The sequence below is a fragment of the Polypterus senegalus genome, chromosome 5, assembly GCF_016835505.1.
Source record: "Polypterus senegalus isolate Bchr_013 chromosome 5, ASM1683550v1, whole genome shotgun sequence".
NCBI lineage: Eukaryota > Metazoa > Chordata > Cladistia > Polypteriformes > Polypteridae > Polypterus > Polypterus senegalus.
The window spans coordinates 192,269,255-192,413,433 of NC_053158.1; the positions used below are offsets into that span (position 1 = coordinate 192,269,255).

General features: G+C 40.9%; 1 protein-coding gene across 1 annotated transcript; it reads right to left on the reverse strand.

Moving 5' to 3' along the window:
* Positions 1 to 22,950: 22,950 nt before the first annotated feature.
* On the reverse strand, positions 22,951 to 108,023 carry jcada (junctional cadherin 5 associated a). Its single transcript, XM_039753873.1, has 4 exons — positions 107,882 to 108,023; positions 43,217 to 43,609; positions 27,279 to 30,907; positions 22,951 to 24,425 (listed from the first exon to the last, which is right to left on the reverse strand). Exons 2-4 carry the CDS (start codon positions 43,513 to 43,515, stop codon positions 24,391 to 24,393), a joined length of 3,963 nt encoding a protein of 1,320 aa, XP_039609807.1. The 5' UTR covers positions 43,516 to 43,609; positions 107,882 to 108,023; the 3' UTR covers positions 22,951 to 24,390.
* Positions 108,024 to 144,179: the final 36,156 nt, after the last annotated feature.

Here is a 144,179-nt window from a genome sequence, read left to right on the forward strand (position 1 = left end):
CTCGGTTCTTTCTTGACCAGGTTGGACAGATGAGACTGGGGAAGAATATAGTGCTGTGTGAAGTGGACAAGATCAATACCTCACAGTTACCGGCCTTTTATAAAAGTTTATTAAGTGCTTGGTCTCTACTGAGGGTCACAAGGGATTTTGAAAGGACTTCCTTGTTTTGGGTACTGGAGGAACCGCTGCTATTTAACCATCATGTCAGCTGCTCTTTGGAATTACAACATTTTGCTCGTAATTTTGCACAGTGCCATATTACTAAACTTCGTACTTAATTGATTGGGACAGATTTGGTTGGAAGGACACAACAACAATAGCAGAGGAGACAGGAGTGCACTCTCTGCGATTATTAGGAAAATTCTTGAATAGACTGAGAACATCATTGATCAAGAACTATTGTACACAAATAGAAGATCTGTTTATTACAAAGATTTGCCCTTCCAGTGACTGTGATTTTCCTGCACTTGTGGTGTCCCCGGCATGTGAGTGGACTGACAGTAAAACTAATGGCTCACTGTTCATAAGTAACCTGCTGGACTTATCACTGCAGTGTGTGACTGGAAAACAACTCTACAGAATGTGTGTGACTGTCAACCATCAAACTCAGCTGAAGACGCATCCTGATACACCGTGGAGAGAGAAACTCACTGTTCTGGAGGGAGCAAAGCCGGCCTGGAGGTCGCTGTACAGGCCACCATTGGCTCATCGGTGGGAGATCTGCAGTGGAGGCTGTTGCATGGCATTTTAGCGGTGAACTCCTTTTTAGCAATAATTAGTCCTGGGGTTACTGATACTTGTCCTTTTTGTGGTGAAAGAGAAACTGTGTTTCATTGTTTTATGTTTTGTATGAGGCTTCAGCCTCTTTTTACTGTCATCAGAAATCTGACCGTTAGATTGGGTTTTGTTTATAATGAGGTGGGCTTCTTATTTGGGTGGAAGGCAACAAAACGAACAGGAAATAATGTGAACCTGGTGAACTTTATCATAGGGCAAGCAAAACTAACAATATGGAGAACCCGCAAAAATAAGATCAGTGGGGCTGGGCTTCAGGATACCATTGGGTTCTTCAAACAGTTATGTAAAAGTAGAATCTTAGTTGATTTTAATTTTTATAAATGTACAAAGAATTTGGAAAGGTTTAGGGATATATGGTGTGTAAATAGTGTGCTCTGTGAATGTGAAGACGACGAGTTACACTTGATGTTATAATATCTCCACACATATACTTAATTAGAGCGTGGTAGGACAGATTGGTTTGGAAATGTTTTCTTCATTTGTTATATTGAATTAGATTATTTTTATTTTTTCTGTATTTGTGTTTTTTTTTGTCTGTTGGGTGGTGCTATATACTGTTTTTTAACAATTATATCAATAAACGTTGTTTTTAAAAAATAAAAAAAATAAAAATATCTATCTATCTATCTATCTATCTATCTATCGATCTATCATATAGTACCTTTCTATCTATCTATCTTTCTATCTATCTATCTATCTATCTATCTATCTATCTATCTATCTATCTATCTATCTGTTTTATACAATGCCTTTCACTTTATGTATTATATAGTGCCTTTCTATCTATCTATCTATCTATCTATCTATCTATCTATCTATCTATCTATCTATTATATAGTGCCTTTCTATCTATCTATCTATCTATCTATCTATCTATCTATCTATCTATCTATCTGTTTTATACAATGCCTTTCACTTTATGTATTATATAGTGCCTTTCTATCTATCTATCTATCTATCTATCTATCTATCTATCTATCTTTCTATCTATCTATCATATAGTGCCTTTCTATCTATCTATCTATCTATCTATCTATCTATCTATCTATCTATCTATCTATCTATGTATCATATAGTGCCTTTCTATCTATCTATCTATCTATCTATCTATCTATCTATCTATCTATCTATCTATCTATCTATCTATCTATCTATCTATCTATCTATCTATCTATCTATCTAATCTATCTATCTATCTACTATCATATCTATCTATCTATCTATCTATCTATCTATCTATCTATCTATCTATCTATCTATCTTATATAGTGCCTTTAAGTCTATCTATCTATCTGAAAACTAAAGACCTGAAATATTCCATTGACAGAAGTACTCAGATTCTCAGCTAAGACACTTGAAGTTTGGCTCAGGTGCTTCCCATTCTATTGAACATCATTGAGATGTTTCTGCACCTTGGTTGGACCACCTGTGGTCAATTCAGTTGAATGGAGATGAAAGGCATCCAGGTCTCTATAGAAGGTCCCACAGTTGAGCAAAACCCAAACCAAGAAGTTGAGGGGTTTGCCTCCTAACTTTAGAGACAGGATTGTGTCAATGCAGAGATCTGAAGAAGGCTACAAAAACTTTCCTGGAGTGCTGAAAGTACCCAATAGCACAGTTGTCTTCATAATTCTTAAATGATAGAAGTTGAAACAACCATGACTTTTCTTAAAGGTGCCCACCTGGCCAAAGTGAGCGGTTGTGTAGAACAGTAAGAAGGTGGTAAGAAAGGTTAACCAAGAACCCAATGGTCACGATGTCTGAGCTGCAGAGAACCTGTGTGGAGATGAGAGAAACTTCCAGAAGGACAACCACCACTGCAGTACTACAGTATACTGATCTGGGGTTTATGACCGAGTGCCCAGATGACACAAGAAAGCCAACTTGGATTTTGCAAAAATGCACCTAAAGGGTTCTCTGGCCTGACAAAGCTAAGACTGAACTGTTTAGTGTCACTTCTAAGTGTCACATCTAAAGGACACCAGGCTCTGCTCTTTACCAGTGCATTAGCATTCTATTGTCAACAGGATGATGACCCTAAGCAGAAAGCAAAGACAATTAGGGTCAACTCTGGGAATGTTCTTGACTCTGGACTTGAACCCAATTAAAAATCTCTGGGGAGACTTGAAAACTGCCTCCCACCGATGGTCTCCATCCAACTTGATAGAGCTTGAGAGGACCTGCAGAGAAGAACGGCAGAAAAAAAAGTGAAACCTAAGAAGTCCCCAGGCTGCCAAAGGGGCTTCAACAAAGTTCTGAGGAAAGAATCTGTATACTTGTATCATTTGGGATATTTCCATTTTTTATTTTTAATACATTTGCAAAAAATTCTAAAATCCTGCCTTCTCGTTGTCATTCTGGGGTATTGAGTAATGAGAAAAAAATAATTTAAATGATTTCAGAACAAGGCTGCAGCATAACAAAATGTGAAAAAAGTGAAGAGATCTGAATACTTTGGGAATTCTCTGTAGACAGACAGTGACAGGCGAGAGTACAAACAACAGAGAAACGCGCATGCAAAGCTACAGCGAGTAAAAACAAGAAGGCCGTTGCTGGTGTGCATGACATCAGGCGCTCATTTTTAATGTTTTTTTCAGTTTGGCTGAAGCTTCACAAGCTCTCAGAGGACTCGGCGCTGCCAGTGCGGTTGGCTCATACATTTGTCTGGCAAATCGAAGCATTATGGTGTCACATGTGCAGCTGATCTCATTTCAGATCTGCGAGTACGGGGTCAGAGAAGCACTTCTGCTTGTTTATATTCATAATTTGAGCCTCACGTGCTTGGCTCACACCAGAGTCTTAAAGGTCATCTCCCTATCCAAATGTTTTTCTGACTTCCTAACACATGGATTGGGTGGATGAGAGGGAAATGTAATTATTGAAATGCCTCGGTATGTTTACAAAGCATTTAAGTCACATACTGTCACACATTTTCCAACATGGTGCAATTGTTTCCCCTCTTCTAAAAATGGAAGATTAAAATCTAAAAGGACTTGCTGAGGGTCACACAAGGACCTCATTGGTAGAAATTGAAGCTGTAGCCATGAAGCTATATTGTCCACATTCAAGGCAGGGCCAATTCAAGATGTTTTTAATATTTAAGAAAAAAATAAATAAAAGCAAGCAGAATTCAGTCTTAAGCTCAGGTTTATTAAAAAGTTGCATTGCATGGCGTTAAAACGTTTAAAATCGCATTTGTTAAATGTTCTCAGAGTTAACTAGTAGAGATAGATAGGCACTATATAATAGATAGATAGATAGATAGATAGATAGATAGATAGATAGATAGATAGATAGACTTAAAGGCACTATATAATATATATATACAGTATATACATATATACACAGATATATATATACACATATATATACAGAGTTATATATATACTAGCAGAATACCAGCATACTTGTGAAGTAGTGTGTTAAAGAAGCAATGAAAGAAAAGGAAACATTTTGAAAATAGCGTAACCTGATTGTCAATGTAATTGTTTTGTCACTGTTGTGAGTGATGAGTGTTGTTGTCATATATATATATATATATATATATATATATTTACACACACACACATAAAACATATATATATATACATATCTATACATATACACATATATATATACACATACATATCTACATATATACACACACATATATATACATACACACACATACATACATACACACACACATATATAAACTTATATATACATATACATACATATCTACATATATACACACACAGCTATTTCATATCAGTGCAATACGCTGTTTGTTAAAACAGTTGACTCCGCTCTTACGTTGCAATAACAAATCAAATCATTCAGTTGTCTTTGCTCATATGTCATTTTAGAGCTGGACGCCTGGCATCTTTTTTTGGCCACAAGTTCGTTTCTGTTTGCTGTGAGGTTCTGTGTTGTGGAGATTCTCAGGATGGATTGCAGGTGCTCATCAGTGAGGCGACTCCTGTGTGCTGTTTTGTTAGTCTTTATCAATGAGAAGAGCTTCTCACACAGATATGTGCTACCAAACATGCACAAGGTTAGGAGCATGTAAGAGGACTTTTGTTCTTCAAAGTCACCAAAGCGCCGTGCAAACTCAGTGCGCAATAACTCTAGCTTCACAATAACTTGCAGCATCATAAGGTAGACGATTGATTAACGCGTAAGTGTTACGGCAAGGCAGCTGAAGCTGCTGCATTATGGGATCTATAGTTTATTGTGTTACCAGGCCTACATATACCGGGCCATTAATAACAATAATACAGTATATAAAATGATCTCGCGGGCGGATATAATTACATGCGGGCGGATGTGGCCCTTGGCCCTTGAGTTTGACACATATGGACTAAATAGAACTTGAAAAGATATATTTTTTCAAATGTGATCGCCAAATTCAGATAGAGTTGACGTGCACTACAGCCTGCATGCCTCAATGAGTCATCCTCCCCTCGCTCTTACTTTTTTACCGTTCATCTAATGAATACACTGGAGTATGGCTTTACCAAAACAATCATTGATGCGAATAAAGTATCCATTATTCGAGTATGTAGATCGTTATATATATATACATATATATATACCGATATACAGCGGTAGAAGTAGTGTGTTAAAAGCTAGAAAAGAAAAGGGAACATTTTAAAATAACGTAACATGACTGTCAATATACAGTATTTGTTTTGTGAGTGTTACTGAGTGTTGCTGTCATCAAGGATTTGATTATCATTATTTCTTTCAATCAGGTTGCATTATTTGGTTAGGATGTGTTGTGTTCAAGTTACATTCCGTGTTTGTCAATCGTTGTAAAGATGACAGGTTTCTTTCATCGATTAGTTTCTTACTGCATCAATAAACAGCTCGTCTTCTTCTTTATCTGAGGACCTGACACACTGCATTATACGCGGTTTTTTTTACACTGTCTTCCTTTAGCGGGACATTGACTTTTCCACCGTGTGCTTTGTTTCCGAGTAGCTGGATTTATGAATATGCTTGTATGTATCAAGCAGCTTCATATTTTTGCTGCCTTTTCAATTGTGTATAGTGGTTTTGTTCAGCGATCTTTGGAACTGTTGCTTTTATCTGTGCACTGCATCAGTTCCGTGAGCCACTCGGTGTACATGCATCGAAGGTTCCCAGCTGTGCTGGTGCCATCTCGCATGGCTATGTCCATGGCTGTATTTCATATTACCTTAGTCCTGGCACTTAAACTTTCTCTGCGCAGTTTAAGCTGAGTTTGTGTCAAACACTGCTGACCATCTCATCTTCCTCTCCATAAGCACAGTCCTTCACCCGTGAATATTTACCCGTGGCAGTTTGCTATTGGATTTGCGCTGACGGATCTGCCTTATATGGGCAGGCACTAAATTACAAACGCGAGGCCAGCCTGTCTATGAACTTAATTTAAAGTGTAGGTTTACATACGCGGCTTTGTTTCGAGTAGCAGAACTCATGAATATGGTTGTATATGTCACCTTTCCTTTCGCTTCTTATTGTTTTAAGCTGCCTTCTCAATTATAAAATGCTTTTTGAGGTCTTCCTGGTTTTTCTATGTACTGCGTGATTCACGTGGAGGCATGATGATGTCACGAAACTCCAGCTTCCCACGGCGTTGAAGCTCATCTCCATTACAGTAAATGGAAAAACTGCTTCCAGTTATGACCATTCAGCCGTAAAATTTGAAATGAAACCTGCCCAACTTTTGTAAGGAAGCTGTAAGGAATGAACCTGCCAAATTTCAGCCTTCCACCCACGCGGAAGTTGGAGAATTAGTGATGAGTCAGTGAGGTGAGTGGTGAGTGAGTGAGTGTGGGCTTTGCCTTTTATTAGTATAGATATACATATATATATATATATATATGTATATATATGTATATACACACATACATATATATATATAGCAAAATACGTGCGCTTCAAGCGGGCGGAGAATGTAGTGTATTAAAGAAGCAATGAGAAAGAAAGAGAAACATTTTGAAAATAGCGCAAACATGATTGTCAATGTAATTGTTTTGTCACTGTTATGAGTGATGAGTGTTGCTATCATATATATATATATATATATATCCATACATATATACATATACACATATACACATATATATACACACACACATATATATATACATACATATATACACATACATCCACATATACAGTGGTGTGAAAAACTATTTGCCCCCTTCCTGATTTCTTATTCTTTTGCATGTTTGTCACACAAAATGTTTCTGATCATCAAACACATTTAACCATTAGTCAAATATAACACAAGTAAACACAAAATGCAGTTTTAAATGATGGTTTTATTATTTAGGGGAAAAAATCCAAACCTACATGGCCCTGTGTGAAAAAGTAATTGCCCCCTGAACCTAATAACTGGTTGGGCCACCCTTAGCAGCAGTACACTGCAATCAAGCGTTTCGCGATAACTTGCAATGAGTCTTTTACAGCGCTCTGGAGGAATTTTGGCCCACTCATCTTTGCAGAATTGTTGTAATTCAGCTTTATTTGAGGGTTTTCTAGCATGAACCCCCTTTTTAAGGTCATGCCATAGCATCTCAATTGGATTCAGGTCAGGACTTTGACTAGGCCACTCCAAAGTCTTCATTTTGTTTTTCTTCAGCCATTCAGAGGTGGATTTGCTGGTGTGTTTTGGGTCATTGTCCTGTTGCAACACCCAAGATCAACTTCAGCTTGAGTTGTGAACAGATGGCGGACATTCTCCTTCAGGATTTTTTGGTAGACAGTAGAATTCATGGTTCCATCTATCACAGCAAGCCTTCCAGGTCCTGAAGCAGCAAAACAACCCCAGGCCATCACACTACCACCACCATATTTTACTGTTGGTATGATGTTCTTTTCTGAAATGCTGTGTTCCTTTTCGCCAGATGTAGCGGGACATTTGCCTTCCAAAAGTTCAACTTTTGTCTCATCAGTCCACAAGGTATTTTCCCAAAAGTCTTGGCAATCATTGAGATGTTTACAGTATACTGATCTGGGGTTTATGACCGAGTGCCCAGATGACACAAGAAAGCCAACTTGGATTTTGCAAAATGCACCTAAAGGGTTCTCTGGCCTGACAAAGCTAAGACTGAACTGTTTAGTGTCACTTCTAAGTGTCACATCTAAAGGACACCAGGCTCTGCTCTTTACCAGTGCATTAGCATTCTATTGTCAACAGGATGATGACCCTAAGCAGAAAGCAAAGACAATTAGGGTCAACTCTGGGAATGTTCTTGACTCTGGACTTGAACCCAATTAAAAATCTCTGGGGAGACTTGAAAACTGCCTCCCACCGATGGTCTCCATCCAACTTGATAGAGCTTGAGAGGACCTGCAGAGAAGAACGGCAGAAAAAAAAGTGAAACCTAAGAAGTCCCCAGGCTGCCAAAGGGGCTTCAACAAAGTTCTGAGGAAAGAATCTGTATACTTGTATCATTTGGGATATTTCCATTTTTTATTTTTAATACATTTGCAAAAAATTCTAAAATCCTGCCTTCTCGTTGTCATTCTGGGGTATTGAGTAATGAGAAAAAAATAATTTAAATGATTTCAGAACAAGGCTGCAGCATAACAAAATGTGAAAAAAGTGAAGAGATCTGAATACTTTGGGAATTCTCTGTAGACAGACAGTGACAGGCGAGAGTACAAACAACAGAGAAACGCGCATGCAAAGCTACAGCGAGTAAAACAAGAAGGCCGTTGCTGGTGTGCATGACATCAGGCGCTCATTTTTAATGTTTTTTTCAGTTTGGCTGAAGCTTCACAAGCTCTCAGAGGACTCGGCGCTGCCAGTGCGGTTGGCTCATACATTTGTCTGGCAAATCGAAGCATTATGGTGTCACATGTGCAGCTGATCTCATTTCAGATCTGCGAGTACGGGGTCAGAGAAGCACTTCTGCTTGTTTATATTCATAATTTGAGCCTCACGTGCTTGGCTCACACCAGAGTCTTAAAGGTCATCTCCCTATCCAAATGTTTTTCTGACTTCCTAACACATGGATTGGGTGGATGAGAGGGAAATGTAATTATTGAAATGCCTCGGTATGTTTACAAAGCATTTAAGTCACATACTGTCACACATTTTCCAACATGGTGCAATTGTTTCCCCTCTTCTAAAAATGGAAGATTAAAATCTAAAAGGACTTGCTGAGGGTCACACAAGGACCTCATTGGTAGAAATTGAAGCTGTAGCCATGAAGCTATATTGTCCACATTCAAGGCAGGGCCAATTCAAGATGTTTTTAATATTTAAGAAAAAAATAAATAAAAGCAAGCAGAATTCAGTCTTAAGCTCAGGTTTATTAAAAAGTTGCATTGCATGGCGTTAAAACGTTTAAAATCGCATTTGTTAAATGTTCTCAGAGTTAACTAGTAGAGATAGATAGGCACTATATAATAGATAGATAGATAGATAGATAGATAGATAGATAGATAGATAGATAGATAGATAGATAGATAGAAAGGCACTATAAATAATAGATAGATAGATAGATAGATAGATAGATAGATAGATAGATAGATAGATAGAAAGGCACTATATAATAGATAGATAGATAGATAGATAGATAGATAGATGGCACTATAATAGATAGATAGATAGATAGATAGATAGATAGATAGATAGATAGATAGATAGAAAGGCACTATATAATACATAAAGTGAAAGGCACTGGGGGTGGTGAGTGCACTGACTCATTTTCTAACTGTCTTGCTGACCATTCACGGGAAATTCTGCCTGGTCCTGATGACATCTCTTCCAGTCCCGAACCTACGGAGGGGAACCCTTCCAGTTCCGGTCCTTTTGATGACATCACATCCGGGTCTCAGCCTATGGAGGAAGATACTTCCGGTTCCAGCCCCTTTGACATTATATCCTGTATGGGCCTTTAAAAACGCCATCTTACCACCAGTTGAACAGTTCTGTGTTGGACTCTGACTTGTGCACATCAGTGCGATATATTTTCCTAAAACGCAATTGCAGCCAGGGATAATACATGGGTGGATGTCCCAAATCTTTGTATGACTTTTGTGTCTAATTCTTGTGACAATAGATAGATAGATAGATAGATAGATAGATAGATAGATAGACAGATAGATAGATAGATAGATAGATAGATAGATAGATAGATAGATAGATAGATAGATAGATAGTGTCACACACTAAGAGGCAGCCAACAAGCCATGAAATGAGTGAACGATTGTGAGACTGGGGGTAATATCGGGTATTAACTCTTGGCTGCTTTTTCCACCAGACTTACCTAAGAAAAACAAATTACTTCACTCACCGAAAGTCCTGGATTCCCAAAATGTCTCCTCTTCCATTCCATCACTTCCACCTCTGACTCCTGAAGATGACATCACTTCCGGACACTCCCCGATGACATTCCTTTCCGACCCTACATGATGATGTCACTTCTGCTGACCTCACTCTTGTCGACGTCACTTCCGGTTATCCTCTGATGACATTACTTCTGTTCACACAGTCATGACATCATTTCTATGAGTACTTCCTTCCAGTCGCCACTTTCTATATATACACAAACTCCTTCTTAAACAGAATCAGACTTAAAGAGAATGACAAATGTGATTTTTGTGGGCAAAGGGAAACCGTTTTTCATCTGTTTGCAACATGTGTAAGATTAAGAGTTTTTTTTTAAGTTTTTAACTGATTTGTGTAAAAAGCTAAGATCAGATTTTAATATTGTGATGTTTATTTATGGGGCTGCGTATAATAAGAACAACAGGCACAGGACACAGTTAATGAACTTTTTGCTGGGAGAAGCAAAACTAGCAATTTTAAAAAGTAGGAAAAATAAACAATATGGGAAAGGAACTGTGGACATCCACTTACTGTTTAAGCTGAATATTCACTCGAGAATCAAACTGGAATTTACATACTATAAACTGATGCACAAAATTCATATTTTTGAGAATGTGTGGTGTACGAAAGGGGTACTGTGTGCTATTGAGGAGGGTGAACTAAAAATCAATTTATAACTCGTTGGAAAATTGTAAAAATTGAAGTTATTTGTAGCAAGAGATACTTTGTGAACACCACTGGGAATTGGGGCTGACTGGGCCGTAGTTGTATTTTCTATGAACATAAATGAGGAGGGAACTGGGGGGAGATGAGAAAATCTAAAATATTTATATGATAACTGAGTGTGGGGTTACACAGGGTTAATCGGGTGTTTTTACTTTTCATTTCTTTGTATTGGTTATTTATAATACGTTTTGTTGTATGTGTACTTTAATATATATTGACATTTGTTATTTTTTTGGTTCAATAAAGTACTTTTATCTATCTATCTATCTATCTATCTATCTATCTATCTATCTATCTATCTATCTATCTATCTATATAGTGCCTTTCATATCTATCTATCTATATAGTGCCTTTCATATCCATCCATTCATTATCCAACCCCCTATATCCTAACTACAGGGTCACGGGGGTCCGCTGGAGCCAATTCCAGCCAACACAGGGCGCCAGCCCACCGCAGGGCACACACACACACACCAAGCACACACTAGGGACAATTTAGAGTCGCCAATGCACCTAACCTGCATGTCTTTGGACTGTGGGAGGAAACCGGAGCACCAGGAGGAAACCCATGCAGACACGGGGAGAACATGCAAACTCAACACAGGGAGGACCTCCTAAATATGAGGCAGCAGGGCTAGCCACTGCGCCACCGTGCCGCCTCTTTCATATCTATCTATCTATCTATCTATCTATCTATCTATCTATCTATCTATCTATCTATCTATCTATCTATCTATCTATTATATAGTTCCTTTCATATCTATCTATCTATCTATCTATCTATCTATCTATCTATCTATCTATCTATCTATCTATTATATAGTTCCTTTCATATCTATCTATCTATCTATCTATCTATCTATCTATCTATCTATCTATCTATCTATCTATCTATCTATAAGGAACAAGGGCAAAAGTGTATAATTCTTAGATAAACAAGGCACAAAATTTCTAAGTCAACCCTGGAAACATAGTCTATAATTACTTTGTGAAATGAAGGTCAGTCTTCAGACAAATTCTAAGAACACTGCACATGTCTTTAACTGCTGTGGCCAAGGCTATCAGATATCATGAGGAAACTGTCATTCATCAGGACAGAAAAAGGACAGGCAGGCCAAAGGTCACCTCCTAATCAGGCAGAGAGTTCATTAGAGTCAAGGGTCCGTGAAACTGGCCACTAACTACCTCAGAAACACAAGCTCGGTTTAATGTATCTCGAAGTAGAGACGTTTCAGCATCAGCTGTTCAGATGAGAGCTTGTGATTCTGGCCTATAAGGAAGGCTTAACTATTATTATGAATGCAGAATAAAATAAAAAGACCTGCCTTGGCTAAACAATACTGAAACTGGCTCTATGAGGAGAAAAAGAATGTTTAATACTGAGATGGATCAATATGTTTGGGTCCAACTGCTGAGTATCTGTAAGACACAGATGGGGCGAGTGTGCGTCTGCTCCATGTTTGGTCTTGGGTGTCAGTCCCAACACCAGAGGTTGTTTTACTTGTGACACTTAGTGATCATCCTCATCAAATCCAATGCAATTTCACCCAGCACAGCTATCACGACATTCTACAAAGGCAACAAGGTAACAACCCACAACACACCTTAAAGTTTTGCAAAAATTAGTTGGAGAAAAAGGAAGAAGGACAACTAATGACAGGTCTCCACATTTCAACCATATGGACCTTGAATTGAAGGAAATGGAAAGAAGAGGTCTTCTATTGTTTTGTTATAGCTTGTTTCTATTTACAAATATTTACAGAAACTTACACAAGGTCAAATATTGTCAATTAAAAGAGTACTTCATCCAAAATGATTTTTTTTTAAATGTTACTTACTCCATGTAACCCAGCCACAGCGGATGTACAAACCAGTGTGTTTCTTTGTGCCGGTCCCAAGCCCGGATAAATGGGGATGGTTACGTCAAGAAGGGCATCCAATGTAAAATTTTGCCAAATCCATATGCGGACAGATGATCCGCTGTGGCAACCCCTAAAGGGAGCAGTCGAAAGAAGAATAAGAAGTTACTTACCCCATGTAGTTTGTAGTGATGTCTGCAAAAACATTGCCTTGTGTTTTCATGCAGAATGGAGAGGACGTTTTCTGATGTAATACAACCCAATGGTGAGCAATACAATGCAATGACAAACAATGCCATGATGTCCATGGACAAAAGAAAAAACTCACTGTTGTATTTCAGTCAGGTTTCCTCCGCGTTCAACATATTTTTTGTGAATTTTGTTAATTTATTTATGTTATTTAGTTTCTGTATGTCAGTGTGTATTCTGCCATGTTACTTGTGCATTATGGGTGGTTCTCCAAGAGATGGGGCTACCTGCCCATCACCATCAAGGAACTGCCGTATAAAAGCTGAGGAAAACCCGCAGTCTCTTGCGGTTCATTGTGAATGTGCTCATGGTGTAGTGAGTTCCTCTAGTGTTACTCTGTGCTTTTGTGATCTGCTGGATTTTTGTGACCTTTTTGCTCTTTTCCTTGACTTTTGGGATTGACTTTTAAATGCATTGCCTTCTGTGCCTTTGTGCTCTTTGAAGCTTATTTTTGTTAAAATAAATCTTTTTATTTATAAATATTCCTCATTGCCAGGGTTTGATATTATTTCCCCCTCTAATGGACACTTTGAATATTTTTAGGACTTTACAGACTTTACATGCTTAGGAACTCTGAAATTTATAGCCCAACACTCGTGTTATTTATATTGCATAATTCACGTTTCAGCTATCTTGCCGTATGCACAAAAAGACTTTGACTGAAATGTATGCAAAAGCCCTTAAATGGAAGTCTGCAATGTGCATTTTAAACACGTCTGAATTGTTTGATTTGCCTTTTTCGGACGTGATTAAAGTGCATTGTGTGCATTGTATGTCACTGTGTGCTGATATAACAATTATATTGATATATAAATGATATATATTGATATTATATTCATACGAGCTACGCTAACCAGTCAAAGACAAGTCATTGAATAAATTTAACCCTTTCGGCACTGGATTTTCTGTTTTTATGGGAAAAATTATTTTGTGAGATATTCTACCTTTGGGGTGTCTAGGAATCTCAAAAATAAAAAAAAAAACAAAAATAATATCACTACAGTAATCCCTCCTTGATCGCAGGGGTTGCATTCCAGACCCCCCTGCGATAGGTGAAAATCTGTGAAGTAGAAACCATATGTTTGTATGGTTATTTTTATATATTTTAAGCCCTTATAAACTCTCCCACACTGTTTATAAATATTCCCTGCACAGTTATACAGCATAAACCCTTTGTATTCTCGTAGATATTAGGTGAGATTCATTGAAATTATGTATGTAAACACACTGTTTATATACAGTAAAACCTAAATATTATTTTAAAGATATCAAGTGTCTCCGATATCACATATGTTACAGCCATTACGATAGACAGGCCACCAGCAATAAATACGTACAATGCAAGAAAAATTGTATACAGTAAATGTGTGTACAGTGACACTAAACTTACGTACATGTACTAAGTACTGTAAGTACAAAATTAATTATGGTTACTCACCAACAATGACACGATGACTTGTCCGATAACGAGGAGTTTAGTTTTACTGCACAACAAAGGAGAGCGTTATAGCTCTTCTAAAGGAGCCTCTTCAGGTGACTGTGTAGCACCGCCGTTGTTCTTCTTCAATCCAAATCCGTAAAGCAGATTCCATCCAGACTACTGCCTTATTACATCCACTTACAACTCGTTTTGCACCCTGGTTAAAAGGACACTGCGGCCGTAGATCTTATATTCCTTTCCTACTTTTTAAATAAAAAGAATCGTAGCCTCATTAATGCCGTAATGGCATCCTACATCCTTCCTTCAACATATCCAAAAACATCGTTAACATCTTCTGTTGGCGCTTGGGCACGGCCCCTGAAGCAGGAGCACATCATTTTGGAGCCATAATGAAGGGCTTGACTACGCACAAAGATAAACATAAAAGAGCACAACTCTTTACACAGCGAAACACGTTGATGCTGAATGAGCGAGACGAGACTTCCTGGTTAACGCCGCAGAATCGAATTCAGCACTCCATCGCTGGGCCATTCAGCACACAGAAACTTAACTGCGTGCTCTGATTGGTTAGCTTCTCAGCCATCCACCAATAGCGTCCCTTGTATGAAATCAACTGGGCAAACCAACTGAGGAAGCATGTACAGGAAGTAAAAAGACCCATTGTTTGCAGAACCCGCGAAGCAGCGAAAAATCCGTGTTATATATTTAGTTATGCTTACATATAAAATCCGCGATAGAGTGAAGTCGCGAAAGTCGAAGCGCGATAGAGCGAGGGATTACTGTATTATTATACAATAGTTGCCCAAATACTTCAATCTTCTTGAGGAAATAAAATTGAAAGTGGAGCTACTTACTATGTGGTGCGCACTGTCCGGAAACATCCATTTTCACTTCCGTGTTTCGCGGACTGCATGCCAGTCTCTCCAGTCTGCACTAATAGTTGCACGCCCGGTCCCAACGGCTGCAAACATACCTGCGCTTTACCAAAACAGCTGCATATTTATGTACTAGTAATAGGATGTCAGGGCCGAGAGGGTAAAAGTGTTCCTCCTGTGCCTCTTCTTGGTATCCTCCTGTGTCTCAACCTCTCTTACCGCATGTGTACCCTCAGTGTCCTCCTACACCACTTTTCAGTGTCCTTGTGTGTCTCCCCCTCGATTACCTTACGTGTACCATCAGTGTCATTTTACACATCTAATTGGTATTCGCGTATATATATCAACATCTGTATAATCAGAGCCCCCCTGTGCCTCTTCTTGGTATCCTTGTGGGTTTCAACCTCTTTTACCACAAGTGTAACCTCAGCATCCTTTAACACCACTCCCCGGTATCCTCACGCATGTCAGCCTCTTTTACCACAAGTGTACCATCAGCGTCCTCCTAATCCTCTTCTTGGTATCCTCACGTCTTTCCCTCTCCTACCTAATGTGTACCCTCAGGGTCCTCTTACATATCTCTTATCAGTATCCTCACATGTCTCAATCAGTGTTCCCGTATGCCTCTTCTTGGTATCCTTGTATGCGCTCCACTTCCCTTACTGCACGTGTACCCCTTGTGTCCTTTAACACCACTCCCTGGTATCCTCACGCATGTCAGCCTCTTTTACCACAAGTGTACCATCAGCGTCCTCCTAATCCTCTTCTTGGTATCCTCACGTCTTTCCCTCTCCTACCTAATGTGTACCCTCAGGGTCCTCTTACCAAATCTTCTCAGTATCTTCACAAGTCTCAACCTCTCTTACTGCACGCGTATCATCAGCGTCCCCGTATGCCTCTTCTTGATATCCTTTTGTGTCTCAGCCTCTCTTACTGCACGTGTACCCCCTTGTGTCCTTTAACACCACTCCCTGGTATCCTCACGCATTTCAGCCTCTCTTACCACAAGTGTACCAACAGCATCCTCCTAATCCTCATCTTGGTATCTTCACATCTTCCCCTCTCCTGCCTAATATGTACCCTCAGGGTCCTCTTACCAAATCTTCTCAGTATCTTCACAAGTCTCAACCTCTCTTACTGCACGCGTATCATCAGCGTCCCCGTATGCCTCTTATTGATATCCTTTTGTGTTTCAGTCTCTCTTACTGCACGTGTACCCCTTGTGTCCTTGTACACCTCTCCCCAGTATCCTCATGCATTTCGACCTCTCTTACCACACGTGTACCATCCGCGTCTTCCTATGCCTCTTCTCAGTATTCTTGTGTGTTTTACCCTCTCTTACCTTATGTGTCCCTCTCAGTGTTGAGCCTACACCTTTCCTCAGTATCCTTAGGTGTCTCGAACTCCCAGTACTTCCTCTCTCGATGACATTCCTGTGAGGCCTGCTTCTCAGGCTCTATCATTTCAAGGCCTCTTGCTTGCCTCCTGTCCCCTATTTGACTACCACCAATGGTACGCAAGCCCCCATTACCCACTGCGGAAACATATTTTTGTGAATACTTCCCATCTTTGACGGCGACTCGGGTTGTGCATCATTAGTAACACTCAGTACGTAATTTGTTTTATTGTCGATGAAGTGTTCCATTTTAATGAAGAAGGGGCCTGAGTTGCCTCGAAAGCTTGCATATTGTAATCTTTTCAGTTAGCCAATAAAAGGTGTCATTTTGCTTGACTTCTCACTACATTCATAATGGCTAACACGGTACAACACTCTAATCTGTTTTTTTAATCTCTGTTAAGAATGATGTTTCTTCATCTCTCGGACAGACCCAGACAACCTGACTTACAGACACACATTGTATGGAAAAACTCATCAGAAACTTCAAAAGACTTTGTTGGACAGTTATCTTATCCAAAGATCTTGACCATATATTGTTCTCCTCTCTTGCTTAATGAATCTCAGCCTGAAGAGGTCTATTATTTTATTATATTATTATTATATACAGATTTTATTTATTTTTATTTTATTAATATTATATATTTTATTATATTATTATTATATACAGATTTTATTTTTTCTCCAGCTTTTGGAGTTTTTTTTGTTTTTTCTGTCCACCCTGGCCATCGGACCTTACTCTTATTCTATGTTAATTAATGTTGACTTATGTTTATTTTTTATTGTGTCTTCTATTTTTCTATTCATTTTGTAAAGCACTTTGAGCTACATTTTTTGTATGAATATGTGCTATATAAATAAATGTTGAGTGATTGATTGATTGATTAACATTTAAGATGTCGGAGTTTGCATGTTCTCCACATGTCTGCGTGGGTTTCCTCCGGGTACTCCGGTTTCCTCCCACAGTCCAAAGACATGCAGGTTAGGTGTATTGGCGATCCTAAATTGTCCCTAGTGTGTGCGCCCTGCGGTGGGCTGGCGCCCCGCCAGGGATTTGTTTCCTGCCTTGCGCCTTGTGTTGGTTGGGATTTGCTCCAGCAGACCCTGTAGTTAGGATATAGCGGGTTGGATAATGGATGGATGGATTTAAGATGTCTCACTTAAAGGTTTTCAAATGCTGTATCTGTCCTGGTGTGTATATAAACATGGCGAAGTCCAGTTTCTGTATTAACATCTCGCCTGAAGAAGCTGCCTGAGTTGCCTTGAAATCCTGCATATTGTAATCTTTTTAGTTAGCCAGTAAAAGGGGCAATTTTGCTTGACCTCTCACTGCATTCACAATGGCTAACACTGTGCAACACCCTAGTAGTACTAACTTTTTTGCAGAAATTTAAAAAAAACAAAACTGTCACAGAGGGTGGCATGGTGGTGCAGTGGTAGCACTGCTTCCTCGCAGTAAGGAGACATGAGTTTGCTTCCTGGGTCCTACCTTCATGGAGTTTGCATGTTCTCCCCATGTCTGCATGGGTTTCCTCCCACAGTCCAAAGACATGCAGGTTAGGTGCATTGGTGATTCTAAATTGTCCCTAGTGTGTGCTTGGTGTGTGTGTGTGTGTGTGTGCCCTGCAGTGGGCTGGCACCCTGCCCTGCACCCTGTGTTGGCTGGGATTGGCTCCCGTGACCCTGTGTTAGGATACAGCAGGTTGGATAATGGATAAACTGTCACAATCAGGAACTGAACTTTGCAAGCCTATTGTATGATGTCATCATCCCTATCACTGAGCAACCAAAGCAAAACCGACCAATCAGATTGTTCAGGGGAGACCGGACACACCCACATAAACAGACTAGATTTTAAATAAATAGAAATGCTAACTACTTGTCTGTTTTAATCAAATTAAAAATGTCAAAACAAAAATATCCATGCAAAACTTTTATTAATGAATAACCTGCAGCATTATACAATGTAAGCATACTTATAAGATGATATTATGTACATGTTTATAAATACAAACATTTTATTATGCTCTGAACAAAAATAAATGGCAATCCCTTTAAAAATAGGCCATACAGTACATACAGTATAGGTTTCATAACTTTACATACTGAGCTTAAGTGAACAAAATAATATTTGTATACTCACAGAGCAGTCTGTGTCTGTATATTTTTATACATATGGATAAATACATATCTGCACTCTCAAAAATGTGTTTAATTAGAGATAATGAAAAGAGCAATTGCCTTTAATCCTTCAAAAGCTGACATGCAGATCTGAAATTAAAAACAGAAATTCATAACATGTACTTAATGTTGTATGGAAATAGAAAACAATTTGCTGACTTAACATTATTTGAAATGCAAAAAACTTTAAGTAAAAATAGTGACCACGTTAAAAAAAAAAAATGCAAGAAACACCGGAGATAAACTGCTGAGGTACAAAGACGACGAAAGAAGACTAACATCTGAGTAGGTTACTGGGTGGGCATCCAAAGAAGAGCCGGCTTTTAAAAATGACAAACTTCATCTCATTTCACAAAAACTCAAAATGTCAAGTCTTCAAGACAGTGGGGTCTGTACGCCTAAATATATTAGCAGATGTTGGTAAAAATGAAAAGGAAGAATTCCAACATTTCTTCACAAGCACTGCCAAATACATCATTTAACCATCGATGTTGTACATTTTGAATAAAAAAAAAATGAATTTATACAGACGTTTAGCCAAATAAAATAACATGACAGCATTAAAACCGTTTTAACATTTAAAATGTCGCTGGAGGCATGATCGGAGTGGTAGCATTTTTCAGCATTTTTATTATTGCCTGACTGAATATTAGCCCTAAAACAGAATAATTACATTTTCAAGGAATATACAATACACACATATATTAACACGGGTAAAATATGTCTATTGCATAATGGCTGTGCTGGCTTATCTTAAAATGTATACAAAGAAGTGTAAGAAAATATGAATTCGACGTAGAACATATGCTACAAAGAGCAGTTAAAGTCTCCATACTAAGCAGCAGCTTAACTGATGTTAGGCAGGAAGAAGCGTGAGATTAAAGTTACTATTCATTTTTTGATTTATAGTGCAGCTTTTACCCCATTGCTCTTTAGCTGCAGTTAGAGTATTTTACCACAAGGTGGTGCACAAGTTAAACATTAAAATAACTGGCTGTGCAAATTACCCATAAGCTCCAATCGCTGGCAGCACCGAGCAGATACATAAAAACTGTTAACTTCCTTAATATATGGAAACGTCTTTCCCGAAATAGGATTCATATGTCAACTTTGGACTGCATATTAGTACATATAAAACAATTTACAAGAAAGTAAAAGCTTTCTTTTTAGGAATGAGTTATTTCAGCAACACTCTTAATACCAGTACACCAATACGCTTCATAAATATTTCATGGATTAATTAAAATACAAAATTTAAAAAGAAATGAGTTAAATTGCTTATGGTCTACTTGTGTATGCTGTGGATCCATCCATCCATTTTCTGAAGTTTCCTTTCAAGTGTTTTAGCAAATGACAGTAGATTAGGTGTAAAACCAAGAGCTCACTCATTGTGGGACACGACTCCTTCACAAAGTACATTCACATGCTGGGCCAATTCAGAATCACCAGGTAACCTTCTATTGCATTTGGAGGAGACCCGAGTTACCCAGAGAAATCTTAAATACACGTGGAGAGAAGGTCGTAAACCTACAGAATAAAATGAGAAAACACGTCGCTGGAACTGTGAGGTGAGAGTGTGAACCACCGCGCCACCTGAATGACCTACTGAAACCCATTCATTCCTTCATTCTTTATCTTTACCTGCTTTTCCCATCACTGACTTGAGAAGAGTCAGAACACACCCTGGTTTTCTTTGGTACAGAGCATACATCCAACTTAAGATGTGGCACCAGACCACTCATTACAGGGCACACTCTCACACTTGATCAGTTTTATGTTGCTCATCAACCTATCCTGCACCTTTTTTTTATAGAAATGAAGAAAAAAAAAACCCTGAGAAAACTCACTTGGACAACATACCAAGTCTACGTACGTAACCAGCAACCAGGCTGGGATCTGAACCTGTGCTTATCACAAGACCACCATACTGCTCCTTACAAAACAATCCAAGTAACGCGTTCACACATTTGCATTTGCTCTAAGGCACAGACTGAAGTTTTTGGCTCTTTCAAATAAAACATCACCAGCTGTTGATGTCACTTACTGTGTTTTTCTGTTATTAAACTGCAACTCATGGATTAAGAATCCTAACAATGCATTTCTTGACAATTGTAAAATGCCAAACAAAGCCAAACTGTAGCTTTACTCTATTAAAGTAGAGTTCAGAAATCCTAAATTGGTTGCCTGTCGACTCCACGTTAGCCCAGTAAGGAATGAGCCTGGGGATGTGCGTTAATAACAGTGCCCTGCGATGGACACACATATGCCATTCAGGGTGGGCTCCTGTCTCTCCCCAATTCTGCTTTGATGTGCTCGTATTTATCAAGTATCTCAGAGCGAGGACATGAAGGAGACAATTCTAACAGGCTCAAAAATCTTACAGTGACACAAATTTGGTTCTACTGTTAGGACTGGGTGTAATAGCACTTTATCAGTTTTCCTAAAGTAGGAAACTACTCCTAACTTCACCAGGAGAGCTCATGAGCTGTCCTGACACACTAGGAGATGACATTCAGGCAGAGATCGGCACACACATTCAGGTAAAGGTAGAACATTTTGAAAACTCTGGACAACCATGAACTCATATATCGATCTGAGAGAGCTGGAATGATATTCATACCTAGCTGTGTAAGCCAGTGGCGGGTGGCATTATTGGCCAAAAGGCTCAGTACAATTCGTGTGTAAGCAGCGGGGTTCAGAAAAATGCCACTCATGAATGAAAAACGTAAAATTCTCAGATTTTTATCTACAAATGCTTCAAAAATAATTTTCAGACTATCCCTCTGTGACGGCATCAGACACAGCAGTTGAGGCAATAACAAAAATAAACAGAAACATTACACGATAATAATATCTAAGAAGATAAATAACTTATTTACAAATTTGTTTCATTATCAGTCCAAATGCGTTCTTGCTGTGCGCAGAAAACATCCTCACCTATCACTTGTACACTACACTGGTTCTGGTTTTCGGAGCGTAATTATATTAAACTAATAATCAGAACACGGCTTATCAGTGCGTCTATACTATATTCTTGTCTGCTTATAAATAATTATATGTGAAAATGTATTGCTGTATCTCTATGTATGAATAAATCTATGCAAATTAATCTTTATTTTTCTTTATACGTCATTTTAATTTTTTATTTGAGTAGGTTAACATATTCAGATATGCTGGAGGGCAGCAAATTGAAGCACCGCCCCGCCCCGAGCAGCATGAACTTCAGCTACGCCACTGGTGTAAACCCGTGCTGTAAAAACCCCGGGCTCCTAAAAACCATGGATTCTGGCACTTTAATCAATCAATAGCCTCCGTTGTCTAGAGTTTCTCTCTCCTTGGATGTTTCGTTTTGCTCATGTGCTCGTCTCCATTGTCTATCAGCGGCTAAGTGAGTTTCTCTCTCCTCGGAGGTTTTGTTTTGCCGATGCGTTCGCCTGGCTTGTGTATTAGCGGCTAAGCGATGTTCTCTTTTCTCGGTGATTTCTTTTCTCGGTGATTTCGCTTTGCCGACGTGCTTGCCTTCATTGTCAAGTGAGTACTCTGTCCTCGGTGGTTTCATTTTGCCAACATGCTCACCACACTTGTGTATTAGTGGCTAAGTGAGGCTCTCTTTTCTTGGTGGTTTCGTTTTGCTGACATCCTCACCTCCATTGTCTATCAGCGGCTAAGTGAGTTTCTCTCTCCTCTGAGGTTTTGTTTTGCCGATGTGTTTGCCTAGCTTGTGTATTAGAGGCTAAGCGATGTTGTCTCTCCTCGGTGGTTTCGTTTTGTCGATGTGTTCGCCTTGCTTGTGTATTAGTAGCTAAGCAAGGTTCTCTTTTCTTGGTGGTTTCGTTTTGCCGATGTCCTCGCCTCCATTGTCTATGAGCAGCTAAGTGAGTTTCTCTCTCCTCGGAGGTTTCGTTTTGTCGATGTGTTCGCTTTGCTTGTGTATTAGTGGCTAAGTGATGTTCTCTTTTCTCGGTGGTTTCGTTTTGCCAACGTGCTTGCCTCCATTGTCTATCAGCGGCTAAGTGAGTTTCTCTCTCCTCGGTGGTTTCGTTTTGTCGATGTGCTCGCCTTGCTTGTGTATTAGTGGCTAAGCGAGTTTCTCTTTTCTTGGTGGTTTCAATTTGGTGACAGAGTCGCTTTGTTTGAGCTTCATGCTGTAGCCTCACACACACTTCCATGCGTAGACATTTATATATAAGACTAAATCTTCGATGTCACATGATAGCTCCAGTTACACGAAGAATCCATGCGCTTCATTAAATAAATAGAGTCCAGCTGAGTATAAGGGGGGATCAAAGTGTCACATAATCAGGAACACTGTAAGAGTGAACGTGACTTCAGAAACAGTACTGGCTAGTTTCAGTAGTCGTTATTCCTCAGGGTGTTTCCAGTGGCCATAACAGCGGAACGGTGATTCTTCCGGAAGTACGGATGTGGATCATTTATTGTTAAATAAACCTGCCTGTAATCGAGGTTAACTCACATTTGGTGTGTGCCGCAGTCTTTCCATCTTGGTGCATGTTACGATATTATTCTTGGTGTCGTTGCGAAGTGGCCTGATTTAACACACAAGTTCTTCATCAGATAGTATTAACCTTTTATTTGAACTTAATTGCATCCCTTTAAATATTATTATTATATTTGTGGTGCAGTCTTAATATTATAATAATATGTCACCATGATTTCCAAGGACACTACAAAGTGCGTTCATGAGCGCCATTTTGCGATTTGTTGGTGCCGTAAAATTCAGACGTCATTCATTCTAGAATGTGAACTCTTAACTCCTCACTGCGAATGGATAACGTCTTCTCATGTCCTACTCTGAGGTAGAACAAGTTCTTATCCTAGTCAAACGTTTGTGCAATTCCTAGGAGTAATTCTGAGACACATTTGACGAGTAAGGATTCTTTGCTGCTACAGGGCCTGCCTGGTTCAGTCAATGGATGGACGGATAGAAAATAAGAACAGAAGAAGGGTGGCACATTAGAAGAAACCACTCATTCTGTCCAGTTGGTGTGGTTAGTGAATAGGTACGTTGTCCCAGTTCAGCTACTGCAATAGGCACCGTACAGAATTTACAACATACAATACTGAAAATGAAAGTGAGAAGAACATACACAAGCTTTATGATTACTTATAAGCCAGAAGAAAAGTGAACTTTGTTTTAATGCTGTGATCTCTGGAAAACACCATTTTAATTGATATTTTTTGTAAATGCTCACAGAAAGAAATATCCAACAATGTTATTTCCTTGATAAAACCTTGGCAGAAACAACTGGGGCCTTTTTATATTTTAGATTTGACCAATAAAAAAGGGCTTCATAGATAGCAACCACGTGGAACTTTGGGGAACTTTCTGAAATTACTTCTTCATGGCAGTGAAATAGCATATTTAGGGCATACAGTATAAACAATGCTCGTGTCGAAGAAAGGCAATCCTGATAGTAAGGATGGAATGAAGGCAATAGTGAAGGAAGCCCAATCACAGTGTCGCAGGAAGTGCTGATCTTTAACAGTAGTGGGACTTCTAGCTTTTCAGTCATGGTCTGGTCTGGTCTGGTTCAGACTCTCTCAACTCGGCTGGGGTCATACCATTCTAAAACATAAATAAAAGTTATAAATAAAATTTAGTTAATGATGTCGAGCTGTGAACAAATGAAAAAGTCCAACTTGAACAAACGTCAAACTTCTGCTTCTAGAAACTGATAAAACTGGGGAATCATAACATAATGTTTGGTACAAAGACACATTTTTCCTTGGTTTACCCCTCTACGTCACAGACTGAAAAAAAAACGAGTCTAGAGGAGACCAGGCAGCGCTCATCACCTTGTAATAACATTTTAGTGGTCAAGCGGCAGTGATAGCATCATTCTGTGGGGTTGTTAGACAGAGGCAGGAACTGGCAGACTGGGCAGATAGTACAGAGATACCCTGACTGAAATCTAACTCCAGACGTCTCTGGACTTCTGACTGGGTCAAAGGTTCACTTCACAACAGAACAATGACCCTAAGCACAAAGCAAAGACAACACAAGAGTGGCTTAGGGACAACTCTGGAAATGTGCAGAGACCGGACAGGAACTCAGCTGAGACCCGAAAATAGATGACAACCTACAGTCTCCATCCTAACTGACAGAGCTTGAAAGGAGGTGCAGGGAAGAATAGTAGAAAATCCATAAATCCAGGTGTGGGAAGCTTGTCATGTCAGGCCCCAGAAGACTCCAGGCTGGAATTGCTGCCAAAAGGGCTTCAAGTAAATACTAAGATAAGGTGACTAGAAAATGTCTTCAAAAAAAGTCTACAAACACACCTGAATGTTATGGCATGGCTACGTTTCTTACTTGTTAATATGATTTTTTTTATATACTCAGCAAAAAAAAACGTCCCTTTTTCAGGACTGTGTATTTCAACAATAATGTTTTAAAAATCCAAATAACTTTACAGATCTTCATTGTAAAGGGTTTAAACAATGTTTTCCATGCATGTTCAATTAACCATAATCAATTAATTAACATGCACCTGTGGAATGGTCGTTAAGACCTTAACAGCTTACAGAAAGTAGGCATTTAAGGTCACAGTTCTAAAAACGCAGGACACTAAAGAGACTTGTCTACCGACTGTGAAAGATGCCCAGGGTCCCTGCTCATCTGCGTGAACGTGCATTAGGCATGCTGCAGGGAGGCATGAGGACTGCTGATGTGGCTAGGGCAATAAATTGCCATGTCCGCACTGTGAGACGCCTAAGACAGCGCTACAGGGAGACAGGAAGGACAGCTGATCATCCTCGCAGTGGAAGAGCCCAGATCGCAATCCCATTGAGCACGTCTGGGACCTGTTGGATCGCAGGGTGAGGGCTAGGGCCATTCCCCCCAGAAATGTCCAGGAACTTGCAGGTGCCTTGGTGGAAGAGTGGGGTAACATCTCACAGCAAGAACTGACAAATCTGGTCCAGTCCATGAGGAGGAGATGCACTGCAGTACTTCAAGCAGCTGGTGGCCACACCAGATACTGACTGGTACTTTTGATTTTGAGCCTCCCTTCATTCAGGGACACATTGTGAAACATTTTAGTTTATGTCTTATGGTGTTGACTCTTTTAGTGTTCATACAAATATTTACACATTAAGTTTACTGAAAGTAAAAACAGTTGAAAGTCAGAGGACGTTTCTTTTTTTGCTGAGTATATATAAGCCAAATATCAACCTGGGGACAAATACAGTGCTATCTATCTATCTATCTATCTATCTATCTATCTATCTATCTATCTATCTATCTATCTATCTATCTATCTATCTTGCTTGATGGATGGCCGGGGCCCATGCCTGGCTGGGATGCCCCTGCACCATATGTACAAGAGAGGCAAGGGTGGGAAGCCCAGTATCTCCCCCTGGATGCTAGATGGCAGCCACCCTGGGTTGCAGCGGTGCCTCGGACTCCCCCAGGCTTCATGGGGGTTGGAGTTCTGTGCTGCCATGTTGGGTTCTGTAGGCGCCGCCAGGGGATGCTGCAGCAGGAGCTGCAGGCCCCTTTTGGGCATTGGTTTTGCCACACCCGGAAGTGCAGCCGGAATAAAGGGATCCAGTCGGAGTCGGGTGGAAGGAGGACAAAGCTTGAGGAGGAGTGGTGGTAGAAGAGAGAAGTGTTGCGTGTCTTTGCTTGTGCTTTTGGGACTGAGTTGTGGCAGGAGGGATTACGGGGAAGACGTGCCCTCCAGCTGAAGAAAAATAAATATTTGTTTAATTTTTACACATGCCTCTGTGTGAATTTGTGTTGGGTCAGGCTATATAGCGCCTTTCTTACACTATCTATTTATTATATAGTGCCTCTTCTATCTATCTATTATATAGTGCCTTTATCTATCCATCTATCTATCTATTATATAGTGCCTTTTCTTACTTTCTTTTTATCATATAATTCCTTTTCATTCTTTCTTTTTTCTTTCTATTATAAAGTGCCTTTTTATCTATCTATCTATATATCTATCTATTATATAGTGCCCTTTCTTTCTTTCTTTCAATCTATTATATAGTGCCTTTCCTATCTATCTATCTATCTATCTATCTATCTATCTATCTATCTATCTATCTATCTATCTTACTTACCCTATGTGGTTTGTAGTGAAGACTGAGTAAAATTCTGTTACCTCTGTTCTCCATGAAAATACAAGATTACATTTTTTCTGCCATCACTACAAACCACATTGAGTAATTAGCATAAAAATATTATTTTTGGGCAGAGGATTCCCTCACACTGTGGTGGGTTTCCTGCCTTGCACCCTGTGTTGGCTGGGATTGGCTCCAGCAGACCCCCGTGACCCTGTAGTTAGGATATAGCGGGTTGGATAATGGATGGATGGATGCCCTCACATGTTTGTATAATTCATTTCATCTCATCATATATATTCCATGGCATACATACAGCAAGTTATGGACATATCTAATATGTGCTTACCTGAGATAAACACCCCATCTTCATCATCTCTCTGCACCTTTCTCCTAGTGAGTACTGAAAAATCCTGGGTAAGAGTTATAGTCTTCCTGGTTACAGTGCCATCTCTTTTTGAGCCGTTATTCAATGTCTCCTGTATATTTAAAAAGGACAACACATCCTCCACATCCTGCTGCTGTTTAGTTGGCTTCTCATTTTCACCTTCATCGCCAGAGTCGGAGCTCTTGATGCTGAGTCGTCTCATGCGAGACACAGAGTCTACCTCCTTCATCCTCACGATGCGCTCCATGACAGTTCGACTTGGTGATGTGGCCAGCTTTCCTTGAAGAGCTTCAATCATCCTTGATGGGACTCGACTCTTCCTTTCAGAGACAGATGTTGTGCACGCCTTTTGTTCCCCTGTACCAGGCAGATGTTTCAAAGATACTGTTGTACGTCTCGTTTCAGTCTCACTGCTGGTTGCCCTTTCATTTCTTCCCTCAGTTCTTTTATTTTCCTTATCTTCCTCATCTTCATTTGAACACAATTCCTCCGCCTCTCTACTGACATACCCTGACCTCCAATTGTCACATTCCAGCCCATCTTTCACACTGGCAGTGGTCTTTCCACCACCAGATTCACTAGTTGCCATCAGTTTGTCTGCCTCTGTATCTTTATATTCTTGGTCTGCGACACCCAAACTCTCAACTGCTACCTCAATCCCAAGAATTCTCGCAGCTCTTGCTTCTAGGGTCTCATTTTCTGGGATACCCTTTGCACATTTTATTTCAAATAACTCATTAAGATTTTCACTTTGAGCTGCTAGGGCCTTTGGGTGGATCAATGAAGCATGACTTGATTGCAATTCTTCCAAATATTTATCTTCTAGGGTCAAATTTTTGATCCACTGGCTAGTTTCCTCGTCATCTCCAATAGGACCACCTAGCTTTTCACGGAGCACCGACAAGCCGTTTACACTGATTTTTGCCGGTAGCCTGTAAACACATTCAGTTGCCATGAATCCATTGCTGTAATGACCATCTAAACCGTTTCCATCCTCCTTTGTGGACTTACTGATCTGCTTCTTTTGTGTTTGGTTGTAATTTGTCGCACTGGATAAGACCTCCTGGGGCAACTGTCTGACGGTGGCTGCCTCGAGGGAGGTCCAGCACACAGAGTCAACATCTACATACTCGGGTTCCCTTGGAAAGGGGGTGTCTTGTTTAATTGGTCTGCCGAGATTTGGAAATTTGGGTCTCTTCTGAGGATTTCTACTAGGGTCCCCATTTTCGGAGACACCTTTCTTTCCACTGTTTCTAAGAACATTCGACCGTTCTTGTTTTTGACTCGGAATTTCTGTCCGCACATCGGCGGGCTTATAGTTAATAACTGTCCGAGAGTCCGTAAAATCTTCAGCCATACCAACATTTTCAAGTAACTCATTGCTTTCTATCTGGGTCCAAATTTGATCTTGAAGCTCTTTGTTGAAGCTTTCCAACTCCCCAATTGCATCCCAGGGACGACGGCTAACTGGTTTAAGCAAAAACTGACCGAAAGCCTCTTTTCCATCACTGGATGGACTTTTCGGTTCCGGCTTGCTCCCCCTGATAGGTTTCCTGTCTATAAGGTTATTCTCCATTGATTGGCTTTTCTGTTGTGAATTTTTATTTACCTGATTAGAAAAATTGGTTGTCCACGAAAACGCACTGTTGCTAGAGGGGCTCAAGAACGTTTGCCCTTTCATGGGATACCCATAATGGTTCAACGGATTACTTTTATTGGGGAAATCTCCCTCTTTTGTCTGAGCGATGGAATGATTTGGATTTTGTGCTTGACTCATTATGGCACCTTTGGGCCGTTCAGTAAAGCTTGTCTGAGTTTGCTGGTCCTTATACTGATCTCCAGGCCAGGATCCCGAATATCTGAGTTCTTTATGCTTATTTGGTTGGCATGGCTTAAGTTCATCTACCTCCTTATAATTACCCTCCGGCGGTCCCGACTGTGGTTTCCTAATGCCTCTGTAATTTATCATGGACCCTGTGAGTGATTGTAACTCTAAATCTGTCGAGGAGGTGCTCAGCAGATGCTGGCTCTGAAGGTTTCTCAGATGTTTCCCTGCAGCATTTTGCTCCGCGTTACTTTTGTTGTTATTCTGATCTGTTCTCTCGTTGTCAGGCTGCGAATGAACTGGCATGGAAACCAGGCAGAAAATCGTTTCGTTCTTTTTCCGTCTTGGATTTTTATTCTCTGGCTTTCCTTCCACTTCAAACTTTTTGAGTTGGGTTACGGTATCAGAACATTCGTGGTCTTGCTGTTGATTGTGCTGTGCTGATCTGCTGCTATGACCAAAGCTTGAAGGGTCTTTGTGATAAAAGACAGAGCTTTGGTCAGACATTGCAGAGTCTTTATTGCCTTTCTGAATAGCATTTTGCCATTTAATGTCCTTAGCATTCTTAGACGTAGGTAGTTCACCGGGCATGATATATTGTGATTCCGCTTGGATTATAAAGGCACTGTCTTGTGTAGATTGTCCTACTATTTTACCTGCAAGATTTTCTTTACTGGTAGAGTTACTCAGCAAATTTTCACATGATCCAGGGGGCAAGTGTTTAACACGCGGATCATCAAAGGGAATATATTGTACACATCCTAAATGTTCATCTTTATAAAAAGGATACATCTGTTTCCTGCTCGGGATGTCTGTGTCTTTCTGATATTCTGCCCAGGATGGACACTTCCCAGTGTCCTTGCCTACATGGACCTTTTGAACCTCCATCCTTTCTTTAGGATTAGGCACTTCAATAAAGTTCTTTTGGTTACCTTTTGGTTGCAAAGGTTTTTTATAAGATGGAGGAGGTACATAAACCGGAGGCTCCAAATTTGAACCCGCAGAATCCTGTGCAAAAATGTCACTTTTTGTTTCCCTGCTCTTTGCAAAATTGGATACCGTGGTACCTTTTGGCTTTGAATCTTGAGTTCCAGCAATGAATTCTGAACTGTTTCTTAGCTGCTGGTGTGTCTCATATGAAGGAGGCTTGAGTGGCCTGCCAAATCGTGGCTTTGGCAAAAGTGCAGCGTGACTCAGTGACTTACAGTTTTCAGTGTAATGCTCCTTACTGGAGGTCCCGTCGGGAAATTTATTGCTCGTTCCTTTTAACACCTGCTCGACGTCGTCTTTGGACAACTCTACGTACTGCAGATTATCGGGGGATAAGACTCTAGGAAGTGATTGGGATTTCCCTTTTATCTTTACATTAGCAGCATCATCGGAACATCTCTGGTAAAATAAGCCCTGTGCTAACTTGTCCCCATCATTGTCTAAAAATGGTCTCCCTAGACCAACAGCTGGGGTCCATTCGTCAGTTCCAAGGCTCTGCCACTTTCTATCGCTTGTGAATCTCCACTGATCTGCTACTATATTATTCTGCTTCAAAAAGCCATCATCTTCTCTCCAATCCCTTTCCCTTTCTTCATCCATTGGATGTTGACCGGGGTCTTTACTTGTCCTTTCTGCAAAATGATTTGTTTTTGGCTCCCTGCTGTCTGTGTAATCCAATAAAATCGTGAAATCCTGGCCCCGTCTTCTCCAGTAAGCCACATCCCTCTCAGTTTTCGTCTGGGAGGAATAAACTCTAGCCGGTTCATCAAAGACTCTGGGATTTAAATTGGAAAAAGAAATAGCGTTAATTCCAAAACTAATAACTTCCAAAACTAATAACTGGGAGCAACCGAAAATTCTTCTGAGCTACATAATTATTTATAATTCATTCTGTACACAGAAGCAGATTGAACTAGTAATGCAAACTGAATGATGGTAAGCTGTACTTTCTTTTAGAAAAAGAGAAGTATTTAATCTGACAGAACCACCAATATGGTGCTTTCACAAAATCATTACGAGGCTGTTAGATCACTTCTAACACATCACAATCCACCTTAATAAAAGGATAAAAGTCTGTGTGTCTGTGTATCTGTCTGGTTGATATGTCTCTGCCATTCCAACAGATGGTGCAGCAGAAATATTTGTAGCAATAAAATGGACTGCATCTGTCTTTCCAACATATGACGCTTCACAAACATTAACACTGCTTTTACGAATACCATACCAAATGCATTATAACAGAGACATTTGCATTGCATTTGTTATTCCAACAGATGGCACAACACAAATATTTATAGAAGTAAAATGCATTGCATTTGTCATTCCAACAGATGACACATCACAAACATTAACACTGCTTTTATGAATCGTATATGGAATGGCGTATATCAGAGGCATATGCATTACATTTGTCATTCCAACAGATGGTGCCTCACAAACATTTGTGGTAATGCATTTTATTATTATATTACAAATAACATTCCAATAGATGGTGCTCTGTAAACGTCAACGCCAAACGTTAAAGTTGGCTATTTAGATTTAGCACAGCTAGTCCACATTAACCCTAAGGATAAAGTGTTTGTGTGTCTGTCTCTGTGTTCATCCCTTTGCCATGTCTCTGTCATTCTGACAGATGACGCATCACAAAATCACAAACACTTATAGAAATAGAATGCATGGCATGTCATTCCAACAGATGGCACATCACAAACATTTTTCGAAACAGAATGCATTGCACTTGTCATTCCAACAGATGACGCATCACAAACATTAGATGATCACTGCTTTTATGAATCACATATGAAATGGCATATAACAGAGACATATGCATCACATTTGTCATTCCAACAGGTGGCGCATCACAAACATTTGTAGTAACGGATTATATTATTACATGCATTACAAATAACATTCCAATAGATGGTACTCTGTAAATATCAATGCAGAGGTTCAAATTGACTATTTAGACTTAGCACAGCTAGTCCACCTTAACCTTAAGGATAAAGTGTCTGTGTGTCTGTCTGTGTTCATCCGTTTGCCATGTCTCTGTCATTCTGACAGATGACGCATCACAAACATTTGTAGTAATAGAATGCATCACATTTGTCATTCCAACAGGTGGCGCATCACAAACATTTGTAGTAATGCAATTTGTTACTACAAATGTTTGTGATGCACCATCTGTTGCAATGACAAATGAAATAAATTTTATTATTGCATGCATTACAAATAATATACCAATGTCATTCCAACAGGTGGCGCACCACAAACATTTGTAGTAACAGATTATATTATTACATGCATTACAAATAACATTCCAATAGATGGTGCTCTGTAAATATCAATGCAGAGGTTAAAATTGACTGTTTAGATTTAGCACAGCTAGCCCACCTTAACCTTAAGGATAAAGTGTCTGTGTGTCTGTCTCTGTGTTCATCCGTTTGCCATGTCTCATGACGCATCACAAACATTTATAGTAATAGAATGCATCACATTTGTCATTCCAAAAGATGGCGCATCACAAACATTTGTAGTAATGCATTTTGTTACTACAAATGTATGTGATGCACCATCTGTTGGAATTACAAATGAAATTCATTTTATTATTACATGCATTACAAATAATATATGAATATGGATGGTGTTCTGTAAACGCTAATGCTGAGGTCAACATTGACAGTGTCTTAGATGGGTAGTGCAGCTAGACCACCGTAACAAAAGGATTTATAGTAATAAAATGCATTGGATTGCATGGATTTCAGCATAAAAGAATGTGTACGCCAAAAAACAGGACAATTAGGCAAATGAAAATGTAATTTATAAAACCTGGTGCATTTCTACACAATGTAACTTTACAAATCACAATCATCTTGTGTATAGGTGAATGTGGCTCGAACCTTGCATGATTGCCATCCTGAAACAACCTTACATGGACTATTCTAATCAACCTGATCCATATGCAATCACAATGCTGCAGGAATTCATTGGCACCTGATATATCGAGACACTGCTCCCTTCATTTGAGGAGTCCTGTGGTGCGCTAAGCAAGTGGGCACACAAGAGTATGCATGGCATTACAGCGCCTCTGCTCTGCATTCTGGGGGGTTGGGAAAAGTCGTAGACCACCAGCATCTGAGTGGGTAGCCACTGTCCCCTGGCACATGTAATGACATGATTACCATTACAATGAATAGTGCAGGTCATATGAAAAACTGAGGGTTCGGGAAGTTCCCTTACTAACAAGCCAGCCATCACTTAGAACACCACCAGCAAGTCATCTGCCCCAGCTACTTTGTCAGAAAATAAACGAATCAAAGGTTGACCCAGGCCACTGAGCCACAATGTTTGCCAGTGTCATCTTGGCATCACAGATGAGTTCTGTGTTAATGGATTGTGTCACAGACGGCCGGAGTTCTTGTCTGGCCGGGACGCCTCTTCATAGAGAGGACCAGGGGCGCAAGCGTGGGCAGAACAGTACCTCCCCTGGGATGTAGATGGCAGCCCCCATGGGTTGCAGTGGTGCCTCAGATTCCTGCAGAGCTTCATGGGAACTGCAGTTATCTTGTTGCGATTCTGAGGGTGCTGCCAGGGGGTGCTGAAACAGCTGCTGAGCCCTCTTGGGCGGGTTTTCTGCCACACCCGGAAGTGCTTCTGGAAGTAGGTCAACGAGCATATGGAGAACTTCGGGGGGGAGAGGGGCGTTATAAAAGGAGCCAGCAGTCACCACTCCGGGAGTCAGAGTCGGGAGGAGAAGAAGAAGAAGAAGAAGAAAGACAAAAGAGTAAAAGTAAAGGAAAGTATTGTGCAGTTTTGTGCTTTGGACTGTATTGTGGCTTGTGGGAATGGGGAGGACGTTACCCACCGGTGAAGAAAGAAAATAAAAATATTTATTTGTTTATCAGTATGCCTACTGCATCTGTCTATGTCGGGTTAAGTGCAGGTATAGCGCCACCTACTGTCGCAATTGTTAATAAAAAGCAGCTTCATTCTCTAGGTGCCCTTATTGCAATATTAATGCAGTAATTTGCTCAGAATACGTTAGGAAAAACGGACGTTACTGGAAACCGCCTTTTAATGTGGGCAGTATCATATATAGGGCAGAGGGGACTGGGTAGTCTAATGGTCTGGAATCCCTACAGATTGTATTTTTTTCTCCAGCCTTCTGGAGTTTTTTTTTTTTGTTTTTTCTGTCCACCCTGGCCATCGGACCTTACTCTTATTCTATGTTAATCAATGTTGACTTATTTTATTTTCTTACTGTGTCTTTTATTTTTCTATTCTTCATTATGTAAAGCACTTTGAGCTACTTTTTGTATGAAAATGTGCTATAGAAATAAATGTTGTTGTTGTTATAGGCAAAAGCCTGCTATGTTTTATGCATGTAGACCTCATCATACAGAAAATGAATTTATAGTCCATCATTCAGTTAAAGGTTTCCAGCACAGTGAACATGACGGAGTGAAGCTTGGCTGAGATATCCCCAAACCAGTCAACCAGTTTCCTGAGAAGTGATAACAGGTAGCCGAAATAAACTGACGAAAACTCAAAGAAGGTCTTCAGTGCAAATATGCAGCACGGGAACTAAAATAGAGCCTATACATCATGTTGATCAAATGTTGAGGCTACGTCAGCACACATTATAATAACAGCTCCGTGTTATGACCTATTATACAGTATGCATGAGCTGTCATTTAGCTGGTTTGGCTGCATTCATTTCCCTTTCTTGATCAGGGGTGTCGTCATTTCTCAGTTTCTCGGAAATGTCGCATACGGATGGGTCAGAGTTGTCATAAATACACTCACAGCCTCCTGTCAAGTTTTCTTTTATAAATCCTGACTTTTGTGTGGAAAGTTGTGTCGGCACATTTCGTCTCATGTTCAAGTTTTGTAAATCTCCAGTTCTCTTGTCTTTTAGTTGTCCTCTTGTACCTCCTATGTTCCTTCTTTTGGATCTTTCTGCACTAACAGTATGTCATATGCAGCATAAACTCTTCTTTTAGGCATCATAATAGCTAAGCTGGCTTTACTCTCCAGATGGAAGTCTCCTGGTTATCTTTTTGCCAATTTTATAGAAATCCTTCTTTTATAATAGATAGATAGCAAGATAGCTAGATAGATAGATAGATAGATAGATAGATAGATAGATAGATAGATAGATAGATAGATAGATAGATAGATAGATATGAAAGGCACTATATGATAGATAGATAGATAGATAGATAGATAGATAGATAGATATGAAAGGCACTATATAATAGATAGATAGATAGATAGATAGATATGAAAGGCACTATATTATAGATAGACAGATATGAAAGGCACTATATTATAGATAGATAGATATGAAAGGCACTATATTATAGATAGATAGATAGATAGATATGAAAGGCACTATATAATAGATAGATAGATAGATAGATAGATAGATAGATAGATAGATAGATAGATAGATAGATAGATAGATAGATAGATACTTTACTAATCCCAAGGGGAAATTCACATACTCCAGCAGCAGCATACTGATAAAGAACAATATGAAATTAAAGATTGATAACAATGAAGGTATAACTGACAGACAGTAATTTTGTTGCTTTTGGAACTTTCAGCATCTCGGATTAACTGCTCATCCAGTGGATATCGATGACTGGTCAGCCTCTGCTCAGTTAGTCGATGACAGGATGGCTGTGGACTGCTAATTGTTTTTTTTCTTTTTTAATTTCCTCTCACTCTTTCTTACTTTTATTCACAGAGTTCACAGAGATGTATGAGTTGTTGGGTGTCAGAAAGGGGTCTTTTATATGATTGGTAATTTGTAAACCATTAGATATGTTTGGTATCTCTATATATATAAAAATCCAACATCTGTCTGTCTGTCCGCTTTTGACGAGTGAACTACTTAACAGATTTAGATCGGGTATCTTATATATAAATGTCTATGCGTGGAAGTGGAGTCGGGGTAAAGGATCCGCCTACGAGGAAACAGAAAACTAAATGTCTATGCATGGAAGTGTGTCTGTCTTTCAGTCGGGCCCGGAAGTGCGAGGCTACTACAGCATGAAGCTCAAGAGAGCCGGCAAGGCGGCCCCAAGTTAACGAGTCGGAAGAAGAAAGCGACTCCAAAGTTGCCAAAGTAAAACCACAGAGAAAAGAGAGAATTTCTTATGCAAGAGAGACAAGCACATCGGCAAAACGGTATCCCTTTTACTTTTCCTCCCTCCGCTAATACACAAGTGAGGTGTGCACGCCGGCAAAACGAAACCTCCTAGGGGAGAGAAACCCAAAGTAGTTCCATTCAATTACCTGACATCTCTATATTTCAATTTTTATTTTCAGATGATTTCAATAGTTTCTAGGACTCCATGCTTTTTACAACACGGGCCTACACAGCTATTTTTCTATAATTTGCTTGAATATTCCGGTTGATTTTACGACTTCTCTCATCGTGCTAATTATCATTGTTCGCTTGCGGTACCGATGTATTTGTGCAAATCCGAGAGAGACGCAGCAGGTTGAAGAGAGGGGGTGCGTGGTTCCCTCCTCACTCACGCACCAGCCTCAGGGCGTAACCTTAACCCCACTTAGTAATCGAACAAGAGAACTACTTAACGGATTTAGATCTGTTTTTTTTTTTTTCTAGAATTTGCTTGAACATATCGGTTGATTTTACGACTTCTCTCATCGTGCTAATTATCATTGTTCGCTTGCGGTACTGATTTATTTGCGCGAATCCGAGAGATGCAGCGAGCCAAGGGGAAGGGGGGTGGTGCCCTCCTTACTCACACACCAGTCTAAGGGCGTATCTTACATCCACTTAGCTAGCAAACGAGAGAACTACTTAATGGATTTAGATTGGGTTTTTTTCTAGAATTTGCTTGAACATTCTGGTTGATTTTACGACTTCTCTAATCATACTAAGTATCATAGTTTGCTTGCGGTACCGATTTATTTGCGCGAATCCGAGAGAGATGCAGCGGGCCTCGGGAAGGGGGGTGGTGCCCTCCTCATTCATGCGCCAGCCTCGGGGCGTATCTTACATCCGCTTAGCTACCGAATGAGAGAACTACTTAATGGATTTAGATTGGGTTTTTTTCTAGAATTTGCTTGAACATTCTGGTTGATTTTACAACTTCTCTAATCGTGCTAAGTAACATAGTTTGCTTGCGGTACCAATTTATTTGCGCGAATCCTAGAGAGATGCAGCGGTCCGAGCCAGCCTTGGGGTGTATCTTACATCCGCTTAGCTACCGAATGAGAGAACTATTTAACGGATTTAGATTGGGTTTTTTTCTAGAATTTGCTTGAACATTCTGGTTGATTTTACGACTTCTCTCATCGTGCTAATTATCATTGTTTGCTTGCAGTACCGATTTATTTGCGCGAATCCGAGAGAGATGCAGCGGGCCAAGGGGAAGGGGGGTGGTGCCCTCCTTACTCACACACTAGTCTAAGGGCGTATCTTACATCCACTTAGCTAGCAAACGAGAGAACTACTTAATGGATTTAGATTGGGTTTTTTTCTAGAATTTGCTTGAACATTCTGGTTAATTTTACGACTTCTCTAATCATGCCAAGTAACATAGTTTGCTTGCGGTACCGATTTATTTGCGCGAATCTGAGAGAGAAGCAGCAGTCCGAGAGGAGAGGGGCGGGGCTCCCTCCTCACTCACGCGCCAGCCTCGGGGCGTATCTTACATCTGCTTAGCTAGCGAACGAGAGAACTACTTAATGGATTTAGATTGGGTTTTTTTCTAGAATTTGCTTGAACATTCTGGTTGATTTTACGACTTCTCTAATCATACTAAGTATCATAGTTTGCTTGCGGTACCGATTTATTTGCGCGAATCCGAGAGAGATGCAGCGGGCCTCGGGAAGGGGGGTGGTGCCCTCCTCATTCACGCGCCAGCCTCGGGGCGTATCTTACATCCGCTTAGCTACCGAATGAGAGAACTGCTTAACGGATTTAAATTGTTTTTTTTTCTAGAATTTGCTTAAACATTCTGGTTGATTTTACAGCTTCTCTAATCATGCTAAGTAACATAGTTTGCTTGCGGTACCAATTTATTTGCGCGAATCCTAGAGTGATGCAGCGGTCCGAGCCAGCCTCGGGGCGTATCTTACATCCGCTTAGCTACCGAATGAGAGAACTATTTAACGGATTTAGATTGGGTTTTTTTCTAGAATTTGCTTGAACATTCTGGTTGATTTTACGACTTCTCTCATCGTGCTAATTATCATTGTTTGCTTGCAGTACCGATTTATTTGCGCGAATCCGAGAGAGATGCAGCGGGCCAAGGGGAAGGGGGGTGGTGCCCTCCTTACTCACACACTAGTCTAAGGGCGTATCTTACATCCACTTAGCTAGCAAACGAGAGAACTACTTAATGGATTTAGATTGGGTTTTTTTCTAGAATTTGCTTAAACATTCTGGTTGATTTTACAGCTTCTCTAATCATGCTAAGTAACATAGTTTGCTTGCGGTACCGATTTATTTGTTCGAATCCGAGAGAGACGCAGCGGTCCGAGAGGAGGGGGCGGGGTTCCCTCCTCACTCACGCGCCAGCCTCGGGGCGTATCTTACATCCGCTTAGCTACCGAATGAGAGAACTACTTAATGGAGATAGATTGGGTTTTTTTCTAGAATTTGCTTGAACATTCTGGTTGATTTTACGACTTCTCTAATCATGCTAAGTATCATAGTTTGCTTGCAGTACCGATTTATTTGCGCGAATCCGAGAGAGACGCAGCGGTCCGAGAGGAGGCGGCGGGGTTCCCTCCTCACTCACGCACCAATCTTGGGGCGTATCTTACATCCTCTTTGCTAGCGAATAAGAGAACTGCTTAATGGATTTAGATCAGGCTTTTTTCTAGAATTTGCTTGAAAATTCCTGTTGATTTTGTGACTTCTCTCAATGCGCTAAGAATCACAGTTCGCTTGCAGGAGTTATATATTCACACTAATCCATGACAGAGGCTGCAGGTCAAGGGGAGGGGGAAGCGTGATATTAGAAGTGGGGAGTCGGTCTGCCGCTGCGTTTTGGAGCGTGCATTGCCTCTGCTTAGCTAGTGATACCTGTTTGTTTATTGATTTTTATAGTTTGTCCTGTTTTAGTACTATGTGGGTGGAGCCGCGGGGGACAGCTAGTATAGCAATAATAATAAAAAGTTGATAGGATCAAAAGATTGCTGCTAACTTTGCATGCAGTACATTACCCCTTTCTATAGTACCAGATTTCCCTGCTTATCCTGAATAAATAGATATTGTAGGTGCTTGACAAACTGTAGAATTTTAGGAAAACTGCTTTGAATAATAATTGTATAGAATTGTAAAAAATCAAAATAATATCTTATACCAGACAGCAAAGAAAATTCATATTTCCTGACATCACCCTGAGTAAGTCAGCTACAGGGACATTTGTTTCCTGCAAACCCGCTTCTTCCCTTTGGCCACTTTCTTCAAATGCTAGTAATGAATGTGGAATGGCCTCGATATGCCAATATTCAAAATACATTTTTTTATGTAAAAACTGCTGAACAACTCTCCCAGGGGGCTGCAAGAAGAAATCGGATAAAACAGCATGTTTCAGCTTCATGACTGTTAATGATATGTTTCTGCATTTGGGATTTGATTGAAGCATGACGTGAATGTGAAAAAAGTCATAGAAAGACTAAGATTAACTTCTAGACAGCAATGGGAATTAAAATGCTTGTAAATATAAAGATTTTTTTTTAAATTTGCATTATATATCCAAATATTTGATATTCTGGTAAAATGGCATTCAGAATATCTTGCTTTTCGTGCTTTCCAAGAGTTAACAGTAAAGCAGAACTGCCATCCATCCGTCTGTCCATCCACATTCCTAACTCGCTTATATGCTTCATTGGCTGTGCTCCTTCTCTTGAAGACGACTTGAAACGTAAATTATCAAGGTAGACCTCAGCATTTATGTTGGAATGCATTTTGGAACGTATGTATGTCGTACTATAGTGTTGTACCTTGGTAGCCATTATGGATGTAGGGAGAAGTTAAGCAAAATGAGACTGTTTATTAGCTAACTAGAAAAATTACGATATGCAAGCTTTCAGGGCAACTCAGGCCCTTTCTTCAGGCAAGATGTAGTGATTACATCTCGCCTGAAGGTGGGGCCTGAGTTGCCTCAAAAGCTTGCATATTGTAATCTTTCTAGTTAGACAATAAAAGGGGTCATTTTCCTGAACTTCTCACTGTAATGTATGTAATAATAAAATGCATTGCATTGGTCATTCCAACAAATGACGCACCACAAACATTTGTAGTAATACTATACTATAAACTATAATAAATACTGTAAATTAAACTAACACTACTGGTATTTAAAACCATTAAAGGCACTGATAAAGAATGTCCAACAACATTCTTTCACCTCTGCGGTGGGCTGGCGCCCTGCCCAGGGTTTGTTTCCTGCCTTGCGTCCTGTGTTGGCTGGGACTGGCTCCAGCAGACCCCGTGACCCTGTAGTTAGGATATAGTGGGTTGGATAATGGATGGATGGATGGTTTTATTTATAATGTGGGTTCTCTCTATTGTTCGGTGTCCTTGAGTGTTTCGAAAGGCGCCTACGAATAAATAAAATGTATAATTATTATTGGTTATAATCTCTATATATAATCTTCATTTGGATCTTGATCTTTGTTTGTCCGCAAATGAATTAGAAGAAGAAGCACTAGATGGCAGTAGAGAGACAGCTAAAACATAGCCATTGCAATAAGAATCTCCTCCAGGCTTATAAACTCAGCAAAAAAAGAAACGTCCCTTTTTCAGGACTGTGTATTTCAACAGTAATGTTTTAAAAATCCAAATAACTTTACAGATCTTCATTGTAAAGGGTTTAAACAATGTTTTCCATGCATGTTCAATTAACCCTAATCAATTAATTAACATGCACCTGTGGAATGGTGGTTAAGACCTTAACAGCTTACAGAAAGTAGGCATTTAAGGTCACAGTTCTAAAAACGCAGGACACTAAAGAGACTTGTCTACCGACTGTGAAAGATGCCCAGGGTCCCTGCTCATCTGCGTGAACGTGCATTAGGGCAATAAATTGCCATGTCCGCACTGTGAGACGCCTAAGACAGCGCTACAGGGAGACAGGAAGGACAGCTGATCATCCTCGCAGTGGAAGACCACGTGTAACAACACCTGCACAGGATCGGTACATCCGAATATCACACCTGCGTGACAGGTACAGGATGGCCACAACAACTGCCCGAGTCACACCAGGAACACACAATCCCTCCATCAGTGCTCAGACTGTCCGCAATAGGCTGAGAGAGGCTGGACTGAGGGCTTGTAGGCCTGTTGTAAGGCAGGTCCTTACCAGACATCACCAGCAACAACGCCGCCTATGGGCACAAACCCACCTTCGCTGGACCAGACAGAAGTGGCAAAAGTGCTCTTCACTGATGAGTTACGGTTTTGTCTCACCAGGGGTGATGGACAGATTTGTGTTTATCGTCGAAGGAATGAGCGTTACACCGAGGCCTGTACCCTGGAGCGGGATCGATTTGGATCGATGGCTGGGGCCATTCCCCCCACAAATGTCCAGGAACTTGCAGGTGCCTTGGTGGAAGAGTGGGGTAACATCTCACAGCAAGAACTGACAAATCTGGTCCAGTCCATGAGGAGGAGATGCACTGCAGTACTTCAAGCAGCTGGTGGCCACACCAGACACTGACTGGTACTTTTGATTTTGAGCCTCCCTTCATTCAGGGACACATTGTGAAACATTTTTAGTTTATGTCTTATGGTGTTGACTCTTTTAGTGTTCATACAAATATTTACACATTAAGTTTACTGAAAGTAAAAACAGTTGAAAGTCAGAAGACGTTTCTTTTTTTGCTGAGTATACTACTGAAGACTGTAGTACGCCAGTCACACCTCAAAACACAGACATTCAAACTAAACAAATTGTTGTGCTTTAAATTAACTAAAGAGATCTTCATTTAGATCTTGATCTTTGTTTGTCCTCAAATTCCACCCATCGTAGACCACCTTCCAGTTTAGTACGTTGTTGTTAGTCACGGATGTCAACAATGTGCCGGAATAACGAGAGGGGTGGTGGACAGTGTTACACTGGTTTGCTCCTGAGGCCTGGTTAGAGAATGAGATTGCCGAAGATAAAAGGTACGTGCCTACGTAACACATGAATGAAAGAAAGACAGTGGGTAAAATGAATGACAGCGTAACTGCACGTTCCGGAAATTATTATTGTTACGTTGTAGCCGGTGAGTGCTGCGCGTCTCACAGTTGTACCGTGCCTTGCTCACATGTCAGTGAAGTGATCCCTATTTATGCTTTAAAGAGCCTGGATACCTATGTGTTCCCCTTTTATAACCATTGCTCCGTGTATATTGCCTTACTCTTTGGATTGCCACAAAGCAACCTGCGAGATTGGAGAAAGGTTGAGAAGACATCGTGAGAGAAAACGATAAAGTCGTGAAAACGAGACGGACTGTGAATGGACAGAAGCAGAATTGCTCCTACACCACCACATAATTACTATTCGGACAGTGATTCTGAGTAGGCCATTCTTATCGAATCAATGTCCAAGGGTTTTCTTTTGTAATTTTGTTTCCCTTATAAAATATCATAATGCTGTGCGACGAAGGGCCCAGTTCACGACTGGCAGCCGCTTACACAGACAACTTTAACACGCGCAACGTAGTTGGGCACACATGGCTAGTTTAATTTTATTTATCAACAACAGAATACAGGAAAAAAGTAACAGACACGGCAATCTCTTCCTTCAAATCCCAGACACGTGTAATGTGAAGCCAAGGAGACTCCAAAATGGAGTCAATCAAAGCTCAAATTCGCCACTTTACCTGCACAAAGCCTACTTAACAGCAATCTCTAATAGTCGCAGGTTAATCTGAAAAGAACCAATGGTTCCATACGCTTAGAGTGTACTGTACGAGGCTTCCACCTATAACTGCGGTAAATACTCTGCACCCACAAACATTTGTTCCGCTGTTCAACTAAGTTAAGAGAATTGTTTGGACCAAAATGTGGAGGCGAGATAAAAATTTCTTAGAAAAGAAAATGTACCTTGTACGTGTGGTGTGAAAATCGCCCGCCGGCCGCGCGTCACCTTGGTTACCGCTGCCAGCTTTTCTCCTTTGGCTGATTTCTTTGCTTTCATTGTCACTGAAATATCCTTTTGCTGGTACTTGTCTGCTGCAGCCGTAGACCCCTGTGTCTGTTTCATACCCATTTGCTGTTCCATGACTGGTCCTGTTCTCTTTGATTTCATGGTGGTAATCAGCATATCGGCTCTCGTTTGATGAAGCAGCAGTTCTGGGCACTTTGTATCCATGAGAAATCAGCAGATCCTCCACACTATACATGGTGGGTGTTTTGTATTTTCCTTTTTTTTTTCTGTGAGCACATACTAGGCACTGCAGCTTGTGCCACAGTCAAACAATACAGAAGAAGCCATCACTGAAAAATATTGAAAAAAAAAAACAAAAAGGTAAGGCAATCTGCAACTGACTCTTGCTAATATTATGTCACGCATAGAATAACAGATTTTGATAATGTGCAAAACAATATACAATCTCCACAATTGAAGCTTTGCTGTTCATGGCAGTATTGGCAACCCTGACAGTTTAAATCAGTGTTTCCCATCCCTTTTTCTCCAATGGTGGCACACATGTAACAAAAAACATCCCACGGCACACCACTGTCTTACTAACTACAGACACATTATATCTCATAAACGTCCTCAAATACCCCAAGGAGCGGGACTACCAGAGAAGCCAGTAACAAAAGCAGCTCTGATACCAGCGTTCATAGACGCGGCACTTAATGGGCACGTTGGTGGCACCTCCCAGCTACGCGTCCCTTTTTCCGCCCCTCTCTATGCCCACTATCCACCAGCTCTGGGAGGCTTATTAGCGACCACACAGCCAGACAGATGGACCCTAGCAGCTAGGAGACGCGTCCGAAGTGCTCTAAGTGGTGTGTCTGCAACATAGCGATCACGGAGCTGCATTAATGCCAGCTTCTCCAGGTGGTGTCCTCCTCAGACAGGTCCCTGTCTCTTAGCTTTACATTATACATGTCTGGGATTTGAAGGAAGAGATAGCCAGGTTTCTTACTTGTGTTTCTGAATGGATGAGTAGTAATATCCATCCATCCATCCATTTTATAACCCGCTGAATCTGAATATAGGGTCACGGGGGTCTGCTGGAGCCAATCTCAGCCAACACAGGGCACAAGGCAGGAACCAATCCAGGGCAGGGTGCCAACCCACCGCAGGACACACACAAACACACCCACACACACTAGGGCCAATTTAGAATCGCCAATCCACCTAACCTGCATGTCTTTATGATTGTGAGTAGTAATTTTCTTAAACTAAATAAGGAAAAAACAGAAATTTTAGTGATTGTCAAAAAATGGGTATAATGAGGGTATTAGAACTAAACTTGATACATTAGGATTACAAGTCAAGACAGAAGTAAAGAATTTAGGGGTAGTTATTGACACGGACCTCAATTTTAAATCACATATTAATCAGATCACTAGGACAACATTTTTTTACTTAAGAAAAATAGCAGAAGTTAGATCACTTATAACTCTGCAAGATGCTGAAAAATGAGTTCACGCTTTTGTTTTCAGTCGGCTAGATTACTGTAACGCACTCCTCTCAGGACGACCCAAAAAAGACATCAATCAGTTACAACAAGTGCAGAAGGCAGCTGGCAGAATCTTAACTAGGAAAAGAAAATCCGAGCGCATCACACCCATCTTGGCGTCGTTACATTGGTTACCTATGTTATTTAGAATTGACTTTAAAATCCTGCTTATGGTTTATAAAGCCTTCAATAATCTCACTCCATCCTATACAGACATCTGAAAAAGTTTGGGAACCCCTCTCAGCCTGCATAATAATCTACTCTACTTTCAACAACAAAGATAACAGTGGTATGTCTTTCATTTCCTAGGAGTACTGGGGTGTATTCCAAACAAAGGGTTTTAGTGAAGCAGTATTTAGTCTTAGGAAATTAAATCAAATGTGAAAAACTGGCTGTGCACTAATGTGGGTCCCCTTGTAATTGTGCTGATTTGAATGCCTGTCACTGCTCAATGCTGATTACTTGCAACACCAAATTGGTTGGATGAGCTCGTTAAGCCTTGACCTTCATTGACAGGGGTGTCCAATCATGAGAAAAGGTATTTAAGGTGGTCAATTGCAAGTTGTGCTTCCCTTTGACTCTCCTCTGAAGAGTGACAGACAGCATGGGATCCTCAAAGCAACTCTCAAAAGATCTGAAAACAAAGATTGTTGAGTCTCATGGTTTAGGGGAAGGCTACAAAAAGCAATCTCAGAGGTTTAAACTGTCAGTTTCAACTGTAAGGAATGGAATCAGGAAATGGAAGGCCACAGGCACAGTTGCTGTTAAACCCAGCAGGTCTGGCAGGCCAAGAAAAATACAGGAGCGCACATGTGCAGGATTGTGAGAATGGTTACAGACAACCCACAGATCACCTCCAAAGACCTGCAAGAACATCTCGCTGCAGATGGTGTATCTGTACGTCGTTCTACAATTCAGTGCAGTTTGCACAAAGAACATCTGTATGGCAGGGTGATGAGAAAGAAGCCCTTTCTGCCACAAACAGAGTTGCTTGTTGTATGCCAATGCTCATTTAGACAAGCCAGATTCATTTTGGAACAAAGTGCTTTGGACTGATGAGACACAAATTGAGTTATTTGGTCATAACAAAAGCGCTTTGCATGGTGGAAGAAGAACACCACATTCCAAGAAAAACACCTGCTACCTCCTGTTAAATTTGGTGGAGGTCCCATCATGCTGTGGGGCTGTGTGGCTAGTTCAGGGACTGGGGCCCTTGTTAAAGTCGAGGGTTGGATGAATTCAACCCAATATCAACAAATTCTTCAGGATAATGTTCAAGCATCAGTCACAAAGTTGAAGTTATGCAGGGGTTGGATATTCCAGCAAGACAATGACCCAAAACACAGTTTGAAATCTACAAAGACATTCATGCAGAGGGAGAAGTACAATGTTCTGGAATGGCCGTCAGAGTCCCCTGACTTGAATATCATCGAAAATCTATGGGATGATTTGAAACAGGCTGTCCATGCTTGGCAGCCATCAAATTTAACAGAACAGGAGAGATTTTGTATGGAAGAATGGTCAGAAATACTTCCATCCAGAATCCAGACACTCATCAAAGGCTAAGGGAGGCATCTAGATGCTGTTAGATTTGCAAAAGGAGGCTCAACTAAGTATTGATGTCATATCTCTGTTGGGGTGCCCACATTTACATACCTGTCTAATTTTGTTATGATGCATATTGCATATTTTCTGTTAATCCAATAAACCTAATGTCACTGCTGAAATCCTACTGTTTCCATAAGGCATGTTGTATATTAAAAGGAAGTTGCTACTTTGAAAGCTCAGCCAATGAGAAACAAAAATCAAAAAAATTAAGAGGGGTTCCCAAACTTTTTCATATGACTGTATATCAGAATGCCTCTCACCTTACACTCCAAATCGTCACCTTAGATCTTCAAATGAGGGTCTGCTTAGAATTCCAAGAGCTAAACTTAAAAGAAGTGATGAGGCGGCCTTCTGCTCTTATGTACCTAAAATCTGGAATAGCTGACCAATAGAAATTCTCCAGGCTAATACAGTGGAGCACTGTAATAAACTGCTAAAAACCCTTTATTGTAACGTGGCCTTCTCATAGCTTCATTTTAGTGTAACCCTGATATACTGTATATGCATTTAATTATCATTTTTAATGACTCCACTATCCTTACTAACCCCTACATACTCTGCTGTTCTTTTTCCAGTTTTCTGTGGTGTTGATTTGCATCACCACCACCTGATCAAAGCACCATGATGCCCCTACATTGATGGATTGAAGGCCAGAGGTCAATTAATATTTGTGTCATTCTCAGATCTTTTGGCAATGGCTATTCTCAGAAAAAATAAGATATCAATGCAGATGAACTTCTTTTACGTGATAAGTAAACATTAATCTCAGTCAGATATTTTCCAAGAAAATGTCTGGGTAAGGATATCCATCAAAGGTTCAGTAAACAGTATTTAACTATTACATACAGTCTTGCCCAGATTTCCTGTGACCACCAGCTAGAATAAGCAAAATGAGTTGATATTTCACTGATGTAATCCAATAATTATTGTTTAACTTTTCATATGATTCACACTTAAATGCCATACTTAACAAATTACATAATGTGCTGTACAACAAGAGAACAGATGTGAAAATGAGACGTCCACAGTAAAAATATTTTACCAGCGACACACACAAGGTGGAAATAATTGATAACAGAAGGACATATCTCCATTAAAATTGATCAGCCTAACAACATTGTAGGAGGAAACCAGAGTTAGACCCAAAAAAAGGGGAGAATAAGCAAACACCACACCAAAGGTAACTCCACAGATCTGCTTGCTGAGACCAAAGATGGCATAAAATAACAGATACACATCGTGAAAACCGAAAAGATGGGTCTGCAGCTGAACATCAAGAAGACGAAAATTATGCCTAAGAATGGGGACGTCAAAATAACGATCAGCAATGAAGAGATCGAATCGGTCCAAAATTTAATTTTCCACGATTCAAAAATTGAGTCAGGGTCTGAGATGAACTGAAAGTTTATACTTGTCCACCCTGCATGGCTGAGTTTAACTCTTTTAGGGCCATTCTAGACGCCATTTACTCCACGGTACTCAGCCACACACCGGGATTTAACATCAAGTCAACGAGTCTAACAGTCCTCCTAGCAACGAGGGTATACCTATAATGTAACGGTGAGTTTTATCGACGTTTACAGCTTTTTTAAGTTTAGTCGACATCCGCCCTCAACCTATTGTGTCGACAAAAGTTGACATCCTCCCTAAAAAGGTAAAATAAAATATGGAAGAGCAAAGACGTCAACAGTGCTACCAAGTCCAGAAGGGTCAAAGCAATTGACCTGCAGATGGAAAACATGGTCATTGAAAACAGCACAAACTGGGGTGTTGGAGGAAGCTGCCAAGAATACCATGGACAGCAAAACTTCTAAAGGAAGTTTTAGAAATGAAAGCGCCTTGTCCCTGGCAGGCAAAGGCTGACGTACTTCTGTTATGAGAGCCAACTCAGTGGAAAATTCATCAATGCTGGGAGTGGTCAGTGGGACAAGGAGAACAATGTGGCAAAGAACATGATGGCTCAGTATTGTCAAGTTTTACCCTGATATGTGCAGGAAACAACTGAAGGAAGCTGTCAGAGTATGGAATGTGTGGAGACTACTCATCCATAAAGTCTATGAGAGATGGCCCTGGCTGAACTTAAAATCTACTCTAGGCAGTACAGGACATTCACTCCTTATTTATATTCTCTCAAATAAAAAACTGTTTTGATTGCTATATGATCCCTTCCACTGCAATGGACTGGCGCCCTACCCAGGATTTGTTCCTGCCTTTCACCCTGATGCTAGCTGGGATAGGCTCCATCCCACAAATCAGTGGTCTGGATAAAGTGGGTTATAAAATGACTTAACACCCCTTCCATACGTCATCAGCTTTGCATGTGAACTTCAGCTCACTATTCACCACTATTGGTAAAGTCTTAACCTGAGGAAGACTCCTAATGCCTCCGTGTGGAGGTCCAGGTTAGCGTCATGCTCCCTTGTCACTTCTGAGAGCCTTGATCGTCATGTACCAAGACGAGCCAGGCAAATGAGGACACACATACATTTAGCAAGGGATTGGTGCAATAAGTGCCAGTGCTTTTATTTAAAATCAATCCGAAAACAAAGTACAATTAGTGTCCCAGTAAATAAATAATCTGTACAATCAGTGAGTGTCCAGTGGAGGTTAAAATATTCAAATAAATAATCCTTTTAAATAACTTTAAAACACAAGGGCGAGCATTTTCTTTAACAACTACAAGCCTTGGTGCTGCTTTCTAAAATCTGACGGCTCCCCAGCTTATCCTCCAAGGCACAAGAAGATATCAGCCAGCAGGATCAGACAATCATTTGATCCCGCTCGGGCCCCTGTGGCCAGTCCACTGGAACGTACAGAGCATCCCACCGAGTTTTACTCTCTCCGATTCCCGCTGCCATTCCCTGGCCTTGTGAGGGAGTCCTCATAGAGTGGACTTGGTCACTCAGCAGGAGACACCCTCAGCCCACACCAAACGTCGGCCGCTTACTTCCTACCCAGGGCTCGCTTTCCTGTCCGCCTCTGTCTCGCATCGTCTCTATCTCGCTCCTGCCCATCTCTCCATTCCTTTTCATTCTTTTAACCTCCATATCTTCCTTTTTTTCCTTTTCTGCTGCACAGGCTCCTTTTCATCCTGCCTGACTGGGTGCAGGTGTGGTGCGAATGAGGAACTTGACTGATCCGCCTACATTCGCACGTGTATAAGAGATGTGGAAGCACCGCGATGTCCCTACATTGATGGATTAAAGGCCAGAAGTCCACATGACCATCATCATCAAGTTCTTCCATGTGAACCCTGAATACCATGAGGACTGATTGAGGCAATTTATGTGAGGTAGAATATCTAGAGGGGGCTGGGTGGTCTCGGAACCCCTGCAGATTTTATTTTTTTTTTCTCCAGCTGTCCTGGAGTTTTCTTTTTTTTTTCCTGTCCTCCCTGCCCATCGGACTTTACTTTTATTCTATGTTAATTAGTATTGCCTAATTTTATTTTGGAATATTTATTTTCTCTTTCTTCATCCTGTAAAGCACTTTGAGCTACATCATTTGTTTGAAAATGTGCTGTAGAAATAAATGTTGCTGTTGTTGATGCTGTTGAGATCAGCCAAGCACCCCAATCATCCTTGCACACAAAAGCACCCCATTGAAGCCTGCACTTCACGGGACACACGGCGCCGTGGACTTCTCATAACACTCCTGCACTGACTACCTCTTTTTTTTTAAACTTTTTTCTTGTTAGAAGAAGGAATGGCACGTTAAATACACAGTTTTATAGAACTTATTACATACTTTGTCAATTAACACTTAAGAATTAACTTACTGAAGTATGACGGATAGAACTACACTTGTGCTTGAAAGTTTGTGACCCTTTTAGAATTTTCTATATTTCTGCACTAATATGACCTAAAACATCATCAGATTTTCACTCAAGTCCTAAAAGTAGATAAAAGGAAACCAGTTAAACAAATGAGACAACAATATTATACTTGGTCATTTATTTATTGAGGAAAATGATCGAATATTACGTATTTGTGAGTGGCAATCGTATGTGAACCTCTAGGATGATCAGTTAGTTTGAAGGTGTTTTCAATCAATGGGATGCCAATCAGCTGTGAGTGGGCACCCTGTGTCATTTAAAGAACAGGATCTATCAAAGTCTGCTCTTCACAGCACATGTTTGTGGAAGTGCATCATGGCACGAACAAAGTAGATTTCTGAGGACCTCACAAAAGAGTTGTTGATGCTCATCAGGCTGGAAAAGGTTACAAAACCATCTCTAAAGAGTTTGGACTCCACCAATCCACAGTCAGACAGATTGTGTACAAATGGAGGAAATTCAAGACCATTGTTACCCTCCCCAGGAGTGGTCGACCAACAAAGATCACTCCAAGAGCAAGGCGTGTAATAGTCAGCGAGGTCACAAAGGACCCCAGGGTAACTTCTAAGCAACTGAAGGCCTCTCTCACATTGGCTAATGTTCATGTTCATGAGTCCACTGAACAACAATGGTGTGCATGGCAGGGTTGCAAGGAGAAAGCCACTGCTCTCCAAAAAAAACATTGCTGCTCGACTGCAGTTTGCTAAAGATCACGTGGACAAACCAGAATGCTATTGGAAGAATGTTTTGTGGATGGAGGAGACCAAAATAGAACTTTTTGGTTTAAATGAAAAGCGTTATGTTTGGAGAAAGGAAAACACTGCATTCCAGCATAAGAACCTTATCCCATCTGTGAAACATGGTGGTGGTAGTATCATGGTTTGGGCCTGTTTTGCTGCATCTGGGCCAGGACAGCTTGCCTTCATTGATGGAACAATGAATTCTGAATTATATCAGAGAATTCTAAAGGAAAATGTCAGGACATCTGTCCATGAACTGAATCTCAAGAGAAGGTGGGTCATGCAGCAAGACAACGACCCTAAGTACACAAGTCGTTCTACCAAAGAATGGTTAAAGAAGGATAAAGTGAATGTTTTGTAATGGCCAAGTCAAAGTCCTGACCTTAATCCAATCGAAATGTTGTGGAAGGACCTGAAGCGAGCAGTTCATGTGAGGAAACCCACCAACATCCCAGAGTTGAAGCTGTTCTGTACGAAGGAAAAATTTTTTTAAATTCCTCCAAGCCGGTGTGCAGGAATGAGCAAAAGTTACCGGAAACGTTTAGTTGATTATTGCTGCAAAGGGGGGTCACACCAGATACTGAAGGCAAAGGTTCAGATACATGCTACTCACAAATATGTAATATTGATCATTTTCCTTAAAAAATAAATGACCAAGTATAATATTGTTGTGTCATTTGTTTAACTAGTTTCTCTTTATCTACTTTTAGGACTTGAGTGAAAATCTGATGATATTTATAGGTCATATTTATGCAGAAATATAGAAAATTCTAAAGGGTTCACAAACTTTCAAGCACAACTGCATTCTCATTGGAATAACCTTTACCTTTTCATCCTGCACAGGTGAATGCTGATGCAGCCCTTCACTATCTCCATTAAATTCTGTGGCCTACAGGGGGCGCTGAACTCACAACACCAGACACAGACAGACACAGACTCAAGTTCAGCAACACACAGCTTTTATTCTGCTGTGGGAAACGCTTCCCAATTTATTCTTCCACCTGCACAGAACAGTTACACAGCACTTTCTTTCTTTCTTTCTTTCTTTCTTTCTTTCTTTCTTTCTTTCTTTCTTTCTTTCTTTCTTCTGCCTCCACAACTCCTGGTAAACATCATCTTCTCCCTTCTGACTGTGGCTCCCTGAATGAAGTGAGGCACCCAGGAGCACTCCAAGTGGCCTATTAGTGTGAGCTGGAAGTGCTTCCAGGTGTGACAAAGGCCCAATTACACAGAGCTTGCCAGTTCATGCGGTACGCCCTGGTGGAACCCATGGAACCCAAGAGGGTTGTGTGAAACTCCCATGAAACCCTGTGGGAATCTGAGGTACCACTGCAGCCCAGGGGGGGCTGCATATCTAGCACTCCAGGGGAGGTAACTCCTTGTACCTGTTTTCTCCCAGTGTCCTTCCATTATTAAGGTGTCCCGGCCAGGTAAGGGCCCTGGCCGTCCGCCACAATGCACATATAGCAATCACCAAACTGATACTAGTAACTGGAAGCAAACCAAAATGTTTTGCAGGTATGAATGACGTCTCTAGTTCCCTTTTTTTCCATTTCAGAAAATGCTGCATTTCTTTTGCAGTTTACTACCAGAAATGGAAATTTCCAACCCATCTTAGATTCATGCCGCTGCCTCGTACATTGTAAATCTGACACATCAAAGACAAACTGCAGGATATTTACTAAAATGTGGTTCTGATGAAAAAACATAATAATGCCTGCTTATATGGCCAGACACTTACTTGGACATTGTTGGAAAAAGATAAAAAAAATAAATAAAGTTTTTTGACATCTATCCTGACTTTTAAAGAATGCTTATAAATCTAATGTGGACGTTCAAAAGTTGGTTATAAAGATTTCTTCTGCTGGAGTTTCAGACATGGATTAAGTAACTACCTGTAAAGCAAATGGAAATAATATAAGTAAGAATGTGAAAAAAAGCTTTGTCAATATGTAGCACTTAAACACGGAGGTTAATAATTCTCTGCACTTTTGTCATCATTTTTTTTTTTGTGTTGGCTGTAACGATTTCCCCACACATATCTGGAGACATGTTGGGTCTGCTTGTGACGGTACGGGTTGGCTGCCTCTGCTATCACATCCTGGAACCCGGAATCATCGACAGCCATGACTGAGATGAGCCGGCAATGAGGACACCTAACACAGCAAGAATAAAGTGTAAGTGTGACAAAATGATTTTTTCTTTTCAAAAAGTGATGCAGCTGTGTTTGTCGAGGGTTTCAAAATAAATCAAAATAATTCAAATGCAGCAACCAGACAGGCATGCCTAGCACTAGTGTGACTTGTACATAAAAAACTCTAAGTGTCTTCCTTTTTAGTGAAATTCAGAGCAAACAGTTCATGCAAAAATGAAAGGAAAAGTTGATTAAAAGGCATCTTTAACTCTGCCACCTCCAGCTCTGTCTCCTGCTTTCTGGTCAGTGCCACCGTCTCCAGCCCATATTACATAGCTGGTCTCACTACCATCCTGTAGACCTTCCCTTTCTCTCTTGCTGATACCCGTCTGTCACAAATCACTCCTGACACTCTTCTCCACCCCGCCCGCACTCTCTTCTTCACTTCTCTTCTACAATCACCATTACTCTGTATTATTGATCACAAGTGTTTAAACTCATCCACCTGTGCCAACTCTACTCTCTCCATCCTCACCATTCATCTGACCTCCCTCTCATTTACACACATGTATTCTGTTTTGTTCCTACTGACCTTCATTCCTCGCCTCTCTGGAGCAGATCTCCAACTCTCCAGGGTCTCCTCAACCTGCTCCTTACTCTCGCTACAGGTCACAATGTCATCAGCAAACATCACAGTCCACAGGGTTTCCTGTCTAATCTTGTCTGTCAACCTGTCCATCACCATTGCAAATAAGAAAGGGCTCAGAGCCGATCCCTGATGTAATCCCACCTCTACCTTGAACGCATCCTTCACTCCTACCGTAGACCTCACCACGGTCACACTTCCCTCGTACATATCCTGTACAACTCTTACGTACTTCTCTGCCACTCCCGACTTCCTCCTCTCGAGGCACTCTGTCATACGCTTTCTCCAGGTCCACAAAGACGCAATGCAACTCCTTCTGGCCTTCTCTACACCTCCATCAACACCCTCAGGGTAAACATCACATCTGTGGTGCTCTTTCTTGGCATGAAACCACACTGCTGCTCACTAATTTTCACCTCCCTTCTTAATCGAGCTTCCACTACTCTTTGCCTTAACTTCATGCTGTGGCTCATCAGTTTTACCCCCCTTGTTTATGTTTAACACATAGAACTAAGTTTGTTGGTGAAAACACTGAACATCTTTTCTTTCTCCTTTTGCATTTTAACTACTAAAGGTTCAAGTTGTGACAGTAGGGGGCGCTAGTGCTCCCTTGAACCCTCAGGTACAACTCCAGACACCAGGTAAAAGTCCAAGACTTTTTATTATTTTTAAGCACAGTGCACCAAGCACCTTCCACACTACTCATATATTAAACCGCAAAAACACTACCACAATATTCTCTCTCCTCGCCCAGACACTTTGCTCCTCTCCCACCCAGCACAGCTCAGCGTCTGGACTGAGGCATCGTCTTTTTATAGCCCCTGACCCGGAGGCGTTCCTGTCCAATCAGACCACAGTTCCTTTTCCCTTCCGGGTCAGGGCAAACAGTCCTGTTCTTCACCCCGGGAGCACGTCGTTCCTTCCCGTCACATGACCGTGGCGTCCTCCCGGGTCATAAGGCACAAAAGAGCCCATAAGCCCCCGCACAGCGACTCCTGGTGGCCCCCAAGGTATCCAGCAGGGCTGTGTAAAAATACTACATAGTCCATAAGGCCCTGCTGGAACTCGGGGCACGATCCTGCTGTCGGGAGAGCTCCTCCTGGCGGCCTGGGGGTGAGGGCCGGAGCACGAAGCCAGCAGTCCTCCACAAAGTGAATTACCAAATTACAGATTTTGTTTTTATTGCATTTTTAGAAAGTGTCCCAAATTTTTTGGAAATGGGGTTTGTATAACACAGAGCTAACATTAAGAACATTCCATTATTTTTAACTTATAGGGAGTTAAACTGAATCTTCCATTATCTGTGTTAAGCTACATTATATTTAAGTTCAAAACTAAGCAAACTAAGGTAAATTTACCATTAATATTACTTTAAAGGATTTGGCTCTTACAAGTGTCCAAGTACAGTTATAAATATCGTCAGTAAATAAATACTCTTATAAAATCTGTGCATTTGCATCAGTTTATGAATAAATTCAATAAATAAGACCCACGAAACCCCTAAAAGAATAGCAGTCCCATCCATACAAAGCAATCCTTATGTGTATCCCTGCACTCCTACAGAGGAATATTTCAAATAAAATTAAATAAATAAACAACTGTGCAAATAAATAAAAGTACAGTACCGTGAAATGTGACCATAAACAAATAAATGTGTCATAAAATATGTTTTTGTTGCCTGTTTATTTATTTTATTTTGTCCGTAGTATTTTTCCAAAAGCATCATGAAATGCGACTTGAAATAAAAGGGTCACTTTCACTCGTCAAAGTCGAGAGGGTGGGCTCTAGAAAGGGTGGGCTATAGCGCATACTGTTTGATTGGTGAATCGTCTTCTGTAGATGTTTAATTGCCTAATTCAATACGTCTGTGCTGGAAATAGAGGTTAAAGAATAGACCAAGAATTAAATACAGAAATGCTTACTACTGCCAACAAAATTGATTCTGCCAAAGTTATCACATATTTTGGACAGAAAATTGAAGATTTATCAGGAGAAATTACAATGTTGGCAGCCCTTTCAGACTACGATATCGAGGAAAATATTAAAAAAAAAAAATCGAAGAAGTGGTGCAACGGACTAAGCCAGAGGTCAAGCGTGCCAGGAATGATTTTCAATGAAATGAAATATAGTAAAAAATGATATTTTAATTACAGTATTTGCACCCTCACCTACATTTTGCGTATGCGACTCACATGTGTTCAGAGCAGGCCGGGGTGCGTTAAAACAAACCTCTTGTTATTATTAAGTAATATACTGCTCTGAAATGACTCATAAAAGACAAAAACTTGATGTTCGCTCTTTTCAAGGCTCTTGGACGCATGAATATGAATTTGTACAACAAAAGGATCGTGCTGGGTGTGTGCGCTATGCTGTGAAAGTGTCGTGCGTCATCAGTGAAGTGTACAAAGACCTTATCAAACTAAACCTCAGTCCACGTTGAAAAACTCTGATGAGAAAAGTGAAGCTGTAAATAAGGCTGTCTGACACGTGAACCCTCAGAAGTCTGCGTGAAGCTAAAAGTGACCAATTACACTCCTGATATTGAGCAATGGAGCAAAGAGGTACAGGGAAAGGGTTCACATTAATCGATTAACACCTCTGATTAATAATAAAGAATGATTAATCAGAACTTTTTCTTATTCAAACGATGTATTTTGTATTGAAAAAATTGTAATTTAGAATTTGTAATACATTTTTTAATAAATGTGTTGAAAATTAAAATTTGACAAAACGTTCTGGTCACCATGCCACCAGTAACACATAGCGCAGAGGAGAGCAGCCAAGTGCCCTTTATCCCATTTAAGTGTTTTTCGGACCTGCCATGGACCCCTATGAGCCTTGTCACACTGTGGTCACAGTGGTAAAGGTCAGACCTCAATCACTCAGTTTTTTCTTGTTTTCTAGAAGCAAATACAGCCGCTCCACTCTCTGTGTGCACCAAAGGTGAGCAGCAAGCAGTGATCCGCTTTTTATGGGCTCAAATCTTTGTCGGTTCATGAAAATCACGGTGTAGACTTGCTCACTGTTGCCTACAGGAGGAGATGTGCGTAACACTTGTCCAATAACCATTCATAAACACTCCACCCTGTTAAAATATTTCTTCAAATTGTGAAGAAAACCTTCTATGGATTTCGGGCCGTACACCTTCAGGCCATAAAAAGCGGATCGCTACTCACTGCTCTTTCTAAGTGCGAAAGACGAGCGGGAGCAGCCATTTTTATTCCTATTAAACAACAACAGAAACTGACTGATCCAAGTCGAATCTTTACTACTGGGACCACAGACACTCCATGTCTACACAGGGAAAATGATGATAAAAGTGTAGATAATTCTTGGCTTACGTTCATAGTTACATGACAGATTATTTCATCATGTGAATTATGGCGGCCCTGCTTTCACACACTTTAACAGCGATTAGATGATAACACTGACCTTGATTTAAAAACAGTTAAGCGTTCGTTTTCTATATCCCACTTTCCTGATACCATCACCGTGATTTTGATTTTTCCACAGACACATCTGCTATTGACGTTAAAAAACTAGCCCACAGATTTACATGATCATCAAGTTATGACAGACATATTCTAAAGTTAGTGCAGAGTGCTCCCTCTGCCTGAACCATCATAATCAAATTCTGTTTAATATTCCCTCGAAATTTCATTTAATGCTTTTGTTCATACTTTTTTAAATGTTACCAGATTTTTAGGGAACAATAAGCACATTTTACTGTACAACATTTTTCCTAAAATATTTATTCTAACAACATAGCTGAATGTTTTTGACTAAAAATGGCACTCTGCCCAGAAATTTCTATGGGGCTAATCAAAGACAAAGGGGTTGTACAGTGGAAACATGGCTGCCTCACGGATCCTGCACCCTAGATAGATGATAGATAGATAGATAGATAGATAGATAGATAGATAGATAGATAGATAGATAGATAGATAGATAGATAGATAGATAGATAGATAGATAGATAGATACTTTATTAATCTCACGGGAAATTCACATAATCCAGCAGGAGTATACTGATACAAAAAAAACAATATTAAATTAAAGAGTAATAAAAATGCATGTAAAAACAGACAATAACTAATAATATTGTTAGCGTTTACCCCCCCGGGTGGAATTGAAGAGTCGCATAGTGTGGGGTCTCCTCAGTCTGTCAGTGGAGCAGGATGGTGACAGCAGTCTGTGTGAAGCTGCTCCTCTGTCTGGAGATGATCCTGTTCAGTGGATGCAGTAGATTCTCCATGATTGACAGGAGCCTGCTCAGCGCCGTCACTCTGCCACTGATGTCAAACTGTCCAGCTCCTGTCTACAATAGAGCCTGCCTTCCTAACAAGTTTGTCCAGGCATGAGGCGCCTTCATCTTTATGCTGCCTCCCAGCACACCACCGCGTAGAAGAGGGCGCCACAACCGTCTGATAGAACATCTGCAGCATCTTATTGCAGATGTTGAAGGACGCCAACCTTCTAAGGAAGTATAGTCGGCTCTGTCCTCTCTTGCATAGAGCATCAGTATTGGCAGTCCAGTCCAATTTATCATCCAGCTGCACTCCCAGATATTTATAGGTCTTCATCCTCTACACAGTCACCTCTGATGATCACGGGGTCCATGAGGGGCCTGGGCTACTTAAAATCCACTACCAGTTCCTTGGTTTTGCTTGTGTTCAGGTGTAAGTGGTTTGAGTCACACCATTTAACAGTCTTTGATTAGCTTCCTATACTCCTCCTCCTGCCCACTCCTGATGCAGCCCACGATAGCAGTGTCATCAGCGAACCTTTGCACGTGGCAGGACTCTGAGTCATATTGGAAGTCTGATGTATGTTGGCTGAATAGGACCAGAGAAAGTATAGTCCCCTGTGGCGCTCCTGTGTTGCTGACCACAATGTCAGACCTGCAGTTACCAAGATGCACATACTGAGGTCTGTCTGTAAGATAGTCCACGATCCATGCCACCAGGTGTGAATCTACTCCCATCTCTGTCAGCTTGTCCCTAAGGAGCAGAGTTGGATGATGTTGAAGGCGCTAGAGAAGTCCAGAAACATCATTCTAACAGCACCACTGCCTCTGTCCAAGTGGGAGAGGGATCAGTGTAGCATATAAGATGATGGCATCCTCCGCTCCCACCTTCTCCTGGTATGTGAACTGCAGAGGGTCGAGGGCGTGGCGGACCTGTGGCCTCAGGTGGTGAAGCAGCAGCCGCTCCATGGTCTTCATCACATGTGACGTCAGAGCAACAGGCCGGAAGTCATTCAGCTCACTAGGACGTGAAACCTTTGGGACTGGGGTGACACAAGATATTTTTTAAAGCCTCAGGACTCTCCCCTGTTCCAGGCTCAGGTTGAAGATGCGCTGTAGAGGACTCCCAGTTCCAATGCACAGGCCTTCAGCAGTCGTGGCGATACACCATCTGGACCCGCTGCTTTGCTGGCACGAAGTCTCCTCAGCTCTCTGCTCACCTGCGCTGCTGTAATTGTAATTGTTGAAACTATGTGCCTTGTTGTTGTTCATGTGCATTTTAATTATTCTCCGCATGTCTCCATGGGTTTCTTACAACATTCCCACCAGACACATTGTACGTGTGTGTGTTGTGACAGTAGAGGGCGCTGTCGCTCCTCCAAACCCGAAGACAACACGTTCAGACACCAGGTAAATGTACCAGAAATAAGTTTAATTTCTTATACTCTTATACTCGCTTCGCTCGCCAACCCCCGTGTTTGGTTTTCCGGATACACACTTTTAAGATTTTTTTTTTCTTTGAATTGTTGCTATTTCATTAGTTTTACTTTTATTTCAGAACTTCTGTAAAAACAATATTTGTAATGTTTTGAGTCCCAACATGCTGAATCTCTTTAATGAGGTCAGTGAGACGTGTTTAATGACTTTGTACCATAATTCAGGATAGATTTCTCTGTTTGGAATTTCAGCACAGACAAAGCGATCGACATCATCAGCAGTTAATAATTTTTTTTTATAAAGTAACCAATAAATGCATGTGCGGTAAACTCCATTTTTGTAATTCTCAAGATTCTTTATTTGTCACATGCATATACAGGACAACACGCAGTGAAATGCATCCTGATCCGCTTATCAAAAACTGTGCATATCAGTTAGTTTAACAAAAAGTCATAGATTGAAAGATAACAGTATAGTAGAACATAATAAATAAGTACAATTATGTGAATAAAGTAGAATTAAGTGTTAAGGTGCAATAGTGCAGTGATTATTGTGCAAAAACCAAAGTTAGACAGGTGCACAGTTAAATGAGGCAGTTAGTTTGTTTGCGCTCCTGCGATCTTTACTTTCTTTTTTTATATTTTCTAATTTTCTTACTTCCACATCCTTTAACTTTCTCCACATGTGTATAGCGACCAATGTTTTTTTTTTAGAGCCTTTCGAATTCCGCTGCTTTCATAATCTCTAACCTACTCTGCATGTGTTTAGCGCCAACGTTGGTGAACGTCTTTATGAAGTTCTACTTTGTCTTTTACTCTGTCTTTTAATTCTGAGCCGGATTGGACGTGCTTTTCTTCAATTCCACTTGTTCCGGGCAAATAATTAATTTCCTTATTTTCTGAATTTGCACCTCGATTATTCTTTTTCTTTTTTGCTCATTTTCTCTCCAATGCTTTTGAGTCGCTTTTCTCCGCGCTGCTTTCTTCTTTGCTTTATAACGTATTGTCCTTATACGCTTTATATACACTGAGACCCTGGATCTGTGTGTGCTCAAAGCCTCCTTTACACGACTGAAGGTTTTGCTGCCTCTTGGCTTATTTGATATTGATTGTAAGTATGGTGTGTCTTGCAATAATCTCATGTTTCACGTCATCGCGAGACAGTCTTGGGTCAATCTCTTGGCACAAAGTCTCATGTTTAAGGTCCCCGCAAGACGCTCCGTGGCCATCTTGCGGTTTCTTTTAAATGTCTTCCGTGATCTTCACGTGAAGATCATGTCTCGACGCCCTTGTGTTTCTCTCCAGGATTTTTTTTTTTTATAATAGAGAGATAATGTGCACAAAGCACCTCCACCTCCACAATACACAATAATAATTAATAATCAATAATAAATCTTCCTCTCCATCCAGCAGCTCCATTACATTTCCTGCCAACTCCAGCTCAGCTTGCTGGGTTTCCCACAGTCCTTTAAATAGTCCGTGACCCGGAAGTGCTCCTGTCCTTCAGTCCACGTGATTCACTAGCACTTCCAGGTCGGTTGAAAATTCACATTTTTCTTTAGCCCGGAAGTACTTCCGTTCTTCCGTCCCCGTGACTATAGGGAAAACAGAAATCCCAGTGTCTCCTTGCAGCATCCTCCGATGGCACCCATGGCATCCAGCAGGGCTGTGAAGTCATACTCCATCTCCCATGATGCCCTGCGGGAATCCGGGGCACCTCCATGCTGCAGGGAGGACTCCATCTAGCGGCCAGGATGTATTGGCTGGGATAAACTGTCGGCCATCTCTCACAGTGTATACTAGACAAGCAATTCTCAACTTTTGTGGGGTCATGACCCAGTTTTTTCCAATGATAGTTTATTCATAAACCCGTTTTGGTTCACTTTGGTGAATCACGACAGACAGCTTACGCCTTGGTGAATTGAGCATGATGGTCGGTGCAGTGACCCCACTCCACAATACACTTGTGACCCACTTCACAAAACACCTCAGCTTACCAGCATTATAAACAAAGGCAACTCGTGAACGACCAGCAACAACAAACTACCCAAAAGTGTCTCTTGACCAAGTGTTTGAGAAGCACTACACTAGACTGTAGATTACAGACTCCATAATGCACTAGTAAGACTGCACCTGGAGTGCTGTGTGAAGTTCTGGTCATCAAGCCTCAAGAAAGACATAGCAGCACTTGAAGTTGTGCAGACGAGAGAAACCAAGTGAACTTTTTCCCATTTAAGCGTTTTTAGGACCCTCCAAAGTGTAGGGGGGGGAGCAAATTGAATGCTATCGACAGAGCGTGTGTGTGTGTGTGTGGGAGTAGTCAACTGCGATCGCTGGAGTAGCAAATTCACGGTGACACACTGTGTCCCACCATGAGTCACTACCATTATAAACAACAGCAACTCATGACCCACCAGCATCAGCCCATCACGCGTGGTCTGCAACCCAGTGATTGAGAAACACCAATCAAAGCAATACACAGAAGCCAGTAAAAAGGTCAATCAAATTTTAGGTTATATCATAAAAATTGTAGAATTTAAATCAAGGGACGTTATGCTCAAATTATATAACACACTAGTAAGACAAAATCTGGAGTTCTGTGTGCAGTTCTGGTCACCACACCTCCAGTAACACATAGCGCAGAGGAGAGAAACCAAGTGCACTTTCTCCCATGTAAGTGTTTTTGGACCCTCCAAGGTTTTGGGGCAAATTGAGTGCTATTGACGGAGCATGTGTGTGTGGAGTAGTCAACTGCGATCGCTGGAGTAGCAAATTCACGGTGACACACTGTGTGACCCACCGGCATCAGCCCACACCGAGTGGCTGAGAAACACTGATTTAAGGAGTGCAGAGAAGTCATTAAAAAGGCAAATAAAATGGTTGGTTATAGCATAAAAAACTGTGGGATACAAATCAATGGACATTATGTTCACACAATATAATGTGTGCACCAGTGAGACTGCAACTGGAGTAATGTGCGAAGTTCTGGTCACCATGCTACAAGAAAGACATAGCAGCACTTGAAGCTGTATCCTAAAATGGGGGGACCAATTAGAAAAAGTGTCATCATTTCTATACGGTGTGAAAAAAATGGATGCAAATCTCCTTAACGAAAGTCTGCAATGTGCACTTTAATCACAATTTGTAATTTTAAACTGCAGAGCAAAGCGGGATAAAATCAAAGAAATATGTGTGTTTGTCCCAAATATTGTGGAAGGCACTTTATAGTCAAAGTTCTTGTGCAGTAACAAACTAACAGATTCACATTCAGGAAGATTTTTCTTTGACAGTCATAAAAATACTACAGTATAAGATGCAAACAGAATTAGACAACTGCATCCACGGCAATATACTGAGTGTGACAGGCTCTTATAAATGCATCAACACTGTGTTTAAATATTTCATTTTATGATTATAGGTATTAAGCCAGAGAAGATGAGACTGGCACTTTTTGTGCTTCTGGAAAAAATCATTTAACGTGCTGCAATAAAATTTATTAATTCATTGACAAAGGGCATCAAGATCAAACAATCTTTGTTTCAATGTGCAGAAATGATCAACATTACTAGAAAAATACAAATTTGAGTTCAGATGTTCATGCAAACAAATCAGAAAAATGCATGGATTAAGTATATATGTCTTATTGCTTAAAGAGCTTCTGCAAATCTATCTTATAGTGCCTTTCATATTATTTATCTATCTATAGGGTAGTCCAGATCTAATTATGCAATTTTCATTATGCTATAACTTATTAAGTTTATTACATAGAGAATTCACAAAAAAATCTTTTTGTTGCCGATATAGGGCAGCACCTGCCCTGCATTCCAAAATGGCAGGGAGACGGTTGTCAGTCAAACAGCGGGTGCGATGTGTTCGCCTTTTCTTGCATTAAAAGTTGCATAATTAGATCTGGACCACCCTCTATCTATCTATCTATCTATCTATCTATCTATCTATCTATCTATCATATAGTACCTTTCATATCTATCTATCTATCTATCTATCTATCTATCTATCTATCTATCTATCTATCTATCTATCTATCTATTATATAGTGCCTTTCATCATCTATCTATCTATCTATCTATCTATCTATCTATCTATCTATCTATCTATCTATTATAGTGCCTTTCTTATCCATCTATCTATTTGTTATGGCAGATGACCAAGGATCCTGCCCCACCAGGATGCCTGGAAGAAGGACAGACTGGGAGAGGGGCACTTTCTTTCCCTGGGCATAAGAGGGCAGCCCCCATGGATTCCATGGTGCTGGGAAGCTCAACCCTGTGGGGATCCGTGGCCACCACCAGGGGGCGCCTGGATGGTCCTTGAGCCCTGGAGGACAGGACAACACTTCCGCCACACCAGGAAGTGCTGCCGAACCAGGAATTATGTACACCCGGAGTGCTTCCATGTGCAAGGGCAGCACTTCCGCCACACTAGGAAGTGCTGCTGGAAAACCATTACAGAGCACCTGGAGCAGATCCGGGGTGAGAAAAAAGGGGCCACATCACTCCATTCGGGAGTCGGATTTGGGTGAAAGAGGACGGAGCTTAAGAGAGAGAAGTAGAGGCAGCCTGAAGAAAGGAAAAAGGACTGAGTATAGTGTGGTGATTTGTGCACTGTAGTTGGCTTTGTGTGTTCCACAATAAACAGTGTGTGTTTTGTACAGTTGAAGTTGTCTTTCTGTGCCGAGGCTGGTCTTTCACACTATCTATCTAAAAGTGCCTTTCCTATCTATCTATCTATCTATCTATCTATCTATCTATCTATCTATCTATCTATCTATCTATCTATCTATCTATCTATCATTTCAGTTCATTTAAGGGTCTAGACGTGTTTATTTAAAAAATTAAATATACATTACATTGTAGTCTACTTGTGCATTTAATTGTTTTGCAACTAACTACAGGTTTTAATTTTTCTACACTGAAAATATTATTCCAATGAATACTGATCTCCATACAGTACATTGTTCCCTAATCTGTACTCGAGTCCAGGGACATCCGCAGTTTCTTGGTATGATACATAATAACCACTAGAGGCCGCACATGCAAAAGAAAACACAACCATCTTGAGATTTTAATGCTGCACTGCACAACATTTTTTGGCCACTTTACAGTATTAAAGTTAAAATAATTAAAGCTCTAAGGCCTTGTATACTCCATAAGGCTTTTCTGCTATTCTTTGCTAAGATCCTCTGTGAGTTAAATTAATTTTAATTCATTCTGAACTCAAATCAAAATCATATCTAAATTTGTCACATACAAATTATACAACATGTAGTGAAATGTTTAGTTGCTCAACTCTAATGGCTATGCCTTAAAGAAGAATATAAAAGGAAAATAACTTATTAATATTCAAAAATCATTAACAGTATTATAAATACATATGTGATAAATAAATCTATCTATCTATCTATCTATCTATCTATCTATCTATCTATCTATCATATATGCCTATCTATCTATCTATCTATCTATCTATCTATCTATCTATCTATCTATCTATCTATCTATCTATCTATCTATCTATCTATCTATCTATCTATCAACACAAGGGAAAACCACTCAAAATGGAATCACAAAATACAAAGCAATAAACAATCTCTTCTCCAGTGCAAGATGTGCCTATTCAGGACGAGGATTGGCTCAGCTTTTTTGTTCAATGCCCCCCAACTACAACACCAAAACATTCTTTTTCATTTTCCTCTCTCTTCTTGCTGCCAGTAAGCCTTCACCCTAAATCTCCTTCTAACTTAAATCAAGAGAATCTCTGGCTTTCCTCTTCCAGCAGGTCAGACATAGTGCTTGATGGTTTGCAGGGATGGCGTGCTAGAGCACCCTTTACAGGTTTCTAAGGGACTCTTAAGGGTCTCTGAGGCAGCTTCTGGACTTTCCCCTTCCACTTTTTCCATTCGTTCTGCTACCTAACAAACTGGAGAGTAATGAGTGATCTTACCCTTGAGAAGACAACATTGTGCCTGTTCTCACTGGCCTCCCTCCAAATTAAACATTAGGTTCTCTGACGAGTCACTTGCCCTCTAACTTCCTGAGAGAATCTTTTCAAGCGTCTCTGCTGCACTGGTGTCCAAACAAATTCCACTTAAGAGGCATAATGCATTATACGCTGGACTGCACCTTAGCACCCATAGATAGTCAGATTGGTAGAAAGTACAATTTGTATACAATGGGTCGCAGGGGTCACTGTCAACCTGTAGTGCCATCAGTTGCACACTATGGTGGACTAGCAACCCATTTGAATTTTCCTATTATACGCCTGATTCTGTGAGGACAGGCTCCAGCCCCCATGACAATGTAATGGATTGTGTGGATCACAAAATGTGCATATGGATGAATTCTACTGTTTACAAAATTGAAAGCAAACATATAAGAGTAGGGGTGGCACGGTGGCGCAGTGATAGTGTTGCTGCCTTGCAGTAAGGAGACCAGGATTTGTATCCATGGTCCCCCTGGCCTGTGTGGGGTTTCCTCCATGTGCTCTGGTTTCCTTCCAGTGTCCAAATACATACAAGTTAGATGGACTGGCAATCTTAAATTGACCCTAGTGGGTGTGTTTGCCCTGTAATGGACTAGTACCCTATTCAGGATTTGTTCCTGCCTTACACCCTATGGTAGCTGGGATAGGCTGCAGCACCCCCATGACTCTGTTCAGGATAAAGTTAGTCAGTCAGTCATACTCCAGCCCACTATATCCTAACACAGGGTTGACGGGGGTCTGCTGGAGCCAATCCCAGCCAACACAGGGCGCAAGGCAGGGACAAATCCCTGGGCAGGGCACCAGCCCACCACACCAAGCACACACTAGGGACAACTTAGGACTGACAATGCACCTAACCTGCTTGTCTTTGGACTGTGGGAGGAAACCCACGCAGACACGGGGAGAACATGCAAACTCCACGCAGGGAGGACCCGGGAAGCAAACCCAGGTCTCCTTACTGCAAGGCAGCAGCGCCACCACTGTGCCACCGTGCTGCCCGTTCAGGACAAAGTGGCTTAGAATATGACTGACTGACATTTAAGAGCATAAGTTTAATGACAAGTGGTCACTTGCTTCTTGTAAGGTCAGACGCCATATTTCTGGTAAAATGTAATCTGCTTTCTTATTTATCCTTCCAGAGACTTACTGTATCTTTGCGAGCCAATAAGCAGATGATCACTCCTCCTAATCCGCTAGTTTTGTTTGATCCTCAGAATCCATTTTCCTCTTAAAAGCTTCAACTTCCACTCTCACACATGTCTCACCCAACACTGAAGTCTGAATGCGATAAGAAGTCTATGCTCTTCTTCACCTTCATCCTACTGCTTTGAACATTGCCACCACAACAAAGTACAGCACTATATGTGAAATTATTAACTGAAAACATGGAAAATGGGATACTCTTGTACATAAATATTGTGAAAGGACCACTAGGGGGCGTGCCAGCCATCAAACCCGACACTGACAGATGCAGGAGGCACACTGATAAAAACACAAATGTTTTTATTTTTCTTCACCACATGGGAAACGCCTTCCCCATTTCCCACAGGCACGACACAGTCCCACAAGCACAATAGCAGACAATAAACAAATCCTTTTCTTCTCTCTTTTCTCCTCCACTCGTCCTCGGCATGCTTCATCCACCTTCCATCCGACTCTGGCTCGCCGAGTACTGTCTGCTGGCCCCTTATATAAGGCACCCGGAAGAGCTTCAGGTGCTCGTTGCCCCACTTCCGGGTGTGGCAGAAGAACCGCCCACACGGGCTCAGGAACAGCTGCAGCGCCCCCGGATCCCAAACGGGGCTAAGTCCAACTCCAGCTCCCATGAAGCCCTGCAGGAATCTGAGGCATGGCTGCCACGCTGGGGGGCGGTCATCTTGCGTTCCGGAGGAGGCAGCACTCTGCCCATACTCTGCTCCCCAGGTTCTTCCAAGGCAGAGGTGTCCCAACCGGGCAAGGGCCCCGGCCATTCACGACAATATAGATATTAAATAGGTGTTTATGCTTTAAATCCAAAATATTGCTTTATATACTTTGGCGGACGGCTGCGGGTTGTGCCCACCTGGGACGCCTGGAAGGGCCAAGAGAGGGTTCATACCTCCCCTGGTCCACGAGAGGGCTGCCCTGGTCTGTATGGGGAACCGAGCATGGAAGCTCAACCCTATTGGGGCCTGTGGTCACCACAAGGGCACACCAGGAGGAGTCTAAAGCACCGGATCAAATTCCAGGGACCCCTCGAGTGCCACCGGAAGACCATCACAGAGCACCTGGAGCACAACCGGGTGGCTATAAAAGAGACCAGCTCCCTCGAGTAGATGAGCCAGAGTCGGGAGGAAGAAGACAAAGCTCGGGAGGAGAGGAGTAAAGGCGGCAAGAGAGGTCGAAATGGGAGAAACGGACTGATTAAGGGTGTTTGGTGCACTGCCACGGTGTTGTGTGCTGGAACTGTAAATACTGTAAAACCGTGTGTGTTTTCGGGACAGTCTGTGCCTGCCTGTTTGTGTCCGCATATTTCTCATTTTTAGTAAAACGTGAAAATTCAGTATGTGACTTTATTATCTGAACTTATACCCCTGTACTTAGCCTTACGCGCTCCAACACAAATACCTAAAATTGGTTAAGGCTCCGTATTTGTCATCTGACTCAGAGGGAGCTGTTGAGGTCAAGGAATCAAACACGGCCTTTCAAAGCTGTGCGTCTTATCCTCAGCCCTTCACAAAGCTCATCCCTAATCTTTTGTCAGTCCATTACCGGCAGATAAGTTCCTTTTCTAAAGTGTCTTAGATGCCATATGTCATCCATTATAAACCATAAACCCAGTCAGCAACCATCCAGTATTTTTTGTTTTTACTAGGCCATGGGTTTTGAGTGGGAGAAGTGGTGAAGGCTTCCTTATTTCACAAAAGGTGATCTTTAATCAGCTCTGAGATTTTATAAACAAGCTGATATATAATTTGTTACAAAAAAACCCCTAAAACTATAGTCTTCTGTCTTTTCCCATGTGCTCAATAATCTGACATATTCAAAGTCGTAACATTACAAAGCTGGGCCCCTTTTCCTTTGCATTAATCTAAATTGCTCATTTAGATCTCTTTCATCCTAATTATAGTCATGCAGTGCTTTCGTTTCTTTCATTTCTGAAAAGATAATTGAAGTTCAATCTAACAACTTAAAGCAGTGGTTAAAATGTATTTTTTCATAAATAGTACTTGTCTCATAAATAGTACTTGACTTAAAAAGAGTATGTTTATCTGTAACTACATAGGAGGAAAGATGCACTCACTGCAAACAGAGCATAAACTCTATTTTCAACTCATCAAGCTTCAGACAAGCTAAATATAATACAAATATGAGTCTACCAAAACAGAGGAGGAAGTGGAGGCAGAAATAATCTGGTAAAAAATATTATGAAATAATATAAAAACATTATGTGGACAGTGTATATCCTTTCTGAAAAGTTCCCATTCCATGTCCTTTTTTGGTCAATCACACGTCTCCAATATCATCACTTTATTTGTCTTATGGGGAAATTCGTTTTTTTTTTTTTTACAGAAGATTCATTAAATTAATAAACAGGTCCATAAATGAATATTCAGGGAGATTCACTTGAAAGGGGCCCCGAATATTCTGTTGTAACTCCATTAGGATGAAGCAATCTGAACCAAAACAATACGCTATATACCTTGACGTATGTGTAATCGATTGCGTTAACATGTGATGCTGGAAGTGGTTTCTGTTTTCTGCCAGACACATTTCGATGTGGCGCTCCATATTCCTGAACATATCGGCAAGCATCTCGGGGGGGGGAATAGCAGCAATTTCACATTGGATATTTCCCTTCAAATCTTCCACAGTGTGAGACTTGTTTCAATAGACTTTTCCTTTGAGCATACCTCTTCCATTAACTCATGATCATCCAGTTGATTCTGACATTGCTTAAATGAATTGGTGACCCACTTGGTTTGCACCATGAAGACACACTTCTCAATACTGTACACCACCATCCAGATGAGAAGTCGAGTGACTGGGTGAAGGAGTACGGGCGGTATGCACCTAGAAGTGGCAAACGGAGGTTAAACGTCACGACGGCTATCCAGTACCTACCTCATTGCTCTGGCTTGTTCAAAGCTCCATGTACTGACGAGCACCTTGCATGTTGTTTCATTCACATTGCTTTGTCCTAAAGAGAGTTATTACAGACTATTCAAGGCCTCTTTCGGGTGAATCTCCTTGTATGTTGACATGCACACCAGAATTACTAAAAAAAAAATTACAAAGAAAGAAAGTGTCCGCCTTGGCAGCACTAGTTTCAGTCAGGCATTACACAGGCGTATTCCTGTCGGTATAAAGAAGTCCCCATAGAACTTCCTGACACACTTCTGCTGAATAATTTGTTGGCTGAAACTCCTCAGTGTTAGTGTGTCACAGAGAGAGGCTGTACAGCTTTGTTCACAATGACCATCAGTTTTGTGTTCATTCTGTAATTCACTATTACCTCCAGCCAGTCCAGAAGACCTCCCATAACTGAGCCTTAACTCTTAATTAGCTTATTGATTCGGTCGGCCTCTCTTGAAGTGACGTTACCACCCCAGCACACCACAGTGTAGAAAATCACAGAGTTGTAGAAGATGTGGAGGATGAATGAAAGGAATGCAGTCTCCTAAAGAAGAAAAGCCTGCTCTGCCCTTTCTTATAGAGTCTCTCTATGTTTAATATATAAAAATTATTTGGTAAGGAATATAAGTAACAAGCTGGTTATGTTTGTAAATGATACCAAGCTCGGTGGATTGGCACATAAACTATAATTCATTGAATCATCACAGAGGGACAGCATACACGCTGGGCAGATTTATGGCAGAAAAAAATGAACATAAGTAAGGGTAATAATAATAATAATAATAATAATAATAATAATACATTTTCTTTGTAAAGCATTACTCATCTCTATATATATAAAATATATGTCTGTCCGCTTTTCACGAGGGAACTACTTAACAGATTCAGATCGGGTTTTCTTCTATAATTTGCTTGAACATTCCGGTTGATTTTGTGACCTTTCTCATCACACTATGTATTATAGTTCGCTTGCAGTACCGATTTATTAGTGCGAATCCGAGAGACACGCAGCGGGCCGAAAGGAGGTGTGGGGGCCCTCTTCACTCACGTGCCAGCCTCGAGGCGTACCTTATATCCGCTTAGCTAGCGAATGACAGAACTACTTAACGGATTTAGATCAGGTTTTTTTCTTTAATTTGCTTGAAAATTCTGGTTTATTTTGCGACTCTTCTCATTGTGCTAAATATCACAGTTCACTTGCGGTACTGATTTATTTGCGCGAACCCGAAAGGCATGCAGCGGGCAAAGGGGAGAGGGGCAGGGACCTCCTCACTCACACACCAGTCTCGGGACGTACCTTACCTCCGCTTTAGCTAGCGAATGAGAGAACTACTTAACGGATTTAGATCTGTTTTTTTTCTATCATTTGATTAAACATTCCGGTTGATTTTGCAACTTCTCTCATCACACTAAGTATCATAGTTCACTTGCTGTACCGATTTATTCACGCAAATCCAAGAGAGAGACGCAGCAGACCAAGGGGAGGGGGGGAGGGACACTCCTCACTCATGCGCCAGCCTCGGGGAGTACTTTATATCCGCTTAGCTAGCGAACGAGAGAACTACATATCAGATTTAGATCGTGTTTTTTTCTGTAATTTGCTTGAACATTCCAGATGATTTTGCGACCTTTCTCATCACTCTAAGAATCACAGTTTCCTTGCAGGAACGATATATTCATGCTAATCCTAAAGACAGGCTGTGGGAAGCATGACGTTAGGAGTAGGGAGCTGGGCAGGGCCCTCCTCACTCACGCACCAGCCTCCGTTCAAGTCGGTCTACCTCTGTGTACTGGGGTGCACCTTCCCTCCGCTTAGCTGGAAATACCTGTTTGTTTATTGATTTTTTTAACGTTTGTCCTGTTTCACTACTCCACATACATAGCCACAGGGGACGGCTAGTAGAAAATAAAAATGTTAGATATGAATACACAATTGGAGGTCTGAAAATCGAAAGTACACCTTATGAGGAGGATCTAGGAGTCACAGTCAGACAGTGTTCAGAAGCCATTCAGAACGCTAAGAGAATGTTAGGTTATATAGTCCCCTGAAGTGTGGCGTACAAGTCAAATGAGGTTATGATGAAGATTTATAACACACTGGTGAGACCTCATCTGGAGTACTGTGTGAAGGTTTGGTCTCCACGCTACAAAAAGGACACAGCAGCAGTGGAAAAAGTCCAGAGAAGAGCGACTGGGCTGATTCCAGGATTCCCGGTGGATGAATTATGAGGAAAGATTAAAAGAGCTGAGACTTTACAGTTAAAGCAAAATAAGATTAAGAGGAGACCTGAGTGAAGTGTTTAAAATTATGAAGGGAATTAGTCCAGTGGATCAAGACTGTTATTTTAAAATGAGTTCATCAAGAACACAGCGACACAGTTAGAAACTTATTAAGGGTAAATTTCACACAAACATTGGGAGGTTTTTCTTCACACAGAGAACTGTAGACACTTAGAATAAGAGACCAAGTAGTGTGGTGGACAGTAGGCTATTAAAGACTTTCAAAATGCAACTTGATGTTATTTAAAAAAAATGAAGTGGATAGCAATGGTGAGCTTTGTTGGTCTGAATGGCCTGTTCTCGTCTAGATTGTTCTACTGTTTTTTCAGACTTTGTCATTAAAGAATTTGTTTTGTTTCGTCATTTTGAACTCTGCTCTCGAGGCAGCCACTGGTCAATAAAAGTACAGCTACCCAGATTAACTTCACACAGCATTAAAAGTTAAATAACAAAGAATGAATGAAAAAAAACAAAAACAAATAGTTTTGGTCTTCCCTAACATCCATGTTTTGTTCCTTTCTTAAAGCTGGAGTCAGATTTAAAAGTGTAATTATGTTTCTCTTTCTTGTCTCCACTCCACAATATTAATTAAGAGCCATCACAGTTTTTGGCTGCCTGGAGATGACAGTGACACACTTTATCAAGCAGACCCACGGTGATCAAAGGGATAAGACACATTAGCATTCCACAAACCAGGCCTGGACTTGGCTAAGCCCTTCAGCTCACAATTTAGGAGAATAAAAGCCTGGCAAAACACTTTTTAAATATTTTTATGTAACACATGCAAAATACCACAAATACCACAGTGGAAGTCAGCAGTACAGCACAATAAGAGGCACGGTGGGGAGGCCCTCTGAAATGCACTACAACGGCCTTTACTGTGTTGATGCAGGAAATGTACTACAAAAATTCTAAGTGTAATTATGAACACTTTGTAAATGTCTAAAAAAAAAATCACACTCCTTAATTATATAAATTAAGATTGATTACACAGGTATACATTGTTTTATTTCATGTGATTTTAATAATGATTTTAACATTTTGCTAGATCTTTTCTGCCCACTGCCCCCAGCCAATTCCATGTTTTCCCCTAAAGCGTATATTTATTTATTTACTTCTGAATCGATTAGCTGTATTATCTGTCCTGTGAGTCTGTATCCTTGTTCTTTTATGTTTCTGCTGCTGTATGCATCTGAATTTTCAGGTCAGGACAGGTTGGGGAGCATGCACTGGCACAACGCATTGCTGCACCCACCACACAACGAAACAACTCAGGATCCCGGATGGCAATAATGCAGACACATGGTCTGGTCCCACCTTCTGGAAATGACCATCTATCTGCCGCAGCCAGGTGTTACGTGGGCATCCCCTTTGGCCTGGTCCAGCTGCTTGGGTTCTCAACAATGAGCGGGATCAACCTTGTGGAATCGCACCACATGGCCGTAGTGTCGTAACTGACGCTCCCTCACACTGCAGGTAATGTGCCTCATTCGGGAACTCCGTGAGCAACACAAAGTCAAACCAGCAGGATTATCCGAAGAGACACAGTACTGAAGGAGTCCAGTCTTCATCTCAGGTCACTGGAATAGTGGCCATGTCTCACAAACAGGAAGCACCAGGACTCTAAAGACTTGGACCTTCGTCCTTTTGCATAAATATCAGGAGCGCCACACACACCCCTTCCCATGACCCCCAGTGCTCTCCCAATCCATCTACTGACTTTATAGGAGGAGCCATCTGAATTTCTCCATGAGATTAATAGGGTGTTGTACCATGTTAGCCATTACACCCTTGTGATTAATAAAGTTTATCTAATCTAATCTAATACTGGGCACTGAATTCAAAACTGAAAACCATTTTTCTCCATCACATAGCATTTCTTACCAAAATACATTTTCCATCCATCCATTTTCCAACCCGCTGAATCCGAATACAGGGTCACGGGGGTCTGCTGGAGCCAATCCCAGGGCACAAGGCAAGAACCAATCCTGGGCAGGGTGCCAACCCACCGCAGGGCGCACACAAACACACCCACACACCAAGCACACACTAGGGCCAAGTTAGAATCGCCAATCCACCTAACCTGCATGTCTTTGGATTGTGGGAGGAAACCCACGCAGACACGGGGAGAACATGCAAACTCCATGCAGGGAGGACCCGGGAAGCGAACCCGGGTCCCCTAACTGCGAGGCAGCAGCGCTACCACTGCGCCACCGTGCCGCCCCAAAATACATTTTTTACCTGTTAATTACTTTTTTATTGTTTTCACACTATATTTAATTAAACCTCAAAAGTGCATTTTAATGATAATATGATTGATTTTAATATTTACTTATCAAATAATGCCTCGCAGTTAGGAGACCCGGGTTCGCTTCCCGGGTCCTCCCTGTGTGGAGTTTGCATGTTCTCCCCGTGTCTGCGTGGGTTTCCTCCGGGTGCTCCGGTTTCCTCCCACAGTCCAAAGACATGCAGGTTAGGTGGATTGGCGATTCTAAATTGGCCCTAGTGTGTGCTTGGTGTGTGGGTGTGTTTGTGTGTGTCCTGCGGTGGGTTGGCACCCTGCCCAGGATTGGTTCCTGCCTTGTGCCCTATGTTGGCTGGGATTGGCTCCGGCAGACCCCCGTGACCCTGTATTCGGATTCAGCGGGTTAGAAAATGGATGGATGGATGGACTTATCAAATAATCTATGCTTAAAGCAAAGCAGTGACGACAACAACAACATTTATTTAAATAGCACATTTTCATACAAAAAGTAGCTCAAAGTGCTTTACATAATAAAGAATAGAAAAATAAAAGACACAGTAAGAAAATAAAATAAGTCAACATTAATTAACATCGAATAAGAGTAAGGTCCAATGGCCAGGGGGGACAGAAAAAAATAAAAAGAAACTCCAGACGACTGGAGAAAAAAATAAAATCTGTAGGGATTCCAGACCATGAGACCACCCAGTCCCTTCTGGGCATTCTACCTAACATAAATGAAACAGTCCTCTTTGGATTTAGGGTTCTCACGGAAGGACTTGATGATGATGGTCACGTAGACTTCTGCCTTTTAATCCATCCATCATTGTTGGAGCATCATGAAGCTTTGAGTAGGTGGAGGTGGCGCAGGCAAAAGAGAGAGTAGGGGTCAGTACGGATTTTAGAGCCACCATGAATAGTTATTATGATGAATTGAACATACAGAGTATCAGGATTAAGTTAAAGTGAAGTTATGAGAAGGCCATGTTAAAGTAATGTGTTTTCAGCAGTGACACAATTAACTCCAATAAAAACTGCTGATATTCAGTGTGGTGTAGTGGTTAAGGTTGTGGGTTCACATCCCAATAATGACACTGTGTGACCAGGAGCAAGTCACAAATAAAAGATATGTAACTAAACGTATACAAAATGTTGTAAGTCACCTTGGATAAAGGTGTCAGCCAAACAGGTAAATAATATGTGGAGACCTGAAAGTTATGGGTAACCTTAATGGGTCAGCATTTGGTGCTTACAAAATCCCCATGTTTTTTCAAGGAGGTGTGCACTGCTAAAAACACATTACTTTAACATGGCTTTCTCATAACTTCATTTTACTTTAATCCTGATGCTCTGCATATTCAATTAATTATCATTACTATTCATGGTGGCTCTAAAATCCGTACTAACCCCTACTCTCTCTTCTGTTCCTTTTCCAGTTTTCTGGGGTCGCGACCTGCGCCACCACCACCTGATCAAAGCACCATGATGTCCCTACATTGATGGTTTAAAGGCCAGAAGTCCACGTGACCTTCATCATCAAGTCCTTCCATGAGAACCCTGAATACAACGAGGACGGATCATTTGTGAGAGGTAGAATGCCTAGAGGGAGCTGGGTGGTCTCGTGGCCTGGAACGCATGCAGATTTTATTTTTTCTCCAGCCGTCTGGAGTTTTTAAAATTTTTTCTGTCCTCCCTGGCCATCTGACCTTACTTTTATTCTATGTTAATTAGTGTTCTCTGATTTTAATTCTTACTTTGTCTTTTTTCTCTTTCTTCATCATGTAAAGCACTTTGAGCTACATTGTCTGTATGAAAATGTGCTATAGAAATAAATGTTGTTGTTGCTCAGAAAAAGCTACAGCTTGGTACAAGAAACACTATCAGATCTAGCTTGGTGGATCCAGATAAAGTGCGCCACCACCACCTGATCAAAGCACCGTGCAGTCCCCACACTGATGGATTGAAGACCAGAGGTCCACATGACCATCATCATCTACTGTATATACTCGCAGTTAAGTTCTCTCGCGGATAAGTCGGGACTTGATTTTACAGTAGAATTTCTGAAATTTTATAATATCGGTTGTATAAGTCGAATGCGGAAAACTCACGCTATTGGTCCAAGAGATTATGATAAGCTAATGCCCACCCGAGAGAGTAACCACGGAGCACACAGCCTTTTTTTATGTATTGTGCTTACGTGACCACATGGTAATACCTGAACTATTCCAAAGCAACGTTTGCACTGTTTTGTGTTTTTTTGTATCTCACACCCTCATACACCTTTATCGTAAGAGCATCTCTTATCTACGATGGAGCGTTCAATCAGAATATGAAGCTGATTTTAAATTAAACGTCGTTGAAGTAACGAAAGAAATTGGTAACTGCGCTGCTGCAACAAAATTCTATGTGTCTGAGAAACTGATGTGAGATTGGAGGAGACAAGAAGATGTAAAAAAAAAATATATATATATATATAAAATTAGGCAGTACTAATTAACAAAAAATAAAATAAGGTCTGATGGCCAGGAAAGACAGAAAAAAACATAAAAAAAAAACTCCAGAGGGCTACAGAAAAAAACAAAATCTGCAGGGGTTCCAAGGCCACGAGACCACCCAGAGCCCACTGGGCATTCTACGTAACATAAATGATCTCAATCAGTCCTCATGGTTTACAGGCTTCACATGGAAGAATTACCATATATACTCACGTATAAGTTGGGTCTTGAAACCCAAAAAATCGATCATAAAATCAGACCCCGACTTATACGCCCGTTCAAAAATACGACACTTGAATTTTTTTTTTCTTTACATCTTCTTGCTTCCTCCAATCTCGCATCAGTTTCTCAAATGCATGGGCTCATCGGACGTAACAATGACTCGATGGTTTTATTCTTGTTTGAAACTCTGGATTGTAAACCCACGGATTGTTCCTGTTTTAATGATTATTCATTAACGTACTGAATGTTTGAGCACTGTGCTTGTTTATGTTCCAAATAATAATTCATTACATTTATATAGCGCTTTTTTCAGTACTCAAAGCGTTATCCACACAAGGAGGAACTGGGAAGTGAAATCATAACCTTCCACAGTCTCCTTACTGCAAAGCAGCAGCACTACCACTGGGCCACTTGTGAGGACATACAAAGGAAATCAAAGTATGATAGCACTTAACCCTTGCTATGTGTGTCCTCATTTGCCCAGCTCATCTTGGGAACGTTGTCAACGGTGGCAGGTAAAAGAGGATCTCGGAAGGAACCAGTAGTGATCGAGACACAAAACCTTCAACTCTGACCCTTCAATTTATGGTATTGTTGACTCCTCTATTTGTAATAAGCCCCAATATACAGTACCAGTCAAATGTTTAGGGTCACCCAGAAATTTTCATGTTTTTGATTAAAATTGATACCCTTTTTGCTAAAATTGAACAGAATTTCTTGACACACTTTTACTGAATGGGCAGCACGGTGGCGCTGTAAGGAGACCTCCATGGAGTTTGCATGCTCTCCCCGTGTCTGCGTGGGTTTTCTCCCACAGTCCAAAGACATGCAGGTTATGTGCACTGGCGATCCTAAACTGTCCCTAGTTTGCGTGTGTCCTGTGGTGGGCTGGCGCCCTGCCCAGTGATTTGTTCCTGCCTTGCGCCCTGTGCTGGCTGGGATTGGCTCCAGCAGACCCCTGTAACCCTGTGTTAGGATATAGCGGGTTAGAGAATGACTGACTGACTGACTTTTACTGAATAATTCATTGGCTGAAAGTCCTCAGTGTTAGTGTGTCTGGGAGAGAATGTGCAGCGTTGTTCATAATGGCACTCAGTTTTGTTTTAATTCTCTCCTTTGCTATGACCTCCAGGGGGTCTAGAGTGTGCCTCAGAACTGAGCCTGCCCTTTTAGATTGTTAATTAGATGGACCTCTCTTAAAGCAATGTTACCAGCCCACCACACCACAGTGTAGAAAATCCCACTGGCCATCACAGAGTAGTGGAAGATGTGAAAGATGTCACTTCCAACATTAAAGGAACAGTATCTTAAGAAAAAGAGCTTGCAATGTCCTTTCTTCTGTAGTTCAAGACCAGTTTAACCTGTCATTGATGTGGACCCCCACGTACGTGTACTGTAGGTGTACACTACTCCTTGAATAAGGACCAGGTATAGAGGCTCTTTAGTATGGTGAAAGTCAATAACCAGTTCCATGATTTTGCCGATGTTGTGTAGCAAACAATTCTCAAAGTTCTCCCCCTGACTCATTTCCTTTGTCTCATCCCCCTTTATCAATACACACCATAAGTGCAGAATCATTTGAGAATGTCTGCCAGTGACCTGACCTGCTGTTATACTTACAGTCTGAGGTGTGCAGAGTGAAGAGAACAGCAGACAGGCCTGTTCCTGGTGGTGCGCCAGTGTTGCTCACATCCGTATCACAGACGCAGTCCTCGAGTCTCAACATATAGTTTATCATTATAGCTATGGCCATTACATCCATGTTTGAATCGTACCTTCTTTCTACCGACGTTGGTTTAGTGTGTTATGAATCAACTTTCCTGACTTTCCTGAAGATAAGGTATATCTGCATGAGGAGGACAGGTAGCCAGCTGGCATTTGTCTTCATGGCGTCTCTTTATGCAAAACAGTTTGACACCCACTCACCGGTTTTACTTCACCCTGTAGTTTTTCGTTTTCTTCTTCTTCTCTGTTACCCTTAAGCCTTGGTCATGCTCTGTATACTTATAAATTTGAAGCATGCCTTGTATAGTCATGCTCCGTGTGTGCATTGACCTTCCACGTTGATAAATCGTTTTTGTGCTGGGTGATATGTCAGCATCTCAGCTCATAAAATAATGTTACGAGCACTATGTAAAAAATAAGCTGTTGTTGTGAAGGTCAGCGTTGTCCAGGGCAAAATGCGAGGATTAAATTTATGAAAGCCAAGAGACCACATACAATACGTCTGACAAGAGGTTCACAGGATTGCAGTATCAGTGATTCCAAAAATGCACCGCCAACGACGTCGAGCAGTTATGTCTCTGAGCGAGGAGATGGGGACCATTGAAAGTTAAAGACTCCTTACAATCCGGACAACCTTTGAGGATGGAACTGCCCTGGAATGGTTAAGAAAGGAAGTGATGTATGCAACATGTGGACAACAGGAAAGAAAAGATCTTTGTATGCTGTTTAAAACAATTAATATTGCTCAGAAGAAGATGAAAATAATTCGTCAGTGCTAACTTCTATCTGCTCTGCTGCCCAGGTGCCTCCTACAGGTTTACTCAATGTCAAAGATACGTAGCACACTGTGCCAGGGTGTTGGTGCCAATGTGTTCAGTCAAGTGATAAATGAATTACACAGTCATAATATGTCATTTACTAACCCGCTTTAATGCAGACTAGGGTCATGGGGAATGCTGGAGCCTACCCCAGATGGCATAGGGCACAAGGCAGGAACAAAATCTGGGCCAACACAGGGCAAACACACACTAGAGTCAATTTAGTGCCACCAATCTATCTAAACTGCATGTTTTTGGACAAGGGGAAGAATCCGGAGCCGGGGTCTCCAACACGTCGCTCGCAAGCGACCGGTAGCTCACATCCCCTTTCCAAGTAGCTTGCCAAAGGGTTAATGAATCCTACATAAATTTGAAAACTCAATTAGTCAAATTAGGGGTAGCCGATCTTTCCAAAAAATCATACCACGATCATTTTAACGCAAAATCACGATCCACAATCTGAATTGCAATCTATCTTTAGATATTTTAATATCAGACAAAGTTGAATTCAATTGTTCTCTCATTCGCTAGTTAAGGAACACGCCCCAAAGCTGGCGAATGAGTGAGGAAGGCCCTCCCCTCGATCCGCTGCGTGTTTCTCGGATTCGCAAGCGAACTATAATACACAGCGAAATGAGAGAAGTCACAAAATCAACCAGAATGTTCATGCAAATTATACAAAAAAACCCGATCTAAATCCGTTAATTAGTTCTCTCGTGAAAAGCGGACAGACATACAGACAGACAGACAAACAGAGGATTTCATATATAGAGAGATGGAACTGATGATGGCAATGGATAATGAATTCTGAGGTGTACAGAAACATCTGATCGGCTCAAGTGCCAGCCAGTGCCTCCTAACTCATTGGATGGCACTTCATCCTGCAACAAGATAACGATCTGAACACACTGCTTAGCCAATACAAGAGTTTCTCAAAGCTAAGAAATGAAAAATTCTTGAATGGCCAAGCCAATCCCCCAATTTCAATTCAAACCATACAGGCGTTCTATATGCTGAAGAGAAAAGTTATAGGGACAAGACCCCCCGAAACAAGCAGCAGCTGAAGATGGCCGCATCAGAGGCTTGGCACTTGGTGATGGTGATGTCTATGAATCGCAGACTTGAAGCAGTCATTGCATGCAAGGGATGAGCGACAAATTCCTAAATATGATGGCTCTTACAGACCTGCCAACATTATGGATCCCTGAAATGAGGTGACCATGTCAAATGGTCTAAATCTGTTAAGTATTTCTCTCGTGAAAAGCAGACAGACAGACAGACAGACATTGGATTTTATATATTATATATTAGTAAACCTTCAAAATAATGGGCAGTTAAAGTCTCAACAGCATTCTCAGCATTTCTGGAGCTTCGCAGAGCCAGAGAACTATAAGAATCTTCACCACTGGGCTCTGAAAATGTCTGCGTTGTTTGGGTCTCCATACCTCTGTGAGTCTGACAGCCGGCCCTTCCACCACACCTGGGAGGGCCAGCAGAAGGCTTTCACGAGGCACCTGGAGCACGTCCGGGTGAGTATAAAAGGGGCCGCCTCCCTCCATTCGATGACTGGAGTCGGGTGGAAGAGGACGGAGCTCGGAGGAGAGGAGTGGAGGAAGTGAAGAGAGGAATTGTTGAGGGCCTGGACTGAGGGGGATTGGTGCTGCAGCACTGGACTGCGTGCTTCACTTTGTGTGTAAATATTGTAAATAAATGTGTGTGGGCTGAAACCAACAATGTCTACTTGTCTGTGTCTGAGCTGTTCCCCACAATATATATATATATATATATATATATATATATATATATATATATGCCCACTATGGTCTGAACACACACCAGAAGAACTAAAAAGGAAAAATAATAAAGGAAAGGCACAATATAATAGAGGGTGGCACAGTGGGTAGCGCTACTGCCTCGCAGTTAGGAGACCCAGGTTCGCTTCTCGGTTCCTCCCTGCGTGGAGTTTGCATGTTCTTCCCGTGTCTGCGTGGGTTTCCTCCCACAGTCCAAAGACATGCAGGGCCAGTTCAGAACAAGACTGACAGATGAACATTTAAATTACTCCATAAGAGTGAACCTCAGTGGCTCCACTCCACCAGACACTCCATGCAGTGCTAGTCATCTGACTAACTAAAAAACACATCACACCTGCATGTGTCTGCTGGAGCCAATCCCAGGGCGCAAGGCAGGAAACAAACCCCGGGCAGGGTGCCAGCCCACTGCAGTTGCACACACACACCCACACACCAAGCACACACTAGAGACAATTTTAGGATCGCCAATGCACCCAACCTGCATGTCTTTGGAATGTGGGAGGAAACCCATGCAGACACGGGGAGATCAAGCAAACTCCACGCAGGGAGGACCCGGGAAGCAAACCCGGATCTCCTTACTACAAGGAAGCAGCGCTACCACTGCACCACCGTCCCACCCATTGTGGGCACCAACATTTTGTAAATGTTCAGGCAAAACAAGCGTATTCAGTTTTTTTGGGTTGAAATCAGCTATGAAAATAAATGTTAGAAAACATTAGTAGCTCTCAGCCATTTTCATTTTGTAAAAGTAGCTCTCAGGGGAAAAAAGGTTGGAGAGCCCTGCCCTAGAGGAAACCCACACAGACATGGGAAGAACATACAAACTCCACACAGGGAGGACCAGGCATGCCAACCCTGGTCTCCTTACTTCACTGCGCCACCATGCCCCCCCCTCCCTTGCAGTGTAAAGGCATTTCGAGAAAACTTACTATTATGAGGCACTATTGTTCCAAGTTTCATCCTGTGAAAAAGTATAATAAGCACCTGACTTGTTACACAGAGAGGAAAACACGAATTTGGAAATCCCATGCGATATAAACATCACGTCTAATTATATATACTCGAGTGCCACTGGAAGCAGCAAACACTGATCATGCTAAACATATTTTGTTTTTTGCTTCACCAACTTGCTACTCAGGCAGTTTTCTGTGTAGGAAAATACCGACCTGTAGACAACCAAATAGTTCCAGCTGAAGAGTGCTCAGATCTAAAAGCTGTCGACATTTCCTACATGCCTTTATCATAGTTTACAAAAAAAGAGCCAGCTCTCCCACGAGCTGCAGAATCCCTGAGCATATTTCAATGATCTGTACCTGAGCCCACAGCTTGTTTACTTTAGCAAAAAAAAAAAAACGACTCTGCCATTAGGATCACTTAAAGCGAACATACTTTTTAAAACTGCAGCTGCCCATTGAAAGGACGTCCTCAAATTTACATGCTCTTTTAAACAACAGAGACGCTCCAAAACCAAAATCAATCTGAGAAAAGCATAGACAGCCCACCGTTACGTTTAAGACAAAGACACGTTTCTCTTTGATTTACCCCTCTGCTCCACAGTTTAAAATTACAAATTAAAAAATTCAGATGTTATTAAAGAGTACATTGCAGAATTTCATTTAAGGCTATTTACGCACATTTCAGTCACACCATGTAGAAATGGCAATGCTGTTTCGACACGGTCACCTCATTTCAGGGCACTGTAATGTTGGCAGGTCTGTAAAAGTCATCATATTTAGGACTTTGTCGCTCATCCCTTGCATGCAATGACTGCTTCAAGTCTGCGATTCATAGACATCACCATCACCAAGTGCCAAGCCTCTAATGCGGCCATCTTCAGCTGCTGCTTTTTTCGGGGGGGCTTGTCCCCTAAAGTTTTCTCTTCAGCATATGGAAGGCCTGCTCAGTTTGAATTGAAATTGGGGGATTGGCTTGGCCATTCAAGAATTTTTCATTTCTTAGCTTTGAGAAACTCTTGTATTGGCTCAGCAGTGTGTTCAGATTGTTATCTTGTTGTAGGATGAAGTGCCATCCAATGAGTTAGGAGGCACTGACTGGAACTTGAGCCGATCAGATGTTTCTGTACACCTCAGAATTCATTGTCCATTGCCATCATCAGTTCCATCTCTCTATATATAAAATCCAATATCTGTCTGTATGTCTGTCCGCTTTTCACGAGAGAACTGTTTAACAGATTTAGATCGGCTTTTTCTCTATAATTTACTTGAACATTTTGGTTGATTTTGCGACTTCTCTCACTAATACAGTTTGATTGTTGCACCAATTTATTTGCGCTAATCCAAGACAGAGGTTACGCGCCAAGGGGAGGGGGAAGTGTGATGTCAGGAGTGGGGAGCTTGGCAGGGCCCTCCTCACTCACACGCCAACCTCGGGGTGTATCTTACATCTGCTTAGCTAGCAAACGAGAGAACCACTTAACAGATTTAGATTGGGTTTTTTCTTATAATTTGCTTGAACATTCTGGTTGTTTTTTTGCGACTTCTCTCATTTCGCTAAGTATTATAGTTCGCTTGCTTTAACGATTTATTTGCGCGAATTCCGGAAGACACGCAGTGGGCTGAGGGGAGGGGGCAGGGACCTCCTCACTCACGTGCCAGCCTTGGGGCGTAACCTTAATTCCACTTAGCTAGCGAACGAGAGAACCACTTAACAGATTTAGATCGGGTTTTTTTCTATAATTTGCTTGAACATTCCGGTTGATATTGCAACTTCTCTAATCACGCTAAGTATCATAGTTTGCTTGCAGCACTGATTTATTTGTGCAAATCCGAGACACAGGCTGTGGGCCAAGGGGAGGGGGAGGCGGGATCCTCAGGTATGGGAAGCTGGGCAAGGCCCTCCTGACTCACGCACCACCCTCAGGGCGTACCTTACCTCCACTTAGCTAGTGAACGAGAGAACTACTTAACGGATTTAGATCGGGTTTTTTTCTATAATTTCCTTGAACATTTTGGTTAATTTTGCGACTTCTCTCAGTACTACAGTTCGATTGTTGCACCAATTTATTTGTGCTAATCCAAGACAGAGGCTGCACGCCAAGTGGAGAGGGAAATGTGATGTCAGGAGTGGGGATCTGGGCAGGGCCCTCCTCACTCACACGCCAACCTCGGGGTGTATCTTACATCTGCTTAGCTAGCGAACGAGAGAACTACTTAACAGATTTAGATCGGGTTTTTTCCTATAATTTGCTTGAACATTCCGGTTGATTTTGCGACTTCTCCAATTGCACTAAGCATCATAGTTCAATTTATTTACAGAAATCCAAGAGAGACATACAGCAGGCCGAGGGGAGGGGTGCAGGGACCTCCTCACTCACGCGCCAACCTCGGGGAGTAACCTACATCCGCGTAGCTAGCGATAGACAGAACTACTTAACAGATTTAAATCGGGCTTTTTCTATAATTTGTATGATAATTCCAGTTGATTTTGCGACTTTTCTCATTACGCTAAGAATCATAGTTCGCTTTGAGGAGGGATATATTAGCGCTAATCTGAGAGAGAGGCTGCGGGACGAGGGGAGGAGGAAGCCTGACATCGGGAGTAGGGAGCCAGGCGGGGACCTTCTCACTGTCCTGTTTCACTACTACGTGGGCAGAGCCTCAGGGGACTGCTAGTCATCAATAAAGAGAAGTGTCCCGGGACCTGTGGCAGCCATACATGCCCAAACCATAACACCCCCAGCACCATGTTTAGCAGATGAGGTGGTCTGCTTCGGATTTTGGGCAGTTCCTTTAGGTTTCCACATTTTGCTCTTGCCATCACACTGACGCAGGTTCATCTTTGTCTGTCCACAAGACCTTTTTCCAGAATTCTGCAGGCCCTTTTAAGGACTTTTTTGACAAACTGTAATCTGGCCATCCTGTCTTTGTGGTTTGCATCTTGCAGCGTGGCCTCTGTATTTCTGTTCATGAAGTCTTTTGCTGATAGTCGCCTCTGACACGTCCACGTCTGCCTCTTGAAGACTGTTTCTGGTCTGTCGCACAGGCTTTTCTTCTTTCCCATAGTGAGGACTCTTTTGTCATCAGCAGTGGAGGTCTTCCTTGGCCTACCAGACCCTTTGCGATTACTGAGCCCACCAGTGTCTTCTTTTTTCTTTATGATATTCCAGACAGCTGATTTAGGTCACCCTAAGGTTTCATCAATGTCTCTAATGGTTTTACTCTTGTTTTTCAGCCTCATGATGGCTTCTTTGACTTTCATTGGCACAGCTCTTGTCCTCATTTTGACCAATGGCAACTTCTAACTCCAAAGGGAAGAAGAAAGCCGAGGTACCTTATGAAGCAATGAAACCCACCTGAGTGATCACAAACACCTGTGACACCACAAACATTACGGTGCCCTGAAATGGGGGGACCCGGTAGAAAAAGTGTTGTCATTTCCACATGGTGTGACCGAAATGTGAAAGTCTGCAATGTGCACTTTAATCACAATGTCTGAAGTGTTTGATTATTAATTTCAAACTGTAGAGCAGAGGGGTACGTCAAGGAAGAGAATGTGTCTTTGGCCTAAATATGACGGAGAGCACTGTATAATGTAACTCGAATGACTATTTTCTTATCAACTGGATTTTCAGAAGTGAACCATTTTCTTCAAGGCCTGTTAGTAAATCAGATGCAGTAGTGTTCCTTATAAAAAGTTTGAAAAATCAGAACGCACTGTAAATGACACTTGCAGTGCTTGTATTTTATATTACTTTACAAAACACATTAAATAATGGAAGTGAACTACAAATGGCACAAATGCCCTCTTGATGGAAAGGCGATGACAGATAGACTGGATATCCCAGAGAAAAGGAAAAATTCTGTTTTCAATTCATTTATTTTTATTAAATTCAGAAGGAGTTTTGACTAAAAGCGTTAGCTTTGAAATGAGCGGCTCTTGCACCTTATTTAAGTTAAGCATTACGTTTTTTTATTTTTTTCTCTTTTTAGAAGATGGTGACCTACCCTTTCCTCTGCTTCTGGAATTAATGAGTAAACTTCCTTCAGGCAACCGGGAGTGTAGAATCTTAAAACAAAGCCTGGTAGTAGCAGGTTTCCAACAGGCTACAGAATGCATTTCCACTCGAGGATCAGAGAAACATCTGCATCATAAACTAAAGCACTGGGAGGAAAGGCAGGCTTTTGCTGGGGTCAGCAGCTGCCCACTTGAAGCGATCTAAACATAGAACCCTTAAATCAGACAGCAACAAACTTTGTATTAACCTAAAAATAACACAAAGAAACAATTGTTTCTGCCATGGATTTAACAGACATTTGCCTCCTGAAAGTTAATTGGGATGGACTGAGGTAAAAATTCATTACGACAAGAGACCAATTAGTCTCTTTGTCCAACTCCTCTCCCACAGAAGCTGAACAATGGACTGACATCTAGACAGTGAAATAAAGTAATAAGCTTCATAAAGTCCAAGGCAGGTTGTCTGCAGTTATTTTTTTTTTTTATTTTAATTTTAATTTATTTTTAACTGATTAAAGGAATTTGCTTTGCACAAAATGATCCATCTGACTTTATAGGAAAACAAGTTATAATTACAAAGTACTGTACTTTGAGAGGTAATTGTAGTTTTCAGTGATTGCGGCTTTTCCCCTAACAGTAATACATGCCAGACATCACCTTCTAGCAACAGGCTATAATAAAAAGTATTAATAAACATGGCCTATTATACAACATTTCAGACAGTTGATGCTGTTGTGCTACTGTTACAGTAGAATAATTTAGGACAGTTTTACTGCTATAATAATAAAAGGGATATATTTCTTAATATTAACATAATATTCTAAAATCTACTTAATCCAACAAGGGGATTTTTTTTTTTACAACTTTAAAGAACAGGTCATTTGGCCTAACAAAGCTCGCCATTCCTATCCACTTAATTCCTCCAAAATAACATCAAAGTTGAATTTTGAAGGCCCCTAAAGTCCTACTTGTTTCATCTGTCTGTTGTTCTCTGTGGGAAGAAAAACTTCCTAATGCTTGTGTGAAATTTACCCTTAACAAATTCCCAATTGTGTCTCCATGTTCTTGATCAGAGTCTCTATCCACTGGACTAATTCCCTTCATAATTTTAAATGCTTCAGTCAGATCTACTCTTAATCTTTTAATCTTTCCTCATAACTCATCCTCTGTACCCCTGAATCAGCCTAGTCGCTCTGTCTGGACTTTCTCTAGTGTTGCTATGTCCTTTATGTATCCTGCAGACCAAAATTGCACACAGGACTCCAGATGAGGCCTCACCGGTGTGTTATAAAACTTCAGCGTCACCTCCTTGGTCTTGTACTCCACACATCAAGGCGCTATATATAACCTGACATTCTGTTAGCCTTCTTAATGGCTTCTGAACATTGTTGGGACGTTGATCATGTCAAGTCCACTACAACTCCTTACTCCTCCTTGATGAACTCATTTTAATGTCACCATCTTCATCCACTCCACTAATTCTCTTCATAATTTAAAATACTGCAGTTAGGTTTCCTCTTAATCTCCTTTTGCTTAAACTGAAAAGGCTCCGCTCTTATTTAAATTCTGGAATCAGCCTAGTCATTCTTCTCTGGACTTTTTCCAGCACTTCAGTGTCTTGTTTGTAGCCTGGAGACCAAAATTGCACACAGGACTCCAGATGAGATTTAACCAGTGTGTTATAAAGCTTCAGCATCACCTCATTTGAGTTGTATTCCACATATCAAGGTGCTACATAACATGACATCCTGCTAGCTCTCTGAATGACTTCTGGACATTCTTTGACAGTTGATAGTGTTGAGTCCACTATGACTCCTAAATCCTTCTCATATGTTGTACTATTGAATTTTAGAACTCCTATTGTGTATTCAAACCTAACATTTTCACTTCTTGCATGTAATGCTTTACATTTACTGACATTAAATTTCATCTTCCACAAAGCTGCCCAAGCCTCTATGCTGTCCAAGTTCCTCTGTAATGATTCAATTGATTCTTGATTATCTGCTAAACCACCCAGCTTGGTATTATCTGCAAAACGTAACCAGTTTGTTATTTATATTCCTATCTAAATCATTCATATTTATATATATATATATATATATATATATATATATATATATATATATATATATATATATATATATATATATATATATATATATATACATACATATATACAATGGAACCTCGGGTCTCGAATGTCTCGGACCACGTACAAATCTGGTTACGAGCAAAAAGTTCGCCAAACATTTGCATTTGTTCACAACCACACACTCGGGTGATGAACAAGCCAGTTTCCCTTCCTGTTCGTACACGCCAATGATTTCCGCACGTGTTCAGTCTCTCAATGCGCATTGTTCTCAGTCAGATGTGCGTGCATGCAAGGTTAGTTGTCTTGGTTGTTTATGGTTAGTTTTTGTTTAAATTAAGGATTCTTCAAATTTTCATTTTTTTTCCCTGTGCTTAAAACTCATTAAAAAAGTGTTAACAGCGAACGGTTCATAAGGCTGTAGCATGAACTCTTGCAATGTTAGTTTTCTTGGTTGTTTATGGTTAGTTTTTTTATAAATTAATGATTTTTAAAAATTTTTTAAAAACTCATTAAAAAAAGTTAACAGTAAGTGGTTCGTAAGGTTGTAGCGTGAACTCTTGCAATGTTAGTTTTCTTTGTTGTTCAAGGTTTTTCACAGCGCTTCACAGCATGAACTCTTGCAATGTTAGTTTTCTTGGTTGTTTATGGCTGTAGCATGAACTCTTGCAATGTTAGTTTTCTTTGTTGTTTATGGTTAGTTTTTGTATAAATTAACAATTTTTATCTTTGTTGTTTATGGTTAGTTTTTGTATTTTTTTAAAATTTTTTAAAAACTCATTAAAACAAAAGTGTTAACAGCGAGCGGGTTCGTAAGGCTGTAGTGTGAACTCTTGCAATGTTAGTTTTCTTTGTTGTTTATGGTTAGTTTTTGTATAAAAGAACGACTTTTAAAATTTTCTAAAAACTCATAAAAAAAAAGTGTTAACAGCGAGTGGGTTTGTAAGGCTGTAGCGTGAACTCTTGCAATGTTGTTTTCTCTGTTCAAGGTTTTCTTAGTGTTATTCAATGTTTTTACATTTAGTTTACTATTACACTGTGCATTCTATGGTATAATTAACTATTTTTGTGCTTAAAAATCTTTAAAAAAATATATTTACATACAGTTCGTGCGGTCTGGAATGGATTAAATGTATTTACATGCAATCCTATGAGGGAAATTAGTTCGGGTTCCCGAGGTTCCACTGTATATGCTAAAAACAGCAGTATTGACCCTTGAGGCACAACACTCTTAACATCAGCCAATTGTGAAGAGGTTCCTCTCACCATAACCCTCTGCCTCCTGTGTTTTAGTCAGTTCTGTGCCCATCTACATACAACACCCTGAAACCCCCACTTCATTATTTTGATGTACAACCTTTCATCAAATGCTTTCTGAAAGTCAAGATAAATAATATCACATGCACCACCTGGATTGTATCCTTTTGTGACTTTCTCATAGAATTCACAACCTCCTTCACCTGAGCTCGGGGGCAAACCAGGACAGAGATGTGAAACAGGAAAAGGTCACAACCAGGGATGTCAAAAAGAACCGAAACACTGTAGCCAAAGCACTGGTAGAAAACTGAGGTCAGAGGAACGACGCCAAACTCCTAACCTAACTCAGAACCTAAAAGATCGATTTGAAAGCAAGGAATTCTCAAAGAAGGTTTAACAAAGGTTTATTATCTGTAATTCGGATAAAAACACAGTGAAATGGGCAACCTTTTAAACACATCGCTACAATAACCTGTGGGTTCCGACCTTGGGAGACGCAGCCCATAATGATGGAGAAAACTACTTAGGCAACAGGAACAAAGCTGTGGTACTCCCAAAAAACACAAAAGATAGCTGCCAGAAAGGAATGAAATCCCTAAAAAATTAAACAGTAAGTTTGGTCCAGCAAGGCGGTAATCAAATCTGGATGAAGTGCCAACCATCACCAGGCCCACCCATGTAACCACCACACAAGACTAATTTAGAACCATTGATTAACCTGACACACATATTGGGTCATGGGACATGGAAGGAAATTCATTCAAAAATCAAATTAAATTTAATTCACCACTGCAAACTGTAGTGAAATGCTTAGTTAAAAAAGCACAAAAAATATAACTATTGTAATAAACAACAACTCCCCCAAACACACACATTAACTTCAGGCTTAGATAATAATTGAGCGGCTGCTGTCTGATAACATGCTGAAGTAAGATGAGGTCAGACATGCCCAATTGTACAACGGGTTTACATTTAAAAGCATCAACATTTGGACAGAGCAGGTCCAACTTATTGTGTCCAAAAATGGCAGATGTTTGTTCAATCCAATGTTCCCTGGATGAAATCATCAGCATTCTGGGGCCAGAATGATTCATCAATAAAGTGTTGGTAATGAAGTGAATCTGGGGAGCCCCGAGAAAAACCCAGACACGCATGTGAAAAATGTATACACTCCCTAAAGACAGGGACTTGGCACAAGTTTCAAACCTGGCAGGCTCAAGCACTAACTACTGGATCATCCTGACCATCCCTTATTGACTACTTTGAGTAATGAAACACAAATTACAAAATATATTAGGATGATTAGTGTTCACTTACACTTCACATAACACTACTATCATGTTATATGCCCTCCAAAAACACCAAAATGCATTTCATAAATGTGAAAGTATCACAAACAAATGCTATATAACATATAGTAAATGAGAAATCATATATTACTGTAGAAATACTAGCAAAATGTAGTCCAGTTTTGCTTCTATAATGCAAAATAATTATGATCTATCGCAAACTGTTTAGTAAAGATAAACCACTTTACATATTAGGATGGTATATGTGTTCATGTGGCAGTATACTGCCATAAAATCACAAAATACTTATAATAAGGTCCACCTAGCTATTCTTTTATGACCAGCTAAATCCAGGTTAACAAGAGCCAGGACTAAGCAGGACCCAGTGCTGGACCGGGCATTAGTCCATGTCAGGGCACACTCACACTAAGACAGTAATGAATCACAAGTGCTTGAGAAGAAAGACCGAGAGCCCAAAGAAAACCAGAGGGGGCATGAAAATTACACAGTGACAGTCACTAGATTGGGATTGAATCCTAGTCTTCAGGGGCCTATCAGTAAACATTATTAATAAGAAACTATTAAAAATGATTTAAGAAAACTAACAATGTTTAGCAAATTAATAAATTATCATTGAGTGAAATATTGAGCACAATGTTACAGCATACTCCCTAACTGTCTATAGATAGATAGATAGATAGATAGATAGATAGATAGATAGATAGATAGATAGATAGATAGATAGATAGAAAGATTTAAAGGCACTATATAAAAGGTAGATAGATAGATAGATAGATAGATAGATAGATAGATAGATAGATAGAGATAGAAAGAAGATAGATAGATAGATAGATAGATAGATAGATAGATAGATAGATAGATAGATAGATAGATAGATATACAACAGATGGAGAGGCATAGATAGATAGATAGATAGATAGATAGATAGATAGAAAGGCACTATATAATAGATAGATAGATAGATAGATAGATAGATAGATAGATAGATAGATAGATAGATAGATAGATAGATAGATAGAAAGGCACTATATAACAGATAGATAGATAGATAGATAGATAGATAGAAAGGCACTATATAATAGATAGATAGATAGATAGATAGATAGATAGATAGATAGATAGATAGATAGATAGATAGATAGATAGATAGATAGATAGATAGATAGATAGAAAGGCACTATACAACAGATAGATAGATAGATAGATAGATAGATAGATAGATAGATAGATAGATAGATAGATAGAAGAAAGGCACTATACAACAGATAGATAGATAGATAGATAGATAGATAGATAGATAGATAGATAGATAGATAGATAGATAGATAACAGATAGATAGATAGATAGATTGAAAGATAGATAATAGATAGATAGATAGATAGATAGATAGATAGATATATAATAGATAGATAGATTGATTGAAAGGCACTATATAATAGATAGATAGATAGATAGATAGATAGATAGATAGATAGATAGATAGATAGATAGATAGAAAGGCACTATATAATAGATAGATAGATAGATAGATAGATAGATAGATAGATAGATAGATAGATAGATAGATAGATAGATAGATAGATAGATAGATAGATAGATATGAAAGGCACTATATGATGATTATAGGTAGATAGATAGATTCATACACGTCCTGATTTAAATAAAAGGTTTATTACTCACAAGTACCTCGACCAGGCTTCTTTATATACAGTCGATTCTGGTTAATTGGACCAGAGAACCAAAACAGATCATATTACATAAGCCTAATATTGTTCGCTTATTTGGACCAAAATTCCGTTTAATCAGACTAAAGAACGTGACAGAGAATAAGAAAATGAAGCCACAAGTCACACTGCGGAAAGCGGATGTAAAGAAGGTCAGCAACATCGGGAGGATCCCTGGGCTCACCAGGAGAATTTATGCTTTTATCAAAGGTCAGGAATTCGGAAAATTTGTAGCAAGTGCAAACCAATGGGGGTAAATATGCCTGCCCTTTCTTTCCTAAAACGGACCGCCCAGAAGACGGCGACATGAAGTCGAGCGTAAACAAGTGCAGTGCGTAAACAGAATGCGTCAGATCACACTCGACAAGTTCTTCAAATGTTGACTGGAATTTGGTAATGTAACCTTTTTTATTGTGCTTTGCATGCTGAGTGTCGTGTAGATCGAAGAATTTCGAAGAATTTGTAGATTTCTTTTTCAATAAACAAAGTTGTAAGCAACCGTACATGTACATGTGCGTAGTTTTTGTTTGTACATTCGCCATATGCGTGTGCAGCACAATAAAAGTCATAATGACATTTTAATATGTTACTTATAGCATGTCCCGTCTTGGTTCCACATGTATAGGGCATGTTCGTGTAATCGGACCAGCCGGTTATTAGGACCAAAATGATTGCGTCCCGATGTGGTCCGATTAACAGGAATCGACTGTCGTTGCACAAACCACCACACACTTCTTCTTCCTTTTCTATGTCTCTCTCAGTCTTCTCCTTCTCTCTTCACAAGTGTGGTTTGTCCATCCTTCACTCTTGACGCCAATTCACCTGGGTGAGGTGGAGTGACTCTTTTTATCTCAAACCTGGGGGTATTTTCGGGGTTAGGACATGGTCAATTGGAAGCAGGTGGAGGTCCCATTAAATAAGGGTGCAACATCCTTCGGTGGCACCCACAGAACCCAGCAGAGCTGCACTCCAGGACTACTGGTCTCAGCATGTCTAGTGGGTATCTGTCTTGGAAAGGCACTATATAATAAATAGATAGATAAAATGCTTCAGATTTTTTTCTGTTGTAAGTAATAATCTGTTGATTTTAATTTAAAAAAAAAAACCTTTCCTATTCTTTAGTGAGTATTTGGGTATTGTAAGAGACCACTGGCAGCTCAACCCGACTGGGACGCCCCTGCGTTGGAAGGATGGGGTAAGGCAGAATTTCAAGGACACTGCCTCCCCCAAAACGCTAGATGGTAGCTCCCCTGGAGTGTAACGGTGCCCCAGATTCCTGCAGGGCATCCTGGGACTTGGAGTTCGATTTCTCAACCCTGTTGGGTCCCGACTGGGGGAGCTGTCAAAGGACCTGGGGACTCATCCTTTTCTTATAGCCTGGAGGTAGTCATAAGGACGGAAGCCCCGATGTACTTCCGAGCTGAAGAAAAAGCCAGTTCTTTATTAGACCCGGAAGTACTAGCCGGTCACATGGTTGGAAGGACAGAAGCACTTCTGGGTCAAGGACTTCATAAAGGACTGCTGAAGACCCAGAAAGCGAGCCGGAGTCAGGAAGTGTAAGACAGAGCTTGCTGGGAGGTGTGGGGGAGAGAATTATCATTATTATTATTATTATTTTGAGAATTGAGAGCATTGTGTTCGATTAATTGCCTGTTCTTTGTGGCTGGGGTGCTTTGGATGCACTATTTAAGAAGAAGAAACATTAAATACTTCTTAGTGCTTTCACCCTGTGTCCTGTGTGTCTGTCTGTTGGGTTTAAGGGGCAACAATGACCCCTGGCATTTACAGTACATACTATTAATGAGTCTATCCATATGTAGCAAAAAATAGTTTTTAGCTACTGTAATAATAATAATAATAAGAAGAAGAAGACTACAGATCCCAAAAACTACAGACCTATCACCCATCTGTCTACGCACTAATACTTACTGCATACATAACAAACAAAACACACACACATCACAGATAATGATACACTTAACAAAACACACACACATCACAGATAATGATACACTTATTTCAAGGAACAACTCCTAATGAACTCTGTGATACTCCAGTAGGCCTACAAAAAATACAAAAAGCTACACACAGGATTTGTCGACTACAAAGAATCATTTGAGATTGTCCCACTCATATGGCTGGTAGAAGTATTAAACTTCCGCAAGATACACTCCGCTCTCATACACAGCCTACAAACACTAATGGGACACTAGAGGACAACACTACATGGACGTATGAACAGCACAGCAATACACAAAGAAGACAAGGCATCTTCCAGGGAGACTCACTTAGCCCTCTCTGGTTCTTTTCTTGATTATCGCCCATTATCAAACAGATTAAATAACACACAATATGTATGTAAAGTCAAAAACCAACAGCAACAATACACCCTTATCACATCTATTCTATATGAGCGACATTAAGATACTATATGCATGAACAACAACATTTATTTCTATAGCACGTTTTCATACAAATGATGGAGCTCAAAGTGCTATACGAGATGAAGAAATAAAAAATATAAATATAACAATAAGATTAGACGATATTAAGTAACAAAGAGTAAAGTAAGGTCCGATGGCCAGGAGGACAGAAAAAACAAAAAAAAAAACTCTGCAGGGGTTCCAAGGCCACGAGACCACCCAGCAGCCACTGGGATCAAACAATTACAACAGATATTAGAAATATAAACGTTTTCTTATTACGTCGGCAGGGTTTGTTGAGCAAATAGAGATGTACAGTACATATAAAGGGGTAAAACTAAACCTATATTTTCTTTCTGTGGCACGAGTTTAACTACTGTACATAAAAAAGAATTGTAGCAAATAAAATGATTTTAATTATTTGTTTAGGTGCTTTGGATTCCTCAGAAATTAGGAAATCTGGACAGGATTATTTGCACATGCAAGGTTTCTGTCCCACCCTGGTTATTTTTTAAAGAACGTGCTTAATTTAAGCATGTAAGGGATAACAGTGAAATAAATGTTTTATACTTAAGAAAAAAAAAACAAAACACAGAATCTATATATATAATTCACTAAGACAAGACAACCATGAAAAGCACGCCGGAAGGGGCGTGGATTCACTAAGCCGACTAGTGAGACACCTATGGCGCACGCAGGAAGGAGCCACGCCCACCAACTCCAAGACCATTGGATACGACGACAACTCGCAGGGCTACGCCCATTAATTCGGACGCAAGGACACAGAAAAAATGGCGTCATTTATATTCGTCGGTCGTAGAGGCCACATGCAGTGCAGGTCAGGTTAATGTCATGTACCTCCAAGCTACGTTGACTGTTCGCAGAGGCATGTTTCTCGCGGAGGTGAATCGCCATATGCAGCGTGTGAAATGGTTTGCGAGGGGTTTCCCATGGGATCCTTAAAACAATCCTTTCCAACTGAGGTTAAAACACAATGAAGTAAGCAGTCTTTAAAAACCGAGTTTTCGGTTACGACGCACGACCTCATGCACCATAGCAAACTGTTTTACATGCTACATACAGCAATTCGCATCCGCGACAAACATGCGTCTTCTTCACTCACAGACAATTATATGTTGCTCTCTCCAGAGTTCCATCTTTTCATTCACTTTCTGTTGTATCCTCAAACCCTCCCTTTTTAGACAACTGTATCTTTCCAGAAGTGTTCAACCATCAATAAATAATTATGCGGCGTTTGTTATGCTGCGGCTCCTCTATTGTGTTGTATTTTGCTCTCTCCAGAGTTCCATCTTTTCATTCACTTACTGTTGTATTCTCACACCAACCCGTTTTAGACAACCGTGTCTTTCCAGAAGTGTTTAGCATTCAATAAATAATTATGCATGACTTCGAGCGTGTGTCTATCCTGCGTGGGTAAGCCGTTGAGTCCATTCGGACTGCAAACCGTGGAATTCCCACTAAGTGCGACTCATACGCTCCCACTGGTTGCGTCGCGACAAACATGCGTCTTCTTAGATGCTCCTGCACTTTGTACACACCCCCCTCCCACCTCGCTACTACCGTGGACGAGTTGGAGGTGGGCACATGTGCGGGCAGTGCATACTGATCGAGAAATCAGCAGACTTAGCATGACGGACGGAGCTGAATGGACGTCCTTCTCTCCTCCCGTTCCACACTCCGCGCCGTGCTCCCCCATCCCTCCATCTGGCAAGTGAAGGCGTGATTGCGGTCCGCCAGTTTTCAGTCACGGACAATTGTGTGTTGGTTCGTTCCGTGCATTTTTACAATGTTGCTTTTCTTGCTGTTTTATTACATTACCGATTTTTCAACTGTTAATTTTCTCCCTGTGCTTAAAAATCATTAAAAAACCGGCCTGATTATGTGCCGTATGGTACGCCGCGGGTTGGCTAGTTAAATGTATTCAGAAGACATACACGTGGAGTTTGGACTGGAGATGTGTAAAGCAATTCATGTGGAGAAGGGAGTCATTAGAGAAGGTGGGAATACCCTCAAAAATGCAGCCGAATCAAAGCCATGGCAAATGGTGGACTTTACAAATATGTTGGGTTCCAACAGGATTAACTTATACAACACAAATTAAAATACACTCTATGCCACATCTTTCACAAATACTCAAAGCACACAGACACACATGCCACTCAACGAAAGCCATCCTTAAGTACGCCATACCTACCCTCAGGAGTTACACACTGGTCATAAGCAGGCCTACAACAACTACAAAGGAAAACACAAACACAACTCACCAAACGCAAAAAACAACACCCCTAAGCAGCCATAGAACGACTCCCTTTTATACGTGCTGAAAGAGGAAGCCATATCACAGATAAAAATGAATTTACACAACACACAGGTTAATAAAACAAAGCAGCATATCACAACACTAAACCAAGCAAAAGTCCATGCAGACACAAACTCAACACCACTTAACCCCCATACCACAGACAACATCACAGCGGATATAATGACCACCCAACTAATGTAACTTAAACACAAGCGTCTGCCCAGAAAACATGGCACGACAGACATCCTCATAAACTTCAGTACCATTATGTAAGGTAAGATTGGGTCAAGCAGTCGGCTAAGCCACGGTGACATACTTGCCGAGACAGAAGGGTTTATGTTAGCCACTCAAGATCAAGTGATAAACACGAGAAACTACAGTAAATATATACTTAAGGATGCTAACTTGCAGATGCGGCCACAAGGAACAAAAAAGAATCCAATACATCACATCAGGCTGTAAACTGCTGACACAGACAAGTGGGAAACGACAAGCATTAGACATCAAGAACTGGCACTGCAACACAAACTAGTCGCCACATACAAACCAGATTAGAAGTTCAAAACACTGGCACACATAAACTAAAATGGGACAGAATTGTACTGGCAGACTAAACTATCCACCATAAAAGATCAGACATAACACTGGTATACCAATTCAATAAAATGTCATATATTATTGACATTATCTATACTTAAACCTCCTATAACATTGCCAGATGCTGAGAAATGTATGCATGCTTTTGTTATTACTTGGCTAGATTACTGTAATGCATACGAAACATAGGGTGGCATGCTGGCACAGAGGGTAGCACTGCTGCCTCGCAGTTAGGAGACCCAGGTTCGCTCCCTGTGTAGAGTTTGCATGTTCTCCCCGTGTCTGTGTGGGTTTCCTCCTACAGTCCAAAGACATGCAGGTTAGGTGCACTGGTGATTCTAAATTGTGCTTGGTGCGTGTGCCCTGTGGTTTGTTTCCTGCCTTGCGCTCTGTGTTGGCTGGGATTGGCTCCCTGTAGTTCGGATATAGCGGGTTTGATGATGGATGGATAAGAAACATAAGAAATCTGACAAGCGAGAGGAGACCATTCAGTCCCTCAAGCCTGTTTGCTTAGCTAATAGCTATGCTATCCCAGTATCTCACCCAGGTTCTTCTTAAAAGCATTCAAGGTTTCTTCTTCAACTACATGTCCCTGAAGTTTGTTCCACAACTCTTTGCGTAAAGAAGTGCTTCCTGGTTTCAGTTCTAAAAGTACGTTTCCTTTAAATTTCCACAAATGTCCTTGAGTAGATGATTCACCCTTAAGACAAAAGAATGATGCTGGATCTACTTTTGAGGATTTTAAAGACCAGGATTAAGTTCCCATGCTGTCTCCTCTACTCGGGACGAAACAGGTTTAATTCTCTGAGTCTATGACAGTAGGACATGTCCTTAAGTCCCATGATGCACCTGGTTCTTCTCCTTTGCACAGCTTCCAGTGCTGCTACGTCTTTCTTGTAGCATGGAGACCAGAACGGCACACTGTACTCCAGATGTGGTCTTACTGGTGCATTATATGGCTTGAGGATAAGGTCCCTTGACTTAAATTTAACAGTTCTTATTTACTGTATATCACTCCTAACTGATCTACCTAAGAAAGACATCAATTGGTTGCAATTAATTCTGAATGCAACAGCAAGAATCCTACCAAGAAGTGGGAGGATAAGTTTGCGCCCCTATGTATATAGTTTATTATTACTAATAAGTATTAAATAAAAAGACTTACTGGGGTGATATCATAGGAGGAAACAAGTGTATCGAGCGAGAGTGTCCGATGCAAAGCATCAGCTTGCTTAAGGTATTTGACGAACGTTGCAACTATACATTTGGCTTTTTTTTTATTTTGCAATTTATTAATTTTCATTTTTCATCAGTTTGGTGCCCTTTCCCATTGTTCACCCATTTAAGTTCCTCATTTGCCTCACCCTTGTCCTGGCCCTGGTGCATCTCACCAGTCTTAGCATCATTACACTAGTTACCTGTGCCGTTTAGAATTGACTTTAAAATACTGTTAATGGGGCGGCATGGTGGTGCAGGGGCACTGCTGCTGCCTCACAGTAAGGAGACCTGGGTTCACTTCCCGGGTCTTCCCTGCGTGGAGTTTGCAATGCTCTCCCCGGGTTTACGTGGGTTTCCTCCCACACTCCAAAGACATGCAGGTTAGTTGCATTGGTGATCCTAAAATTGTACTTGGTGTGTGTGTGTGTCCTGTGGTGGGCTGGCGCCCTGCCCGGGATTTCTTCCTGCCTTGCGCCCTGTGCTGGCTGTGACTGGCTCCGGCAGATCCCCGTGACCCTGTGTTAGGATATAGTGGGTTGGACGATGACTGACTGTCTGACATACTATTAATGGTACTTAAAGCTTTAAATAATCTTGCTTCTTCCTACATTTTGCGGTGCCTGTACCACTACATTATAAGTCATAGCCTTTCGATCTTCTAATGGCTGTCTGCTTATTATTCCAAGAGCCAAATATAAATGGAGTGCTGTGACGATCGTCTGCTGTTATGCACCAAAAATCTGCAAAGCTTCGCCAATAAAGGTATGCCAGGCTAACACCATGAATCATTTTTAAAAATCTCCCAAAAAAACACCTTTTTTTAATTTGGCCTTCCCATAACTAAAATTTTGTTCCACCCTTTATGAATTAGACATGCACAGAATTACCATACTCTTCGATGAATCTGCAATCCTTATTAATCTTTGCTTTTCTTTGTGGTGGCTTTCTACATTACTGTTACCCCGATGGAGTTCTAGTTTAGCCACCTGTGATGTTTGAATGTTGGAATACCCCAACCTTCCACAAGACCCACTGTGTCGAATACTTTTAAGTTGAAGCCTTAAAAAAAAACAAATAATAAAGAGCTATTTAAAGACATTTATGAAAGGTAAAACGCCTAGTGGGGGTAAACCAAAATTTGGAATAATATTAGGTCAACCTGCAGCAGTGGCACTGTGGAGAACCACTCTCACCACTCCCCTCCATCTCCACCTTGCGGGAGGCACTGTAGCATCCACACCAGTTCTGAAAGGTTCTACAGCAGCTTATACCCCTCAACTGTTAAGATTCAGAACTCTTTGTTGCCCCTCTGCCCCCAGATCTGCTCATAATAGCTTATTTATATGCAGTACATTTGTTACACTTGTTACTAGTGTGTTTTTTTATTATTATTTGATTTGTTACTATCTGTTTGAAATTACTACTAACAACTCACTTACCTATTACTTATTTATTGATTTACTAGCCATGGTACAGTTATATGAAAAAGTTTGGGAACCCCTCTCAGCCTGCATAATAATTTACTCTACTTTCAACCTTAAAAGATAACAGTGGTAAGTCTTTCATTTCCTGGGAACATCTTAGTAGTGGGGTGTTTTCCGAACAAAGATTTTGAAGCAGTATTTATTCGTATGAAATTAAATTAAATGTGAAAAATTGGCTGAGCAAACTGTCAGTTTCAACTGTAAGGAACGTAATCAGGAAATGGAAGGCCACAGGCACAGTTGCTGTTAAACCCAGCAGGTCTGGCAGGCCAAGAAAAATGCAGGAGCGGCACATATGCAGGATTGTGAGAATGGTTACAGACAACCCACAGATCACCTCCAAAGACCTGCAAGAACATCTCGCTGCAGATGGTGTATCTGTACATCGTTCTACAATTCAGCACAATTTGCACAAAGAACATCTGTATGGAAGGGTGATGAGAAAGAAGCCCTTTCTGCACTCACGCCACAAACAGAGTCGCTTGTTGTATGCCAATGCTCATTTAGACGAGCCAGATTCATTATGGAACAAAGTGCTTTGGACTGATGAGACACAAATTGAGGTATTTGGTCAAAACAAAAAGCGCTTTGCATGGCGGAAGAAGAACACCGCATTCCAAGAAAAACACCTGCTACCTACTGTCAAATTTGCTGGAGGTTCCATCATGCTGTGGGGCTACTTGAGGGACTGGGGCCCTTGTTAAAGTCGAGGGTCAGATAAATTCAACCCAATATCAATAAATTCTTCAGGATAATGTTCAAGCATCAGTCACAAAGTTGAAGTTACGCAGGGGTTGGATATTCCAACAAGACAATGACCCAAAACACAGTCTGAAATCTACAAAGGCATTCATGCAGAGGGAGAAGTACAATGTTCTGGAATGGCCGTCACAATACCTTGCCTTGAATATCATCGAAAATCTATGGGATGATTTGAAGCAGGCTGTCCATGCTCGGCAGCCATCAAATTTAACAGAACTGCAGAGATTTTGTATGGAAGAATGGTCAGAAATACCTCCATCCAGAATCCAGACACTCATCACAGGTTATATGAGGTGTCTAGAGGCTGTTAGATTTGTAAAAGGAGGCTCAACTAAGTATTGATGTCATATCTCTGTTGGGGTGCCCACATTTATGCACCTGTCTAATTTTGTTATGATGCATACTTTCTGTTAATCCAATAATCTTAATGTCACTGCTGAAATCCTACTGTTTCCATAAGGCATGTCATATATTAAAAGGAAGTTGCTACTTTGAAAGCTCAGCCAATGAGAAACAAAAATCCAAATAATTAAGAGGGGTTCCCAAACTTTTTCATATGACTGTAACCGATTAATTAAAAAATATTTCCTATCTCTTGCCCTATGTGTACTATCAGCACCTTTCTTCTGTATCCGTGTGTGTCTGTCTGAACCTCTCTTCACTGGCGCTTCATTTCTCGAGCATGTTGACACACATGTGCGTCAGAGGGTCACAATTCAGGACTCACTTAAGGTATGCGGTACCACTCCAGGACGAGAGAGGGCGCTGTCACTAACAGTCTTGTCTCTGTATTTCCTCACAGCCTTGAGAAACCGCCCCTTGAGGGCAACGAGGCTAAGGAAGCCCCACCCCCCTCCAGTTCACTCAGTTTAAAAGGGAGATGCTCCCGGAATTTGGCATCTCTTTTCGGGCCTGACTGTTATATGTAGAATGAGTCTTGTCTACAGACCACTAAACCAAGGGAATTCTCCCAATGGGGGAGCGCTATTGAACACGTGTTTTATTTAAATTTTTGTTTTTGAAATGTGCCCTGCCTCATCATTTGCCCTACTACAATGTTCCCATAAAGCCTTCTTCTCAGATTCAGTCATAATTTATGAGGTGCCTTTCTCACCTCCTGTCTGGTGTGATACAGTGGAACCTCGGGTCACGAACATCTCGGAACACGTACAAATCGGGTTACGACCAAAAAAGTTTGCCAAACTTTTGTATCTGTTCACGGCCAAACACTCGGGTGACGAACAAGCCAGTTTCCCTTCCGGTTTGTATGCGCCGATGATTTCCGCACGTGTTCAGTCTCTCCCTGTGCATTCGCTGTGAACTCTTTGTGCTCTATTTCGTTTCCCTTCCGGTTCGTACGTGCCAGTGATTTATGAACGAGTTTAGTCTCTCCCTGCACAGTGTATTGTTCTCGGTCAGACGTGAATCACTCAGAGGGACTTTACCTCAAAACTGTAATCTCCTCTCCACTCAGTTCCTCCTCACTTCCTTCATGCCAGAACTCGACTCATGCAAGGTTAGTTTTCTTGGTTGTTTATGGTTAGTTTTTGTATAAATTACGGATTTTTCAAATGTTAATTTTTTTCCCTGTGCTTAAAACTCGTTAAAAAAAAAAAAAGTGTTTACAGCAAGCGGTTTGTAAGGCTATAGCATGAACTTTTGCAATGTTAGTTTTCTCTGTTGAAGGTTTTCTCAGTGTTATTCAATGTTTTTACATTTAGTTTACTATTACACTGTGCATTCTATGATATAATTAACTATTTTTGTGCTTAAAAATCTTTAAAATGTATATATATTTACATACAGTTCGTACGGACTGGAATGGATGAATTGTATTTACATACAATCCTATGGGGGAAATTACTTCGGGTCACGACGAAATCGGGTTGCGACCAGAGTTTTGGAACGAATTACGGTCGTGACCCGAGGTTCCACTGTACTTTCTGTCTATAAAGACGACTAACTCAGAATGCACTTTTACTCCTTCCTGTGCATCTTCCTCTTTCGTCTTGTTGCCAAAGCCAAACTGACCAATCACAACAAAGCCAAAACGACCAATCAGATTGCTCCATGGGACTGTACATACAGATCTAAGTGTTTAATTATACAGTATAATTGTTTAGTATTGTTTAGTTCTTTACTTGTCTTGCACTTGTTCTGTGTTGCACTGTGGTCCTGTAACTTCATTCCAAGGTATGCTCACACACACACACGTATATACTGTACATACACGCACTCTTACACCTTCATATATGAAAGAACACACAAATACGCGAGACAGACAGGCTAAATTACTTAGAGCTGTGTAAGGGCTACGGCTCTGGGACAGAAACCTTTCATGTGTCTATAGCTTTAGTTTTAATTGATCTGAAGCGTTTACCAGAACAAGTGATGACCTGAGTGAGACAAAAAACATATAAATCACAACTAGAAAAACACTGAGCCCTGTTTAACAATGGACTAAATACAGAACACAGGACTTACAGTATATTGTGCTGAGAAAGTCCTCAATTATACCTATAGAGATTTGGGTTTCAGTGCATACTGCATGAATACTCGTATGAGCGAGAACTTGTGTATACATGATTACATGCGGTAAACACAGACTTTGAAAGCTTCACCTTTTTCATTATCATCAAAAGCAACTCGAAAAATACCACCGACTTTAAACAATCAGTTACAAAACTATGCAAACAATTGTACCACTTGCTGTAATTTAGTGTTGTACTCATCTCTCACAGTGGGCAACCATGTGCATCACAAATGAACTAAGCTGCAACAATCTTCTAAGACAAAAGGTGTGAATTGAGGCTGACAGTCAGATGAAAGCTGCTGAGCTGATTGAATTTAGCGGGTGGAAAGTGACAAGAGACTGTGACAGTAAAACAGAGCGAGCAGTCAGCGTGATGGAGTGAAGAGAAACAATAAGAACAAACACAGGCAGGTCCCTGGGGTGGGGAGATGGGGGGGGTCCGAGGTTGACTGTTGATCAGAGAAGGTCATTAACAAGATCAAAGAGAAATAACATTCTGAAATAAATAAACTTTATCAAATACAAAACAGGAGAAATAAGGACTGCCTGTTATCTATCATGAAAAATGTATTGAGTAGCATCTTTTATTACAGAAAGAAAAAAAATATATATATATATATAGTATATTGTATGTGTATGTATATGTGTATGCTAATAATAATAATAATACATTTTATTTATATAGCACTTTTCCCATGCTCAAGGCACTTAAAACAAATTAATACAAATAGCTTCTGCATAGCAGAATAAACACAAAAGCATGAAATAGAATAAAAGAAAGAATAAACCAGAGTATAATACTAAAGTCAATACTAAAAGAAATGCCTGAACAAATCACATAATTTATGATATAACACACAAACAAATTATCCTCAGCATCTGGACAGAGAGGTAAACTGAAAGAAGGGGCAGAGAGTTAAGTTAAGTTAAAAGCCTTCTTGAACAGATGAGTTTTAAGTTGTTTTTCAAAAGAATGAATGGAGTCAGCGGATCTAATTAATTTCAGGACAGCATTCTAAACTCTGGGTGCTATACAGTAGTATATATACTGACATTCCAAAACAGATATTTGAGAAATATTTAATACCTTCCCATGTTATCCTGTAAACAAAAACCAAAGCCTATCACTACACTCAACCCCAACTCAATTGCTGGCCACTCTGTCTTTTACATTTTTGCAAAATTACAATTGAATGAATATTAGAAAACTTTTCACAAGATCTAGTTGAGCTTAAAGTCCTACTCTCTTTCCATCTCTCCACTGTTCAAATATTATCTATCTATCCATTATCCAGCCCACTATATCCTAACAACAGCACAACACAGGGTGAAAGGCAGGAAACAAACCCTAGGCAGGGCACCAGCCCACCGAAAGGCACACACACACCAAGGACAATTTAGGATTGTCAATACACCAAACCTGCATGTCTTTGGACTGTGGGAGGAAACCCACACAGACACGAGGAGAACATGCAAACTCCACGCAGGGAGGACCCAGGAAGCGAACCCGGGTCTCCTTACTGTGAGGCAGCAGCACTACCCACTGTGCCACCGCTTTAATAAACACTCACAGATTTAAATCATGGGATGAATGGCTATCATTTTCATCAATCACTAGGCAAGACTAAATGTTAATTTAATTCTTATGTGTAATATGTGTGGTATAATGTTTCACCATAAGTACTCACTGCTATATTATATTTATTTGTACTGAGTTTATGTTATTGGTTGTCTTATTTGTTGGTGTTTTTTTAATGTTATGTAGTGGTCTCTGTAAAACCTGCTGACAAACCAAATTTCCTTTATTGGACAATATAACTGAATTGAATAGATAGATAGATAGATAGATAGATAGATAGATAGATAGATAGATAGATAGATAGATAGATAGATAGATATGAAAGGCACTATATAAGAGATAGATAGATAGATAGATAGATAGATAGATAGATAGATAGATAGATGAATATGATGATATATATATATATATATATATATATATATATATATATATATATATATATATATATGTAAGTATTATAACAAATTGTTCTGCAAAAATGTGTCAAGAAATGCTACTGGGGCACCTTTATACTAACAGCAATATACCTGTATAATGCCTCACTGTTACTGTGACTGCATAGTCAGAAGTTTGCTTTTCTTTTAAAATTTTCTTTCTTTTTAGTCATTTTGGTGGATGTTCACCAAATATATATATTTACTTATCTGTCTATGTATTTATTTATTTAAAGAGCTTCTGTAAAAAGAAAAATGTATATAGTGCCTTTTCATAACTATCTATCTATCTATCTATCTATCTATCTATCTACCTATCTATCTATCTATCTATCTATCTATCTATCTATCTATCTACCTATCTATCTATCTATTTCTCATATAGTGCCTTTCACATTATCTATCTATCTATCTATCGTGCCTTTCACGTTATCTTTCTATCTATCTATAAATATATATATATATTTACTGTATATACAAAATGCCAATAGTTGTCTGTCTATCATGCAAAAACTTGTAAACCATTCAGCACTGAGCCAAGATTTGGAAGTGCAGGCTACCTCGGCCATGCAATTACATTTTGGGTCCTTCTCACAGCACACTGTGGTGCAGCCACATGCTGTAGTGGACAGGGGGAGAACAGCACAGGTATGTGGCATGGTTGACTGGAAAAGAATAAATTATATTGATACAATGCATTTGTGGGATGAAATGGTGATAAAGACTGCACTGCCACTTTTCTGCACTTACTCAAGCCCACTCACTTTGGACCAGTGCAGTATCACCAAAAACCTGTGGGAGGCATGTGGACGTGGGAGGAAAACAAATTACTTTTATAAAATTTTATGTATAGAGCATGCAAACTCTTCAAGAACCATAAGAATCCAGTGTCCTGAAACTGAGAGGCACATACACTCTCCACTAAGTCCCTGTTTATTTCTGTACTGTCATTACTGTTTTATTGATGATTTACAGCACAAAAGTATTGCCGTGCCAACCTGTTGGAAAGAAATTTGAATGTAAATGTCTATGTTTTCTGTTTGAATCCAATTTAATAAATAGTTTGAGGTTGATTAACTGTTGTTTCAGGCAATAAAAAATACACCTGCAAAGACTTGAAATGTCCGTGCAAGAAGTGCTACTAACTTGCTATTTAAGAGATGTCCATCACACCAATTAAGAGTCAAGTGAAAGCCACAGCCTGTTTGGGTAGCAAAAGGACAAATACGCCATCACTGCCTGGACTGGCCGCCAATCGGACCCCAAAAAGCACTCTCGCACACACACACGATATATGCACATACACTCCTAATACACGGATCGACTTGAAGGCGCCAGTACACAGTAATGGTCGCGAGTTGGAGGACACCTCTTAGCGTAGCTTATCTTGTGCTTTCCGCCGGCTCCTGTCTCTTAAAACCACTATGCGGAGCAGCAGCAGTTTCAAGTCTCCAGTTTTTCTAAACTGCGGCTCATGTCCGAACGGAAACGTTACCTTCGGAATACGTAATACTGTTAAAAGAGTATGCAACTCTATGGCCTCAAACTATAATGCAACATCACACAATAACCGGGCACGTTTTCGAAATCGTCTTATGCATCAATATGTGCCAGTCTAAAAGGACAACACTGAGACAGTTTTTGCTAAAGCCACCAGCCCGGTTGGCGGCAGGACTTTTACGCTGCAATACTCCGTATATCATGTCCTATACATATGTGCACTGCGCCGTAGTGCATACCCTCCGCCGCGCAGCTCACCAGAAAATCACACCGTTATCTCGATACATGTAACGGTAGCGAAGGCAAAAAATATACGCGCCCAGGATGGCAAGTTGGAGCGCCCTAACGTTAATCATTACCAGATGAGGCTCTGCCTTCAGAGTTGAATCCTACCCATTCCAACGGTTCTTAATTAAAAAAAATTACAAATATATAAGAGGCAAAACTTGCTCAAGGTGAAACTGTGTGCTGTGATAACAACGCGGTGCATGAGGATCTCACTCACCTCTCCGTGGCTGTCCGCTGCAGCCCGGCGACAGCGCTCGCTCTCGCGGCGGCTCCTCAGTCGGAGCTGTTTGCGCACAGGCGCAGGCGAGCAGAGCCGAGCACGCTTCATGCAGCGGCGGGGCCGCGGCGGTGGAGGCGCGAGCGGAGCTCCGACAGGAAACTTTTTTTGGCGAGAGTGCGCGTGCCTGTGAGTCTGAGCTGGAGTGTTTTGGGGAGGTGGTTAGAGGGTGTTGTACTTCAGCCTTTGAATGCTCTCTTACAGCTTTCTTTTACCCGCCCAGACTGCTTTAATGTTTTGATGCATTCCAAAGATTGTTTTTACACAGTTTAAGAAAAAAAAATATAACAATTATTTCAAAATATATTTAATTCACCGCAATTTAAAGGCTTATAACCAAACTACATATGTTGGTGATATGTAGTCTTTCCGTTTCGGCCAAAATAAATAATTTAAGGTCGGTTACGTAGTACAATCTTTTAAGTAGTATAAATAAATTGATTCATTTATCCACCCATTTTTTTCAAACCCATGATCGTACTTTTTATTACGACAGATCCGAAGAGATACGTGACATCATCTAGTGCCATCTATGCCAAGACGAGAAATGGCGTCATACGAAGCAAAATAAAGGAAGGCTGTTTCCAGTTTTCAAACAAGTGTTAAAGCCTGCGATCGGCATAAACACCCTTGACCCTTGACAACAGACGAGCAAGAAAGGATTCTATCGGGAAATGTGAGTTAAGGGGGCAAAAATGTACCTACATTCTTAAAATGTTACAGAGGTGGCCTTAGGGGTGTGCGGGGCCTTGGGCCGGTTACGTCAAACGCTGTGTGGACTGTATAAACTTTAATAAAAACAATGTTAACATAACATAATATTCAACTATTTTTTTTGCAAGATAACACGTGGACTTTATCACTTGAGAAAGTAACTTGACAAGTCCGCTCGAACGGGACTCGCGGACCTCAAAAGCGGGGCCTGGGGCGATCGCCCCACTTGCCAACCCCAAACGTCGCTCTTGCTTAAAAATAAGGGTTCTTTAATGGCACTTTACTGGGTGGTGTAGTTCTTTCTGTAAGCAGGAGTTCATGTTAGGAAATTCCAATAAAGTTAATTGATAGATTATTTGATGGAGTAGAAATTTGGTGGGTGGAGTAGGGAGAAAAAAAAGTGTTCTTGTGTAGCTCAGTGCTGTATCTCCACTGTTGTATTATTAAAGAAATAAATATAACTGGCAAATAGTCCACAAAACTGGGATGGCCATCTCTTTGTGCATTTCCACACATAGAAGACTCAGTCGGCTATGCTACCGAGGTGGCCCGCAAGCCAAGAAGAACCAACATGGAATTGTGATAAGGAGAATAGCGGACTCTTAACACCCGCTCTTACACTTCAATCACAAAGAACCATTTCATTCTGTGAATGGATCTTGTCATATGAAAGTAGTTCGTTGGACTTTGAAAAGGTTCCTAATATGTGAAAAAAAAAAAAAAACTTTTTAATGTATCATAGGCTACGTAGCAGGTGTGGCCTGTAGGGTCAGTCTCAGATCCCTGAGCCCAAGACACAATTTCACCCAATGCCCCTGGAAGTCAGACACCACCTGTCCTTGCATTATATCTTCCCTGTGGATCATCCCAGCCAGAACATCCATCCACTGACACTCCCCATCCATTATGATGGCGTCCCAGCCAGGTACCAAATCATCCATCCCCATTGGCATGCCAGCCCATCCTTGCCTTCCATTACAAGAGACCCAGACAGAGTGTACTGTAGATTTATGGGCAAGAATGGCAAATGTGTTGATTTAAAATTAATTCTACTGGGTGGCGCATGAAAAACCGAACCATCTGCGACTCCAACGTCGACGTACGTTTCTTAGTCCATACACAAAACAAAAATCCAGTTGTGTTTGAAGGACACGTTTTTACTTGTCGTCGTCTTTCATTTCTTAGACACAAGTCATTCTGTACGGTTTTATCAGTAGTGAGTGCAACACACATTGACAAGACCTGCGCGAAACATTTGCTTGTTGTGCCAATTCACGTGTCGATTTCCTAGGGTTTCTGGCCATCTGTTCCTGAATATCTGGTACGACCGCAGGTGTATGAACGGACAGGGCCCGATTCTTTTTGCTTTTTGCACTTCTTCACCAACTCGTGAATACTCCTCTTTGCTGGGAGGTTTATGCCAGGAAACCTCTGTGCGAAAATGTCCCGCGTTTCCTTAAAAGAACCGGTAGACACATACGCCTCCACTATTTCAATCCTCTGTTGCAGAAAATACATCTTCTGGATCTCTTTCACGCACGTCTGTACCCATTGGCTCACAGCATCCTTACTAATGCACAGTTGGGGCTGCTGACCCTGTCGCGACAACGAGGCTCCGCGATCGCGACAGTGCCCACCTATAGAATAGCTCGAGCCAGCCGGACGGAGACGGTTCAGTTTTTCATGCGCCACCCTGTACAACAAAAAGTGTACAGAACGTGAAGGGGTCTGAATATTTTCTGTAATTTCATTTTTATACCCTAATTTTTGGATGATATAAATCTATGGAATATTTCAGTATTGTTTTCATGGACTGTTAACAGATATAACTGTATTATTTTGTCAATTTTAGTGAAAGATTCTGAGTGTAATACTGCTAATTTTCTTCATAGAAGAATTGTGTGTGATCCTGTGACAAAATATATGCTTGTTTTTGAAAAATATACTTCCACCCTTTCTGTGAGATTTCAGTATAATGACTTTAACAAAAGAGAAAGATTATTTGTCTATATTTTTTAATGGTACTGGAAATTTTCAAAGATGTGTCTAGCTGATCATAATCAGACCCTCTGTGCCTTGGCTTTACAATAATTTCCTATTGCTTTAGCTCTATAACTGATATGATAGTTGTTAGGTAAGTTGTTTTGTATGTTTTAGGTAGATTTTCCAAAGAGAAGGGTACATTCAAGGAGAAACTGGAGCCTTCTCTGATTTATTATATTTCATTTATGACCCTGGGTCTGAAACCCATTTCAGGCAACTCTTTAGGAGGTCAGGTGAAAACCAGAGTAACTGGAGAAAACCCATAAGGGCAGAAAATGTGGAAACTCCATGGCAACAGTGATCAGTCGGGGATACTAATATCCACTGTGCCACCATGCCTCCCAGTATACTAAGGGTACCATCTTAATAATGATTTTCTCTATTCATACTAGGGGGCTTTGCCCCTTGCTCACTTCGCTCGCCAACCCCTCTACTTGCGCTACGTGCCAGCAACTTTGCATCTCTGCCACTCGCGTATGTGGATTTCACTTTCACTAAACAACAAATCTTTTAATTCTCGCAGATAGCCGTCTTCATTGGGAAGAAACACTACTTTTCCCTGATAGCTACACAAATTAGATGATCTACAATCTCTGACTTAAAGTTTAAAGCCAAACAATATCTACATACTACTGTCATATTACCTATGTCCATATACTGTATTCAATCTCTTTTCGCTTTTACCTTTTCATCAATATCGCATTGAATTTTGATTCCGTGTTTGGAATTACATCATGACAATGCAACGTATAACTGCCTGTGAGTAAATATTGTTTCTTTCTCTCTACACGAACTGTGTCTGACAATGCCATTCACAGAAATGAGAAATGATTGAACTGTGTGCGTGGTTGTAAATGTTTTCGATGTGGTAACTGTTTGGAAATCTTGTATAACCACTAGCTACCCCAAAAATACCCTAATATTTTGAAGAATCCTGCTGACTATGCCAAATGTTTTATTGTGAAAGTTATCAAATTGTCACAAAAGGCACTACACCAGACTCGTAAGTTTTATTTTCCATTCTTTCAGGAGCATGACGAGGAACAGGCCTGTCTCCTTTTCTCTGCACTCTGTTCAAATCTGACTATAAAATTAACATCAAGTCATGTCACTTGCAGAAATTCTTTGATGGTTCTGCTGTAACAGGCTGTATTGATAAAGGGAATGAGACATAAACTAGGAGTCAGGTGGATACCTTTGTTTCTTGGTGCAAAGAGAATTGTCTGCAAGTTACCATCAGCAAAATGAAGGAACTGGTTGTTCAGGGAGGCGGTGCACTGCTACAGACACTTGGGGCTCCATGTCAGTGACAAGCTGGACTGGTCTTGTAACACAGAAGGAGCAGAGAAGAAAAGACAGAGCAGACACTATTTCTTTAGGTGACTGCTCTACAGTAATGCGGGTGGTGGCATCCTTTATATGTTCTAGAACTCTATGGTGGCGAGTGTAATTTTCTGTGCTGTGGTGAGCTGGGCCTGCAAATATCATTTCAAGCGAGACCCCCTAAATCAGCTAGTTGATTAAAAAGGCAGGCTCAGTTATCTGACACACGGATCCTGCTGGACGAAGTAGCGGAAGAGAGAATGAAGACAAAACTGATGGCCATTCTAATTATACTGTACATTCTCTGACACTCTGACATTGAGGACTTTCAGCTAACAAATTATTTGGCAGAGGTGAGTCAAGAAACACTACTGGGACTTCTTTATACCTGTACGTCTTTGTAATGCCTCAGTGTGACCGTTCATTTCATCTTTAGCTATGTCAGATGTTTTCTTTCTTTTCAGCAATTCTGGCGTGAACTTGTTTGTTGTAATATTTATATTTTGAGCTTCTGTACAAAGTCAAATAAAGTTCTATCTATTGTAACATATGGCACATATCAGCCAGGGACCCTTATTTGGCTGGGATGCCAATGCAATTAAAGGTCGGGGTAGAAAACGTCTGAGTGCTTTCTCCCCATCACATTAGATGGCAGCATCACTGGGGTTAGATACCCAGACAGATACCCACCAGACATGCTGAGACCAGTAGTCCTTGAGTGCAGCTCTGCTGGGTTCTGTGGGTGCCAATGAAGGATGTTGCACCCTTATTTAATGGGACCTCCACCTGCTTCCAATTGACCATGTCCTAGCCCCGAAAATACCCCCAGGTTTGAGATAAAAAGAGTCACTCCACCTCACCCAGGCAAATTGGTGTAAAGAGTGAAGGATGGACAAACCACACTTGTTAAGAGAGGAGGAGAAGACTGAGAGAGACATAGAAAAGGAAGAAGAAGTGTGTGGTGGTTTGTGCAATTATATAAAGAAGCCTGGATGAGGTACTTGTGAGCAATAAAACTTTTATTCAAATCAGGACTTGTGTATGAATCTATCTATCTACATATAAATCATCATATAGTGCCTTTCATATCTATCTATCTAATATATAGTGCCTTTCATATGAATCTATCTCTCTATCTATGATAAAGTGCCTTTGATATCTATCTATCTATCTATCTATGATATAGTGCCTTATCTATCTATCTATCTATGATATAGTGCCTTTCCTATCTATCTTTCTATCTATCTATGATATAGTGCCTTTCCTATCTATCTATCTATGATATAGTGCCTTTTCTATCTATCTATCTATCTATGATATCTATCTATCTATGATATAGTGCCTTTCCTATCTCTCTATCTATCTATCTATGATATAGTGCCTTTTCTATCTATCTATCTATCTATGATATAGTGCCTTTCCTATCTATCTATCTATGATATAGTGCCTTTCCTATCTATCTATCTATCTATCTATCTATCTATCTATCTATCTATCTATAAGTTCATAGAGCCTGGAGAATGGAGGAGGCTTTAATGTGTTTTTTTAGGGGCGAAGAGAACTACACAAACAGAAAATGGCAGGGATTACCTCACCATCAGTTAAAGACAAATAATTGTTCAAAAGTGTTAAAGTATCAAGAAATACATTTAGTGCTGAAAACCAAATGCTGTAAGGTCATCGCTACTTATTAATGATAATCACGAAGGCATAGCATAATCATGAGGTCTGTCCAGAAACATTGTGGTGAATCCTAAAAACTGATGTAACGTAACCTGGCATGAATCAGAGTCTAAAATGATAGGTTGGCTCTTGTGTTTATGATGCGAGTGCTGTCTGCATGTCATGGATCATATTCCTACTCATGTGGGTTTTGTGATCCTGTCCTAAAGAAATACAGTTCTATAAAACGATGAATTTCTGGATATTCTTATTCAAATCAAAGTTTATTTGTCACATGCAGTTATACACACAGTACAATATGAAGTGAAATGCTTAGTTGCTGAACTCCAAGACCGTTCATTGAAATTTAAGAAACTAAACAGCAATTACTCGACTCTTTAAATATTAATACAGCATTATATTAATATTGTAAAAAAATACTTTCTAAAGAAATAAATAACTGAATATAGGAGCATTAACAATAGGTCTACATGTAGCTCTGGACACTGTCCTCATTTAGGATGCCGATGGTCTGTGACCTGCAGCTCCTCCTCAGACTCTCTGTACCGGTCCTCAGGTAGTGGTATCGTTTACCTGAGCACAGCACAGAGATGAGGTTGTTGTTGGGATGGCTGATATCATTTTCTTTGCCCTTGTCTAAAATCACTTAATGCAGATGTCCTGAAAGTTAGAGAGGGCAAATTAAGCTGACCGTACCACTCTTTGCAGAGCCTTGCAGACCTGCAGAGTGCTGTTTCTAAACCAGGCGGACACTTTGATGGAGGATTTAGAACATTTCTTTAGTCTCTGAGAGGGGAGCCTAAAGTCCCTGAGGTGTCTGAGGTGGTAAAGACGCTGTCATGCTTTCTTCACAAACAAGTCATAATGCTTATGCTTATGTGGTCCTCTATGATGTGGACTCCTATGTATCTGAACCTGCCCACCCTAATAGTGAGAGAGTGCTAGTACATCTGCTGTTTTACCCTGAAGACCACAATCAGCTCATTTGTCTTGCCAACATCCAGAAGATTGCTTTCCTGACACCACTTAATCCAGGTTAACCTGATCATTGTTGTTAGAGATCAGGACCACCACATGACATGACAGTCATCTGTTAGACTGAAAGAGACATGCATAATATTACATAAAATAAGAAGAAAATGGGGTTGTAAAGTAAAGCGTCACACTGACAAAAACAGACCAATGAGAATAATTAGCTTGAAATCTTGACAGTTTTGGAGTTCCTTTATACTCTACATGCACAATTATTATTTTTTTCTGTTAAAACTGACTGCCACATGGACAGTTGCGAAGGGGTGCCAGGCTGACAAGAAGCCACTAGGAGCAAGGGCACTTTCAAAATGGCACAGAGTCTCAAGGACAATTCTCTATGAAACTGACAGGAAAGAAAGTTCACACTTGATGGACTAGGTTAATGCAGCATATCAGTGTATGAAGGCTGAGCACAGTAGGAGATGAAGAAATTTAAAAGACAGAGAGAGAGAGAGAGATGAAGACAAAGAGGAAGAGAGAGAGAGAACGGAAGCTGACAAGTGACCAGAAGACCTCCCGACCAGCATGTGGCAGCAAGCAACTGACAGACTGGACCTTAAGACTCAGTCTCTGAAGAGAGGAAGCAGGTAAATATAATGGCACCCATCAAGAGTGCAGAGAAAATCCTAGTCTGATTGCCCAATAGTGAAGAAGCAGCTGCCCTTGATCCCAGTTGGCAGGACGTTCAAAACTGCTTCATGGCAGAGAGTGAAGGAAAGCTGAGGGTGAAGGCTCACTAATGAAAACAGTCGAGAGTGAGAGAGATGGGAGGTGAGAGAGGAGTGCTTTACTTTAGCACTTGGAAGGTGGACAAGCAGACATGCCACCCACCTGACAGGCAGAAGCATCTACTCTGAAAGCAAGCAAAGGACAACATAAGAAGGATTGGGGTTCCAGTTCCTTTATTAATAGATACCCGATTATTAAACTAAATCACACAGTTGAACGTAAAATAGATTGTCCATTTAACCGAGGCTGAGAAACCAGTAAGAAAAAAATAATAATTTGTGGCTCTGTGTTGCTCTAAAGATGGTCAGAAAATGAACACCGACTTCAAGTGACTGTGTTGGTTAAATACAGGTGGAATTTTATGGCTTCTGCAAGTGACCTCAGCAGGCATTGTAAGATTTTTCTTTGACCATTCTTTTGGAAACAGACGGGAAAGAAGTAATGGCTGGTGTCACACTCAAATCCTTCCCCGTACTAGTGCAACAGAAACCTGTAAAGCGCTCTGTATGCTGGCGTGTTTGACACTTACCTTCACAGTGCATTGTTCACCTTTCTTCGTTTACGTTACAATTGTGAGTTTTCTGGTTATTGATAAGTTCTGTATAAAATAACTTTTGCTTTTGTATATGTTTTATATTATTATTGCACTGGGTGTGACGAGGATGGACAGGATTAGAAATGAGGACATTAGAGGGTCAGCTCAAGTTGGACGGTTGGGAGACAAAGTCAGAGAGGCGAGATTGCGTTGGTTTGGACATGTGCAGTGGAGAGATGCTGAGTATATTAGGAGAAGGATGTTAACGGATATAGCTGCCAGTGAAGAGGAAAAGAGGAAGGCCTAAGAGAAGGTTTATGGATGTGGTGAGAGAGGACATGCAGGTGGATGGGTGTGACAGAACAAGATGGAGAGGACAGAAAGATATGGAAGAAGATGATCCACTGTGGTGACCCCTAACGGGAGCAGCTGAAACAAGAAGAAGAAGAAGAAGTTATCATGACTATGTTAGATCATTGCCATTTTTGAAAGTGTGTTTGTATCATTTTGTGACAATGTAACAAAGTTACGAGTGACATCATCACTACTTGGGTATTTAGGAGGAATTCTAGTTTGTGGCAGTTAAACTATCAAAAGCAAACTAAGTCAGAGTAATTTGGTGAAATTATGCTAATTCTTTAGATACTGAACTCATAGCTTTGGTGTTTGATTTTGATTCTGATTAAAAGTATTCCAGTTGTCATGATGAGTTTATTCAGAAAGACCCCAACCCTGACAACAACTTTACTCACTCTGTATTTTGTATGCATCTCATGTGCCCGTATTTATCAGGCATCTCCAAATTATTCCTAGGAGCTGAAAGTCTAAGATAATCTTCAGATAATGGCATAAGAAATAGTTATAAAGTGTCCCACACTGACTTCCAGCGAAGAGTAGGAGTTCATGTTTGAGAATGAAAGACATCGCAATTTTGTTGCCCCTGAAGCAACAAAATGGCACCCATAGAAGTGTTTTGTTATTTCCTTATGAGTCCAGATTGATTCATGCTTTCATCACTACCCTTCTGGACTAATGCAATGCATTTTTTGTGGCCTTCTGACTAAATATATCAATCGATTACAATATGTTCAGAATTCTGCTGCTTGTCTACTTACACACACTAAAAAATCTGCTCACATCACTCCTGTCATCTATGATTTGCATTGGTTACCAGTCTTTTCAAGAATAAAATATAAAATAATTCTCACCTTTAAAGCCCTTCATAGTTTAGCCCCTCATTATATGTCTGAGCTGCTGCTTCCTTACACTCCTGCTCATGCATTAAGATCATCGGACGTACCTAAATACAGGTTAGTAACTATGGGTGGCAGAGCTTTCAGTGTGATAGCCCCTAAAATTTGGAATGCTCTTCTTCTCTGCCTTCACGAGGAAAAATCTATTATTCATTTCAAACTCCTATTAAATTAGTATTATTCATTTTCTTGTATGTTATTTTTTTAGTCTTGTTAATGTGTTTATTGAATTGCAAGTGTCCTTGAGTGTATGAAAGGCACTACATAAATAAAAAATATTATTATTATTAGTTGAAGACTTGGTAGTAGCATGAGAAAACTACAAAACATCATCTTATAATAATAATTATAAGAAGAAGAAGAATTAAAGTAGTAGTAGAAGAAGAATTAGTAGTAGTAGTAATAGAAGAAGAAGGAGAAGAAGAATTAAAGTAGTAGTAATAGAAGAAGAAGAAGAATTAAAGTAGTAGTAGTAGAAGAAGAATTAAAGTAGTAGTAGAAGAAGAAGTAGTAGTAGAAGAAGAAGGAGAGAAAGAAGAATTAAAGTAGTAGTAGTAGTAGTAGTAGTAGTAGAAGAAGAATTAAAGTAGTAGTAGAAAAAGAAGTAGTAGTAGTAGCAGTAGTAGAAGAAGAAGAAAAGTAGTAGTAGAAGAAGAAGAATTAAAGTAGTAGTAGTAGAAGAAGGAAACATAATAAAGTAAGATTATTGTGCTAAGCTGCACAACAGCTGCCACTTTACAACAACATTAAGAATAATACAGTTAGTATTCATGACCACCTGTGTATTGATACTGTGATGTCACATTACGATTCACATATCCATGATCATCCAGGCTTGTGACAAGGATCTTTATGTGTGTGCCATCAGTCACACCAACAGCCACAGGAAAACCAGTGATTTGCATGAACGCAGCTTGCTTTAGCATAACCTGATGTGGAGTGGTGGGAAAATGTATAAATCTGTGAATTACTTTTCGTGTTGTAAGGGAATTCAAAGTTTTGTGCAAATTTGAGGAATAGTTGGTTGTCATATACTCAAATCATCACTATTGCAAAGCTAAATTTCCCCCATGGCCAAGCAATGTCATGTTACAAGCTTCTTCACTGCGTCTGACAGCGCATGGCTTCTTTGCGCAGATCGAGCAGTCAAGTGACGTGCAGGATTTGTTGTGATATTATTCCATCTCTGTCATATCGATATCTTTTTACAAGTTCCATGTTATCCAGTTTTTCCAAATATTCAGCCTTTCCTGGAACATGTGTGCCAGTGTCTGTTTGACTGTCATCTTCTGACAGCTTCTAGTGAGTTAGGGCAGCTCTCCTAAACATCTCTCCTAAATCCTCATAAAGTCAGGAGTAGTTTCTTAAATGACAAAAACTGATAAAATGCTGTTACTCCAATTCCTAAGAGTAGGACCAAATGTGTCTCATTCTGATATTTCTGAGTCAGTCAGTACCGTTTTCCTGCTCTGACAGGCTTGATAACAATGGGCACTGATCTTGTTTTAGCTCTGACTCTGACCACTTGCTCTTCCTGCTTTTCAGCATTACAGTTTGCTCATGTGTTGCTTCTTTATTTATGTCAAGCCTGTCTAACAATATACTGTAAATGTCTATTTTTTTTTTAACTTTTGGCTTCCTTGGCATAGTTTTGAGTGTAGAGAGCCACTGCGAGGGTGCCCTCTCCTATTGTACAATGTCATACAATTGAGTTATCCTGATTTGATGCCATTGCTCTTTTCAGCAAGTGTACAGCATATGCTCTGTTGGACAACAACAGAGTCAGCTTTCTTGTTCCTGCAGTTTTGACTGGTTATTTCTAGAGCAAACTAGCTCAATGTCCAGGCAGTTCCCCCCACACCCCCACAACACCGACACGCCTGCCTTAGTCATGCCAATAATAACTTGGACTGTTATCAGAACATGAAAACGTGAATACACAATATCTGCATCATATGTCAGAGACCACAGGATATGCTGATTGCCTAACTTTGGAAATGTTAACAAAAAGGAAGCCATAGTAAAATACCTGAGAAAGCACACAAAGTAACAGTACCACATCAAGTCATTTCCTACTTTCTCAGCCATAATTGTTTTTTCAGTGGCACTTCTTAGTACAACAGGCCAAAGACTGCTATCCAAATCCTGCTTAGAAACACACATTTGGTTAGACTTGTATAAAAATAGCTAATAATACAAAATAAGGGAACTATATGTTAAGAAATGTTATTTGATCTTAGGCTCTGTTCCACTGCAGCACTGATTTTGAACAAATCGGGTTTAAGAATATCGCGTTATGTTATGAAATAATACTATGCAGTGAGTGTCTTCTTGTCTGTCAGACACCAGAGTGCATGGCACCTGCAGTATCACAGGATATCGCCACAGGGGATGTGCTGAAGGCAGTGTCCCATTTTATTGTATAACATCAGATCTGTTTGCCCCAGATGTATCTGAGAACTTGTAAGTGAGTGAATATTTTATGTCTTTGACTAAGTCAATTAACCACACGAGTCTCTGTGCCACATGTTGGAGTTGGCACAGTGAGGAAAACACGCACTTAAAAGGAGTCCAATTGAGGATTTTCCTCAGAAAAGCTTGAATATTTTGGTCCAAGTGTAAATGAACTTCCCATAAAGGAAAGGAAATCTGTCTTGTAAGTTAGGCTGCATTTACTCAAATGGGGATCACATTGTTTGTTAAGCAACAAATATAAAAAAACAAAGTACTGTATACAAGGGTGGTCCAGATCTAATTATGCAGATCCAGATCGTCTGGATGACTTTGATTTATTCCAGTTCAGCGCAAAGACGATTCTTCATGTCGTCAGTTCGCACAATTCTCGATGGTCCGGGATTTTTCAGGTGATTTTCTATGTAATAAACTTAATAAGGGTTCACCGACAAAAGCGCGATAGACATATGCGCCCCGACAAAACCGTGACGGACAAATGAGCGCCGACAAACCCGCTAACTGGTTTTCGACAAATGCGCGCCGACAAAATCGCCACGACAAAAATCGCGAGAAAGGCCAAGAGAGTGGGACGCGTACGTGCGCATTATGTACACATTACAATATGTGCTAGGTTATAACTGTTATAACTGCGGATGGCATGCCGCGAACAAATAACTCAGTCGATGGTTGGCATAACGCGTCGTATACAAAGCGGAATTACCAGCAGTCAGGCAGCCAGCAAGTCTAAATATGCTCAACTATCAAGACGTCTTGCTGCAATTCTTCCTACATATGCAGGGCGTGATCTTAAGGACCATCTGAGTGCCGTGCTGATGGCATGTCGCGTCTCATAATATTGACTTCTAAAATAAACATTATTATATATGCTTTAAACTAGTAATTCATATTTAATGAAACTTTCACGATTTTGTCGGCGCGATTTTGATGGCGCGTTTTATTCGGCGCTATTTTGTCGGCGCGCATATGTCTATCGCGCAAATGTCGGGTCACACTTAATAAGTTATAGCGTAACGAAAATTGCATAATTAGATCTGGACCACCCTATATGTAGGGTGGTATGGTGGAATAGGAATTAGTCCTATTGTATGGCATTTCCAGGGACCTCCTGTGGAGTTTTCATATTTTTCCTATTTAGCTTTCGTTACCCGGGTGGGGTGTTGTACGCCCCAGTTGCCAAAGTTATGCGTATTTCTCAAAAATGGTGCGACGTGGAGCTTTGAAGCCTTGAGTAGCTGCAAGTTGACTAACGTATTGCACATGCGCGTCAGTCGGAGGTGGACCCTTCAGCTGATAACGTTGTATTACGTCGTTCTGGGTGTTTAGTACCCCACCAGAGTAATCCCGCCGAGTATCGTTGGTATTTCACACCAGAGCACCCAAGCATTGGCGAATTACATTTTTACGGTATGCTTTTGTTGCTGGGTTCTGTTTATAGCTTATTTGCTTATGACGAAATTCCACCGTTTACAGATGAGTTACGAGGAAGCCCATGATAGGCTTGTCAGACTTTTGGAGGAGGTTGAAAGTGAATCTGAATCGAGTGACCAGAGTGATTCCGAATTAGAACCAGAGTTAAATTCAGACGTAGAACGAGAACACATCAGCCACAGTGAACATGATACAAACTCATCTGAAGATGACGATGATGAAACACAGCAGGAAAGCTACTACAGTATGTAGGAAAAGACAAATCCTCCAAATGGTATAAGACACCACCTCGAAAGCAAGTTCGTACCAGAGCACATAACATAAAAAAGCAATCGCCTCTTACTATATTCTTTTCACTGGTGAATGACGCCGGAATAAACGTTCGTGTGGTGTACCACGAAAACACAGGTCATGCATTGCGGCGCAGACTTTTCATGGAAAAGCTTGCCTTGGACCTTGTTCAAGAACAACTTTGCCGAAGACAGGCCAGAAGTTCTCATCTCAGCAAAGAGATGGAACTGAAGCTCAAAAGAACAACCGGAGGAAAGTTCTGCTGCGAACCCACCACCAGCAAAGAAGCCGAAACAGGCAAGGTGTGAGGAATGTCCAAGGAGTAAAGCCAGAAAAACAAGATTTCAGTGCCATTCCTGCAGTAAATACCTATGCATGGAACATTTGGTTCCAACACTGCAATCAGTGCACCACAAGTTCCCAACAAACACAGGAATAGTGCAACTCTCCATGAAGTTGTGAACTGTGACCTCTTTTGAAACAGACAGAATGAATGTATACAGCATAGAGCAGGGGTGGGCAAAGTCATTCCTGGAGGGCCGCAGTGGCCACGGGGTTTTGTTCCAACCCAGTTGCTTAATTAGAAAACAATCCTTGCCAATACAGTAATTACATTTCACGGCTTGTTAGTGCTTTAACTCTGCTATGTCAGGTCATTCTCATATCCTAGATTTTTTTTTCCATTCTAAGGATATCATCCAAATACTTTGAAGTGTAAAACAGATGGGTAATTCTCAGTCCTTCACTTTTTTCTCTTCTCTTTCCTTCCAAATATTTAATTAAACCAAATAGTGCACAATAAATACACACAGGTGTAAAGGGGAACAAGCAAAATGGATAACTGCTGGTTTCTTTTGTCATTTGCATCTTATTGTTAATAAGGAGCAATTAAAAAACGAGAATGTAGCTGTTTAAGACATAATAAGCAATAAGGGTTCAAAATCTTAATGAGGGAGATAACTACAATGAAGCAGAAGTGTTTCTAGAGCAATAAGTGCTTCTTATTAAGCAATTGGGTTGGAACAAAAACCTGCAGCCACTGCGGCCCTCCAGGAATGACTTTGCCCACCCCTGGTATAGAGACATGAAACTTCTTTTTTTTATTCCCACCTGTAATTATTGAAAAGGAAATTTTAGACAATGATTTTGTAAACATGAAAAGCCAGAGAATGCTACATGTCCTAGTAAAGATTAATTAAATTGCATTTAAAATATTTTTTACTATCATTTCTCCATAAATAACAGTGGGGTGCAATACACCCCAGCCGAGAGTTCACGAAACCCGAGTAACGAAGGGTTAAGTATTTGCGCTGTCTTTCAAATTCGAGACATGTGCCTATTAGGTTGATTGCCCAGAAGACCCTAACCCGAAATGAGTAGTATGACTTTGGGAGAAACGGCGTGTGTGTGCCTGTGTGTGTCAGGGGGTTCCCAACCAGGGCATTATACCACTTGCTGTTACAGTACAATACAATTAATTTTTATATAGCCCAAAATCACACAAGAAGTGCCGCAATGGGCTTAAATGGGCCCTGCCTTTTGACAGCCCCCCAGCCTCGACTCTCCAAGAAGACAAGGAACTCCCAAAAAAAAAAAAACCCTTTAGGGAAAAAATGGAAGAAACCTTGGGAAAGGCAGTTCAAAGAGAGACCCCTTTCCAGTTAGGTTGGGCATGCAGTGGGTATCAAAACATAGGGGCTCAATACAATACAATACACAGAAGAGAACAGAAGCAATCTTCACTACAATATAATAATGCAAGAGAAATCTTCCAAGTTCAGAGCAGAATTCAACAGGAGATGATATCACATAATACGATTTGGATTTGTTCAGAGACCTGGAGACCTCGGCCATTAGGCTGCCTCCCCTCTATTGGCCATTCCAAGCTGAGGCCAGCCAATCCGATGAAAGGACACTTCTATGTGACAATTCCTGCGATCCTCCATCAGAGATGACTTTACCTCAGGCAGGCAAAACAACTTGGCATGTGGGCAGTGGCACCAATTGCCACATTTGAGTACCGAGAAGAGAAATGGAATAGCAGAGGATTAGTAACAAATTCTAACTATCATCAAAACACACCGTTCTCATGAGTGCTGCCAGCTGGTAATAAGCCTCATGGAGCAGAGAGGGCAAAAAAAGGGGCATTTGTCTGTAAGGCTGTGGGATCGAGAGGAGGTCTTCAGGATGCGAGATGTTGGAGCCACTGGTCTGTAGTCACCAGATGAAGAGGTGCCTGCCTTGTTTGGAACAGGAACAATGCCAGATGTTTTAAGAGCTTTAGAAACTGACGGAACAAGTAGTAGAGGACACCACAAAGTTGGTCAGCACAGACCTCAAGAGCTTGAGGATGGACTCGGTAACCCTCCCATGTGGCTTTCCCTGTGTGTAGCCCTTCTAAAGTGTCTCCTCATCATGAAAAGTTTTAGTTGGGTAAATATTCTCATCTGCATACAAGCAACCTCAAGTCAGAGTGCAGATTTAGGACCGCAGAAGCACTAAAGTATTTGGTATCACTATGGTCTGAATGGTTTTGGTCTCCTGGGTGTCTGCAGTATGTTTAGGGTTTCTGAGACAACTTTTTAAGAGGATTAACATAAAGCCCACCAGCAGCGTACAGTGCTTACAATACATAAAATCCTGCAGATACAGGTCAAGATCTTCAGTTAATGTTCATATGAAACACAAGAATGGGGGAAAAGTGTGATCTTGGTGATTTCCACCGCATTATGATTGTTGGTGCCAGAATGGGTCGGTTTTAGTATTTCTGTAACTGCTGAACTCCTGGGATTTCCATGCAAAACAATCCGTAGAGTTTACTCAGAATAGTACAAAATAAACCAAACACATCCAGTGAGCAGCAGATGGAAATGTTTGTTGATGAGAGAGGTCAGAAGAGATTGGCCAGATTGGTCTGAGCTGACAGAAGGCAACGGTAACTCAGATAACCACTCTCTACTAGTGTGGTGAGTAGAAAAGCATCAGAATGCACAACACATTGAATCTTGAGATTGAAGGGCTACAACAGCAGAAGACCACCTCGGGTTCCACTCCTGTCGGCCAAGAACAGAAAGGAGAGGCTGCGGTGGGCACAGGCTCATCATAACTGGACAGCTGAAGATTGGAAAAACATAGCCTGGTCTTATAAATCTTGATTTCTGCAGATGCATATTGATGGTAGAGTCAGAATTTGGTGTCAATGTCAAAGTAAATTCATGCACCCAATCTGACTTGAGTCAAAAGTCTAGGCTGGTGGTGGGCTAAAGGGGAAAGTTTTGTTGTCACATTTTGGGACCAATCAATTATCACTTGAATGCCACAGCCTATATGGGAATTGTTTCTTTCCTTCATGACCACAATTTACACACCTCAAAAATGATGGCAGCATGCTAATGCACCAGCACTATTGGAATGGGTACGGTCAGCTGCTGGCAGTGTTCTTACCCATCACCATCCACTGAGTCATATTCAATAGCTCCATGTGTAAAAAGAGTATAAGTTTAATGTCACTGTACTCCGTGCAAATACCATAATGTTGTGTTCAGTTGTAATTTCTGCTAGAATTTTTTATAAAACGTGTTACCTGTTGAAGGGATAGCAAAGGAGTCTAGAATAAAAGAATGTTCTTCTTGATTGGAGATCAGTATGTACTTGTCATAAAATAAAAAAGTTAACGTTCTGAGTTATCCATGGCTGGCTAATTATTTTACCCTGCTCTGATCACAACATGTAAAGTTCTCCCGCAGATAAATTGGGACTTGATTTTACTGTATAATTTCCGGTATTTTATAATGTCAGTCGTATAAGTCGAATACGGAAAACTCACGCTATTGGTCCAAGAAATTATGATATGCAAACACCAACCTGAGAAAGAAACCATGGAGCACATGGCCTTTCTGATCTATGTGGGTGCGGCAATGCGCTGTATCAGCGTGTGCTCCTAACCTCTCTCTCGTGCCAACGTGACCACACGGTAATACCAGAACTATTCTGAAGCGACGTTTGCACTGATTTGTGTTTTTTGTATCTCACACCCTCATACACCTTTAATTTGTAAGAGCATCCCTTACCTACGATGGAGGGTTCGATCAGAAAATAAATATGAAGCTGGTTTTAAATTAAACGTCATTGATGTAGCAAAAGAAATTGGTAACTGCACTGCTGCAACAAAATTTGATCTGTCTGAGAAGCTCGTGCGAGATTGGAGGAAGCAAGAAGATGTTAAAAAAAAAAAATGAAGTGTCGCATTTTTGAATGGGCATATAAGTCGGGGTTTGATTTTACGATCGATTTTTCAGGTTTCAAGACCCGACTTATACATGAGTATATATGGTATATCTTATAAATCTGCCTTTTCTACTCACATGCACAGTTGACACAGAGCCAGATTTAGCACAGGCGTTCACCATATAAGACCTGCTAGGCAAGCATTATAAGACAAGACAGACAGACAGATGACCATTGTATACTAATTTTGTGTGTATTAAAATCAGCATGAAAGTGTATCCTCTTTTGCATGTTTGGAATTGCATGATTCACCTAAGTGGGGGCCTGCACGTGGAGAAAGAGTATAAAGCCTTGGAACGTTGCCTGGCACACCTTGAAAGCCGACAGACGGATGGGAGATAACGTCATCCGATCCTGAAAATCCTTCCACTGCAACGGTGAAAATGGTAGACTCTACACATAAGTCCCCCACTCTCAAAATGGGCTTTGCCATTGGTTTCCTTCGTCTGTTATGCCGTGTAAGTCGTCATTAAACAAAGCTAAGTTATTTCTCCTATGTGATTTCTTACCGCCATATCGCTAAGGGAGGGGTATCGCCTTTTTATATTATATCTATTGTGACGGACAGCTGGGTTCGACGCCCCTCTTGTGTATATTCCGGGGGAGCCACCATGGACACTTCAGTACCTCCCCCGGAACGCTTGGTGGCAGCCTCCATGGTGGACAGTGATTCCCCAACCACCCGCAGGGCTCCATGGGAGATGGAGTCCTCCACAGCCTGGTTGGGGGCTCGGTTGGCCGCTAGGGGGAGCTGTATGGACTCCGCAGCCTGGCTGCTTGAATTCTCAGCCCCACCCGGAAGGGCAATTAGGACCAGGTGGTCAACCAGCTTGAACTCTTCTGGGTGGGGTATAAAAAGGGCCAGCCACCTCCACTCAAGGCCAGAATCGGGAGGAAGAGGACGAGGTTGCCTGGGAGGAGTGGTGGAGCAGGAAAGTGGTTTGTGTGGGTTTATTTGTGCTTGGACTGTGTTGGGCCTGTGGGAGAAGGGGAAGACATGTGCCCACGACTGAAGAAATAAAAATAAAGAATCCCTGAGTGTGAACACGTGCCTCTGCGTAGTCTGTGCCGGGTCGGGCGCTATATAGCGCCTTTTCACACTATATAGTTTTGGGTTATGTAACATGCCACAATTACAAAAGAACTCATTCCCAGGGAACTAACGCCCCTGCTGGATACACTGTGTTGTAGTCCAAACCTCACTCTACCATCTATGAAACCCTTCTATAGAATGAACTTCTTGGCTTTGATAACTTTGATTAAGCAGTTTTAGAAAATGGATGAGCACCACAAAAAAACTACATAATAATAAAAATAAATTTGCCTCTCCAGTCCACTCAGTATAGTATAGTTTCATTGTACAAAACGTCTTCACACCATACAATGCTATGAATATTATGGTGAATGCACAAGTGATGACATGATCAAGTCGCAGCACACAGGTGAGGATCTGCGCTGGCAAGAATATTTGATGCCCACAATTCTTTACGTCATTTCCTCGAATAACGTGTGTCTTCTGCCTTCTCTCAATGGGACCCGTTTAGTGCACCCAAAACGGAAAGCATTAGGAGACATTAGGGTTGCAAGCCCACTCCTCTTAAACTGTTAGTCAAGTAAAAGATATAAATTATATAAAAGTTCAAGCAAATGCACTCAAAGTAAAATCGAAACAATAAATAAAGTAATTCCTAGGTGAAATCATACATCAATTTCTGTTTTAAGATTGACAAGTTCACAAATTCAGTAGTTCAATGGGAGATTTTGAAATTTTAAAACCTCACCTCCCACCTACCTCTATGCTGGAAAGAATATTGATCAGTCTTGAGGACTTAGACAGCGTCTCTGTAATATATAAAAACATGTTACAGTCCCTCCCTTTCAAAGATCTCAGAGTAAAATGGGAAAAGGATCTCAGCCAATATACTAAGAATCCAATTGTGCTTCACTTACTCACAATATGGAATCAATGTAGAAAATATTTTAAGATAAAGAAGCTTTTATCGGTGGCACCTCTGCACGAGAGCCACCTTTTTCCACCCTCAGAAACGCACGCAGTTTTTAATGTCTGGAAAACATTTGGGATTAAATCACTTAGAGATCTGAGAATAGACAACGTCTTTGCATCCTATGAACAACCACATTCCAAATTTAACTTCCCAGCAACCCTTTTCTTTCACTACCTTCAAATTCGAAACTTTGTTAAACAGAACCTGCCCAATTTTCCTCACCTCCCACCTACCTCTATGCCAGAAAAAATATGGATCAGTCTTGAGGACTCAGACAGTATTTCTGTAATATATAAAAACCATTTTACAGTCCCTCCCTTTCAAAGATCCAAGAGTACAGTGGGAAAAGGATCTCTCACTCAACATCCCAGAAAATTGGAGTGGAAAGTAGCAATGCACAGAATTCACTTGAGCTCCATATGCACAAAGCATACAATTATTCAACTTAAAATTATACATCAAGCACATCTGTCATTTAAAATTGTCCTAAATGTTTACAGGGCAAGATCCAACCTGCGAACGCTGCAATCGAGCTCCAGCCTCACTGGGCCACATGTTCTGGGCCTGCACCAAATTAACATCATTCTGGACCAAAATCAGACAGCCTTGGTGTCCCAATCCCTCCTAACCCACTAACAGCTGTGTTTGGTGGGCTCACACAGGGGCTTAAAGTGGAGAAGGACAAACAAGCTGTGAGTGCCTTCACTTCACTACTGGCACGTTGACTTATTTTGCTCAACTGAAAGAATCCTAACTCTCCTATTTTAAGTCAGTCGGTAACTGATGTTTTACACTATTTGAAATTGGAAAAAATCAAATTCTCACTTAGAGGATCTGTACAAAATTATTTCAAAACCTGGCAGGATCTAATCAACAACATTTTAGAATAAGCATTTTATTTGAGGAAGCAGATTCTCTACCCTCCTTTTTTCCTTTGTGATAAGGATTCTTCTTTAAAAGAATGTTACACAAACAAAGAAAAAGTTTTGGGGACCGTCCCCATATATTGTCGTCCAGACAATCAAAGAAAAGCACGATTCAAAGTCTTAAAAATAAAACAATGAGCAATTTTCCTGAGACAAAATGGCGACTTTATAGAGGGAAGGATTATGGGACAGGAAATGGTTGGCAGTAAGTGACGTTGAAAACAGGAACCAGAAACAACGTCATCAGGATGGGACGGAAGTGAGGTGAATTGATGGAGCCGGAAGTGACGTCATCATGGTGGACCGGAAGTGATGTCGTCGCGGCCATTTTGGAATCCGGAAGTGGAGGAGTTATTTTTCTTCCAGTTTTCTGTTGGGCAAAAGAGATTCAGGTAAGTACCACGTGACAACCCTCTATCTCGCGATGTTTCACTCACCTTTAGGCTCTTTGACTGCCTCCTAATCGCACATGTGTGACACCTTTTAATCTTTTTTTTACTCTATTTATTTTTTTATTCATTTATCAATTTATCTATTTACTTTTTTTTACGGGTGGCACGGTGGCACAGTGGTAACGCTGCTGCCTCGCAGTTAGGAGATCCGGGTTCGCTTTGTAAAACGTGACTTGTTTGTATGGAATGTTATTTGATTTTAATAAAATCAATAAAACTTTGTACAATCTGTTCAAGATATCTGAATGAAATCTGAACTGTTCATTGAAGAATAAGTGTGCTACATCTCAACAACACTAGTCCACAGAGGGCTGAGTTGTTTCATGCGAACAGACAGACAGACAGACAGGCATTGGGTACCTGATGTGTGCTTTCGCAATAGGTGCATCATGGATTACATGCGAATGCACCTAAAAAGCAATATTTTCAGTCACATCAATTTCTAAAGCTTTCATTTATATTTTTATTTGCGTTCATATTATTAAACAATTTCACATTTATTTATGTTATTCAGAGTTTCTAGGATGCATGGTTCCCAGGCAAAATTACTGTCAACTATCTAGGACTGGACTTGAATTCTTTTTCAGTCTATGTTGTAATCTTGCATTTCCTTACTTTGACTTCCTTGGTGATTCATAGTAATGCTTACCATGAAAAGTGCCATTTTAAAATTCATTTATTATGCATATTGCAGGGTGGCACGTTGGCGCAGTGGTAGTGCTGCTGCCTCGCAGTTAGGAGACTCGGGTTCGCTTCGCCGGTCCTCCCGGCGTGGATTTTGCATGTTCTCCCCGTGTCTCCGTGGGTTTCCTTCCACAGGATGCAGGATAGGTTCATTCTAAATTCTACTTAGTGTGTGCGCCCTGCCTGGGGTTTATTTCCTGCCTTGTGCCCTGTGTTGGCTGGGATTGGCTCCAGCAGACCCCTTGTGACCCTGTAGTTGGGATATAGCGGGTTGGATAATGGATGGATGAATATTGCATTGTTGTATCTGTTTAAAGTTTTCTGGGTGCTTGTATCAGCTCTTTTTAAAAACACTGCCTGCTCTTATGATTTGAGGTTTCTTATTAATACTATACACGTTTTTTTTTCTTAAAATGTCTGGCACAAGTAATGGAATGTGAGACTGTTAGATAGCAAGCTAAAGTGTTAGTCTCATGATGAAGAAGTGAAGATGAATAATTTGAACCAGCGTAAGGGATGTGATAAATGCAGTATTGTGTGTGTGAACAAGAAGAACATTGATTAGTTGGCCAAATTAATTTAAGTAAATTGAAGTAATGCACCTTCTAATTTGTAAATCCCTTGGTTGCAACAAATTAACTATTTAATCACAGCATATGACCTAATGAAATGCTATCAAATAATCTTAATTTGATATAGTGGCCTTCACAGATAGTACCATCATAAGGAATTTTGCAAAGCAACAAGTGTAAAATTTAAATTTAAAACATTCATAAATAATTGCCTTCATTATTTTATAATTTATTTACTCTGCAAAGTTCTTTTCATTCTTTACTGACCAATATTTAACTAGGAAGTCACTTTTTCAGAACTCCTTCAACACTCACTTGACAAATTATTAGGCACGCTCAACGAATGCTGGGCTAAGCCTCCTTTTGTTGCCCAAACAGCCACAGCTGCTTGTGGCGTGAATTCCACAAGATGTTAGAAACATTCCTTTGAGATTCTGGTCCATGTTTAGAAGGAAGAAGCATTTAGAACATTCTAGACGAGAACAGGCCATTCAGCCCAACAAAGCTCGCCAGTCCTTTCCACTTATTCCTTCCAAAATAACATCAAGTCGGTTTTTGAAAGTCCCTAACGTCTTATCGTATACCACACTACTTGGTCGCTTATTCCAAGTGTCTATCGTTCTTTGTGTAAAGAAAAACTTCCTAATGTTTGTGCGAAATTTACCCTTAACAAGTTTCCAACTGTGTCCCCGTGTTCTTGATGAACTCATTTTAAAGTCACCGTCTCGATCCACTGGACTAATTCCCTTCATAATTTTAAACACTTCAATCAGGTCTCCTCCTAATCTTCTTTTGTTTAAACTGTAAAGGCTCAGCTCTTTTAATCTTTCCGCATAACTCATCTCCTGTAGTCCTGGAATCAGCCTAGTCGCTCTTCTCTGGACTTCCTCTAGTGCTGCTATGCCCTTTTTGTAGCCTGGAGACCAAAACTGCACACAGGACTCCAGATTATTGCATCATACAATTTTTGCAGATTTGTCAGCTGCACATTCACGCTGCGATTCTCTCATGCCACCACACTCCAAAAGTGTTCTATCAGCTTCAGAGCAAAAGACGTTAATTAGCAGCAAAAACGGCTCACTAATGGTGAAGAATGTTAGAACGAAAACCTGCAGCTACTGCGGCCCTCCAGGACTGGAGTTCGACATCTGTGGTCTATGTATAGTATTTACACGCATACAGGCGTTTTCAGTGCTACAATATTTGTTATTATGATTGCCTTTTAAGTAACCACATGATCTGTGTATAGAAACTGATCCTTAATCTACTGTGTGAGTGACAGTGACCCTGTACCATTTGCTAAAAAAAGGTGTAAGAAAAGAGACGGTGCAGGATGGTTGAGGTTTTTAATAACTCTGATTTTCTTTTTCAGTCAGTCAGTCATCCATTGTCCAACCCACTATATCCTAACTACAGGGTCACAGGGGTCTGTTAGAGCCAATCCCAGCCAGCACAGGAACAAATCTTTGGGCAGGGCGCCAGCCACCACAGGTCACATGCACACACACCAAGGACAATTTAGGATCACCAATGCACCTAACCTGCATGTCTTTGGACTGTGGGAGGAAACCCACGCAGACAACATGCAAACTCCACGCAGGGAGTACCGGGAAGCAAACGTAGGTCTCCTTATTGTGAAGCAGCAGTGCTACCACTGTGCCACCGTGCCACCCGATTTCCTCTTTCAGGAAATTTAAAATCTTTAAAAACTATAACCAATCAGCAATCCCATTCCACTGATGACTAATCTGAGTGTAATATAAATAGAAGTTATTTATAATTAATTTAAATTAATTAACATCTACAGTATCAATTACATTAGTTTAACATTTATACAGATTAAGTGTATTTGCTATTTTTCGAACATCATCTCCAGTTCAATGCAACTATTCATCCACCAAATAATGACTAGCAACTGACTACATAATCAGAATTATCTAATGTTAAGATGTTTTAAAGAAGAACACCTTCCACAGATTAACTATGAACTTTTACATTCAAAAGTAAATCCCAGATCTGAGGAAGTTGATAAAACAAAACTAATGATGCTCTAATGGATTATCCATGCTGAAGCAACTTCACCTTAACATACCTCTGCTCTACAGATAATAAGCTTAGCTGATCGTGCGGCCCTGTGAGGTTTGGCAAGTTCTCTCTGTAAAACAGCATGTTTTTCTGGTGAGGACATACAAGCTGCTTATTAGAGAGCACAAAACAAATCATCTGTCTGTTCTGTAAAACACACCAGTCCCCACTGCAAATAAAGATCTGTCAAATACTTCATATCTGCAGTGTATACAAAAACAAATACATTTCCATTGATTTTACATAATGCCTGGACGAGTGTAATATGGACGTTTGTCATGGGTGCCTGGCTGGGATGCCTCTGCCTTGGAAGGACCGGGAGAGCAAGTGTGGACAGACCTTCACTGCCCCCGGAATGCTAGATGGCGGCACCCCAGGATGGCAGTGATACCTCAGACTTCTCCAGGGCTTCATGGGAATTGGAGTTCGTTACAGCCCTATTGAGATCTGGGGGTGCCACCAAGATGTGCTGCAACCCCTCCCTGAGCCACACCCAGAAGTGGTGCCGGAAATCGGTCAATGAGCACCTGGATCACTTCCAGGTGACCTATATAAGGGACCAGCAGACAATACTAAAGGAGCCAGAGTCGGGAGGAGGGAGACAAAGCTTGCTGGAGAGGAGTGGAGGAGACAGAGAGAAGAAAAAGTATTGTGTGTACTTAGTGCTTGTTGGGACTGTGTTGTGCCTGTGGGAAACGGGAAAGGTGTTTCCCACAGGCGAAGAAAAATGAAAATAAAAACTTGTGTTTTTATTAGTGTGCCTCCCGTGTCTGTCTGTGCTGGGTCAAGCGCTGGTATAGAGCCTTTTGTTACAACACCTAAAGGGGTGCTGGGGAGAACTTTCTATGTGTGCCTCTGCGTGTGCCATTCTACCTAACCAAGATTCCTTTGTGCCTTCATATTCCACCATGGAGAAAGGAGAGGAAGTCGGGCCCATACACTGATACAGCATATTGCTGCGCCCACCACACGACGAACCATGGAAATGATCAATTATCATATATAGGAAGTTCCTATCTAATGATAAGATGTTTGCCAAAGACTTTTAATCTGTGTAACTATTTTTTGGACCTTTAGATACACGGTATAAAGATACAGGGTGTCATATATTTCATCATTTACATGTACCTTTATCGGTGCAAATTAACATATTTCTTAGCTGTGTTATGCAATTTATCCTTGCTTTGTAAACTGAAAGTCCTCCAAACCTTACTCAGTCTGGCACAAAAAGCTGACCTTCTTATTCGGGATGGCCTCAAACTTGTTGTAATAAAGGACATCAACCTTGGAAACATTAGAAGGGTGATATCAACTTTTATTTAAAAGAAAATTCCTGACACAGGGTTTAATTCTTACTTCTATCTTAGGGGTTTATTAATAAAAACACAAAATCTAGTCACGGATCTGAGGCACTGCTGGATTTATCGATTTTCAGTCATCGTCCAACCTGCTATATCCTAACACAGGGTCATGGGGGTCTGCTGGAGCCAATCCCAGCCAGCACAGGGCACAAGGCAGGAACAAATCCCAGGCAGGGCACCAGCACACCGCAGGGCGCACACACACGCACCCACCACACACTAGGGATATTTTTTGGATCAGCAATGCACCTAACCTGCATGTCTTTGGACTGTGGGAAGAAACCGGAGCTCCCGGAGGAAACCCACGCAGAGAACATGCAAATTCTACGCAGGGAGGACCCGGAATGCGAACCTGGGTCTCCTAACTGAGAAGCAGCAGGGCTACCACTGCACCGTCCTTTATCGATGTTGATTCAGCCAATTGTGGTTAGTCACATATCAGGGCAGAGGTATACAGTCATTTCCCAGGAGGACAGTGGGAAGACAATGGGCAAACTGAGTAATCTTGGGAAAAGGGCTTTGGTCAATGCGGAGACTAAGTAGCCAGTGGTCACTCAAATGGAGCTTGAGAAGTCCTCTGGTGATAAGGGAGAACCTGTCAGAAGGATGACCATCTGAGAAGCACTCCATCTGTCTGAGTGTTATAGAGTGTGTGATGGATGCCCGGGGATCGTGCCCTACCAGGAGGCCTGGCAGAGCAATTCATACTAAAGGACATGAGAGGGATTATACTGGGGCTATGGGTTTGGGTTTTTAGAAGCAAAAACCTGTTGGGGTCCGTGGCCACCGCCAGGGGGCACCTGGACAGCTCCGGAAATAAGGTCTGCAGCACTTCGAGTGCTGCCAGAGAAGGAGCTGGATTCACATGCAGCATTTCTGCCACACCCGGAAGTGCTGCTGGAAGTTAATCGGGAACAACAACAACAACATTTATTTATATAGCACATTTTCATACAAAAAGTAGCTCAAAGTGCTTTACATAAAGAAGAAAGGAAAAATAAAAGACAGAATAAGAAATTAAAATAAGACAACATTAGTTAACATAGAAGCACCTGGAGCACTTCTGGGTGCAGTACAAAGGAGGCCGCCTCACTCCAGTAGGGGAGACAGAGTCGGGAGGCAGAGGACGGAACTTGCCAGTGGAGGAGTGGAGGCGGCAGAGAAGAAGGAAAGAAAAGACTGTGAGCAATAATGCTGGTGGGTTGTGCACTGTGTGTGTGTACCTGTCACTTAAAGATGGTGTTCACTCCAGAAAACAGCTATATGGAAATAAACTTTTTGCTCTTGCTCAGAATTAAATGATTCAGGCCTCCTACTACTTAGAATTGGTTTAAGCAGTTAATTTGGCAAACTGGCTGTCTGTGTTAGAAATTCAATCAACTTTATTGTACATTTTTGGTTGGTTTTCTTGTTTTTCCTCCATTCTCTAACTTTTTGTGTGTCTTTAAAAATTAGGCAAAACCAAATAAAATTCCATACAACTATCCTCTTTATGGCAACAAAGTAAAAGACTTTATAAATGTAGAGGAGTCCAATCCTTTACACTCCTGTACTTATCACACGCCACATAGGCTCATAGAAAAATATTCTCCTCGTGCTCTCTTGAGATTTCCAAAACTTGTAGGCCTCGCCCAAATGTCAACAAACAAAGACAACAAAAGTAAATAAAAAGGTTTTGTGTGCGGCCTCTTAACCTATTAGAGGAGACTGAAGCCCTCACACCTATCTAAACAGTACTTGGAAATAAGATCCACTTCAGTGCATAAATTTCAAAGAGCTCTGCCCTGTTCTCGGACGAACACACAGTCGCTCTGAAGACGGAATCCAGCAAGGAAAACATTACGGCTCATCTAACTAAAAACACGGAGAACTTAAGGCATGAGATGGAGCTTGTTTATTTACAGCCTGAGCTCTAGCATACCCACATAAGGAGGCTCATTGCTATGTTTAATGTCTTCTCTCATTGTACCCATCTTCACCCTAGCCACAGTCACACTAGCACATGGACAATGTTTGTTTTGAGACAATTCACATTTAATATATACTGGGAATTTTGTGTGATAAGCTCTTGGCCTTGCGTTTAATTTTTTTTGCTGCTAAAGCAAGTAAGTTTCAACATTTAGATAGACAGATAGATAGATAGATAACATGAAAGGCACGATCGATCGATAGATAGATAGATAGATAGATAGATAGATAGATAGATAGATAGATAGATAGATAGATAGATAGATAGATACTTTATTAATCCCAAGGGGAAATTCACATACTCCAGCAGCAGCATACTGATAAAAAACAATATTAAATTAAAGAGTGATTAAAAATGTAGGTGTAACAGAAAACAACTTTGTATAATGTTAACGTTTACCCCCCCGGGTGTAATTGAAGAGTCACTTAGTGTGGGGTCTCCTCAGTCTGTCAGTGGACGGTGACAGCAGTCTGTCGCTGAAGCTGCTCCTCTGTCTGGCGATGATCCTGTTCAGTGGATGCAGTGGATTCTCCATGACTGACAGGAGTCTGCTCAGCGCCCATCGCTCTGCCACGGATGTCAAACTGTCCAGCTCCGTGCCTACAATAGAGCCTGCCTTCCTCACCAGTTTGTCCAGGCGTGAGACGTCCCTTATCTTTATGCTGTCTCCCCAGCACACCACCATGTAGAAGAGGGCGCTCGCCACAACCGTCTGGTAGAACATCTGCAGCATCTTATTGCAGATGTTGAAGGACGCCAGCCTTCTAAGGAAGTATAGTCGGCTCTGTCCTCTCTTGCACAGAGCATCAGTATTGGTAGTCCAGTCCAATTTATCATCCAGCTGCACTCCCAGATATTTATAGGTCTGCACTCTATGCACACAGTCACCTCTGATGATCATGGGGTCCATAAGGGGCCTGGGCCTCCTAAAATCCACCACCAGCTCCTTGGTTTTGCTGGTGTTCAGTTGTAAGTAGTTTGAGTCGCACCATTTAACAAAGTCTTTGATTAGCTTCATGTACTCCTCCTCCTGCCCACTCCTGATGCAGCCCACAATAGGAGTGTCGTCAGCAAACTTTTGCACGTGGCAGGACTCTGAGTTGTATTTGAGGTCCGATGTATATACGCTGAATAGGACCGGAGAAAGTACAGAAAGTACAGTCCCCTGTGGTGCTCCTGTGTTGCTGACCACAATGTCAGACCTGCAGTTCCCGAGACGCACATACTGAGGTCTGTCTGTAAGATAGTCCATGATCCATGCCACCAGGTATGAATCTACTCCCATCTCAGTCAGCTTGTCCCTAAGGAGCAGAGGTTGGATGGTGTTGAAGGCGCTAGAGAAGTCCAAAAACATAATTCTTACAGCACCACTGCCTCTGTCCAGGTGGGAGAGGGATCGGTGTAGCATATAGATGATGGCATCCTCCGCTCCAACCTTGTCCTGGTATGCGAACTGCAGAGGGTCGAGGGCACGGCGGACCTGTGGCCTCAGGTGGTGAAGCAGCAGCCGCTCCATGGTCTTTATCACATGTGACATCAGAACGACATCTTACTCCATCTTCTCTATATTATTATGAGGTACAGGTCAGGTACACAAGGAGGGCATGTTGGGGATTAGAAAGAATCTCCAAATGCCTCAGAGCTTGTTCTGCTTTCTTTCAGAGAAGCACCGAAAGTTCTCTGAAGCAAAGTGAAGGCTAGCAAGATACCTAGAGCTTCACCCCACCAGGTACATGGACAGACAGACATCACACCCAAGTCAGGTGACCCCAGAGCAAGAGACAATAAGGCAGAGGCTGAGTAAAGGCAGAGCATTTCCAGATCAAGACAAGGAATGAACTCCACCTCAGGAGAGAAGAGAGGAAGTTGCAAGAAGAGCATCCTAAGCCTAGAATTTGGGATTGGAGAGCTAAGCCCATGCACTAGGAGTCATATATACTGAAGGTTCAGCAGGCTTGGTAGTTCACAAAGTCTTCTTCAGAAACTGGGACTTTCCTAGACTCTTTACAAATATATTGTAGAGACCTCACTATGATAGGTCCGAAAAGGAAGAAACACAACAGGACCAAAAGGGATTGTAGTTTACTCTAACAGTCAAAAGAAAAGTACATGAATGTCAAAGCAAAATGAACAACTTTGAACTTGATCTATGTGACCATAGATGGCGCTATACCAGTGCTAAACCTGACACAGGCAGACGCAGGACATACACTTTTTATTTTCTTCGCCTGTGGGAAACACCTTCCCCATTTCCCACAGACACAACACAGTCCCAACAAACACTATCACAACACACAATACTCTTCTTCTCTGTTGTCTCCCTCCTCCTGGAGTTAGTGGCTGCTGGCTCCTTTAATAATTTAATAAGGCACCCGGAAGTGCTCCAGGTGCTTGATGACCTATTTATGGCAGCACTTCCGGGTGTGGTGGAAGAGCTGCTTTATAGGGCTCAACAGCCGCTACAGCACCCCCTGGCAGTGCCCATGAATACCAAGGCTGCACCAAACTCCAACTCCCATGAAGCCCTGTGGGAGACCTAGGCACTGCTGCTGCCCATCTAGCATTCAGGTGGAGGTACTGTACTGGCCAGGCTTGCTCCCCTGGTCCATATAAAGGAGAGGTGTCCCGGCCGGGGCCCTTCCACCACATCTATTTAAAATGATCTATGAATCTTTTATTGTTATAGCCCTGAGAGACGGTATCAATGAACCTAAAAAAACCCCAAAAAACTGCGGTACCACATCCGTAACCCACCTCAAGTACCGAGCTCAACTCCTTATCTTTCTCCCTCTACACCTTCTTAGCTGTTCCTCAAACCATTCAGAGATCCCTACTTCCTTTCCGTTTAGAACATCATCTCTTTTCTTCCCTTTACTGTCAATCATATCTTCACTTGACCCAACAGTCACGTTCTCCCCTCTCTTCCCCCGGCCAGGATGCTATAATCCATTAACCAACCCGCTATATCCTAACTACAGGGTCACGGGGGTCTGCTGGAGCCAATCCCAGCCAACACAGCGCACAAGGCAGGAAACAAACCCCGGGCAGGGCGCCAGCCCACTGCAGGGCACACACACACACACTATGGACAATTTAGTATCGCCAATGCATCTAACCTGCATGTCTTTGGACTGTGAGAGGAAACCCACGCAGACATGGGGAGAACATGGAAACTCCGGGAAGCAAATCTGGGTCTCTTAACTGCGAGGCAGCAGCACTACCCACTGTGCCACCATGCTGCCCCCGGATGCTATAATACACTTGTTATATTAACTTTTTTAGGGTGGATGTCAACTTTTATCAACACAAGATGCTAAGGGACTAAAGTCGACATCCAGGGGCAGAGGGCGATAAGAGCTATAAACATCGATAAAATTCATTGTTGCATTATAGGTAGACCAGTGGTTCCCAACTTTTTTTTGGCCAAGCCCCACCTAGGCCTCTCTAAAATCATGATGCCCCCCACTATAACATATACCTTATTCTGGTTATTAGCTATTCATAAAGTGAACTCCTACTCACGTGGAGGAAGCCCATAATGTCATAACTGTAATTTGGTCTAAACAAGCTTCCAAAGAACATGGAAACAAAAGAGGGAAAGGATAGTTGAAGTACTGACAAAGAAATCAGTAATTGTTAAAAAAAAAATAATATAATATGAAGTAATATGAAAATACAGTTTTGAAAACATATAAAAAGAGACGTGATATTCATACATATAAAATAATTTCTAATGACAGCTTTTTCTGTAATATTTTGATCATTTTATATTTTTGTTATATTGCAAAATTTTTTAATCATTGTTACAATTCATATTATTTTAATGGTAAAAAAGATTTCTAAGTAGAAAAACCCAACACGGTTGTAAAATCATAAATCATAATTTAATGTTTATATAAATATATAAATGTCTCTGTAAAAAATAAAAATTATTTGTTTATTTTTTCTATCATTTTTAACAGTGAATTTCTGCTTTTTCATTTTATAAATTGTTTAATGGACCTAAATTCTCGAAATTGCGCCCCATGTTGGGAGTCACAGAGGTAGACTGTCTTTGCTAGGAGGACAGTTAGACTCATTGACTTGACGTCAGATTCGAGCGCGTATGTGAGTTAGCGCAGAGTAAACAACGTCTCGACTGCCATCGACATCGGGTGAGAGAGTAAAGCGAGTGCACAACGCAGAATACTCCGTGTGTATTATTTATCTATTTTTTTGTGTACTATCGATGAATCGAACAACTCTGATTTTGATGCAAATGATCTGGAGATTGAAAATGAAAGTCAGGTACCTGCATCTGCTGGTCAATCTTCAGCTGATCGTGCAGCTGACACACTTACGTCAACATTTGCCTAGGAGGACTACACAGACACTTATCAAACTCTGTTTTTGATGTACTTGATCTGAAAATCAAGAAATGAAAGACAGGTACCTGCTTCAGCTGATCAGTCCCCAGCTGATTGGTTACTTACTGATCATAGTGCTGAACACGCTCGTGTAGCTGATGTGCCATCAGCAAAGTTCACCCTGGGTTGGCTACACAGGGCCACTACGTGGGAGGCAAGCTGGCTACAGGACTTCATCGAATGACACTACAGAATACCAACCACTCGACTACTTCAAGATGTTTTTTTTCCAGAAAGTACCTTTCAGCTTATAAATGATGAGATAAACAGGAATGTGATAAGTATGTAATAAATATGCAAATATTCATATTGTATAGGGCAGCACGGTGGCGCAGGGGTAGTGCTGCTGCCTCAGAGGAAGGAGACCTGGGTTTGCTGCCTGGGTCCTCCCTGCGTGGAGTTTGCATGTTCTCCCTGTGTCTGTGTAAATTGTCCCTAATGTCTGCTTGGTGTGTGTGTGTCCTGCAGCTAGCTGGCACCCTGCCCAGGATGTGTTCCTGCCTTGCACCCTGTGCTGGCTGGGATTTGCCCGAGCAGACCCCTGTGACCCTGTGTTAGGATATAGCGGGTTGGACAATGACTGATTAACTGACCGCAATATTGTAGAGGCACATATAACATAAAACAGAGTAACATTTGTCATAAATAAGTATTTTATGTTGATTTATGCATGAAACCATTGCTTTGTGTGCTTTTCGGAAAAAAAAAATTCAGCCTTGGGACAAAAGGACAAAAAAATAATTAGCCCTAAAAGCGTTAATAAAGTGGCAATCCTGAAAAGTGATAGGGTGTATGAGATCATGTTTAGAGTGTGGTCTCAGGTTCTTAAACTTGTACCCTTGATGGCACACTCTATTTATTGCCCAAGTGCTTTGATTTGATTTAATGGAAGAGTATAAAATATTTCAAATAGAGTGATATGAAACACTGCTGCTATTGTAGAATTGTGAGTGTGTTTTACTGATTCTACAATTCCTTTAACGCACTTGTTTAAAAATAATTCCCAGAGCTTACATATGTGTTAGTCATAATAAGAAAATGAAGAACAAATATAACACTACATAAAAAATCAGTTCTCACAGTTTGAACATTCGGAGACAGAATAAGACTGTTTCGGTAAGCCCTTTATTGAAGCTCTTTTTACTTTTCATATCTTATTTCATCGCTGTAAAAATTACACAGAAATGATACTTGAGTAAATGTCGAAGTTCTTGGATTCAGAGTTGTGCATCCATTACTCACTGCTGATCAGATCAACACAATAGACCTGTTGGTCAAGAATCCTGCTTTCTTTTATAGTTACCCTCTAGCTGGTGATGCATTTTCTTTCGATTTTACTTCACCCTACCCGCCGTTCTTCGTGAAACATCGGTAAACTGAGCTCACTTAGTTAATGAAGATTCTGACAATCAGGCCATAACAATTACCCCCCTCTCTGAGTCATAACTGCTTCGCTGCCTCAAAAACTGAAATAAGCAGAAGCAGGTGATTTGAAAAGTGTTTGCATATCTTATTCACTTAAGTCTATTCTCTGTTTTGGTTTCATTATACGGTACCTCAACCCTGCAACTGGAACTGGAGTTACAAAACAGAGGCAGAAATGTTGTGATGTTCAGAGGTGTAAAAGAAAACTAGAAATTTCGATTTCAAACTCAATACCTACATTTCAAAGCCACGGCCGTCAGAAGACGTCATCCACTTCACACTCTTGTATGTCTTTTGGTTTTATTTAATTGCTTTGGCCACGTTGATGATCAAGCGTAACTTCTGCTAAGCAAATGTCTGTTTTAGCAGCCTGCCTTGTCTTGTCCATGTTCAAAAATAATTAGATAGACAGACAGACAGACAGACAGACAGACAGATAGATAGATAGATAGATAGATAGATAGATAGATAGATAGATAGATAGATAGATAGATAATGAAAGGCACTATATGAGATAGATAGATAGATAGATAGATAGATAGATAGATAGATAGATAGATAGAAGGCAGATATGAGATAGATAGATAGATAGATAGATAGATAGATAGATAATGAAAGGCACTATATATAGATAGATAGATAGATAGATAGATAGATAGATAGATAGATAGATAGATAGATAGATAGACTAGATGAAAGATAGATATATAGATAGATAGATAGATAGATAGATAGATAGATAGATAGATAGATAGATAGATAGATAGATAGATGAAAGGCACTATATGAGATAGATAGATAGATAGATAGATAGATAGATAGATAGATAGATAGATATGAAAGGCACTATATGCAATAGATAGATAGATAGATAGATAGATAGATAGATAGATAGATAGATAGATAGATATTTTTTTTTTTTTTAAAATGACCTTTATTATGAACAATAACAAAAAATACAGTCATAAGACAAACAATCCCAATATTCAGGATATTAACAAAAAAGTCTGTATCACACAACCACCACTGCTCCCCCTTTACACTCCTCCTACTCCGCACATAAATAAGAAAATCAGATGGTAATTCATTATAACACAAAAACCACCATTACTCCCCCTTTACACTCCTCCCACTCTGCATATTAATAGATTATTTTAATATTAAAAATTAAACTTTACTTCGTGCAACAAAAAAAAAAAAAAATTGAACACAGCAGTAGTATGCAGTTAATAAATATGTTGCATTACTCCACTACTATTGCCCCGTGCACACTTCTTACTCCACACATAAAGTACAGAATTTCCATATTAAATAAGTAATTCATAATTTGTTCATTAACCCACTATTCCCTTATACATGCCTCCTGATTCACACATAAATAATAAATAATTGTCCATAATAAACACACAATTCATAATCAGTTTACTCCACCATCACTCCCCCTGTACTCGTCTCCTACTCCGTACATCGCTCTCCATTATACACACAGCATTGTATTCCCCAGGAGTCTCCTATTCTGAGCTTTCAATCATCCAGTATTTAAATATTTTGAAGGACATTTAAAGAAGTCACCACCCAGTCACCAGCTTGCCCTTCTCAACAGAACACAAAGCCCCCAAGCCCCATAAATCACAGAAGGTCTGCATGTCTCCAATGAGTTGATGGTAAGTGAACTCCAGCTTCAACCGGCACTTCACCAGCACTTTAAACATCAGGAGCACATCAGTGGTCTTTGAGTTTTTTTCTCTGTTCCTCCTGGTTTTGAGGATTGACAGTTTTGCTTGGCCCAGTAGATAATTTCCCAGCACACACTTGTTTCTCTGTCTCTGAGTATACTTAATACCAAAAATAAATCCAACAGTTGACAATGACAGTCCTATTCTATCCAAAAGTATCTTGAGAAATATAAAAAATGGTTCGAGCCGTTTGCAGTTAACAAAAAGATGAAAAACAGTCTCTCGCTGTTGACAAAACGGACAACAATCTGATGTTCCTGGTGAAATAACCGATAAAAAGGAGTTGGTGGCGAGAGCCCCATGAAGAATCCTCCATTGCAGGTCGCCAATTCTTTTTTGCAGTGGTTGTTTATAAAAGTTCTCCACGCTGGAGTTTCATTCACTCCAACATGCAGTTCTTGTCTCCAGCGTGTGTCTGGCAAGTCTCTAAGAAATTTATAAAAGTCACCTTAACACACACCTGGTAGAGCTCATTTTTTCCCATCGTGTCAAACTGCTTGTCTATTAAGTTGCCAACTTTCAGAATGGAGCCTGGCGGTCAGTGCAGTCTGTGACGTTGGGTTTGACTTGGATGACGAGTTCTGTGATATCTGAGTTGAAGATCGGATTGTCCGGAGAGACGCTCTGGCACAGTGACCCTGCGCCTAAGTTCACCAAGGCCTCCTTAAACTGGCACAGAAAGTGGTGTACAAGACGTTCAGACCTCACGCCCAGGACCGATGTGAGGTGTGCTGCGGTGTGCCATGTGCTAGTGTGGTTATTTAAAAGATGGCCAATCTTCGTGATTCCACTTTTAATAAGGATTGAGGTGAAGTGACAAGAG

Bases quoted from the DNA above. Each gene is read 5' to 3' on its own strand.
- jcada (XM_039753873.1), bottom strand. From the start codon at position 43,515: ATGTATAGTGTGGAGGATCTGCTGATTTCTCATGGATACAAAGTGCCC. The intron at 30,908-43,216 runs GTACATTTTCTT...TTTAAATCCCAG, and splicing joins TTTCACACCACACGTACAAG to AGTCTTTGATGAACCGGCTA. The intron at 24,426-27,278 runs GTAAGCACATAT...TTTATGTTTTAG, and splicing joins AGATGGGGTGTTTATCTCAG to AATGGTATGACCCCAGCCGA.